Genomic DNA, 139775 nt, shown 5'->3' on the forward strand with positions numbered 1-139775 from the left:
AAATAAAAATAAGAAGAAGAAGGAAAAAGAGCACAATAGTATCCATAAAAATAGCCCAGAAAATTATAAAAAATAAAAGAAATGCATTATGTACATATATTATGAGTAAAAATTACAAGTTACAACATCACTTTACATACATGTATGCTTTTAGCACTTCTGTTCTGATTATAAATTCCCAAAATTCTTGTTTCTTCGAGAAATCGAGCTCTGCATAAAAGGGAAAAAAAAAAGATTAATTATCATTAATCATTTTACTTATAATAGAGAGTTATTTTACATGCATATAATATAACATACCTTTGTTAGTCTAATCATTAACATACGACAATGGATTATATGGAAAATCCCATTGAGTTGCTGCAATTGCAGCCACATCTCTGCTACACTGTGATTTTATATACTGTTTATTGACATGTCGTTTGGATAATACGACATTGGGGAACCATAAGAGTTGTAGCTATAACAAATGTCATGAATATGATTTGTCTAGCCGAAAGTGGAGGAGGGGGTGGACTTAGTGCTACTCTCATTAGCTTCCGAGCTGTAAAAACGACAACGTTTTAGTACTCAAAACGACACATAACATCCCTATATATATTATATAATTTTAAGAAACAAACCTGATTTGTATTGAGAGAACTCGGTAGCCATGGTGGTAAGAAGGAGTGAAAAGAACATTATAGAAAGAAATAACAAAGAGAGCAACTTCATTTTATTAAATTTGAGATTGTTTAGTGAAGAAGTGAAGAAAAATAAAGTGTTTGTTTGTTCTTATATATGTATCTGGGTTTAGTTTTGAGGTGTGAAAATTGAAGTGGGCACTTCTTAGAAGTTGAGTTTGGATTTCATTTTTCTAAGTAAGTTTCGTATTGAATGCATTATAATTTCTCAATTTGGGTTTTGAAGTTTCTCAACTATTTTCTTCCAATTGTGAAAAAACTCAACATACTGAGGTGTTGACTTAATTGACGAAAATAGTTTCAGCAACATCATTAATTAGATAACTTTTATTAATAAAAAACATTACAAATTGACAAAAATAACACCATTTAAATTAAAGTGTCAAACCATATGCTTGTGCAACTTTTAAAAAATAAAAATGTTCTACAAATTTTAAAAAAATACGATATAATTTATAATATAGAAAATAAGAGGAGTATTATCACTAATCTTTTATTATAATTTTTTTAGTAAACTTCCTATAATAAATACCATTATAAAAAAATTATTTTGTCATAAACTTAAAAGTTAATCAAGAGATTATGATTATCATTTTTTATAAAATAATGCTCAAAACATATGTATTAAATTTTTTCTTTTATTTAAAATTTTATGAAATAAGTGAAATAATTACCATATACACTACCAACAAAATTACATTAAAAGTTTTTCTTACCATAAAATTTTCTAAATATATATTTTTCTTTTAAATTCATGGGTAAATACTATTTTGGACTCTTTGTTTTGTAAAAGTTACAGATTGGACTCTGTGTTTTGTTAAATGACAAAATAGACCTTGTATTTTCTAAAATAGTAAAAATAGGACCCTGAGCTTAATTTTTGACAACTTTTTTTTAATACAACCAACTTGAAGACAATGCTTAATACGAACAAATACAAAAAATATAAACAGTTTTGTCATAGCACTTTTAGATCGGATTATAATTAAATTTTATTTTGACAAAAAATCAATTCAGGGTCCTATTTGTACTATTTTAGAAAATACAGGGTCCATTTTGTCATTTAACAAAATACAGGGTCCAATTAGTAATTTTTGCAAAACATAGGATCCAAAATGGTATTTACCCTAAATTTATCTATAATTCTCAGAAATTAAAAAAAAAAAACAGTGAGGGACAAAATGGCGGACTCGCGGCCTTGCCTAAATTGCCTTTGCTCTTTGAACTTGTAACCGGAAACTGGAGACTTACAACGGGGACAACCGGTAATCCTGCTCTAATAACTAAAAAAAAAGCCCTCTCATTCAACTTTTTACAATCTCTCTGATTCTCACATTTTCATGGCGTCGCCACTGCCTCGGTCTCCGGTCTCCGGTAACTGTTCTTTCTCCTTGCACCTCTATTTCCGGTTCCGTTTAGTTGCTCAGAAAATGAAATGAGAACCATAGTTTCAGATTTAATTGGTCTTAGACGATATAATTCTACTTTAGTTTTTCTCCCTGAGAACTGTTATGGTCTGATTAATGTAGCAGAAAAATTGAAGAGTAAGAAGAAGTTTAATCCATATATTTAAGCTTAATGAATCTTTCATGTGATTCGGTATATTGTAGTGCCGTGTAATGTTTTCTCCTTTTTCGTTTTTATTTTGGCCTCCTCGAGTGAGAGGTGGCGTTTGTCAACTTTTAGGGTTTATAGCTTGCATTTTCACTTCGGATATGGGGTTTTAGGTTTCTGCGATATGTTTTGTTTTTTTAATTCTATAATTTGGATTAGTCACTAGTAAAATGAACTTTCGATGTGTGTTTCTCTTTTCTTGGTTTCATATGGCAGATTCTGATGAATTACAAGTATGTTTCCGTGTCGTAAACTTAATTTTGTATATGAACATATATATATTTTGTCATATAATTCATTTATAATTTTTGCTAGGGGCCTCTGTTGAACTTGATGGTAGGAGTACAGTCAGTACTTCCTGTGCTATGGATTTTGCTGCAGAAATTTCTAGTTCACAAGATGTACTCCAAAAGAGAATGAGAGAGATTGAAACTCTTCTACCTACTCTACAGAAGCCTGAGTATTATATGGAGCCATGCTTTGATGAGTTGGTCTCGAGGGAATTGATGGATCCTGGTTATTCTAGCCGAGTTCCAGATTTCACAGTTGGAAGATATGGTTTTGGTTCAGTCAAGTATATTGGAGAAACTGATGTTAGGTGGCTGAATCTAGACGATATTGTAACCTTCCATAGGCACGAGGTAGTTGTATATGAAGATGAAAGTACCAAGCCTTTGGTTGGTCAGGGCCTTAACAAGACTGCTGAGGTGACTTTGGTGCTAAAATTAACATCCTCAACTATTGAGGAGGATCAGAAAGAAAGTGTGGTGGGTAAATTAAGGCAGAGTGCCCAGAGACAGGAGGCTCAGTTTGTATCATTTGACTCCGCTAATGGTGAATGGAAATTCTTGGTTCAGCATTTTAGTAGGTTCGGATTAAGCGAGGATGATGAAGACGATATGGTAATGGATGATGCTCCTGCAGTTCAAGAGCCAACAGCGATGATTGGTGAGGAGATCTCTGACATTGATGAACAACCACAATTTGATAATTCTGGAAACTTGCTTTCTCATTCTCTTCCTACTCATCTTGGGCTTGACCCAATAAAGATGAACGAATTGAGAATGTTGATGTTCCGTGATGAGGAAGAGGACAGTGATGATTTCGATCAATTTCTTAGTCATCAGAAATCATCCTTTAATAAAGAATCTGTCAAACCACCTCTGCAGAATTTGACACCGATGAATCATAGAGCTACTCCACTAGTTGCCCGCAAAACTCCATTGGCATTGCTTGAGTACAAGCATGGAAGTTTTGATTCGAACTCTCCTGGTACCATTTTGATGGCCCAACAAATTAAAACTACACCTCTCAAGAAATTAAAACCAGAAGGTTTTCAGCTGGACCTCAAGCATGAAACACCAGTAACTAGAAGCCATACTCAGTGTGTAGTTGATGCGGGTTTGTTCATGGGTAGGTCATTTGGGGTAGCGTGGGGTCCAAATGGAACACTCATTCATGCTGGTAAACCGGTTTGTGGTAGTGATTCTCAGAAGGGGTTGTCTTCTGTGATCCACTTGGAGAAGATTGCCATTGACAAAGTGGTTAGAGATGAGAAAAAGAAAGTGAGAGAGGAACTAGTGGATTTTGCATTTGATTCTCTTCTAAATCTCCACAAAGAAATAAATCACGATACAAAAGAAAAAGAATTTGGGTCTTTTAAATTGAAGCTTCAAAAACTTGTATCTAATCAATTACAGCTTTCAGAGATTTGTAGAAGCTATGCAGAGATTATTCAGAAACAGCTAGAAGTACCTGGGTTGTCATCTTCTGCCCGCTCTGGTTTGATGCACCAAATAATGGTATGGGAGTTGATAAAAGTCCTTTTTTCTGAAAGAGAGAATAATAGAGAAATGAAACCTTCGAGCACAGACAATGAAGAAGATATGATGCAGGACCAGGATGCGAAGGAAGCTTCTCTTGATGTTGATCTTGAAGCACTCCCTCTAATCAGAAGGGCAGAGTTCAGTTATTGGCTGCAAGAAAGTGTTTGTGGTCATGTACAAGATGACATAAGTTCCCTAAATGAGACTGATTATCTTCAACATATATTTTTACTCCTGACTGGGAGGCAGTTGGATACTGCCGTGGAACTGGCCGTTGGTAAAAGTGATGTAAGACTTGCTTGTTTATTAAGTCAGGCTGGTGGTTCCATGGTGAATCGTTCTGATGTTGCAAGGCAGCTTGACCTTTGGAAAATCAATGGGCTGGATTTTAATTTCATTGAGAAGGATAGGATAAGGCTTTATGAGTTGCTTTCTGGTGACATTCATGGCTCTTTGTACAACATTGACATTGACTGGAAGAGGTTTCTAGGTTTATTAATGTGGTATAAACTACCTCCTCATGCTTCACTGCCTGTTGTCTTTCACACTTATCAACATCTTCTTGAGGATGGAAAAGCTCCATCTCCTGTTCCAGTTTATGTCGATGAAGGATTTGAAGAGGAGGCTGTAAATTGGAAATCGAAGGAGCGTTTTGACATCTCATACTATCTTATGCTTCTTCATGCAAGTGATGAAACACAACCTGAATTTTTGAAGAATATGTTCAGTGCCTTCTCTTCAACACACGACCCACTTGATTATCACATGATATGGCATCAGCGTGCTGTGTTGGAAGCAATTGGTGTCATCAGTTCTGATGATCTTCATGTTCTTGACGTGGCACTTATTTCTCAACTCTTGTGTTTAGGCAAATGCCATTGGGCCATCTATGTGGTTCTCCATATGCCTTATCGTGAAGATTTTCCTTATCTTCAAGCTAATTTAATTCGGGAGATCTTGTTCCAATACTGTGAATCGTGGAGTACTCAAGAAAGTCAACGTCAATTTATAGAAAATCTAGGCGTTCCAGTTGCATGGCTGCACGAAGCACTGGTAAGAGTTTTTCATTTATCACGGTTTCTTGTTTTACATAATGTCATCTTGTTCATGTATTAATAACAATCGTATGAATTTTGTTTAAAGTCGTCTTCTATAGTTGAAGATGGAATTTATAAATATCTTGTCAAAATATGGCTGGAATGTTAATGTTCTTTCCTTGACTATCTAATGGCTCAACTGTCTTATTCTACAAAATGCAGGCAGTTTATTACAATTATATTGGGGATCTCTCTAAAGCCCTGGAACACTTTCTTCAATGTGCTCATTGGCCGAAAGCTCATACCATTTTCATAACCTCGGTTGCACATACACTATTCTTGTCAGGTAAAAATTGTAATGATGTGATCAAATAATGTTAACTGGACTTATCAAAGTTATATCTCAAATCTGTTTCTTTTGAGGAATATCGTGATATTTAAACATGTCAAAAACCAATTGTGCTGAAGATCATATGATCTATTTAAGAGAATTGCTAAAAGACACCACTGGTGCCTAACACTTTCCATGGTGTCATACCGCTATTGGTATAATTAAGTAGCGGTTGTCATATAATTTAAGAAAACAACTTTTAAGGAATATTGCTAACTAATTGTAAGGTCCCAATAATTAAAAGTGCTAGGTATTACCGGTGCCCAATAACAATACTTTTAAACATGATGCTAAAGATTTCTTCTCCCCTATTATATATAGGCTATATTTGACTCCCTCTTTCTGCTAGATGGGAGTGGTACAGCTCCTTTCTTTATTTTTTTATTTTTTAAGAAAAGAAAGAAGATAGGATTAGTAAAGTTCCTGGATCTGAATATTTCGTTTATGGCTGAAGGAATGTAGCGTTTTCAAGTTTTTAGGACTTGGTTTGCCTTTTTCTCTTTTTTTCCATTCACTGTAAAAGCTCACTGATTTTTATTTTGTTTTCTTTCAACATAGGCAAACATTCAGAGATATGGAAGCTTGCAACTTCAATGGAAGATCATAAGTCAGAAATTGACAATTGGGACTTGGGAGCTGGAATATACATTTCATTCTATTTTCTAAGAAATTCACTTCTTGAAGATAATGATACCATGAGTGAACTGGTAAGATACTCTATCACTTTCAGCTTCTTTATTATCATGTATAGCAGAAAGACTTGGATTAATAGTTTCATTTGCTTCTTTATTACCATATTGTTGAACTTAGTGATTAGCCTCTCGAAGAGACAGACAGTGCCCCGAGCTTCTTTGAATTTTGGATTTTTCATTCAGATTATACAAATTCGCTGCATTGTATTCCAAACTTTCATTTAAACTACCACATTAGGTTAGATCATTCTTGTTTTTCTTTCCCAACTGGTATTGATTGAGAAACTAAATTATGTTTGCAGGATTCCCTTGAGAGCAAAAACTCTGCCTGTAGTAAATTCATCGATCAATTAAACAATTCTCTGGCGGTTTTGGGTGATAGATTACCAGTCGATGCCAGGTATGTCACCTCCATAAATTTCTTGGATTTGTAAATTGAAACATGGAATAATGGTTGGTATTGTGATGTTTTGGCAGAGTGGCTTACTCAAAGATGGGTGAGGAGATATGCAGCTTACTATTGTCGGGTGTTGGTGAGGGCAGAACGCGCGATATGCAGCTAAGCTGCTTCGACACAGTGTCTAATGCTCCAATACCCGAGGAAGTCCGATCTAGTCATCTGCAGGACGCAGCCTCTCTTTTCACTTGCTTTCTTTCTGAGCTGGCTGCACCAACCTAACCTACACTTTTTGCAAATCTTTGAATGTTTTTGCTTTCATATTTTGTACACATTGAGAAAGTCCAAGAGGTTTTTTCTATTGTATATTTTGCTCGAGCAACCTATTATTATTCCAAGCATGTAGTTTTCTGACTTTTGAGATAAATTAGTTCTTTGCTCTTAATTGATTCAGTCCCTTAAAAAATATATTACCAAATCAAGTCATTCAATTTTATAATTCGTGTCATTATTGATTATTTTTTTCATAGATATATTAATATTTTTTTTTTCGTGTTTGATATTTGTATTAAAAAATAAAAATCGGAAGTACACGTAAATAAATAAAAACCAGTTAAAAGTAAAAACAAGAAAGAATTAAGGTGGCGTTTGGTTGGAGGTAATGAAATGGAATGGAATGGAAAGGAAATAATTTTCATTCTATTCCTTTGTTTGGTTGCATTTTTAAGTATTGGAATGGCATTCCAATGGAATGCTCTTTCCACCATTTTGGTGGAATGGCTATTCCATTTTAAAAAGGAAGGAATGACCATTCCAATGTAACAAGAAAAAAATTTAATTATTTTTTTATCAATTTTTTTTTATGCATTTTAAATGTTATTCCATTCCATTCCTATTCCCATTCCCATTCTCATTCTCATTCCTATAATTTTCATTCTATTTTTTTGTTTTGTTGCATATAATAGTATTAGAATGTCATTTCAATGGAATGACTTTTATAGTTTATACTATTTTAGTGGAATGACTATTCCATTTTGAAATGGAAAGAAAGACCATTCTAACGCATAATGAGAAAAAATTTAATAATTTTTTTATCAATTTTTTTTATACATTTTAAATTTTATTTCATTCCTATTCTTATTTTCATTTTCATTCTTATTGTTATGTTTTCATTCGTTCCAACCAAACGCTACTTAAAGGGTGAAAAGTTAAACTCGGAGTCCCAAAGAGATATTATTACCTGGCAAAGTCGAAAAGTGAGTGGGGTCCACCATAGGCTCCTTCCTTCTTTCCTTCCTTCCTATAAGAACGAAACAGAGCTCATTTTACCATTCTTTTTGCTACCGTACGCCGTCCTCATCCCAAAAGTAGCCAAAGAGTTTATTAAAAAAACAAGCAAGGAGGGGCGTAGTACGCATCCCACCACCACCACCACCACTGTCGAAATCTACAAACACCACCCCATTACTTCTCTCTCTCTCTAGAAACTTGGTTAAGCTTCGAAGCTCAGTCGCTGCTTTTCTCTCTCTACCTCTCTGGGTCGGTTCGCTGCGCTTGTTCTGGGTCGACGATGAAGCGGTCCGGCTTGAGAAAAACGGGTCAGACCAATTCAACAGCTTCCCTTAATTCTTCGGCGGCGGATCTCTTTCGCTCCGGTTCACTTTCTTCTTTTTTTGAATTTGTTTATTCTTTTTCTCCTTGATCTTGAATCATCCACGTGATGATAATGATGATGAGTTATTGAGGATCAAAAATTAGTTTGGTTGCTTTTATAATACATGCAAAGGTTGATTCTTTTCTTTCTGTGAAAACAAGATCAGGGTTTTATTTGGGGGCTTGATTTTTTTAGAATTCGTAATAAACTAAACATGAATCTAAATTGAGACTAGTTGATCTTGTTTCTTGATTGTACTATATTTGTGCTTGATGTTTCTTTTTTTGGTAATATATCATGTTTTTCAGCCACCAGTAAATCCTCTTCAAAAGAATTGGAACGAATCGACAATTTGTTTTATTCATACGCTAATGGGTCCTCCAATATGATTGAGTAAGTTGCACTCAATTAGTATACAGTTTCTTTTTCTTTCTGATCTTATATTTTGTGTGTTCCAATATAATTTTGTTTTGTTCTCAAATGGAATGTTTGGGTAATATGTCTTGGAGCTTTTTGAGAAATCTCCATCATTCATTTCATTTTGGAAAAACAAAATTACCTTAAAATTACTTTGCATAGAATCTCCTATGCCCAATTCATTGTCCTCTTCAGTTAATATCTTTGAGTGAATAAAATCAATGACCTGTCTTAATCTGCTTAAAATTCTTTTATGTCTATGGAAATATTATCTAACAATGAGCTGAAATCTACTTGATGTAATTTGACGTATGAACTGCCATTTTGTGCAGCCCAGAAGGAATTGAAGCACTTTGTTCTGACTTGGAAGTGGAGCATACTGATGTGAGGATATTGATGCTTGCCTGGTAACAATATTTTGGAGTCATTTGATAAATCTCAATTCTATTTGTTTACTCTTTGGCGTATGTGTTAAATCTTATTTGGCTTGCATTTACCAGGAAAATGAAGGCTGAAAAACAGGGATACTTTATCCTGGTAACATTATCTCTTCATTGTTATATATTTAATTATAAGAGGTTTCCATGCTTTGTATTAATTCATTTCACCTTTTATGACCAAAGAAAAACAAAAATGCAAGTGTACATCAATTGTAGTTGTTTACATTACAGTTTTAAAAAGCTTAACAATCTGTTTTGTTTCCTTGAAAAGTAAGTGGTATAGAAAGATCTCTTCAAAAGATTATATAGTAACTGTGTATATCATTGTACCTGCACACTGGCACTGTATTTGTACTTTGTATCTTTTAGTTTCTTGTATTCGTGGGTTTTTCTTTACTTAATATGCTGAATGAATTGCTCATCTTATACCTATTAGGAAGAGTGGCGTAGAGGCCTCAAATCATTAAGGGCTGACACTGTAAATAAATTGAAAAAGGCACTTCCAGAGCTAGAGAAAGAGGTATATTCTTAGAATTTTTTCCTTTGAGAATACTCTTGTGATTTGGTAACTCATTACACTATGTCATGGAAAGTTCACTAGAATTCTGATTCATCTACTGTCTTATTAAATAAAAAGGTCAAGAGGCCATTGAGCTTTGTGGATTTCTATTCTTATGCATTCCGTTATTGTTTAACAGGTAATGATTTTACTATGGCGAGTACTTCATTCATGCATGCACATATTTGATTATTTTAACCTAGTGTTGTTTTTTATTTTTCAGAGGAGAAACAGAAGAGCATAGATATAGAGAGCATATGTGAATTGTTAAATATTGTTCTAGGATCTGAATACCCTTCCCAGGTTGAATTGTTCATTGAGTATTTGAAGGTGAGTTTGTATCATGTTTACTTGAGTTTACAACTGTGATGGATGTATATAACCTTTTCAATATCACCTCCAGAAAAAATCCTATTTCACCCACTTTACTTTGGAGAAGATGTTTTATTCAATATATTAATTAAAGCTGTTGATTACAGGATAATAAGTGGAGAAATGATTATTAACAATTTTCTTTTCTTCTCCATTTATGCAGATTCAAAATGATTACAAAGTCATAAACCTGGATCAGTGGATGGGCTTTTACCGGTTTTGCAATGAGGTATATCCAGGGGAGAGGGCTTATGCTTCTCAAGTTTATTAGAAAATTTATTCATAAAATTCTTACCCAATAGGTTAGGTGCTATACTGCATTTGAAGATTTTGGATCAAGCTATATTGATCGCCTCTATAATAGTGTTGATAGCAAATCCACCCCTTTAATTCTAGCATGTAGCAAATCCACCCATTTTTTTTAACAGCTTGATTAATCTCACCGTAAATCACCAAGTTCAATTTTTAGTTCCATGTCAGGCCAACCTTCCTTACACTTATAAATGATGCACATTTAGCTTAGTGTAGTTTCGATACTACAAATGACCAAGTTCTAGCGATTGAAGAGCGAGTTTTAAAGCAAGAGATTGACAAATAAACTAATTTTATTTTAGTAGGTTGAAATTTTCTATTTCGTGTATCGTATTTTCCTATACACTCAGCTTTTTGCAGACTCAACTATGCACTTGATGTAATGATCCTCTAACTTTTTATGCCCCTCAATGCCATGTGTCCAACCTAATTCATTACTGTTGATCCACAGATTAGTTTTCCAGGCCTTGATAATTATGATCCTGAACTCGCGTGGCCATTGATCTTGGACAATTTTGTCGAGTGGTTGCGGGAGAAGCGATTCTGAAGTTTAAATTTTTTCGGTCGACTTGGTTTTGTGCTATAAACCACAAATACTGCCATAGTATGTTCTCCGGAATGCATATGTTTCATAAGTGAAAGTGCTGCAATTTTTTCTCGCTATATTTAAGTTCTTATTAATGTCACTAAGATTGATAATTTTCTTGCAGGGCTACCAAAAACTCACACATCAAATTGGATCCAGAACCAGAAACCGTTTTTGTTTCTCCTCATCTTTTTTCAAGCATAATGTCAAATGCTCAAAATTGCCCACATTGGAAATTGCATTTCTGTTAGTAATGTGAAATGAGTGCTTGAGAGAAAAGTCTTGAAACATAATCTCCATTTATCTTGTAATTTGAAATTTGATACAGTGGATACTAATCATACTACTACTACTACTGCTACTACTACCTAATTGATTGTTTGTTGCAAGTTATTTCAAGCTGATTCTATTATTACACTCGGAACGTTGTTGTGTATTACTATATATTCCAACAATCAGACATCATGAATCTCTTAATATGTTCTTTTTCTTAATTTTTTAGAGTACGTTAGTAAATAGCTTTGTAATTTCAATCTCTAGATATCAGAACAAGACCATAGAGAAGAACAATCCTTACATGTGAAGCTGATTAGTTGCAATTAAGTATGTTAAATTTGAGTTTCTATGTTTAATGGTGCACCATAATTAGAAAAACCCCACATAATTTTCCATCTTAAAATGGCATTCTTTTCCTATGTCCCCCCTATTGATTCCATTGTTCTTGATAGAGAACCGTCCATACACCTGGATGAAGAGCAACATCAGCCGCATGTGTGTCCACGCCGTGGTGATGTGAAGTGGCAGCCGCCTTCTCTTGGGACTTTTAAAATGAATATTGATGCCGGGTTTTGTCATCGGCGTGGTCTGTTGGGTTTTGGGGCTGTGATAGGCAATTAAACTCGTCAGTTTATAAACACAATTATGGCACAACATAAATCTTGGCAAAAATCTCTTAGGGCGGAGTTAATTGCTATCTTAGAAGCTCTCAAATGGTGTGTTAAACAAGATAGTTCTATTAAGAGTGATTGTAAAAAAAAATGCTATTAATGCTATCGAGGGAAGGTGTGAATTGTGATAGTCATGTAGACAGTATTATTATTGGTCACATCTAAAATTTTATGATGTTTGTCAAAGTTAGTTATTGTCCCATTATTCATCGAGAGGGGAATAAGATGGTCTATCTGTTGGCAAAGATTAATCTACAAGAGGACTATTCTCTTTTGTCATTGACAATTGTATTCGTCATCTTATTCACGAGAAAATTGGCTATTGATTTATGAGAATTTAATATATGAGGATTGTTATTGTCAACTTTTTATTACAATTTTTAAGTCACTTTTTGTACTTAAAAATACATGCAAGAATATTATTTTTTAATTTTTTTTTTCATGGCAGTGTTTGTTATTCTTACAACATCATCACTTTAAATTTTTAAAAAATTTCGAATAGTTATAATGCCGAAAATACAGTAAACTAGAATATTAAAAACTCTGTTTTCAGCATTATAAATAAAATTTACAGAAGTAATACTATAACTATAACGAAAACGAATACCGCTATAAAGAAATTTGAAAAAAAAATATTCCAACATGTAATGTAATTTTCGAATAGTTTACAATGTCGAAAATGTGTTTGAAGTTTTTTAAACGCGTGTGGTAAATTAAAATATTAAGAACTTTATTTTGGACATTATAAATTATTCAAAAAAATTCAAAAATTTACAAAAATAATATTATAACTATAACAAAAACGAATACCGCTATATAAAAAAAAAATTCCGATATATAATTTTAGACATAAAAATTGATTAAAAAATTGTAATTAACATTCTCTTATATATATCCCTCTCATTTTATTTTCATAGACATTATTATTATGTTCTAAGGTTTTGAAACATAGTAGATGAGCTTCTGAAAATGTGCCTGGTTTCACTCGGCATATGCTTATTATCATTGTTTCATGAAACTAATCATAAGTCAAAAAGAAGTGTAGTTCCATAATTGTTGACCCAATTAGGACTTATATATTGTACAGTGCATTTTGTTGGGCAAATTTAATAAGCATGCACGCCTTTTCTTGCAAATCAGGTCCGTAATTTATGACAAAATTCCCAACTTTATTAGACAAATTTCCTCAAAAAAGCAAACTTCAGAATATGATTTCTTTTCTTTCTTTATTTATTTATGTACTACTTTTTCTGTTGTTGGTTTTTATTTACTTCAACTTGAAGGAAAAAGAAAACAGTTTTCACTCCCTTTAAGATAAGAGTTAAAACCCTTTGTTTTTTACTTTTACATGATTATTCTCTTGCTTTATTTTGTTCTGATAAGTCACTGTAATTTGTGAAAAATCACTGAAAAATTGAACCAAAGAGCATAGATTGATTGATATTGAAGCTGCTTCATTTTTTTTTTCTTAATCCAATAAACTCAAATTTGCCAAAGCTACAAGAGATTGAAAATTGAAATCAAAACAAAAAGAAGAGAGAATTTTGCAGAAACATATCTTCACTTGCCAAAAAAATGAAAGCATACCCATTTACAGATATGTGCTGCATGCTTTTGCTAAGGTGATGTTAGCATTATAAAATCACCAAAACATATAGAATCAAAACAAAAGAAAAGACTTCATTTTGAACCTTTTTTTTGTGTTCTTTTTTCTGTGAGCTTCAAATTTGAATTGAACCATCAAGATGCTGAAGAAGTGACAATCAAGGGAGAAGGCGGAGGTCGAGGGCGTCTGGTTCTGCTTCTTCCTCTTCGCATTGTGGCGCCAGAAGGTGAAGCTGAAGGAGAAGAAGAGGAATTTGAAGAAGAGTTTAACACATTTGACTCAACTATTAGTTTCTTCTTCTTCTCTCCTCCTTCAATAGGTGGTTTATTGTTATCTTCAATTCTATGATGCCTAACTTTTGTTGAGTTTAAAGTCACAGGAAGAACACAGTTGCACATAAACCCTGCATTGTTTAAACAATCACATATTATTGCAGAGACAACTTGAAAAAAGAAAAGTCTTTCCCCATTTTGACAAATTAGTTCAACTACTTGATTGGTATTTAACTAAACAACCTAAAAGTGGGTAGTAATGAGTTGTTATGGGAAAAGAAAAGGTATATATGTATATGCATAACTAACATTTCTTTACAATTATATAAAAACAATCAACATAAATGTTGTCTCTTACCGATTCTGGCAAGTCGATTAACCCAACTTGGGATTGAATTTCTAGTCAATCTAATACAAGCATCATTACAAAAATGGTTGCAGTTTTTGGTGATCAAATTATAGGCATTTCCTTTGTAGACTTCTGCAAGTTCTTCCATGACTGTTCTTACTTCAGAAGGTCCCATATCTGTTTTGCCTATCAATATTGTCTTTCTGAATGTAAATCCCTCACATTTTTTAGGCTCTCCTTCAAAAATCCCAGTACTTGAATATTCATGAGCTCCAAATGCATACTCAACACCATGAACTGCAATACATCCAATCAAAGTATTAGTCTGCATTTTTTTTTCCCAATTTCCAATTTTTTTTAATACCCAGATGAGAAAGATGAAGAAACATCCATAGATTGGTTGAATAACTTGAATTGAACCAAACTCCTTAAGCAAATAATTCAAAGCCCTTTTGAGAATTATCAGAAATTAAGGCATAAAAGAAAGTAGATAACAGAAATGTAACATCATTGGATTGAAATTTTTAGATTTAGGTAATGGAAAAACTCGAATAAAAATAAACCATTTGATCTAAACACCCAAATAACAAAAGACCAATTAATTCTCCTTTTCCTTTTTCGTATTCTCATCGACCAACCAACCGAAAAACTTTATCTGAAGTGGGAACATATTCCTTTCAAACAGCCAAACTCACCAAATCCACCGAACCCAATTTGAAAAATAACAACTTTGAATATAATGAATCAAATTCAAACACAGATCTAGATTGTTTATTAGAGAAAAACCCAGATAAGAAAAAGAGAAATAGAAGAAGAAGAACAAGTACCTTGTACCCCAGAATGATAAACTCCAAGACCAAACCAGTAAGCATATCCATTAATGGGTGTCAGATCATAAACATTTAGGTACACTGGTACAGATCCATTATCCGCATTGTTACAAGATTTTCGGCACAACAATATCATCTTCTTCTTTCCTTTTCTGTACTTTACTTTTTATAATGATGATAATGATGGTGAGTCATTTAGAATTATATGACTTGATTTATCTGCCATGACAACCAATCTCAGCAACCAAAAGACCGTCCTTTTCAGCTACACAGTGATGAAACTTCCATTATAGAAGAAGGGGGAAGCTCACACTTCTCACACACACTCTCACCCAATAATTTAATGGGAAAAATATAAAAATGTCTCCTTTTCTTTTTAAACTAAAAAAAGAGAGAAAAATGAGAAATGGGATTTGTTTAAATCGATATTTTGATTTGAAAAATATAAGAAAGAAGAGAATGAGAATCTTCTTCTAATGGGTTCCACCGGCGGCAGGTATAGTGCCGCACTGTCTATTATTTATACATATATATATTTATATTTTTATATAATAAAAATTTAGAGTATAGTTTGGTGGTGATTTGTTCTTCTTTAATTCTGGGTTTTTTATTTAAAAGAAAAATGATAAATGAAAAAGATAAAATTTTGGGGTTGGAATTACATATAATGATTAAATATGATTCTATCTGAGTTGTGTTTAAATTTTTATTCAATTTAAAAATTTTGGATTTTTTTTTAAATTTAATTTTCTTTTATGGGAGAAAGTAACGTACACTAATTATGGTACATAGTGGGTGTGACACATATTTTGAGATGGCCTCTAATTAGTTGTGTTTCTTTATTTTAATACATTTAATATAGATAATAAATATGAATGTTTTTGGATTCATGTACATAAGAATAAGTTTATGAATTATTAAAACTAAATAATTAATAGACTATAAATTTATTCACATTACGACATATAATCTTCTTGAATCAACATGTATATTTTTATGTAGATTAGGTTGATTGCTTGCTTTTTTTAGTTAAAAAAAATAAATAAAAAGATGATGTTGACAAGAGTGAAATGGACATTGAATTATTGAAAATGGAGTTTGAATGTTGTTTAGAAGTGGTCTTAATCATATCATATCATTTGGAATAGCCTTTGCAACCTTTGCACCCTATACTACACACACTATTATTAAACCTAAACACATGCACATGCATCCAATAATTTTTATGTTATTTTATTACCATTTCTTTTTAACCATTATTTACTACACCCTACACTACATTCAATATTTTTTTTATTATTCCTTTTTACTAAAAATTATATGTAAGAAAATAAATAAATTTTTACATTCAACTTTTTATTTTTAACCATTACTATAATTTAAACCACTGACTACATAATATAAATCTTTTACATGCGAAAATGCTGTATGACCCTAATAAATTAAAGACATCATGATAATAATTAGCTTGCTTTAATATCTTTAAAGGCACCGTGATAGTGAAAAAATAAAATAAAATAAAAAAATCTTTAAAGATAGATATATTCTGAGCCTAATAACTAAGTAGGCCTAAGGCAATAGAGATTTCTATACGATTTTTTGTTGCAATTTAAGTTGCAGTGCTAGTTGCAACAAGAGTTTTTATATTATTTTTCGTTGCAATTTAAGTTGCAGCGCTAGTTGCAATAGAAGTTTCTAAGTAGAATTTCGTAAAATTACAAAAAAAACTATTTTGAAGTGTAAAAATAAAAAAATTTCTTAATATAATTAGGCATCAGTTTTCACATAATTTAGGGTGCATTTGGAAAGGCACAATGTAATTGGATTTGTGTGTAATTGGAGGTAATTACACAATTTGACATGTTTGTCTGACCATGTAATTACACTGTAACTGTGTAATTGGAAGTAATTGAGGAGTTCCAGTTATACTCTCCAATTCTCATGGCCCCCCATGAGAATTGAATGTAATTACACTGTGTAATTACTAAAAACTTTCCATATTAAACATTAGCTATTAAAAAATATTATTTTCTCATGCAATTACTAACTATTTTGCCAAACAAGATATTAAGAATTCATATGTAATTACTAATTACCACCTCATATCGAAACACACGTTGCATTTTAAAATATAGTATAATTACTAAACTGTGTAATTACTATCCTAATAATTACCCTACCTAGTAATTAAACAATTACTTCCAAACACACCCTTAATATAATCGTCAAAATACATGTAATAATATGGGACAATTAGATCATATATCCATTTCGAAATCCAAACAAGAAAGACATTGCAAAAAGAAAAAAAAATGGAAACAAGAAAGGAGCCTCCTTTCCAATTTAATCAATTTGAGCCCTTAAACCCTAAGATTGATGTAAACCCCAAACCCTGCCATTAATCCCATCCCAATTCTCCTCACTCGCTCCTCAATGGCTCGCCTGCTCCGACCTTTGAGGAAAACCCTTCATTCTATATCATCAACTTCTTCTTCTTCCTCTTCCAAAACTATGCCTTTACTGCAATTCCTCTTAAATCCCCAACTTTCTCTTCAATCCCGAAGAGCATACATTTCTGAAATGCGCAAATCTGCCTTCGATTGAAACCTTCAAAGGCTACTCCGTAATGAGATCCAATACGAATTGGAGGCCTCTCCTCCTGACCAGGTAGGTACCTTGTAATTTCCCATTTTTCATTTCTTTTCGAACTTGGGAATAAAAGTGAAATCTTTGTTAGTGGAGTTTGGAATTTATTTTCATCTTCTGAAAGATTATGCTGCTAGTTTGTGATTGTTTAATTGAACAGTGATGATAGTGAAAGAACCTAATTTTTTGATCAAAAGAAACCAGGAAAACTCCTCGAGATAGCTGATCCCATAATGACATTTGGGCTTTGTTGACATACTAAATTATGAAGGTGATTAAGTACCTTTTTATTTTTCTATTCAGTGTTGTAGAATTGTGAAGGTGATCCCATAATCACCTTTGTTTGTTTCTATGCTTCAACTATATAAATCTTCTCTATATGATTGGTTAAAGAGCAGTACAGCATTTAGTCATTCTGTTTCCTCTAATCTGGGAATTAATCTTTCAAATTAAAATTTAATTTTATTTTCATGTTTCACAAATAAGTTAGTAATTACATAGAAAAATAACAATTATCTAAAAACGATAATATTTTGTAAGTAGTAATTACACTCGGTTCTTGTAGGGTTTTATGAGAATTGGATAGTGTAATTGAGATTTGAGACCCATCAACTACCTTAATTACATGATTTACTTTGTAATTGATTAGTTGAAAAACACATCAAACTTTGTAATTGTTGAATGACACTCAATTCCAGTTACATATATTGACTTTCCAAACAAATAAACAAGTGGTTTTTGCATTATGAGTTTAATATCCATGCCTTGTTTCTTCCTGTTACAGCCAGTTACAAAATTTGATTCATTTACAATTGATAACCGACCTGGAGAGCAATGGGTTAGTTTGAAAAGAAAATTTGAGGATGAAGACATTAAAATTGAAGCTACCATGTTTGATGGGGTTGCTACTTCTTCAATAACTGGTGCACCTGCTGCTGCGAAAGATGATGTGGAGTTTTACATTAGCACGATTGTTAACATTACCGAAGAGGGAAGTGGTCATTTGGTTGAGGTCGTGTGCTCGGCTTGGCCAGAAGAAATAGAGATCGATAGTGTTTCGATTCGAAAACAAGAAAATTTGCCTGCTAAGCCTTATCCTGGCCCTGTATTCAAGTAAGAACTTCTGCATTTGTCTTTTCTAATTAGGAATTGAACTTATATTGAAGAATACTTTCTTCTTTTTTTTTTTTTAGCGTAAATACCCTCTTTTTATACAGGGAAGTTCTATTTGCACCTTATAAAATTATTTATTTATTATTTTTTTTGAAAAATAAACTCATCATTTATTAAACGAGTAATTCCGTTACCAAGCTCGGTAATAGCTCAACCGGAACAGTGTCCAAATTGAAAACGCGATCAGGGTGAGATATAGAGGCCCTTGTAAAGGAATGAGCCGCTACATTTGCTGATCTTTTTACAAATAAAAAGAAACATTACGCAAAGTACTAAGTAAATCCTTGCAATCACTGACAACTTTGCCAAACAAGAAAAGCATAACCACAGAGCTACAGATAGCTTGCATAACCGAAAGACAATCCGTTTTTAAAACTACACTGAGCCACGAATGATCTTTGATCCAACTCAACACCTCCCGGATCCCAATTGTTTTGGCCACCACAGGAGAAATCGAACCATAGAACAACTTTGTACCACCCTCTACAAAAAAGCCGTTGGAATCTCTTGCCACAAACCCAACACCATAGGCAGAGTTATCATTAAACATAGTCGCATCGACATTAATTTCATAAAAATTAAAGACATCAAATTAAAAGAGGTATAATTTGAAGAAATTGCATTGTATACCTTTTACTTTATTTATTTTAATTTTTACTTTCATTTTTATATTCTTTAAGATATACTTAATTTTATAGATGATATCCCATTAGAGCCGTTAAAGTTAATATAAATTATATGCTAGAGTTAATAGAGAGTTAATAAAATATAATAAGAATTTATTTTTGATTAATAATAATAAAAAAAATGTATTCCTCAATTTCCTCCAAAAATTATGGGCTGCGTAGATTTTTCTGGGCCAATAACAAAATAGGCCTGGGCCTGGGCCTGAGGATGACTCGTCCTGTTCCTTTTCATCAGAAAGTTCCGATGATTCAAAATTATTACAGAAATATTCTCTGACCATCGCAGATGCCCTTTTCTTTCATCGCAATGACTGTTTTCCTTTGATATTTGATTTTGATCGCAATGTTTCGCGCCAGAATTGGCTGGTTTGGAGCTTTGAACCAATTTAAACTTGCTAAAATGGGGAGGCCATTTTCAAGCAATCCCACTACAACGAGCTCTACCAACAAAGGCGGCGGCGTTGGCGAGAAGACTGAGTCCAATTTGACTAAGTACGACGAGTCGTATCGGCAACTAGACAATCTTGACTTCATGACCGCCGCTAAGATCCTCTTTACTGAACCTCCCAAGAAAAAGAAATTTGGGTATTTTCTGTAGCCTCAAAATCTCTTCTTCAATGGTTAGTTTTACATCTTGTGTGGTCTCGTTTGATTGTTTTGTTCTCACAAGCATTTTGTCGAATACATTTATGTTTGTTTTAGGTTTCATTAAAAAACACTGGGATAGTACTTTAGAATAAGGTAGTTAACTTAGGAATTGTTCAAAATTCTGAAATTAGCAGCATGACAGCAAAAATTGATACCTTAGCATAAATTCATGATGTTTATTGGGGGTGATATGACAACAAAACATAAGTTTTAGTACAAGTTCATGTTTTTCATACTTTGATTTTCTTTGTTCTTTGGTGTATTTGACATGTTTTGTTGCTTATTAATATTTTTGTCAGGTTAGATTTTCACCTAGTACAACTCTTCTTTGTCTTGATGCCTTCATTGGGTATTACTAAATTTTTAATTTTCATGCAGATCATCTATTATTATCTATTAATTTTGCGACTCTTATCTAAATTACATTATTTCATGTATCACAGCTGTATATTTAGTTGCTCAATATGCTCGTTATGAAATAAGAAGAATGGAACAGGTGACTAAATTTTGATTTTTATTACTTATCTGTAAATTTTGTTCAATTTGTGAATTTTCCAACTCCAAAGAACCAATATCTCCTTAATGTTGATCTCTCAGTTTATTTTATAATTACTTTCTCAGGAACTTGAGCAAAAGAAGAAAAAGGAAGATGAAAAGAAAGCAAAAGAACTTGAATTGAAAGCTATTGAAGAAAAAGAAGCAGGTAATCCCGAGTTGAGGGAGGTGAAAACAAGGCTAGATAAACTCGAGGAATCCCTCAAAAAAATTGTGGTCGAGTCAATACAGCCAAGCAGCAGTGAAGGGTTGAAGAACAATGAAAGAGATGATGAGAGAAAAGATACTGCAGAAACTGAGGCAAGTAGTGGCAAGAGTACCTCCGAATCAAGCACATCCATTGATACTGAGAAAGAACCTCGCGGTGGACATAATCTTCAAGAACAGAAATCAGACTCGGGGAAGGGGAAGGTAGGCGAGCCCTCGGAAGTTTCCAATCCCAGGTAGAATTAGACTTAACACTTTCTCAGATGGAGGAATATCTCAAGGTGACCAAAGTTGAAAAGGATGGTTTTTTGGGGTTTAAATTCTTTACTGCTTGTAAGTTGTAACTATCTTCTGGCAACATGGAAGAAATCAATTAGTTGTGGTGTTTTTCCAATCTTTAAGCAACTTTTGTTGCATGACAATTCCAAAGAAGTAGCTAAATCATGGTCTTGATTATTGTAGCATTTTTATAAAATAAAATATATTGATGTATTCTTATCATTGTCCTTTTTATTTGCCTAATTATACTGAAATAACAGTCATAAATGTTCACTTCAAACACAAAAACAGAATTAGTACTAAACTACTAATTATTGAGATAAAAAACTTCTAATTTTTTGATAAAAAGAGAAAATACTCTATCTAATTTTCGCAAAGTATATGAACTTGAAAGAATATAAATTGTGGGATAACAAAAAAATAAATTAATTTAAGTTTGGTATGGAAAATTTTGTTGAATTGATTGGTTTTCTATACAATTTTTTCTTTTTTACATATCAAATATACCAAATGTGAGAATTTATTGTTTATTATTTTTCATTTTTTTCCTATATTTTTGGTACCTTTTTTCTGTTCTTACTAAACTCCAACTTCTTCTTAGCAAAAGTAATATTAAAAATAGATAACTTCTGAGAAAAGATTTGTATTGCTTCCCTAAAACTTACAAAACTTATAGTAGCAAAAAAAGAAATACTTCAATGAGCAGTTTGTAATGTAATTGATCACATGTAGGTAGAGCGATCATAAATTAACAATTTTTAAAGATGATTAATGAGGAAATGTATAAAGATTAAAGTTTATATGAAAATAAATGCTATGGGGAGATTGATGGTGTCACTTGTGTATCTTCAACACCATTTAAAATATTCGATATGGTGTATCAATGCATTACTTCCTGTTTCGACATATAAGAAAAAAAATTAATTCAATTTTTTATACGTTATAATTATTTAAGACATCTTGTAAAATTTTAAAAAAATAAAAATAATTTACACTATAAAATGTAATGTTCAATTAGTTATGTAACACTTTTATAAAATAAAAGAATTACGTGTGTAAAATTTAAGCAAAATTATCGATAAACTATTGATATAATGTCGATATCCTATCAACAAACTCAAGACATTCAAAAAGTTAATTAGCAGCTACTAAACCATCGATATACCATAGATAAAATATTGATTTCCCATCGATAAATATTAAAAAAAAATTAAAATTAATATTTTTAATCGATATTATATCGATAATCTATAGACAATTCACTGAAAAAGCTACCATAACACATAAAAAGCTCCATAAACTCAACTTATCTCCAAAAAATTCACAAAAATTAACCAATTTCAAGAACATACATAAATTTACACATTAATCTATGAAAAAGCTACAATTTTTTTTGAAGAAAAATTTACTTGGGAGGAGCAATGAGCTGGGTGGCGATGGTGGTTGAAAGAGGCCGAGGAGGAGGAAGAGAAAGATTTGGGTAGGTGAGATTTGGGGTTTGTTGGGTTGAGTTTTGGGTAGATGAGGAGGTTCGGTGGTGGTGGTTGGTGGTCTTAGTACTTGGGTTTAGGTCTGGGTTTGGGTGGCTTCGGTGGAGTGAGGAAGAGAGAGAGAGAGAGAGAGAGAGGGGGGGGGGTGGGGGAATGAAAGGGAATGTATTTTGGGTAGAAATTGAAACAATAACATTTAGTTGTACAAACTAATTAGATATCTAAATTTTACTAGGGGATATTTTTTTAAGTATGTAAAATAAAATCTTCTTAGAGAAAAGTTAAAAGACACTTATAGTGCTTAGCAGACACTTTTTTGATATGTAATATTATTATTAGTGTAATTTAATATTAGTTTCCATTTATTTTACTTTAATAAAGATTATAAAAAAATTGCTTATTAATTATAAAAAGTTATCTAATAATAATATTTGCCCCATAACTTAGAAGAATACTCTTTTTAGTATCATACTAAATGTGTTACTATTAATAATTGGGGATCTCATATAAATAATTTATTCTAATAACTTATAGAGAATATTGTCAAATACTCAAGAAAGACATGGCAAAAAGAAAAAAAAAAGAAAAAGAAAAATTGAAACAAGAAAGGAGCCTCCATTTCAATTTAACGTGCTCTTAATTTGAGCCCTTAAACCCTAAGATTGCTGTAAACCCCAAAGCCTGCCATTCCCAATTCTCCTCACTCTCTCATCAATGGCTCGCCTGATCCGACCTTTGAGGAAAACCCTTCATTCTATTTCATCAACTTCTTCTTCTTCCTCTTCCAAAACTATGCCTTTACTGCAACTTCCCCTCTTAAATCCCCAACTCTCTCCTCAATCCCCAAGAACATACATTTCTGAAATGCGCAAATCCGCCTTCGATGGAAACCTTCAAAGGCTACTCCGTAATGAGATCCAATACGAATTGGAGGCCTCTCCTCCTGACCAGGTAGCTTGTAATTTCCTATTTTTCATATGTAATTAGTTAGCTTTTTTTTTTTGGAACTTGGGAATAAAAGTGAAATTTTGTTAGTGAAGTTTGGAATTTATTTTCATCTTCTGAAGATTTTGCTGCTAGTTTGTGATTGTTTAATCGAACAGTGATGATAGTCAAAGAACCTAATTTTTCGATCAAAAGAAACCAGGAAAACTCCTCCAGATAGCTGATCCCATAATGACATTTGGGCTTTGTTGACATACTAAATTATGAAGGTGATTAAGTACCTTTTTATTTTTCTCTTCAGTGTTGTAGAATTGTGAAGGTGATCCCATAATCACCTTTGTTTGTTTCTATGCTTCAACTATATAAATCTTCTCTATATGATTGGTTTATGAGCAGTACAGCATTTAGTCATGTTGTTTCCTCTAATCTGGGAATTAATCTTTCAAACTAAATTTTAAATCTATTTTCATGTTTCACAAATAAGTTAGTAATTACATTAAAAAATAACATTAATTATCTAAAGATGACAATATTTTGTAATTACGCAGTTTAATTACACTCAATTCTCATGGAGGTTTAACGAGAATTCGATAGTGTAATTGAAATTTGAGACCCTGAACTACCTCGAAGTACATGATTTACTTTGTAATTACTTGATTGAATAAACATGTCAAACTTTCTAATTATTCAGAATTACAGTCAATTCCAATATTGGCTTTCTAAACCGCACCATAGAGAACAAACAAGTGGTTATTGCATCATGAGTTTAATATCCATGCCTTGTTTCTTCCTGTTACAGCCAGTTACAAAATTTGATTCATTTACAATTGATAACCGACCTGGAGAGCAATGGGTTAGTTTGAAAAGAAAATTTGAGGATGAAGACATTAAAATTGAAGCTACCATGTTTGATGGGGTTGTTACTTCTTCAAAAACTGGTGCACCTGTTGTTGGAAAAGATGATGTGGAGTTTCACATTAGCACGATTGTTAACATTACCAAAGAGGGAAGTGGTCATATGGTTGAGGTCATGTGCTCGGCTTGGCCAGAAGAAATAGAGATCGATAGTGTTTCGATTCGAAAACAAGAAAATGTGCCTGCTAAGCATTATCCTGGCCCTGTATTCAAGTAAGAACTTCTGCATTTGTCTTTTCTAATTAGGAATTGAACTTATTTGGAATACATGAGCCTGTTTAAACAAAAGATATGTCTTTTTAGATTTCGGTTTTATGTCAGGGCACCTAATGAAGTATTTTTTTCTGTTGTTGTTGTTGTGTATTTTGCTCAGGGACTTGGATGATGAACTTCAGAACTCACTGTATGATTTTTTGGAAGTGAGAGGCATAGATGATCAAATGGCTGTGTTCTTGCACCGGTACATGAAGAACAAAGATAAAACTGAGTTTATTAAATGGATGGAAACTGTGAAATCCTTTGTTGAAAAGCAGTAGAGTTGTTGAATCAGTTTTATTTTGAACTTTGGATAAGGATGTATAAACTTCATTTGCATTGGTTATTGGAAATTTAATTTAACAGAATCTGCACACACATATATATATTCCTTTTTCAATAAATAAGAAGTTTTCTCACCAATTATGTCATTGTAAAGTTTTGTTTGCTTAAAAAAATTTAATTTTTTTTTTCCTGATAATAGTGTTTATGTGACGGTAATTTGGCCCGGGGTTTTTGACAAAAAAATATATAGAGATAATTTACTGTTGTCTGTTCTTTTCCGACCTTTTGATTATTTGTATTTTTTGGTTATTATGTGTTTTTTTTTAATAGAATATTGTAAAAATATATTAAAAAAATTTTAAACATAAAAGTGTATTTTTTTTAAATAATAATAATTTATGTAATTTTTCAAAAAATATATTCATCAATCACAATAAATATAGGAGAATTATTTCATATACTATTTTTTTAACTTTTTTTTTTTTTTTAAATTTACGGTTTGAATTTCTAAAGTGGTTGCAAGCAACTAGCTGCAATAGGAGTTTTTATACGATTTTTTGTTGCATAAATTCAGCGCTAGTTGCAATAGGGGTTTCTATGTAGAATTTTGTAAAAATACAAAGAAAATTGTTTTGAAATTAAAAAATGAAAGAGCTCCATTTTAAGAATTAAATATTTATATATTTAGTATCAATAAATTCAATTTTGGATAATTAAATTTAGTTTAGGCTCTATCGTAATACAAGTTCTTGTCATTTAGTTTGTGAAGAATTTTTTCAAAAAAAAAAAGGAACTTTGGGGTAAATTTTTACAGTCATAGTTTGGTGAAAAAAAATCATTTTTATTCTATTTCCTGTATATGCAGCTATAAATTTAGTTACATTAATTAATAAAATTTTAATTGATGACATTCATTTATTTATTTAGTTTTTTTTTTTTTTTTTTTTTTTTTTTTGGGGATAATTGACATTTATTTAGTTTAATACCATGTTGTATGATAAAACAAGGAATACTATCACGGGCGTGATCTGGCACGATCAATTGGGCCTCATCTAATTTTGCTTGGCATTATTACTTGGGCCTATTTTAAATTCTCATTTCTTTCACCTAAACAGAATTTCTAAATCCATAATTTAATGTTATTTTGGCAAATGTTAAATTGATATTTGAAAAGGAAAAAAAAAAAAACTAACATCTTAAATTGATATCTCAAATGACAATATTTTAATTTTTTGTTTTTGTTTTTTTTTTCTTGCAGAAGACAGTGCTTTAATTTGATTTGCCCTAGTCTCACACAAGTTTTAGCTTATGCATAATTTTCTCAAAACAAAATTGGATAGATGCAAGTGTTATGTCTCTTTTAATTTGGTATAATATATTTGAAGATAACTGAGCGAATAAATCATAAGTTTAATAGTGAAAAAAAACAATAAAATCATAAGGCTATTTGAAATCAATGAACTAAACACCAAATGTAATAATATATATGCACAACCTATTTCTATGAACTAAACACCAAATGCATAATTAATTAATTAAGGATAATTCTTATCAATCAACATAGCAATTAATAGACCATTTGGATTCTATTTCTATCTATTTTTTTTTTTTTTTGTAACTATTTATTTGATGTTCCTAAACATTAGGTTTTTATTTTAAGAAAGAGTCTTTGTTTCAAACTTAGGTTGACGCACATGATACATTTAACCTAATTCGGGTGTAAAAATTAGATAATATCTCACTCATTTTTAATAGTATGAAAATAGACAAAGATTATTATTATTATTATTATTATTATTATTATTATTATTATTACAAAAGTGATATTGTTACTACACTATTATTAGTCAATATGAGCATTTACTATTTAATAACAATGTAAGATCGAGTTAAATTAGGTAATTAATATTTTGTTTCTTACAACACAAGTATATATATGTCTAATTAATTAATTAATTAATTAATTATATTCTATAATAATGTCCATGTGGGTGAAGGCTGATGTTGATTATCTCTCTACTGTTTTAAATATTTTCATTTGGTTGATTGAAACGGACAAATAATATACCTAGCTAGCTTAGCTATATCAAACAAATTAAAGAAGAATAAATACAATATTAAAATTTAGAAGACGACAAAATATATATGAAATTTTATTATTGGTAATGAAGGAAAGAGGAAGACTAAGTCATACTTTATTTAAATTTTATAATATTATTTTCCACCTAATCTCAGCAACATGATAGCTCCAAATCTAAAATGTATCTTCTTTTTATTAATTGTATAATAAATAAATAAATATAATTTTATTCCAATAGGAAAAAGGTGTTCCTTAATTGAGAGGCGAAATCAATTGGTTTTTTAGCCACAATTATTTTTAATATAATATGGTTAAAGAATAAGGCAGTGTAACTTAAAATAAAAGGACAACCTAACTGATCATCATTTAATTTTCTACAGAATTTGCCCATTCAAAGTTAAAAGCTTTCTTTTTTTTTTGGGATTAATTAATAATAATTGATGATAATTAAGTGTCATAATGACACATCTTAATTCAGTTACTTTCAACTTAATTTGAGGAGAATTTTGTTCTTCTATTATATAAGACTAATTTTAGGTTTGTAAACATCAAAAAGATCTGGACCCACATATATTTTTGTAATTAGGGACCCATTTTCTTAATTAAGAGATCTTCTTCTTTGGTTAAAAATCTCAAGTAAAGATAAATATATGATGTGATAGGATAGCAAAAGGGTCATTATGTGGCCTGTTTTCACATGGGTTTGCTACACCAACCTATCCTACTATATTATATATGCCTCTTTTGAATTTGATCACACTCACTCACTCACTCACTCCACATTTTTAGATAGAGAAAGATAGATAGAGAGAGTTAACATGACTTTTAACTGATGTGGTGGGTCAAAGTCAGATGTTGATTTAGGGCTACACAAATCACAACCGTCCAAAATGTATAACATTTATGTGTGTGTGACCACGTCAAAAACTAAATTATGGGAAAGGACAATAACAAGCATCTAATTTTGTGCACGTTTTGTGCCCCATATGTCACTCCACATAATTATAAGACTATTATTTATTTGGTATTTTAGAGTATCCAAACACTAAAATAATATTTTTTATATTATTTATTAAATTAAAATATATAAGATCCAATATATTATACCTTTTAACATAATTATTTTGTATTTAGAAAAGAGTGAACTACACTAGTGTCATCTCCAATAATTACCTCTATATATACTATTTGACTATATATGGTCAATTTATAATCTTATTACTTATGTATATACATATAAAATCTTCTTTAGAGTGATTTGACTTTATTCCATGGCTTTAATTTTGCATCTCAAAATTGGAAAAATAAAAACAAAAATTAAAATTGAACGATTAATCAAAGAAAAATATATGAGAGATATATTAATATATACTAGTTATTCCCAACCAAACTCAATTGACATTACATAGAATTAATTACCAAGTTAATTAAGATCAATATCAAACCATTTACATAATAATGTTGCAACTAAATATACATATCACAAGGTAAGAAAATAAAAATGACAAATTGAAATTGTATGAAAAATGAACAAAAAAAAAGAAAGAAAAAGAAAAAAAGAAAGTGGTTCATTATTAGAGCTTGAGAGACAAGTCAAGTTTCTGCAACTTATCATCTTGCTTAGTCTTATTCCACCAAAACCCTCCAATTTCCTCCAAATCATCACGATCACTTCTACTCACCGGGGAATATCTCTGACGGCCGAACTCAAAACTCGCCGGACCACCACTAGGCGGGGACATCAAAAACCCTCCGGGGCTAGTCTGATCACCGCAAAAAGTCTCGGGTATTTGGAGCCTTCCAACGGCAGGTTGTTGAAATCTCAAGCAACCATTTGGATTATTATAACCATAAAACTGCGAATTACTAGTAGTACTGGGACTCCCAGTACTACTAGGAGTACTACTAGGACTCATGATCATCGCAGTTTTTGGCTGATTCTGCTGGTGATGATAAAAAGAGGAAGAAGAAGATGGTTTGTGAATCATAGAAGAATGAACCTGAATACCAAGTGACCTATTGAAAGATAAGCCATGCAAAGGTAGAGAAGCCAAGCTTGAATATCTGCATGGAATTGAATTACTACTACTCATCATCATACCAAACATATTATTATTCTTGTGCATGAATTGGTGATGATGATAACCACTTGATGATCTCTTTGCTAAAGTTCTCTCTCTCTTGTGAGCGTTTTGATGTCCCCCTAGAGCTTGAGAACTATAGAATTTTCTTTGGCAATAGTTGCAAGAAAACACTCTTGGCTCATGATCATCATGATGATCTTGATCTTGATCTTGATCATCACTTTCATTGTTGTTGTTGTTGTTATTCTCTTCTTCTTGATCTTGATCTTGATGATTATGATCAAGATCACTACTAGTGATGATTCCGGATGAGTAATAATTTGAACTTTCGAAGCCGTCGATGAAATTGTGTTCGGACTTATTAAGACTAAGATCCAATACAAGATCTTGTTCTTGTTCTTGGTTTTTTAGTACAAGTGTCTCCATTGAGATTTTTAGTGTTGAAGAAGAAAAAGAAGAAGAAGAAGAAGAAGAAGAAGAAGATGTTGTTTTAGATGATGGACATGTTGATGGTATTGGCATTAATTTGAGATATGGATTTTTTTTTTTTTTTGGTTAAAAATAATATAATGAAAAGGGAAAATAAAGGAAGAAAAAAAATGAAATGATGGTTAGTAGTAGTAGTACTATAATGAATGATGATCAATGTTTTGTTCTAACTATGTATAGAAAAGATATTAATATATATATATATATTCCACTGTTTATAACAGTTACAAAGTCTTAATATATAAATAACAAGACTTAGAGACTAAGACTTTTTATGAATAAGATATGTGATGAGAGAGAAAGAGCATTTTGATTGAAAGAAACTCATGAGGAACATTATGTACGTACAATATATATTATATATATGCTGTAACCCAATAATATAATATTGAATATATTATGTTTTCCATATATTTGCATGTATGCCATATGATTTATATGTTATTCATTTTTGGCATTATTTTTTGTGTTTACTGTATAACCATATATATATATATATGGGGTTTAATTAATACCTAAATTTCTATAGTTTCAATAAGCAAGTATACATTTTAGTATTAATTCTACATATTGAATTAATGTACTTATTATTTATGAGTTTTTATGTAATATTATAAAGATTATTAATATAATTAATAATAAGTAATTGATGAGGAAGAAAAGATTATCAAAATCTTTCCTTAGAGAAGCACTTTGTGTCTTATTCAATACAATGACTAATGACCTTTGTCTAAAATATTTGTAAGTGCAATTGTGAAATTTGGACACTTGTGAACCACTTGCTTTATTAAATCTATATATATACTTAACTATATATCTAGTACTCTAGCTTCTATATATATATATATACCTACGTAAGTACCTATTAATATTTTGTATATATAAATATATGTAGACCATATGAAATGATACAGATATCAGCAATATTATTCTACATTTAAACCAAACATATAAATATTATTATAATCTTCACTTGAGCAAAAAAAATAATGAATATTTATATATAAAAAAATATTATAGTCTTCAGATGTCTAAATCTAATTCGGGCCACTTTCATAAGATTTAATATGACTCTATCTAATTTATATATATGTAAACTCTAGGAAAAAGAAACTTTATTATTATTTAATTTTTTTATTCTATATATATATAGCTAGTAAATGTGACTTTAACTTGTGCTAAATAATTGGAGTTGTTAATTTAATTAATTAGCTAGAAATGATTGATGATTCTATCTCCTATATCTTACTATATATGTTCTTTGAAGATATATATGTAAAAAAAAAATGGAAACTTTGAAGATAATTAGAAATTAAATAATGAATTATTGCACACTAAAACAATATTTAATTGATAAATTATAAAACTTTTCTTTTCAGTCAAAAAAGATATCGTTCGATCAATTATATATTATATTTTTGAATTTATATTAAAAAAAAAAAAATCAACTGTCATCATTCATAATTGAAGAAGAGTTGATAACTGATTATTGATATAGGAATTTATATATCGAATAATTTTTTACAATATTATATATTTTGTTATTAAATTTGATAAATAGTACATGTTATTCCATTAATGGGATAACTTAAATACTATAAATACGATCCAAAACACAATAATTCAGGCAGAGAGTATTGCACACTTATTATTAATAGATTATTAATAGAGATAGAAAAAATTTAAACACTACCTTTATATGTACGTAAAACAAATTAATTAATCAAAAAATAATTAGTATTTTTATTCCAAATTTTTTTGCACTATTAAGTTGTACTTCTTATAGTATACGACTCGTTAATAAGATCCATTAAAATATAATTTTTACAGTAATGTGATCCTTCCATCATATTTTATTCAATTTTATCGTGAAATAAGTGATCGCAGTGAATAATAGTTAATAAATGGGTATAAATTAAATACATTTTATAATTTTTATTTTAATAATTAGAAAACTAAAACTAAAAATATAAATTGTTATTATACAATTGTTTTTTATTCTATTATATTCATTAAGGTGAAAAGTGTTGAGAATATTATAAATTTTTTATTTTTTTATCAATTACTATTCACCACTTTACTTATTTTATAATTAATTATAAATTTTAATAAAATGTGATACATAGGAGGATTACATTATTGTAAAGTTTAAATTTTGAGTAGTACCCTTATAATTAACAAACTGTGTATATTATAAAATGCACAATTTGGTAGTGTAAAAATTTTAGACAGACAAAAAAACTAATTATTTTTAATTAAATTAACATTAATTAATTTCGATCTAGACTTAAGTAAGGTAGTCATTTTCTGATATGACTCAAGTAAAAGTATATAGTTGAAATTTCATTAGATATGTTAGGTAAAGCCTCAAAAGAAATTAAAAGAAAGGAGGAAAGAATAATATATAAGCCAATGAAAATTTTGTTGTGGAACAGAAAAGCAAACACTGTCGTCTAGGAATCTTTATTACCTAGAATAGTACTATAGTATTAGTACCATAGATACTATACTAAGCAATCACCTTCTTATAATATATTTTTCTTTGATTAATTGCCTTAGGAAATAATTCTTTGACAAAATTGATAGATATGTGAGAACCATATATGTATCACATGAGGAACATAATATTTATATACATTAATCTTCTATTTTATTTTTTGGGCTTCACTCTTCAAAAAAAAATAAAAAATCTATAATGTATGTATATACATTATACCTATTTGCCTATAGCTATATCTTTTGCCATTTGTTGAGAAATTGGCTTTTATTTTGGGTAATTAAGTATTTTTTGCCATCCTTATAAACATAAGGAATAAATTATATTATATCCTAGAGGTACTCTTTTTTATTAGATTAGAAAAATTAAATATAACTCAAATGTTCTTATATTGTTTGTTAGCGGATATTTCTCTTTTAGATTCTAATATTTTTGAACTTTAAATTTTTTATGTCTACAGATCTGTTAATAATATTGTTCATTTATTAGCTAAGGACGTTCTTTTAGTGGACACTGATTGTACTTGGTTGAAGAAAATTCTTTCTCTAATATTGTATTATGATATTTCTATCTTAATATAAAAGCATTTTATTTAAAAAAAAAAAACTCAAATATTCTCATTATATATATCATGATTGTATATATTATTATACTTATAACATGCATTTCACAATTCACATGTCTTCATAAAAAAATTTAGAATCAATTACTATCTTAAAATCAAACATCTATAATTTAACTTTATTTTAAGGGAGCGTTTGGTTGGATGTAATGAAATGGAATGGAATGGAAAGGAAACAATTTTTATTTCATTCCTTTGTTTGGTTGCATTTTAAAGTATTGGAATAGCATTCCAATGGAATGCTTTGTAATGCTCTTTCCACCATTTTGCTGGAATGGCTATTCCATTTAAAAAATAAAGGAATGATCATTCCAATATAACAAGAAAAAAAATTTAATGATTTTTTTATCAATTTTTTTTATGCATTTTAAATTTTATTTCATTCTTATTCCAATTTCCATTCCTATATTTTCATTCCTCCCAACCAAACGCCTCCTGGGTTTTAATCATCTATATAATTATAATGCAAACCATGTAAAAAGAAATTTAGCTATAATTTCTTAAAAAATGCTTACATAAATGCCTTTATACCGATCAATAAAGATAAAAGTGACACCTATTGCTCTCAATATATAAATATATATATTAAATACATAGTTTTTATTTTTTTTAATTTTTTTTTGACAATAAATATATATCTTTATATATTAAAAGTGTCTATCTAACGGCATTTCTTGGTTTAACAGAATATACTTAAAAATAAGAGAATATTCTGTTAAATTTAACGTTTGATCTCCCGTTAACAAATAAACCCAATAATTAAACCCAAAAAATTAAACAATCTTTTAAATATTAATAATCTCTTTTTAAATTAAAAAAATCATCTTAGCCACATATCTCTCTAACAAACCTATCTTAGGAGAATATTAATAATTTTTTTTTTATTTTTTTTAAAAAAAAATCTTTATATATTAAAGTTAACCTCACGTTATCTAATGTTTTCTCTGGATAAGCATACGAAGCAGAAATACTACTTCTATCTTTGTGTGATTGCAGATATACCAATTCTGTCATTGACCCACTTTTTAACTTTATAAATGGAGATGTTCATATAATATTAACACTTTACAGAATATTTATAGATATAAACTTTCATTACAATGCTATGTTAAAAAAAGAACTAAATAAAATAATCTACTACTCCAATAATAAATTTATTTACAATTTTATAATTACACTAATATTATTTTTAATACATTATTAAATAATATTTCAAATATAAATATTTAATTTTTTCAAACAAAAAATTTGTAATCTTTAAAAATAAAATACATTCAAAATCTTAAAAAGACCAAAATCTTAAATGAAAAACTAAGAATACGTAATCAACACGTACATTCACCTAGTATATATATATATATATATATATGCTAATTGATCAAATAAAGTTTGTACGTATAACGTTTTTAAATGTGATAAAAACTTTTAGCTTTATCCCAAACCCTAAACATAAGATAAAAGAGCATTCATGAGATAGTTGAAATTAAACTTAATTAATTATAGAGGCGGCTTTCTTTCTCTATCTAATTGATTCATAATATAATTAGATAACACTAATTTATATTTTAATTAAATCTCTATATCTATATTTTTATGCCATTATTAAACATGCCAAAAAAACCTAATCTCACTCCATCATCACTAATTAATGGCCCCATCACTTAGCACAATTTATAACAATATATAATATATCCTCTCATCTCAAATCATGTGATGGTCATAATCTATAAATTGACTATAATTATATGATTGATCAAACCTCAATTTTAAAATTTCCCATACTAATAATAATAAAGAGGTTTTTTTTTTTTTTTTTAATTTTTATACTTCAAAAAGTATTTTTTATATATATTTTTACAGAAATAAACATAACAACTTAAATTGCAACTAAAATTCACATGGTAACTCACATAAAAATTATTAAAGAACTCAAACCATAAATTTCTTTTTTTTTTTAAAAAAAAAAAATATATTAAAAAATAATATATAGAATAATTAAAAAAAATCCATTTTAATATTAATCTTTGAATTAATATATACAAGCTTATTTGTTTTACTTGGTTTAAAAAAAACTTATTTGTTTTACTCTATTTTTTTCTTTATTATTCTTTCACTATATGTATACGGCCAAGTCATATCGCAGAGGTAAATATTGTTTTAATCAAAATTAAAATAATCAACTTTTTTAATGGAATGAAAAAGAAAAATTGCGCATGCAACACGCTATATTATAAATTTGTATACAAATTTAATTTAATTTATGTAATAAAACTTGATATAAAAAAAAGGACAAATTAAAGTATATGTATATACAGGTTCAGTTTGGAGGCATATATATATATATATTTTTTTTTTTGAGATAAAATGCTATTATATTAAAACAAAGAGTTAGTTTGGAGGCATATATATACATGCATATATAATGGTTTTTTTTTTTAACATTATTAATATTTAATTAATTATATAAGTAGAACAAATCCCTCAAAATCAGCTTTTATAATATATTTTAACTAACAAAGATATATTAGTCAAATATGATAATTTACCGTCATTATAGTTGAGACTTACTTCTCCTGTTAGGTTAATCTATTCAAATTATAACCCACTCACACATAGATATTATTCTACTTAATAACTTTCTTTTTCAATATTTTAATAAGGTTCACTTTATAAAATCACATAGAACAAAAATTTTAGTGGAGCAGTATATTTTTGCTCTTATTTTGGAGAAACCTTTTGTTTTAATTAGCACTAGTAAATATTATAATTCAAATACTATAACTATTAGAAATACTATATATCACAATTCTTTTTTTTTTTTCTTTCCTTTTTCTTGGAAAAAAAGGAACATATAGAGTAAGAGAATAATATTAGGGAAATTTGATTTTTTATGCTTACATTTGGTTAAAAAATTTTTTCTAAACAAATAATAACTAATATTTGTAAAATATGACAATTTTTATGATATTCCTAAAATACCCTCATTTACATCACCCCATTTACACCATCGGGCCACCCATCGGACCATCCATCGGGCCACCCCATCGGGCCACCATCGGACCACCCATCGGGCCACCTATCGGACCCATCGGACCACCCATCGGACCAAATCTGCTACCAATTTTTTTTTTTTTTTTTTTTATGTTTTTGTACATACAAAAGTAGCATCAGGTGACCATCGGACCACCATCAGACTACCATCGGACCCCATCGGACTACCAATTTTTTTTTTTTTTTTTTATGTTTTTGCACTAAAAACATATATTTTCAATGATGATAAAGTGGTCATATATTTTCAATGATGATATATATTAGTTTAGAAATAAAATATTAGGTATATGTAAGTATAGAAAATCAAATTTCCCTAATATTAATTAAACTTAAAATTTTTTCAAAGAAAATGCATGTACAATGGGAAAAAAATAGAAAATTATAAGTACAAAGTGTAAAATGTCAATAATTCAAAAAGATTACTTGCTTTGTACTATATGGACTGGATTTGACACTTAAAGTGAAGAAAAATGTCACATGGGAACAAATAATAAACCTACCTCCATTTTCACAAAATCAATTAACATTAGGAATTATATAATTCATTCATTCATCTTTAAAAAAATATATATATATATAATATATTTATATATTTATTATATAAATGAAACCTGGGGAGGACGACAAGTGGCCGACATGTAAATGTAGAAAAGATCATATGAAGAGAAGAGAAGAAAATGTGTTACTCATAATTAATTATTATTACTATATATAATTTAATTATTAATGGCTTAGATTGGATAGTCATAATCAATAATCTTGATCAATCTCATGTGACATTAATTCTTATATATAAGATAAAAAAGTAGAGTGTCTGAGATGATCATAAGCACAAATAGTTTGGGATAATAAGAAAATACATGAAAAAGAAATATAATAATCTCATATAATAATTATGATAGGGAACTTACTATATGTACATGACAACTAAACAAATGTCATCTCTTTTTCTATCTCTTTTGGTACGTGTACGTCTCTATATTAAATTATTATTTATTTTTTTTTTAAGAAAAATAAAATTTTTATTAATAAGTAAATCAGACATGGTCTATTTATTTATTACCTATAGATATATTGTTCATTGAACAGAATCAATAACCATTTACATTAAATATGAAAAAAAAATTAAGAAAATTATATTATATATATATATTCATTTTGCTTTAGTTGTTTTAATTTTTACTTTTATTTCTATATTTTTTAAGATATAGCTATTTTTATATATGATGTCTTTATTATATCCTTTAAGTTAATGTAAATTATGTGCATGCTAGACTTAAGTGAAGAGTTAGGTATATTGGGCAAACCACTTACAAAAATAGATATATTTGAATGACATATAATATAAAGATAATTTTTGATTAATTAATACAAATTAAAGAGACACTACAAGAAATGTCACTTTTGCCAGCACAAAAAGTGTTGGCAAAAGTTGGTATTGCACTGGTAAAATAGAATTTACTTGTAATGTGTTGGCAAAAAGGGATTGGTAAATCAACGTTGGTATTAGAACTTTTGCCAGCATAAAATAAAAAACGCTGACGAAAAGGACTTTTCCACGTAAATGCGCTGGTAAAAGTTAGATTTTAGCCACTGCAAATGTACACTGGTAAAACTTTGACATCTTTGCCAGTGCAGTTTGTGAAATGCGCTGGTGAAAATTTACTAGCGCAGTACCGAACGGTGCTGGTAAAAGTGACATTTCTTGTAGTGAGATATTCCTCAACGTCAAAAAAATTCTAACAACAACTTCAACTAAATAATCCATAAACCGCCAGCCAGCGATATAAAACATCAAAACAATGTGAGAATACTAGATTTATTAGTTAAGATCTTCCAATAAAAAATGAGCAGGTCTAATATCAGGAATTTTAATTTGAACGGGTTTGTTATGTTATTCTCTATTGTTCTAGTTTGAATAATGAGATGTTTTTACCCAATTTTTTTTCTTTATATTATCCATTTGAGTTAGCTTTTTAATTTTGTTGGGTTTTAATAAAAAGTTGGAGCCAATATATCTTCTGTGAAGATCGCACTTGTCTGCGTAATGTGTGGCAATGATCAGTGTGTTTGAATGAAACTATTACTACTTATTCATCACTCAAAGTGATCTCTCCACACTTTTTTCTTCATAATTATTTTCTTGTATCATGATCGTATATATATATATCGATCAGTCTATTTGTTATATATAAATATTGATTGGTCATGTTTCATCCCACTTAGGCATGAGACATGCATACATCCTTTTCTCTCAAACTAGAGTTGAGTACACTTCTTTTTCTTTGGCTCTCCTCATAATTATCTCATCTATAATAACATCAATACATAGTTATGGACCCAATATATATAATAATAATGCAAGTTTCTTTGTCGGATATATTGAATTGTTTCAATTAACATGTAAATACATACAAATAATGCATATATATATATATAAATAGTGTTATACATTATGACAAAATTGTTGTCATTATTAAGTACTAATAGTTGTCTTTTGGTGGCAATCTAGCTAAGGTTTCCAATCCCTTTTAGTGGTCGTAGTGTGATTAAAATTATTGTCAATGGAGTATTTCCAATATTGTTCTGTGGGATGATATTGTATTATTTACAAAGAAAATTAAGGTTGGTGTTTAGTTAGGAGTGTTAAAATTTTTTTATCACTTATAAAATATGGAATAACAAGATCTAATTTTATAAATAAACATATTACATATTTACAGAAAATCTTTATTGATTCATAGAGAATAATTCAAATAGCGAAAACGTACATTATTTCATAAATAGTGATACCAAGAGAAAATTAAATGTTATGGCTATCAAATTGGTTCATTATTATAAATCAGTATATGAATGAAACTCTTGTTTTAAAGTTTAAAACCACGTACCTCTAACTTGAAATGACTGTCAACATACAATTTAATACTTTAAAACGACAATATTACATTTTGTTTTGCCTTTACATATTATATTTAAACGACATCATATTGTTTTGCCTTTAGATATTACATATTTCTTTTCCAAACCTTTTCAATTAGACTTTTTTGTTAAAAAAAATGACCTTATTTATGTCAAGTAACGACAAACTATCAATCCTTGAAACGACCTGTCGTATTTTTACATTACATTCAGAGTCAGAGACATAAAGTAGCAAAATAGTAATAATAATAATAATAATAATAATAATAATAATAATAATAATAATAATAAGGGTAAATATCATTTTGGACCCTTTGTTTTACAAAAGTTACCAATTGGATCCTGTGTTTTATTAAATGACAAAATGGACCTTCTATTTTCTAAAATAGTACAAATAGGACCCTGAATTGAATTTTTGTCAAAATAAAGTTTAATTATAATCCGATCTAAAAGTGCTATGACAAAACTGTTTATATTTTTTGTATCTGTTCATATTAAGCATTGTCTTCAAGTTGGTTGTATTAAAAAACAAAATTGTCAAAAATTAAGCTCAGGGTCCTATTTTTACTATTTTAGAAAATACAGGGTCTATTTTGTCATTTAACAAAACACAGGGTCCAATCTGTAACTTTTGCAAAAACAGGGTCCAAAATGGTATTTACCCTAATAATAATGATAATTATGAACTAGGTAGATGACTTTTCTTGCATTGTTTGTAGACTCATTAAAATAAAAATAGTAGAACATTTTCTAATTTAAAAGAAAAAGTCCAAAAATATACACACACGAGATGAGTGTACATACAATTGTAGTCTGAAATTGAAGAAACTCATTCATATTTATCACATACCACAGATACAAACGAACATAGAAGACCCAAAACTAAACCAAGTGAGACCAGTCAACCCCTTTTTTTGAGCTCCATTTTTAACAAGAGAAAAAAGAAAAGATAGTAAACATGAGATATCTACTAAAATCTTAATGGTTGATACAAAACTTTGTTGATCATATATATGATATGTTTACTATCAATGAATGAATATCATATTTTCCATATCTGACTTACCCATAGCATTGTTTGTTGGCATCACAAGGCAACGGAATCTGTAAGTAAGACTGTATGTAAAGTGTAAACAAAGATGAATATTAAAGTACATTAGACCCCTATCCACAAGAAGAAAATCTCACCACCATTCACTATCAAAATATATGTTCCCCCACCTATATTAGAGACCCACCATCATCAAATGACCAAGGATGCCACCGTGAACACAGACTGGACCAGACCCAACTGTTTTGTAAAACAGCCTCATCTTCACTTGCTCAGCCAGTAAATAAATATGAGAAAAGTGCACACGGATGCAACAAGCGAGAGTATGATGGTGTCCATGGACTTTTTTCTCTTTATCGAAGAAAGAATATGATTTACCTACAACAATCAAGATATGTGTAACACTCAATTAGGAAGATTTTCTTCTCTTCTTGCTAAACATGCTCAATTCCAATATTTGTAGCCTACTAACATTTTCTTTTAAATTATTTTTTTTAGTTATTGATTCATGACATGCTATACAAACCCAAAAAAGAAAGAAAAAAAAAATCATTTACGAGCTAATGTGTAATGTGTGAAGATAATACTTCTGTTTTATAGAAAATTAAAATTATAATAATTGAAAAACAATGAGCAAAGTTAAGTTTCATACCGTTGGCAAACGGCTGCCAATATTGCTGAGCTTCGAATTGATACCACCAAAAGTTGATCGTTGCATGACAAGAGAACCAAGTGTTGCTTGAGCTTGTGAAATTACAGTATCCATCTGCACCAACAGTATAAAATGAGAGAAGTTAGCAACTTAATCACAAGCCAAAGAGCACTTCGAGATATTTGTTGTCAGAATGAAATGATTAAATATAGTTAGTAATCTATAGTACATATAACCCATATCACCAAAAAGAAAGGGGGAAATGAAAAAGAAGAAAATGATAACAATTGAGTTTCAAATAAAAAAAATCTTTCAGAACAGTAACTGTTGTCTTCTCCTTACAATTAAATTAGAACAACTAACAAGCTGAGATGGCCAAAACTCAGCCACCGCTAGCAAACCCATAACAGATTTTCCTCCATGTCAAAAAAGTATAGATACTCTGTATTGCCTCCATAAAAATCCTCATACTTACAAAAACCCACAACAACGATTATTATCACAGATTTTTTTTTCTTAAATTCCATTTTTAATGAAACAAATTCCACCAAAAGAGCTGATAGTTATCAATCAGGGGAAAAAAATAAGATAATGTAATGAATATCATCTATACTCACCTGCCCTGTACTTCGACTAATAGATGCATGCTCTTTTAGAAGACCTTGCTCAGCAGAAACACCACCCTCTTCCAAGTCTAATCTTGTTCTATCAAACTCTCTAAAACCATCAAGAAGCGAGGCATGTTCTTTCTTAGCCCTGAGGCTAGAGCGGAGACGATAAAACTCCTGCACTTCAATCACAATTAAAAAGAATTTAATGTCTAGAGGTTCATTTCTTAATCATAAGCCAAAAGACAGATTTTGAAAGACACAAAGATCACTAACATATACCGGAGCCAAAATTAGTGTTTCCTTTTAAACACAACATTTTACAACAACAACCAAGGTAATGTTAATGAATTTAATGAAATAGATATTAAAGCTCATTGATTAATTAGACATATATATGCCCGGGATGCATGTAAAGTAACCTCAAGCACCTACAAGTCCTTTCAACAATAAATTACATACGAGAGTATAATGCATTCCATCTATGTTCCAAAAAAAAACAATTTAAAAAATAACCGTACCTGAGTGAGATCTTGAAGAATTTCTTGATGCCTAGTCAAGGTATGAGAAACCATTTCTGAGCCAGCCGAAGAAACCCAAGCTTGCATCTGGGAGTTCACTTGCTGAAGCTGCTTTAGTAGCCGGTCAATCCCAGATTCAAGATCATTATCTTTAGCCTCAATTTTAGTAGAATCCTTTGAAGAAACCAATTTTCGATAGGAATTCATCTGCTCATCTAACTGAGCTTCCAATTTCCTTGCCTGATATGATACACAAATAAAAGGATCAACCACAGCTCAAGTCCCATGATATCAACAACCAACTCAAGTCCATTTACATATCAAATGAGCATATAACTCTCCAAGTCATTATTAGAGATTGATCAGCATAACATCAAGTTAGTAACTCATCAAATTGGAATGCATAACTTTATTTTTAACTCGTTTGAGCAAACCTATCAACCATTTCTTTCGTTCCAACACCATCCAAAATTCCTAACTTCAACTCTCACGTACAAGGTAACTATCAACACATAAACCAGAACCAAAATACAATTCAATGTTGCAGAGATCTACCTGAAAAATCTTAGACCAATAAACCCAATTCAAGTTTCAATTTTTTCGCGATTTACAAGTTTAACCATATATCATGTTCATTACTCCATAGTTTCTGTCCAAAAACTAAGTAACAAAACGTTCCTAAAAAAAAATTCAAAGATCGAATTCCTAAAAAAGAAACGAATCAATGAAATCAATTCAATCCCCCAAATTCTCTTGGTCAACCAACAAACAAACGGACAGTAAAATCTTCAGAATCCAGAATTTCCGTCTCTTTCTCATAAAATCCTCAAAATTTGTATCAATAAAGAAATTGAAGAAGAAGAAGAAGAAGAATTGACCTGTTTACGAAGGGCGTCCCATGATGAGCTTGAGACCTCCATGGACACCGCCGACGACATGGATCTTCCGAATTCTTTGATTCTAGAGAGAGAAAGAGGAGAGAGAGAGAGGGTAAGGGGGTTGTTTGGAGACGGAGATAGGAGAGAGGGTCCCAAGTCCGGTCTCAACGGCAATTTGGCGCAGTTGAGTTGTACGTTGCGTGCGCCTTAATGCAATTTACATTTCTCAGATCTCCACAAAATACCTTTCTTCTATTTACCATTTTACCCTTCACATCTTACTCTTTCATTGTACTTTTTTCCCTAAAATGCCCCTATTTATTTTTGTTATTATTATTACCGACGATTATGTAATTTGAAAGCAATGTAGACAGCTGGCATTTATTTTTATAATTAAATTACTATTTTTTTACTTTGACTATTCTCGATTGGGCACTTTCGGTATTGTCTTACATGGTTAAACGATATGTCGTTTTCGCTGCATGGAGTTGAAAATTAACAGAATTAACCGTCTGTAATGCTTACGGGATACACATCTATGTCAATTTTTTTCTATTTTTTTTGTTAATCGAATTTTCCCAAATCTTATACATTTTGGATTCTAAGATTTTCTTTTTAAATAATAACCAATATCATTGACAAAATGATAATAGTCACATATATTATTTTTTTAATTTTTTTTTTTAAATTTATGATTTGGGTTTTTAAGGTGGTTGCATCTCTAGTTACAATATGCAATAGGAATTTCTGTGTAGAATTTTGTAAAAATACAAAAAAAGAAAAAAAAAAACTATTTTGAAGTGTAAAAATAAAAAAGTTTCATAATAATATTGTACAAGTTTAAAATATTATACATTTTAAATGAAAAAATGAAAAATTATCTAACCAAACAAAATTTATTTAAAAAGTACACACAACTAATTCATAGGCTATCGTAAAACCCAATAAACTGAAATCGACAATCAAACCGACCAGACCGTAACCGAATTTTCGATTCCACGTCATCACCGAATTTGGCAGTCGGTTTCGCTTTTTTTGGCATGACGGTCAGTTTTGGTTTTTGAAATAAAAAAATTGTTAAACCAAAAATCTGTCAAAATCGTCAAAAACCGCAATAAACCGCCCAAAACCAAAAACCATCCAAAACTGCCAAACCGAAAAACCACTAAAAATCGCCAAAAACCGTACGGTTAATTTTATACGGTTATAATTTCTAAACGATCAATTATAAAATTGTAAAAACCGACCATCACCGACCAATTTTCACTCCTAGTCTCCATCAAGATTAAGAAGTTGCTCCCACTTGGCAATAAATTTATTATTTCCGTAGTCTTGCAAAACTTCCTAAATTTAGGAGGACAAAGTTTGTCCCAAGCTTCACATAAAGGCCATTTTTTTCTTTATCCCCACCAAAAAAGTGTCTTACCAAACTATCTATTCGAGTAGCAAGTTTATTAGATAGTATGATAGTTTACATTAAGAGGCCAACAAATTTTATCAAATTAGCTTCCTTGATACTTCTTTGCATATTCAAATCTATGAAAAAATTTCTTGAGAAATGTCGAAACATCTTAATGTTAATATGCCCATAAACATGTCAAGAAGAACAATTTGCATGAAAGTTTCAATCTTTAAATTCTAAATTTCACATTTTTCATGAAAGTTCACAACTTTTAACCTTTTTTTTTTTCTAATTTAAAATACAAAAAATACTGAGGATTAACACAAAGTGGAATTTTTGGATTACCAATCAAAATTCAATGGGGGACGAAGACCCATGGTTAGGTCGAGACAAGTTGTACCATGTCCTCTTCTGCTTTTCTCTAACCCTTTTCTTCTCCACCTTGGCTAACCTAACCCGCTACCCTTTTCTGCGTCGCCACTCCATTTGGATTGGATCAATCGCTTCCCTCTTCGCCGGCGCCGCCAAAGAGGTCGCCGACGAATTGGGGTTTTTTAGATCGGCCGGAGCCTCGTCAAGAGACGCCGTCGCTGATATCCTCGGTGTTCTTATTGGTGGTTTTGTTCTATCGTTAGTTAAGCGTTGCTCTCGACCTAATTATAATCATGTAACGGATCAAAATCGAGGGATTTCGCTGGTTTGAGAAGGGGCATAAGGGAATTTGTGTTGGGTTGTGAAAAGGGGTAGAATTTGTTTGGTTGCTGAGAAATTTTTTGCAAAAGGTACGATTTTGATAATTGGGATTCAATCATTTCGATGCAAATTTATTTGTAAGTGAAGCCAATGTAACCGATCAATTACTTTAGAACATTTTCTTGCTGATTTCCATTTCTCTTTGTAATGCATTACATTAGTTACTAACATGGTCTCATTATCTTGGTATTGCATATTGACTGGATGCTGTTTCGATCATTTTTCTAACTGATTGGGAAAGATTGAATTTTGTTTACAAAAAAGAACACGCAGAACTTGTGATTTAGAATTTGATAAATATATTGAGGAGCCAAGTTAATCTTTTTATTAAGTAATACAACCAAGATAAATTGTCTTTTTGAGACAACCATGATTAATTAAAATTGAAGCTTTGCCCATAGAATGAAATAAGCACACTGATTGGAGTGAGTATCTGTATAATGTTAAGACATGAGATAATACTTTAGATTTCTGTTTTTTGCTTTACTGCATGATCAACCATACTCATGAAAGGGAAAAAGAAACCAAGATCACTAGGATTGTGAAATTAGGCCTCATATTATAAGCTTCTTATTATTCCAATTTTATTATAGAAAGGCTACATTGCTGTAAGAAGGTCAGCTTGGACTAGGAGAGAGTGGAATTTCTGACTTGATTGTCAATGATGCACATTGCTGGTTTTAGTTTATAAATTATATCTATGTACCCAGATGGACTTCTATCTGTACTAGAGCTCATACTAGAGTTGAGTTCCTTTCTGAACCTGAATTATTCTTATATATCTAATGACAGTGAACCTGTCACCTTCTGAAGCTCCTCCTTGTTGAAGGCTTGTCATTATCATCGCGATTTTCCTCTGGCAGCTTGACAGCAGAATAGACTCCTGCACCGCAAAGTGCTCCAAGAATAGGAGCTGTGAGGTACACCCATATGGCTTCGTAGTTGTTTGCAGCTATTGCTGGCCCTAAGGTCCTCACAGGGTTCATTGAAGCTCCTGTTATTTCCCTACAAAATCAAAGGTTCATAACTTTAAGTCATCATATAAAATACATGTATTTATACATCTTATTATCACACATGCGATCTGTGTTGTGTGTATGAGTTTAGAAATATGCTAATGTAGTTAATTATGTGTACTTATGTCTTTACTCAGGAAGCTCGATATATGGTAAGGTCAGAGTTCAAACATACCCTGCAACAAGAATGTTGAGCATAACAGTTGCTCCCACCGCGATTCCTGCCAGCTCTCCCACCTGCGTGACATGTTAGAAGATTCTTTTCATGTCCTTTAATTTAATTTTCCTATTATTGATTGATTAAATCGCATTGAATCTGTGAATTATTAATTATTTGTTTAATACTATACTGCTCAATTTCAATGAAAGATTTTCTTGTCTATTTATGGCAAACTTTGATTTGATGACTAGAACAAGGGATGCCCATCCCTACCATTTGTGCGGGTGCTAATTGTTATGTTTGACTAGGGTCCTAGAGATTTTTTTTGAGTATGGACAAAGATTGAACTATAGTTATTATTAGTATAATACAGTATTGGAAGTAGTACTTTTCACTTTTCAGTGTAACAACTATCTTCACTGACTATTGTCTCTTAGCCAAAACTTTCTCTAGAAAAATATATGGAAAAGATTCTCTGTCTCTTAGCAAATCCTAGGAATGTGTGGTTTAGAAGTACTTTTGTCTGCTTTTACTATATTTGGACAAAGAAACCATAAGCTTAGAACTTGTAATAGAAAGGGCTTCACCCCAAAACAGTTTCGAAAATAATCAACTCAAAAGGATGAAAAAGCAGTGAAGTTTTGGCACTTACAGCTCTGGTATCAGTGGCCACACCAGTAACAATAAACATAAGGAAGAAGCTAATGACAAACTCCAAAGCAAAAGCTTGACCATGATTCCCAGAAGGAACAGTGACACCTCCGCCCATTATCGGGTGGAAAATCCACTTGAGAGCAAATGAAGCACACAAAGATGCCACAATTTGTGCTCCAATATAGACTGGCACCTACAACAATGAAATAATAACATGATATTATTCACATAATTAGCTAAAGAAGATCACCTTTGTGATTAAGTGCTTACATATTTCCATGGAAAGTGCTTTAGAGCAGCAAAAGCTATGGTGATTGCAGGGTTGAGATGAGCTCCTGAGATGTGGCCAGTCGACAAAATGACAATCATAACAGCAAGGCCATTGGAGGCAGCAAGGCCCAGAAGGGTCACCGAGCCAGGTGTCTTTTCGTTCACTATAGCTGTGGCTGTTCCAGTAAAGATCAGTATCAGAGTTCCCATGAACTCAGCTCCCACCTGTGTTAATGTTGTTTAGTTAGTACTCGAGAATCGAAATGTAGCATAATAAATGTAAAGAGAAGAGAAGAGAAGAGATATACCCTTCTGGCAAGAGAGACAGGAGGAGGTGACAAAGAAGAAGAAACCTTGTGCAAAACTGTTCCTTCCTCCATAGCCCAATCATCAAGGCTAAAACATTTGGTGCAGCTGTTAAGAAAAGATTTCCTACCTGCATTCCCACCTTTATCTTGCCTGAACCCGTTGCCCCCGAACAGAGGAGCACCTGGGGTTCCTGGTGTGGCAGGTGTGGAAGGAGCTGAAGACACTTCCTCATTCTCCATCACCATAGTATTGTATTATTACTCCAAAAAACAAAATAATGAACTCAGAAAACTCAGTTTAAAAATAACAAAAACACCTTTAATAGAGTTTATTATAGTATATGTTTACTTGGTTTCTATGAAAAAAATAATATTTATACTGTATGTTAAGATGCATGGTTTGAAATAGAGAATCCCCATGAAAAGAATAACACTCAGAAAAAAGAAAAGTTTATTTTTTTGCTATAGTTTGCAATTGGATCTACTTGGGCAGTGGGACATAATTGAAGACAGATTTCCATTTGCATTGGACCAATCTTACTGTTATTTTTTAATTTGAAAAAAATAAAAATAAAAAATTGGTTTTTAACTACATGAGACAATGAAACATGGTTTTACCTGTAACTTGTCTCTAGACCAACTCTTATTATACTAATTTATTTATCTAACTCTCAATAATTGAGTAATAAAATAAGGTCAGATACACTGAGTTCCTCACTGAATTACATTTGATTATAATGATTTGGTTTTTATTTATATATATAAAAAAACAAGATGTAAAGGTAAAATTGCCAAGAGAGTGAGTACAAATACAAAATAAAACAATCTTTGGATGTGCATGAATTTGTGGTTGGTTTAGTGAATGAAATTCTGCTTCTACTGTTTTCCAACCCCTATATATGGGAAGCCATCTTTTAGTGGGTTTAACCTATTTTTTATTTTATTATTGTTTTATTTATTTACATCAAAAGATTTCATTTTTTTTTATTATTATGAATACACCTTAACTATAAATGGAAAAATAATAAGCAAATAGAATAAAAAATATGTCATCAAAAATAAAAGATAAAAACCCATCTTACCAATAGAATATATTCCTCTCACAAGTTACAAATTTGGACGGTGCAGGAATTTTTTTTGTTTTATAATTGTTATTTTCTATTTTAGATATATATTGGTTTGTGCAAGTTATGACTTTTTTTTTTCTAATATATATGATAAGTGCATTTTATGATTTGTTTTATAATGTTTTTGATGCATAATTTGAGTTAACATATATGTCCCCAAAGGTTATAACATTTTGTTGTTGGTTTTTTGAACAAACATTTTGTTGTTAGGTAATCTAGTTTTTGAAAATTTTTATATATATACACTTTCCATACAAATATATTTCAGACTCTAAAATTTTGATATTAAAAAAATTTGATTATATTTATGTATTTTTCTCTTGAATGTCTACACATTTAATATAATGCTTAATTGATGTCATTGATTTTAAAATTATACATATTTAAATTTAAATTTGTTTGATAAAATTTTATAAATTTTGAATTTAAATTTAATTATTTGATTATATATAACTGAGAATTATTAGTTAAATTGATTAAATTTTATTTCAGGGTGCTAAATATGTACAATTTCAAAATACAAAGTACTAAATAAATATTATTAAAAAATACTGGGTACCAATATATATTTTTCATGAAAATATAAAATACTAAATGACTATATATATTCCTTTTTTTTTTTGGAATTTATATTGCAAACTTAGGAAGTTAGGAAGAATTATATAATAAAACTCCTAATTAATAAACTAATCTTAATTATTACTCTTTTTTCTATCAATGTCTTGAATTAATCTCTCCCACTTGCCAAAATCAAGACATATGCTAAAAATGAGATTATAATACTTGTAAGTACCATTACAATATTAGTGATTAATAAGAGGGTTAATTAATAATAAGATAACTACAACAATATATTGTGATATAATGGACTTTTATTTAATGTGTCACACTCATAATAATTATATAAGCATATAAATACATGAATCAAAAAAAGCATGGTATCAATTTAACATATACAGTAGTACCACAATTGAAACATTATGTGGTGTAGGGTTTTTTCATATATAAATACATATAATTTGTACATATATATTATTTTTGGGTTTGAAGAGCTAGCTAGCCATTTAATTTGGGAATAATTAATGCTTTTGTGTTGACTGTCTTTTCTTAATAAAGTGTAAATGAAACTATCAAATCCATATAGGGAGAACCATTAGAAAAGAACACAAAAATATATATATAGTCAATATTGAGGTAAGAATATTAATATAATTGTATATAGGGAGCACAAGTTCTATATTTTTTTTCCATGTGATATATCCTTAAAAATGACTGAAATGAGAGATTATTCAATATTCATTGAAAATTGAATGAGCTATATTTATCGATTGCCTTAAATTAATATATGCCAAAACATGATATAATTTATCATATCATTTCCATCTAATTTGGTAGGACTAAATATACCCATTTGCTTTTCTTGATTATATATAGGGCTAAATTTAACCCCCATACTAAATGCTTCCTTAAGGTAGTAAAAGGCATAGGAGATCATGTAAAAGGGTGGCTAATTAAAAAGTACTTAATAACAAATTTAAGAAGGGTCAAAACATAATTTTCAAATAAATTGATGATAGATTATAATTTATAAATTTATATAATTTTTAAAAATTATAATTAAAATAGAAGGGTTCAAGAAGTTTATTGTTATGTGCCTCATGAATTCAAAAATAAATATATAACATGAGATCTTATTTACCTTAAAATATAGTACTAAATTTTCAATATTAAACTAATTTTTCCTATAATTGATTAAGACCAATTAATCTTAAATAACAATAGAATAAAAATCTTTTTGTCTCCATAATAATACACATATAAATTTTTGGAATATTATACATGTTGATAGTCATATCAATTTATCTATTAAATAATAAATTATTATTTTTTAATGGTAAATTTCATTTAAGTAGATCAATTCGGCCTCAACATTAAAAAGGATATTAAACTTCGAAAAATACAATTAGTATATAAACAAGACGTTCTAGTCATAAGATAAGCAACTTGATTAGCAGATTATTTGACAAAACGTAAAAAAAAATCCCTAAAAGAAGATAAAAGTTGTTTACAATCCTCAACAACACTATTAAAAGTGGATGATAAAATATTCAAATTTCTAACAGCTTATACCGATACCAGACAATCAAATTCGATAATACTAACACCTAAAAAATCGCGCTTCAACTATGATAACACTTCCTTGAGAGCCACAACTTCAGCAATCTTTGAAAAACTTGCCAATCCAAAGTCCCAAAATCCCAACCACGACCCAACCCTGGTGATCCCGAACAACCCCACCAAAACCATGACTTCTCTCCTCGTCAAACAATGCATTATAAATATTCACCTTAAGTTTTCAATAACCTTATTTAGACCATAGCTCAGCTCCATTCGAAAGATATCAACCATCAAATGAAGGAACTAAACTTATTTCTTGAGATTTTCTCCACTGATCAATAGTGATACGAGCCAAATTGACAACGAGTTTCACCTAACTTTTCTCACCCTTCCACAAGAGTTGATTTTGTGCAAATTAAATTGTCCAAACCAACATCACCGTCTGATCACTTTGTTCCAGTCGCGAGAACAAATGAAGAAACCAATCCCCAAACGACTCTGCAATATGCCCGCATCAACTGGAATCATAGCCAAACTCACTACCCGCCAATTCTGCGCAAAAATGACAGGTAACTAAACAATGCAAAATTGAATCACCTGCCCCATGTTTAGTCTTCAGACACAATAAAGAGACATCCACATGTTTAGTCTTCAACTAAACTTTCTTAGAAATACACCCACTAACTGCCCTTCATGCACAATATTTTGCATTTAGAGGAAGTTTTGCCAAAACTTCTTCCAAACACAACCTCCTCATTCATACTACCCTCTCGGTTTGCCTGTAATAATTTAAACATAGTACTCTTAACTTTATACCCCCCAAAAGAGTCAAAACCCCAATACTAATAATCCTTAAAAATTGAATTAGAAAAGAAAATACTAAGAATAATGATCGCCACTTCCTCATTAAATACATCATTGACAGCATCAACATCCCAAACTTTCTCACCTAGTACAAAAAGACTACCAACCTTTCATTAGCTAATTAAATTAGGATCCAAACTACATTTGACTCCAAATTGACCTATATATTCGGAAGCCACGAAGCATCAAATAAAAGAGTCTTTTCTCTATTACCAATTTTCTTCCGCACCCTCTTACGAGTCAAATTCTTTTACCCCAACAAAAATTGTATTAGGGGTGTTCATATAATCTGCAATCCGTAGTTTAGAATCTCAACCAATCCGGATCAAACCATTTGAGACTAGACCAAATAAATTCAGTGTGAATGATTTGATTAATTAGACCGTTTTAAATTCTTTGGTTCAGTCATAGTTTTAGAAATTTCGGCAGTAATTTAAACTAAACTAATTTGTATAATTATTATATATATACTTAATATATATTTTTTGGATGAAATATTAATATTTGAGAATAATTTTAGGTAGAATATTGATATTAAGGTTATATTGTTACGATAATAATTTTTTATTATTATTTATGTATTATAAACTTATTAAAAGTAAAAAATAATACCAAAAAAATTAAATAATTATTGTAAAAAAAATATTAGAATTACGAAATATAAACTAGGCATGTTAAAAAAATTCATTTAGTTGGAGCGGGTTGGAGCTCCGACCCGAAACATTCAGATACTTATTGGATCTTGGATCAGATCCGCTCTGTCGCGCCTAATATTTTTCTGGATCGGATCTGATCCGACTTGCTTCACTTTATTTTAAAAAAACTTAATTCAAGATTCGGATCCCTTGGGACCTAAACTTGGACCCAGACCCGGGACCCGGACCCGAACCCGGGACCCAAACTCGGACCCTAACCCTGACTCGAACCGGGACCCAAACCCGAACCCAGACTCGGACCTGGACCCCGACGCGGGACCCAGACTCGAAACCCAAGACCCGATTCTGGACCTGAGACCCGAGACCTGGACCTAGACCCAGATCGGGACCCAGACCAAGACCTGGACCTGGACCCGGGACCATGGACCCTAGACCCTGAACTCGGGACCTGGGACCTGGGACCCTGGACCCTGGACCCGGACCCCGACACGGACACGGACACGGACCCGGGACCGGGACGCGGATCGGGACTAGGACCCGAATCCGAAATCTGGATCCGGACCCAGACCCGAATCTTTACACAATCTATTAATACATGTCAATACCAAATATAGTATTGTATTTAATAATAATACAAAATTAAAATTGATATATAATTGTAAGTTAATATTAAAATTCTAAAAAAATATATATTCGGGTCGGATCTTATCCGATCCGAATAAGTCGAGTCGGATCTGATCCGATCCGAGTATCTGATCTAGCGGGACGGGGCGGGACAAATCCTTACATAATCTGGATCAAGTCAAATCATAACCACATCAGATCCGACTCGACTCATTGACACTCCTAATATAAACCATGGTTAATTGGAACATATATTGTACGTATTATATTGACAAAAATGTTTCAATTTAATTTATTTTTAAATTTATTTTCTCAAAGAAAGTTAGGCAAAATAGTCCTTTCAATTTTATTATAAAGTAGAATTGGAATGGAAAATATATAATATTATACATTTCCCATTGTTGCAACGGTGGAATACAAATTAAGAATAATAATGATTCCAATAATTAATAATGGAATTACATTGCCAAAATTAAGAATTCCAAACCAAACAAAATGAATATATATGAATTATCTTTCCATTCCCATTGTTTCCAACAAAATATATCCCTATTAGTAGAAAAGTTTTTGTTTTAATTTGTTTGTTTTCGTAAGGCACTTAGTTGGGTTGGGAACACATGGGATCATCAAGCTATAGCCATATATATAATTAATCAATATTAGAGCTAATTAATTAATTAAGATTGTAATTAACAATGTATAGTGCGTTTCATACATAAAAGAAAAATTAATGGAGAGCAACCACATTGGTAAAAATGTGGCTAGTATTAATCTACAGTACTATACTTCTTATCTCACCATTAATGAAATAGACCTTTCATGACTCTTTTTATTTTCCATTTTGGTAAGATCAAATATTAATATTCAACTCCTTTGGAGCACAAGAATTATTAGTACTACTCAACTCATTGCTTGGCCACCACGAAAATCTCTTCACATATATATAAAACTCTCTTTCTCATTGGCCGACATAATTGAGTGCAATAATATATTCTTTTCTTTTGGCTCTTGTTACTAGCTAAGTTGAGAGAGAGAGTATATATATATATATATAGTCCTGAAGAGATATATATAGGTTATATGTATGTATATATATGGCTTAATTTGTTTGGAATTAAGTCTTTTCGAAGTGTGTTAATTATTCTCTCTTCACTAATCTTCATTATTATCATGAATATTGGAATTTCATCATCTCATCATCTACTCACTGATCCAACTATTTGTAAGTAAGTTTGAACCACTTATTAATTTCTAATTAATTTTGTTTGTGAAAATTATAATTAGTTTCAACTCTTAACTTTAATTTGTTATACACATAATTGATCAAACAAGTATATAGTTTTGCATCAACTATTTTTGATATATATATATTTATAGGCATGATGTCTGGTTATTAATAATTAATTAACTGTTTGTTATCATGTTAATCCAGCTTGGATAATATAATTAGTATATGTTTTTTTGCATAATCTTTATAATTTATATACAATATTATCTTATTTTTATAGTCATCTACATGTATATGTAGTAATTAATATTGTGGAATGATGAGAGTATTAATTAATTATGGTCACTAATTAGATTATCGATTGTGTGGAGTATTTATAATATTAATCAGTAGAGATATGAGTTCAATAAATGTCACGAACTTGAAATTAGTTGTATATAAAAATAGGGTTTATATGGTCGAGATCTATATCTCGCTGATTCTAGGTATGGCACTCATTGTTTTTTCCTCTGTTTTTATAATAATTAAGTAAATATATATTATTTTAGTAGGTGATCAATTTTTTTTATAAAATAATAATAATAATAATAATAATATAATGATGCCCTAAAAAATTTAAACACACCATTATTCTTTTTTTTTTAATGTTTTATACATGTGTATTACAAAAAAAAATTATTTTTAGTTAGAATAAATTTATGTCTCAAAATAAAAAAGTTAAGAATAATAAGAAATTAACATTTTTATGATGTGATTAAAATGTCACTAAAATTATTAGTCACAAAAAATATAATTTATTTTGATTTAAATGTGTTTTTAATTATAATTATACTTATTGCATGTGAATAAAATTAAATTAGTGACAACTCTCATTTAAATACTATATTTTAATTATTATAAAAAATAATTATATTCTGACTGAAAAATGTTAATTTTTTTTAGTAATGATATATGTTAATATTCATATGTATATATATTAGAAGATAATTTGGACTTGTCAAAAGGTAATTTTTTTAGGTTATTTCATCACGATCAGGCTATGAAAACTATAAGACTATATATATAGTGATATTATATCGTTCAATATCAATAATTAATAAATATTATACATAAGAGTATACGTACATTAATTAAAGCCTCATATTACATTAATAAGTACATGCATGCTTAGCTTCTAGGCTAGTGACCTTATTATAAAATATATATATATCGTATACATATTTTATATCTCTACGATCGTCACTAGCTATAGCATTACATGATGGTCCATATCTAATGATTCAGTACGTACGTATAGTAGTATACATACATATATATATAAATATTACATGTATTAAACCACACACGTACGTAATTAATAGTATAATATTATATTAATTCTTCTTCATCATCATCATCATCTTAATTAATTATTTATAGATTTTTTTTTTCTCATGCATGTCATGATCAATTAATGGCGGGAGAAGCTTCTTGCCCTAGAGGGCTTCTCTCCTTGGTCACCGTCATCCTCCTCCGGCAACTTAATGGCGGTGTAAGTGGCGGCCCCGAAAAGAGCTCCGAGAAGTGGAGCAAGGAAATAAATCCACATTGCTTTGAAGTTATGTGCAGCCACAGCTGGCCCTAAAGTTCTCACTGGGTTCATTGAAGCTCCTGATCTTGGCCTATACAAGCATATACATATATACACACACATATATATCACCAATTAAAAGGCTTTTCAATTATCTCTAGTACTAATTAATTAATTGCATCATTAATATTAATATATACATATCATCATCATCATCATCATATGCATATGCATGTATGTATATATGTATATATGTATTGTGCATGCACATATAATATATATAGAACAATAATAAATATATATATTGTGGGAACCAGGGAGAAAGATGAGGAAGAGATTAATGGATCTTAATTATATTGATTATTAAGTGAGTTATGTTTATTTCAACAAACCCAGCAATAAAATTATTGAGCATCACAGTTGCTCCCACTGCAATTCCAGCCAACTCTCCCACCTGCATTCACCAACCAAAAAAAAAAATCATCTGAAACGGTTAGTCATATAATCATATATTTAAATTAATTAATCATGATTAGTTATTTTTTATTATTAATTATATATATAGAGTTGAAAAGTATATCTATATGGGTGTTCTGTTTAATTTGTTACTATTTATTTCATTTAATATTTGGATGTTACACATGCGACTTATAAATTTGTTTGTGGTTTAAAAATGTTTGAATAATACTAATCTTGTCTTAATCATCAATTATCAACACTAGTTTTCTTAGTAAACCTCTTATCTTAGATAAAGACACAACATATTTAGTTCATGTAATATTTATATACATATCAACATAGTTAAGACGTCTATTTTTATAACATGTACTTAAATTTTATACACACAATTTTTTCTTTTTTGGCGTTTTGTATTAATTATGAATAGAGAATAGGAAAATAATGAAAAAAAATATGAGTAGTAGTATGTCTCCAAATAATAAATAATAATAAGCGGTGTCTAGCATCCTTCTTTTCAGATAGATGATTTTTCAAAATATGCGTAACAAATTTATTCACAGTAACGCGATAATAATTTTTAAGAATCGCGAGAGAAAAGAGATAGCTTACAGCTCTAGTATCGGTGGCGACGGCCATGTTAACAAACATGAGAATGAAGGTAACAATGAACTCCAAAGCAAAAGCTTGGCCATTAGGGACAGTAGGAACAGTGACACCACCGGAACCCGTCAAGGGATGAAACACTGCCTTTAATGCAAATGCAGCACAAAGAGACCCCAACACTTGAGCTCCAATATACATTGGCACCTACCCAACATAAATACACACAATAAATATATCTATATATATTTTTCATATTAATAATAAAAAATTTAATATATGTGGACAGTGTGTGATATTATTAGCTAGTGTGATATTTAAGTTTTGAGATGTGAGTTTTTTTGCATGCTTTTGAAATTTTATATTTAAACAAATAAATGAATAAATAATAAATATTTTTAGCTAACTAACTAACCTGTCTCCATGGGAAGTGTTTTAGGGCAGCAAAGGCGATGGTGACAACGGGGTTGAGATGGGCCCCAGAGATATGGCCGGTAGAGAAGATAATTATCATGACGGTGAGACCGGTAGCCACAGCCACCACAGTTAGAGTCTCGGCATCGTTTGTGTTAGGGTTCAAAATAGCTATGGCTGTCGCTGCGAATATCAACATTAGAGTTCCTACGAACTCTGCTCCAATCTGTAATTAATTAAAATACATTATTTTTAATTTTTGGTTAAAAGTAATATTTTTTTTTTCTCTAACATATATTATAAAATCTTATATATATGTGTATATTTACCTTTCTTGCTATTGAAACTACAGGAGGGCCTTTCCTTGAAGTAGAGTTTGGTTTGTTGAGTGATCCTTCTTCCATGGCAGACCATTGATCATTATTATCACCACACAAGTTGCTTAGCATGGATTTTTTGGTACCTCCATGAGTTGGAGTAACAGGTATAGTTGTTGAAGGAATAATAACTCTCTCATTCGAATTCGCCATATTTGATTATATATATGATGATTAATCACTCTATATAATAATATAAAGAAATATGTAAGTATATATCTATACCAAAAAGAATATTATAATATATGTTTGTGTGTGTTTATTAATTAACACTTCATTTTAGTTTCATCACTCAAGTAGTGATCTTTTGATGATGATGAGTTTGTTTTGAGCTCACTATAGTTGGTATTTATAGAATGTTATAGTAGTTGACATAATAGTATAAAGAGAGAGAAAGAGAGGAGAATATGTATATTCCGACAAAGTACTTATTGATTAATTAAAAATAATAAATATTATATAATGTATAATAACATTAAATAAAATATATTATTATTATTATTATATGAAGAAAGAAATTAATAATGGAAAAGATGTTAGTGGTCACAACTATGCTAAAGAGATGGGGAAAATTAATTAAGGTATATGGAGAAAGAGAGGTACTATAGGAAGGTGGTTCGGTTGCATTAAATTTGGTTAGTGGAGAAGAAAATCAGTATATAGTGGGACACTTTTCAAAGAAGACCATATGTTTGCATTTAGAGTACACACAATTTCGAAAGGAGAGTAGAATGGATGGAGAGTTGAAAGGATAAAGAAGGAAAGGGAGTCTGATCGATGGATGGAGAGGATAGTAAATCTCGACTATGTTGTTTGGAATTACGCGCATAGAATTTAAAGGGTAAATACTATTTTAGACTCTGTATTTTGTAAAAGTTACAGATTAGATCATCTGTTTTGTTAAATGATAATGTGAACTCTGAGTTTTTCAAAATATATAGTACAAATTAGACCTAATTGGACTTAATTTTTGTTATTTTTTTTAATATAACTAACCTTATACTTAAACTAATTTTTAGCACAAACAAATGTAAAAAAAAAATGTAATCATTCTTGTCATAATGCCTAGTTGATGTTATTTGATGAAAATTAAGCTTAGGGTTTATTTTGTACTATTATAAAAAATTTATAGTCTAAATTGTTATTTAACAAAATAGAAAGTTCAATCGATAACTTTTGCAAAAAGGATCTGAAATATAATTTATTTAAATTTAAATGTAATTATTATATCACCAAATATAAAATATTTTAATTTTTTTTAAGGATATTTAAGTAAATTCATTAAATTCTTTTTATCTTTTATTTCATTCTCCTATTTTTTAAAGATTCAAAATAAAGGATTAGGAGGGAGAGCTCATCCTCTCCTCTATACCTTTTTCATATTTTTCTTTCTCACAAACATAGTGTAAGACATATACACATGCATGTAATAATATATTGCCCTTTTTCCCTTTTTAATATTTCTTTTTCATTTTCTTTACTAAAAAAGTGAGAGGGCTACATCATCTAAGCTCTCACTAGGGTTGGTTTAAAAATACCAAGTCAATGTTGTTGATAAGGTTTATTCTTTTTTTTCTTCTTAAAAAAAAAAAGAAAAGAAACAATGTAATATTACTATATATAAAAAATACACCACATAAATTAAATCTCCTTTCATGTAAGAGAAGAAAAAAAAATCCATCTTTTAGTTACTCTTCTTTTTGAGCTTTTACTATATAGTTCAGCTCTCCAAACTTAGGCTTTATGAAGATGGAAAAATATGGTTGTTACTATAAAACTATTTAAAATAATTATAATTATATTAATAAATCAATATTAATTTAAAAACCAATTATATATATTCATGTTTTACTTAAAATTCCACACACCACAAACAATATATATATATCCTTCATATAAGAAAAAAAAAATGTTTCAATTACTTTTCTTTTTTAAAATTTTTCAAGTCCAAAGTCAAAACATAATTTTTTTATTATACTAAATATTATATATTACATATATATTATGTGTATAGTCACTTCAATTAATATTCTATGTATAGACATACGTACATGTGCTACCATATTCTATGTCATTCCATGATGTTATATATATAGTAATAGTACCTTTATAAAATTATGTAAATATAATGATGATGATGATGAAGAAATAACTATATAAAACTATTTAAAATAGTTAAGTCAACATTGAGTTAAAAAAATCTCCTTCATTGAAAAATCATCAACTTTTCTTATTATATTGTCCATAATAAATAGAAGTACCTTTAACATTTAGGGATATATATTTAGTGAAGAAGAAGAAGAATTGAAACTTTGAAACTATTAAAAGCAAGAAGACCTTCATAAATATATACATATATATACACTCAATAATTGAGTATAAATTATAATAAGGCTGCCAACCCCACTCTCTCAGTTGCTTCATCATTATACTGTGCTTCTCTCTATGGAAGACCATGTGTGACGTGGCTTGTGACGTAATAATAAACCACAAAATTAATAATATATATATATAAAAAAAAAAGACATATTAATTATAATATTAATCTTATATATATATAGGTTAATTATTAAAACGGTACGAGGTGTTATTATTATTATAATTAATTATGATAATTTTAGAATAGACTCATCACACTGTTCAGGTTGAAAACATAAGAAATTAGTGGAGAGGTCTTTTTTCTGTGGGGAGATTAAAAATAAAAAATAATAATTAGAAATAGGTATATAAATATAAAAATTACTATTAAAATAGGGATGGAAGTATAAAAATTTATTTAAATGGACTAATTAATAATTATAAACACTGTAATTAAAAAATATATCATTATTAATTATCTAACCAATATTCATTATTAATTAAGGTTTAATTATTACTTTAAGTAATAATAGGCTGATAGCCTAATTAATTTTTTTCCACATGTCTAATTTCTCATGGAGCCAAAAAAATTGAATTATTATACAGAATAGTAGTATGGCCAATATTATTGAGAAATAATTAATTTATTGATGTTGTATTTTATTGTGCGCCTAGTTTTTGTTCTTTGAACAAATCATTATAGGTTTTACCCTAATGAGAACCTAGAGAAAGCCAAGACATAAAAATAGAACTCTAAATGAATGGTTGGCAATATTAGACGTTTGATATATAATAATATATGCCAATTTGAAACCTAATTATCAAAACATTGAGCTGACATTTTATTTTGTTTTTTTCTCAATTGTGACATCAATCTAAATATATAGTCAATCTCATCGACAATAATTCCGAAATTCTCTCTCTCCGTAAATTAAAATATAATTAATTATGAATTATAATATTTATTAGTATGACAAAAATAATTATAGAATTATATATTAAAACCAATTAGTAATAATTGAAAATTAACTTGTATTTTAATAATTAGTTATTATTTTAGTTATCTCTTTCTGTAATTAAGTTTATTAATTTTGAAATGAATTCATGCCCTAATAAATATATATATATATTTTTTATTTCTGCTGGATGCATGTATGTAGGAAAATTAAATCTGTCAAACCACGTAAATTTTATGTATTTTTGTAATATTAATTTGTTTTCTAGTGCGTTTAAATAAATTGCAGTAAAAAAAATACACAAATAAATAAAGCTATCTATTCATTATAATAATTCAAAATAATTAGACTAATTAATAACTCGATTATATATTTATATTTATTATATATTTCACTATTACTTATAATTAAGCATTTCAATCTATAATTAACTTATAGTACGTAATATATATATTCATATAAAATCAAGGGTTTCTTGTACGTAAGAAAAAATGAAAAATTAAGAAAGTTAATTAACTAGCAACATTAATTTTAAATAATTATCTAATAATTATTACAAAAGGCCATATATGGAAGAGAAATAAGTATACCTTCAAGATGGTTTTGGAAAAGCTGACTTTATAATAAACTCCAAATAATTGATGATCAAGCTAGCTAGTGTTGAATATATATTAGAAACCAATTAAAAACCATATTTAGATCTCGATCGATCTACATGAGTATATGTATAATATTATATGATATATAGTTGCATGCATGCATGTCTTGAAGTTTAATTTAACTGCTTATATATATATTTAAGTTGGTCGAGGGGTATATTTCTCCACATTCGTTAAATTATTCTCTGTACTTATTATTTTTTTTTCTTTTCCAAATCTTTGGATTCTTACACAAGAATAATACAGTGTGTGTATTATACAGGTATATAGACCATATGTGTCTTTGTATCTTAACAAACACTCTTTCTCTTATAGTATATATCATGTATATATATATACATTATTCCCTTTAGTTATTTTATTACCAATAACTTGCAAAGATTTTTTATCATAATAATATCAAAGAGAGTAAAAAAAAAATCATGATCTTGTCATATTTGTCATCTAGTTAAAACAACCCAGTAGTTAAAGAAGAAGAAAAAGAAAAATGTTATATATAACAAAGACATTAGAATTTGGACCAGGGAACTTATTATAAGCTAATGTATTGGACCAAATGGACCAGGAATTAAGTACTTGAGCTTTTATATATATATAAGGACCAAATATAATATATATTATAAGGAAAAAATATATATTTACATGAGAGACACACCAATGTATTTTTTTTTTTTTTTAATTTTTGTTAACAATAGCTGGTCCAACCATAGAAAGTTGGAGTGGGAAAAAAGCATATATTGATCGATAAAGGTTGCATGTGATGAGGGGTACAATAGTCTATATATATAATTATGTGTTATCATGACAGAGCACTACTTGCTTATATATATATATATATATTTATGTAAATATATATAAATTAATGCATGTATTGAACCTGAAAAATACTTGCAATTTGAATGGACCATACTGTTAATATAAGGAAGATATAGCACTATTGACTATACCCCTTCTATACCAATTCTTTTTGCATCTCTGAAAAACAATATTGAGAAAAGTTCTTTTAATGGTTAATTTTCTGACTTTTTATTTATTTTATTTTTTTAAGAAAACAAAATTAAAGTTAAAGTGATGGATCGAGTGAAATTGTTTAGGTTTTTTCTGAATGATTATCATGATCAATCTTATCACGGAATCTCTAATTTGTTCTCCATTGAAATATATTGCTAAAAGAGATTGACTAATAAAACAAAAGGAGCATTAATTTTCAACTATTTAACTATTATTTTATTATTACATAAATAATATTCCATATTCACACGTATTATTTTGCATGTTTGAATATCAATTCAATACGTACACTTACGAGTCACTTAATTAATCGAATTAATAGGAAGATTGTAAATCCTTACGAAAAAAATAAGACGCTTATAATAAATAATTAATCGAGTCACTGTAGTTTTTGTTTGAATACTCTTGTAACGTCCCCGCTTCAAGTTTTTATTGGGCCCTTACACTCACGGACTAATGGCTCTTATACACGAGTTCGTCACCCTAGCTAGAGGTGTTCGCGGTGCGGGTTGTGCGGTTTTTAACCATTTTTTCAAACCAACCCGCACATGCAGTTTTTTTAATTTTCCAAACCGCACCCGCATCGCGATACTAAAAAACCGCAAAAACCGCACCGCAAAAAATAATGCAGTGCAGTGCGATTTCTGCGGCTTATGCGGTTTGAACTATCACAATTTTTTTTTTGAAATAATCATAAAATAATTAAACTATCATTAATATAATTATTCCAAAACACTTAAGAAAATACAACAAACTTGAGACTAATAAAAGTTATAACAACAACAATAAATCAATAATCTTTTTAAAGTTTCAACAACACACTTAAATCAAAATAACAAACTTGAAACTAATTAAGTTCTAACAACAATATAAATGTACAACTAACATACTTACATCAATAGATTAAAAATAAAACAAACACAAACTTCCAACTCCAAATTTTAATACACATGTATGGACTTGGGTTTGTTGCTAAGAAGAGAGGGTTTGTGAAGAGTTATGGATTTTGCCCTAAGATTTATAGGCTTAGGTTGGGCTCATATGTATGGGCTTAATAAAATAAATATAAAAATTGAAAGTTTAAAAGATGCGGTGCGGTGCGGTTTGAATCGCGGTTTAATAATTCAAAACCGCAAACCGCACCGCACCGCGCGGTTTGGGAAAAATTCAAACCGCAACCGCACCGCGAAGAATTTTAAACCGCATTTTTTTTGCGGTGCGGGCGGTTTGAGCGGTTTGATGTACACCCCTAACCCTAGCTGCTTCATGGACTGATGACTGACCCTACAGACCAACACGAGTGTTTCCAGCGTGCTTTGTCCTCACTCGCACGCTTTCTTGGAAAACTTTCCAGGAGGTCACCCATCCTGAAATTGCTCCAAGTCAAGCACGCTTAACTGTGGAGTTCTTTCGTGATGGGCTACTGAAAAACAAGATGCACCTTGTTGACATAGGTAGTACCAATCAATCCATTTAAGCTCTCTTCAACTGTGTAGTCTCATACCTACACAGTCTCAGAATCATCCCACTTGACCTTCCCCAGGCGATGTGGGATTGCACAACTTACCCGATATTTCCCCTTACGGATCACGGGACTACTGACTGTCACAACTCTTCTTGGTTTTGTTTCATCCTTAGTTTTGAATGATATTTCTTAATAAAGTGCTGCTTTTATTCAAAAATATATATATAGCAATGGCTAATAATAATAAGGGCTAATACTATTTTAGACTTGTGTTTTGTAAAAATTATTAAGTGGACTTTCTGTTTTATTAAATGACAAAATAAACCTTATATTTTTATAAAATTGCATAAATAGGACCTGAACTTAATTTTCGACAATTTTATTTTTAATATAATTACTAATTTGAAGATAATTCCTAACATGAACAGATGCAGTAATTATAATTTTCTCATAACAGGTTATTATAAATTTTATTTAACAGAAAATCAATTCAGGATACTATTTAGTACTATTTAAAAAATACAGAATCTATAATTTATTATTTATCAAAATAGAAAATCTAATTAGTAAATTTTGTAAAATTAAAATCTAATTAAAATAATAAATTCTCAATAATAAAAGATAAAGTATAAGATAATATGACGCGTGGAAAGAAGACATTAATTTATTAAATTGATAATCAATAATTGTATGGTTTAAAAATTATTTATTTCCCAAACCTATGAAGGAAGGACAACGTATCATGCTAACTATAAGGATCTGAACTTTATAAATATATTTATAATTATACATATATCTTTTCAATTAAGTGAAACATCAAAATCAGTAGGGGAATCATCAATTAAAAATTAATAAAAAAAATAGTTCATAATATTGATTGTGGAAAGAATAATAATTCCCATCGATCGAACACTATTATTCCTGCATTTTTCTCACTTTCACATCAGTTAGAGCTCATATTGATTCTCCCCTTTTGTTTATTAATTTGACTAGTTGTAGTTTATTAAATTTTATATTTTTAAAAATATATAGATTAATTTATAATAATATACTAACTCAATAAGTACCTTAATAACGTAGACATCAATGTTAATTTGAAAATTAGTTCTGATGACGTACACATTAATGTTTAACACGTGGGTTAGAAAGATAACATCTCGAAGTAGAGTAGTGTTGAGTCATAGCATGTCAACCTGGGAGGAATCCCTAGCCTTGCGCTGATGACTTCGGGAACTCCAAAATGGGAGTTCAAACTTCAATAACTTGAATCCAACTCACTATATATCTTTCACTATTTTGTACCATGAAGACATGAAGCAACCTAATACAAGATTCGGTAGCTGATATTACACGAACCTGCAACCCAAAAGCCAACTTGGGCATCTAGGGTATCCACCCAGCACCCAGGTTGACATCTTCAACTAGGGTTTTAATATTCGGGACCGTCTTAGTACAAAGTGGGCGAAAATTGCATTGGGACATCGACTTGACATATTATGTACATGTTTGAGGCATGAGAATTAGATTCGAAATAAGTTGATTTTTTAGCACCTAGGGTCCTGGGGCCCCGACCACCCAGCGCCTAGGTTGATAATCTATTAATCTTGGGGCTTCTAAGTGTCTAACCGAATATTCTACTTTCACTTTGAATTTGTCTTCATCAAAAATAGAGAAATAGGTCCTTCCGAAGGAAAAAACAATAATTTCTAGGCATAAAAAATAGGGCCCAATGCCTAGGTTGACACTTGGTGCTAGCCCTACGCCAATGTTGATAATTTTCCAACATGGGCCACAAAAATGGAGTTTTCTCAAAAAAAATTTGAGCACCATCTCCGTCTTCAGAAAATATTGAGAATCAACTATTTTTTAGGACCAAATGGAACTTTCAAAGGGGCAGAAGAGAGAACCAGTTGATATTTTGTCAACCTATCTATTTCCAATTCAATTTAGCAAAAATTACTTCGGGCATCGTCACCGTCATAAAAAAATAATAAAGATTCAAGTAAATTCGAGGAGATACTACAAATCTGAGTCCCTAGAAATAGGATCCAACACTCAGGTTGACTTGGTGCTGGGCCCAATGCCCAATTTGACCTGGTATTAGGCCCAGTGCCCAAGTTGACCTTGTGCAAGGCCCAACACCTAATTTGACATGGTGCAGGGCTCAACACGCAGGTTGACAATCAACCTCGGATGTTGCCTTCAATTGCTGATCAAATCCAAATGCGACCATTGATTCTAGCATGGTCAAAAACAGGGAAAGAAACCCCGTCCTCAAGTTCAGAAGCCTTGAAAGCCTTGGAAGTATCAAAAATAGAATATCAAATGCTTTGTTTAAAGGCCTCAGCAACCAAGTCAACAAATGGTCTAGTTCGCTGGGTTATGCTTATCAGAATTTGATGCGTTTTGACCATCCGTCATGTTTTTCACAAGTGCAATGACCCATGAAGTTAGATCAGTCAAATGCACAACTTCAATTTGGCTCATTTGGAAGCTGGAAGTTTTGAGTCTTCCGTTTCCGCAAAATAGCAACATATCCGAGAATGTACGACCAGCTTCACTAGAACTTATAAAAGGACTAAGGGGTGTCAAACCATCACTTAGGCATCTCAAAGGACTTCCCTTGAACTTTTCTACACTTTATAGCATTCAAGTTGACTTCAGATATCAACTTGGACGCTGGAATGTCAACTTCGGCAATAGATGTTAACATGGGCACTGGGACATGAACTACCTTCAGTAAAACAGTTATAACTCATTCAATTTTTATATGATTGATGTGATTCAATTTGGATTTTGAAGCTATTTAAGCGCTTCATCAAGTCTTGTTGTAATTTTGAAGCTACCGTCATCAAAATTTACTCTTAGAGAGTTATTAAAATAAGCTTCAAGTAACTTGCAATTGGATTTGCCGAGCACCAAAAAATAGCTATCATCACCAGAAGTTATTCTCACTGCTAGATCATCATCAACGATAAAGAAAGACTTATTTGTATTTTTTTTCATATTTTTGTGAGCCTCATTCACCTATAAAAGAAAAGCTGGCTCAGCTCATCTTCACATCAGAAAACTATATATATATATTTGTATTTATATAGGTAAGAAATGAAGAATAATGAAGCGAGAATATAGCGTTGTGTTTTAACTTTTCACGCGATCGTATTATAAATCACTAAAAGTGATACAATGTCATCTCATTCATGGACGCATTAGACTCATGAGTAGCTACACTAATAAAAATGTGACAGCTTTGGCTCCAGATCTAAATTATCTAACAAATCAAATATCTATCTTATATAGCAAACAAAAACAAATTAGTCAGCAACATTATGTAAATATATTTTTATATATATAATTAGTAATTTGATCAGATCGAAGTTGAAAGTAATGTGATTTAGTTGGCCATCAAATCTCATTTGACATATGTATATGCATGTCACTAAACGCCATAGAAAATAGAAGCTAAACTTTCAAATATCAATGTCGATCCACAGATATATATATATATATATATATATAAACATCGTGATTATATCGAATAATATTATACGTGAAAATTATTAACGACAAATAAGCCATTTGACGTGAATTTTATATAAGCTATTGTACTAGCAAATTAGATAAATCCAATATTAGCTAGGCAAGTAAATACATATATATATAGAGTTGGATAATATTTAGAGGCTATTTTTTCTCAGGGTAAAAACTGATCAAAGCTAGGATAAGAAGTTGGTATATGTATATGTATAAATATAATTTGGCGTATTGTATAAGTTTGCATGGAAAGAAGTTGGTATATGTGGTTATCATAATTATAAGGGCAGGAATCTGATACCAGCAAACCAAGCTTTTAAGATTGTGGAGTCCATGGTAGTGATGAATATAACTAAAGAGTCAAATATTAAATAGAATCACCCACTTTTAGAAATAATATATCATACCCCTTCTTACAATTAATGCACCCTTCTCTTCTCTTCTCTTCTCTTCTCTTCTCTTCTCTACAAAAGAATAACCCATATATATGTGTCTTTTTTTTTATGTGAATCATTCAAAATGACCAATATTATGCTTTGAGACACATTATTCCCAGTCAACATGGAAACCCCACACACTACTACAAAATTTACATTTGGCAACACTTATTCAACAACACTTAATAAAAAAGTGTTGTTTATTTGATTATATTTGTAATTTGATACACTTGAAAACAAGTGTTGCTAAATAACTCTCATATTGTTAAACTTATAATTTTAAAATTAAATATAAATAAGCAATAGTAACACTTCTAAATAAGTGTTGCTAATAATTATAGATAAATGAAAAATGGTAACACCTTTCATAAAAATGTTGCTATATACATAATATATATGATCCTAATTTTAGTTTTTTTTTTCGAAATAATAATCTAATTAATATCAAAAACTGTATATTTATTTTTGCTTTAAAAAATATATATTATGTTTAGTGGGTTGTAACTTCTCCAACTTTTATTGATCACTATACTTTAACATAGCTATGACAAGACAACGTGGAGAAGAACAACTGTCCCTCTTTTTAATAAACCACCATATTAGATATCAAGCTATCATTCATATAATATCCAGTAAGGAAAACACTGTATATCCTCCATAATTTTGTTCGAAACTCTCAAAATACCAACACTACATATATATAGAGGTGTTGTGGACCATTTCAAGAGTTTAGCGTCAAGTTATAATTAAGCTCTTTCCATTTCTTTTCTATATAGAATATAGTGATGATGGTGAACTTTTCTAGAATTATATAAATTTTATGCTATATATATATATTTTTTTTTTACTACTACCAATGTGAATACCTAATATTGTAGTGGAAGATCTTATATTGTTTTTAAATTTTTATTATTTTGTTTTATTTTTGCAGTGCTCATAAAAAGGAGAACTATGGTGCTTTGGACTAGCGAATAGAGATGAAAATCTTCAAGCTTTCAAAGAAAAATAAAGTTAAAGAATTAAAAAAAAAAAAATCTAGAAATGCATATTTTGTTTTTGTACGAACAATATATTTAATTGAATGATCTTGAATTATATGTACTAAATTTGGCTTGTAAACATGAATTTTATTGATGGAATATATGTTTATTATTTTTTCTTTTTAATTCACAAAATACAATGAATCTAAATTCAAAATAAGACAAATATAATTAAATAATAAATATGTTTAAAAAGTAATTATTAATTAATATTGATAAATAAAGAATTAATATATTATTATTAATATTGCCATAATAGTTACTTAATTATATTAAATTGGCAACACTTTTAATAAAAATGTTGTCCAATATATTTTTGAATTTACAACATATGGTAACACTTTTATAAGTGTTGGCTTATACTACTACCTTTGGTAACACTCTAGGAGGCAACACTTTTAAAAGTGTTACCTTTTAATTTTCTTTAATTAAAAAAAAGTGTTACTAATTGTATGTTTTCTAGTAGTGACATTATAGTAATTTATTGATTTAAATATGTTATTTTAAAAAAATATTTAGTCTTCCTCCTTGGAAGTATATGTACTCCTATTATAAAACATAAATTAAAGAAATAAGTCAAATCAAGATAGGAATGGGATATATACACATGTCAATTTAATATTTGTATATGTGATATAAGACATGTAATTAAGGAGTAGTAATATATTCAGAAGAGTAAAAAAATAAGAACTTTATGCATATTGACATAGACGCATATTACCCCATGAATAATATACAAATATCATCGATCACCATGCATGTAGGGACAGATATTAATATGTATACATATATGGAAAAGAAACAAAAAAAATTGATTATTATAATCTAATAATTAAGACCCACGTTCTTCACTTCACAAAATGTGTGAAATAGTTCATTTAAATAAAAAAAATCTCCAAAAATTATTTTTAGAAAGTTGTTGATGACTTAAGTAGGTGCTTTTTTATCCTTCTAAGTCTTGGTTGCGCATGGGTTGGGTTGGCCGGGTAGAGACTATTTTAATGGGCCAATCCAATAAAATCGGTTTATTAAATTCTAACCCATTCATTTTAAATTTTATGTATAACCCAACCCTAACCACGCCTATGCCCAAGGCTGGACCTAGATGCGAGTTTGATCAAAAGGACAGTGCACCCTCGTGTTGTTTGTTTAGTCTCATGTACCAAGCGGTTCTTATTTAGTGATGTGTTTATGTCTAGATCATTTTGTTTGATTTTTTTGTTTTTTGCTAAATGATCATTTTCTCTAGTTGTTTGAGGTTTCCTCATTGTTTAAAAGTTGGGTATATATATTTTTTTCGGAGTTCTCCTTTTTAGTTGTAAAAATAGCGATTATATATTTTTTTTTTGAAAACAAGCGTAGGATTATATTATAATAAGAAAGCTAGACCTCATGGTCGTTACATAAAATGTTTGCAGGTACAGAATTGATCGGGATCGATCCATAAACTTGGTGGGTAAAAGCCCACTTAGCGACATTATGAGCCGCAAAATTACTGTTCCTACTAATATTAGAAAAGGTACAACACATGAAAGAAGGAGAAGACTTAGTACAAAAGGAGACATAATTCTCAAGGCCCCAATGGGACGCCTTCCCATTGAGCGCATTGATTACTATGCTCGAGTCACTCTCCACAATAACATAATTAAACTTTAAATCTAGAGCTACTGACACCGCTAAGCAACAGGCCGCCGCTTCTCCGTACAGAGCTTCCGAGAAATCCAACCGGGACGTGTGTATAGAAATCCAACCGGGACGTGTGTATATATAGCACCTTATATTTTGTTATGTTGGCTTTATATGCCTTTTTTTTTTTTGTTAGGTTTCCCTTTATTGTTATCATTGTTAATTTGGTCGTCTAATTATGAGATTTATGTAGCTCATTTATTTTTGCTTGAAATTTTAGAACTTGTTCTTCCTTATTGAATGTATATTTTATATCGCTCTCAAAAAAAAAACAGCCTTAAAAAAATATATTTGAAGTGCTTCAATATATACGAAATTAGTATATATATACATTATGGGGCCAGCCGGCCGGAACAATTAATAGGCGAGTTTATATAATTGGCAGTAGAAATTAATTCATGAATAATAAGAAGGAGAAGAGTTAAATAACAGTACTTGGAGACTTGAATTGTATGGTTATGAATCAATGTATCAGACTTTGTACGTACTCTTCATAAATATCCTTACTTTTAATAATGTGGAAGGTTACTATATATATATATATATATATTGAAGATCAGGATCATGATAACAGTCACTTTGAGTGGATATGAAATTGATATGTATATATATATATAATATTATTAAGAGATGAATTATATATAAGGGAATCCTGCTCTTTGGATGAAATGCTGAGATTCCCACTAACATTTCTTTTTTATATGAAGCTTGGAAAGTCATTGATTTCTTTTTATGTATATACTGATGATTGCATGCGTTGATTCAGAAAACTATTATTATGCATATATAGATAAGATTAATATTGTTGTGATGAAAGTATAATAGTACTACTGTTTTATATTGATCAACGACACATTATTCATCATAAAATTCAATTGTACACTCATGATTGCATAGTTTGAAAGAAACTATATAATCACTATAATACGTGTACATTATAGCTTAGAGCTTATATATATATAGTTGCATTGCATTATTATGTGAGGAGGGTTACATCTAACAATATATAAATTATTAAATATATATATATTCTTTTTCTTTTCTTTTTTTGTAATTATGTATCGGGTGGAAATGACAGAGCCAGCCTAAATTTTTTTTAAAAAAAAATGGAAGAAAAAATTTAAAAATTTAATGGAATCAATATATGTAAAATTAATTAGAAAAAATAATAATTTATTTTTATTTAATTTTTTATAATTTGGGCTATGGCACCCTAACTCCGTCATATTATATCTCCTGGGATATATTTATTAGGCATGTTGATATATATATATGTGCATCTAAAATATGTATAAAAGATTTATATACAAATTATAATGTGACAGATTTTTAAACTAATTATATTTATTTAAATTAAGATTCACTGTTAAAAAAACCACGTCATTAATTGGATGTAATATTTTACTGTATATGTGCTGATATAAGTTTCTGTTAAATACATTGATTTTTTTGTAGTTATAGAAATTGAAAAATGAGTTTTAAAAGAGTGTTGTTAATTTTTAGAATTTGATATTATAATAAATATAATTATATAATATACCATGGGTGAAATAGATCATATACCATATAATGACTCAAAATCTCACTACAACACAAAAGAAATATAAACCAAAGTTATTTGCTTGACTCTCACTTTTATTTTTCAACCAATTAGCTTTATTTTTAAAAAAAAAAAAAATGGAAGAAGAAACAGTTTTAGAGAGAATTTTTTTTAATCTCACTTAAGGGTTAGGGGTTGTTAGGTAGTCTCGTCATCACATTAATAATATGTGAAAAGTTAATATTAATATAAATATTTGAATTTGCTAATTGATTATTTTGAGATAAAATATTCTATAATATATATTTTAGTGGACATGATCATCAAACCCTAATTTCAGAACCACATTAATTCTCACATTCTAACAAAGGCCTATAAGCTTGACAATTAAACACGTTGCCGACACCTTATAGTCCTTGCCTTATAAGTTGCCCACAAATTTTATATATTTTTTTTAAAAAAACATGGGTCATACCTAGGGGCAGACTCACATTGTAGCGAGGAGCAATAACCTCCTAAAAAAAATCGGGAAAAAAATGTATATGTATTGTAATTAGTTACAACATATATTTATATTAAAAGATAATATTTATAAACATAATAGTAAACTTGGTGTAAAGGTTAAGGTAAATGGCAAATAGGTCAGAGGGTAAAGGTTCAAATTTTTCTTTTTAAATTTATTTATGTCCTCCCTCTTTTTACAAAAAAAAAAATTATGCCCCCCTCACTTTAAATTTTGGGTCCGCAACTCATACTATGTGTCTTATTTGAGTTATTTTTATTACACTATTAAATATATATCATAATTAGGTTAAACTTTTACTTGTAATGTATATATGAATCTATCTTAAACATTTTTTTTTTAAGAATATGAGATGTTGTATTAACTATATTATTATGAGAATTATAAAATTACGCAAGTATACGTAATTAAATGATACTTACATATGAAGTTAAAATACACGAAATTAAAATTGAATAATACTAAATTAGACTATATTTTTATTTAGTTAAACAAAATAATCTTAGAAAGAAAATAATAAAAAATAGACAAAAAATTAAAGAAAACGATTACGTTGTTCAAATATGAATGAAAAATTAGGGATATGAATCCAGTTGTTTCACTACAACAATTATGGTTATTAGAGGCGGATCAACCCGCACATGCGGTTTTTCCAATTTTCTAAACCGCACCCGCACCGCGATATTAAAAAACTGCAAAAACCGCACCGTAAAAAATGATGTGTTGCGGTGCAATTTCTGCGGTTTTTGAACTATCACAATTTTTTGTTGAAATCATCATAAAATAATTAAAACTATCGATCATTAATATAATTATTCCAAAACACTTAAGAAAATACAACAAATTTGAGACTAATAAAAGTAATAACAACAACAATAAGTCAATAATCTTTTTAAAGTTTCAACAACACACCTAAATCAAAATAACAAACTTGAAACTAATTAAATTCCAACAAAAATATAAATGTACAACTAACATACTTTCAGCAATAAATTAAAAATAAAATAAATACAAACTTCCAACTCCAAATTTCAATACACATGTCTGGGCTTGGGTTTGTTGTTAAGAAGAGAGGGTTTGTGAAGAGTTATGGTGACATATTTGGTAAAAAAATATATAAATAAAAAAATATATTTATTAAATTAGATAATATATTAATATAAAACTTTTTAAAATTAATTCAAAAATATATAAATAAATAAAATACCATCATTTTTTTTTTTTTGCAATGAACTACCATCATCTTTTTTGAAACAATAAAATACCATCATTTAAGAGGGAGGACTTTATGTTTCCAAGAAAATAAAAGTTTGAGAACTAATTTGTCAAAAAATAAAGTTTAAGAACCAACTTGCAAAAACTTATATAGTTTGGGGACTAATTTGCCAAAAAATAAAATTTAGTAAAACATATATAATTTAGGAACCTACAGATAAACTTATTTATTTTTTAAGAAAAAAAATCAAAATAATAAATATAAAGTTATAAGTATTTTTATTTTATCTCTTTTTTGCTTCCTCTTTCCCTCCTAGGCATGAATTAGTAAAACAAAAATTGTGAAAATTGCATTGTATACTCACTTTAGTTTACTAATTTTAATTTTTACTTTTTATTTCATATTCTTTAATATATATATACCCACTTTTAGATAATATCCCTATTAGATACTTTAACTTAATGTAAATTATATATTAGACTTAAGTAGAGACTAAAAATATTAGGCAACCCACTCAAAAAAAAATAGATATATTTTAATAAAATATAATATGAGAGTATTTTTTATCAATGAATACAAAAAAAAAAAAAAATAATTCTTTTCCAACTTATCCTAATTTTTTAGGCCATTCATAAAAGAGTAGGTATATTTTCAAAAACACACTAAAAATATGAATCATTTTCTTTTTAGGCTTTAAACATGGCCTAGTCCGGCTTAGCCTGCGCTGCCTACTCTTATTTAAGATATGCAATTACAAGTTTTTCTTTTTCGTCATTCTTCTCACCAACCAAATATTGGGTGATAAATTTTTTTGTGGAGCCCAAATTCCTTTTGTCTCCATTTTTTTAGGAAATTTATATGGTATACTAACTTTTGTCATTTTTTTTACAAAAATACTGTCAGGTATTTTTTTATAAGTTTCATATTGTAGTATACTGTGTTAAGCTTTCATTAGTATTCTACTGGTATTTTTTAGTTGTTACGTTTTGTGTTCTACTAGTATTTTATAAAAATACAGTATTTTTGAAAATTTTTAAAGTTAATCCAAATTTCATGACTTTTGTAAATTTCTTTTTTTTTTTTTCTTCCATCCTCTTTTCTTTCTAACCAAACACAAAGATTTTTTTTTTTCAACCACTTGAGGCTAGCTCAAGTGGCCATAGGTGGGTGTGTGTCTTGGAGGTCCTGGGTTCGAGTCCTAAGTAAAACATGATTGTAATATCTAAACGCTTAAATTAAAAAAAAAACACACAAACATTTTTTTCTTCCACCCAACCAATGTTGCTCATGTTTCATGGAAATTGGTTTTAGTAAATCATGGTTGTATATGGTTGATTATAATAATTTATATATATATTTTAAAAAAAAAAAAAAAAGGTTTATAAAACATAAATAGTGTGTTTAATCTCTTCTCTTTATCCCTTTTCAAAAAAAAAAAAAAATCTCTTCTCTTTATGAGAAATTGTCCAAAAATATAATCTCTTTTGAAGAAATTAAATAAAATACGTAAATATTATTGCCAATAAAATATTGACACGTGTCCCACTTATGAAACCACTATACAGATGAAAAAAGTCCGTCTCCGCCTTCTTCCTCAACTCTGAAAGAGACACCCATAGTCATCACTCTCTCTCTCTCTCACTCACTGTAAGTTTTATTTTCTCTGTAATTTAAGAGATACTGCGTTAATCATGAATGTAATTTGTGATCCTTTCAGTTTTTTGAACTTATGCGTACTTATATTTTGTGTATAAATTTCCATTGCTAGCTTGATTTTCTTTTTCGGCGAATTTTTAGTTGTGATCATTTAAACGATGGAATTTTAAAGAATATCATAGCTTAGATTAGGTATTCAGACTTTTATTTAGCCCTAAATCAACTGATAATTTCATGCTTGGAAAAAACTCATTTTAATTTCATAGGGTTTAGTGAAATGGGTCTGGAATTTGTGTTACATTTTTGGGGTTTAGGTATTCGATCATAGTTATACTCTGAAATGCCAAGATATTCAATGAATTTCCTGCGATGATTATTAGGAGATTATATTTATAAAAACACACAGTTATATATGGGTCCTGTGTAATCTAGAGAGTGTATTTGGGATTAGGTGTGGTAGTATTTGATTGAGTACCAGTGGCTGGTGGACATGGCTTGGTACCATCAATGTAGCCAAGAAGGTCACAGCCAATGAAGAGTGACTGAAAATGTAGTTTCCAAGAGAGATAGTTCATAGAGGTGAGTTTGAGAGGGGTTTGAGCAGCAACTTTAATGCTAATGAGTGTTTGGTTTGGTTCATTGGTGTTGATGATGGTGAGAGGTGTTGTTGCTGTTTGCTGGTGTTTACCGTATAATATCTGATACCATAATAGATACATGCAAAAGTGTGTATTCTTTATTGATCTCCAATATTATATATATATACATTCAGAAAGTAAATGCAGAGTTTAAAAATAAAACTGATTCCTGAACTTTGGGGTTTACAATTTGAATGATATGTATTTTGAATTAGTTTGAATTATGACACTTGAACAATTCAATGTGGCCATAGTGGAGAGATTCCTTTATTTGAGATTTTCTGTTTGCTGCCATTTCCTGGAGATGATAATGTATGTATACTGATTAGAATGTATTGTGGATTATTATGTAATTTTCTACTTGGTATTTTAATTCATTTCCTTTGGGTGAAATTGCTGTATTATGTTATTAATTTTGCTTTGGGTATTCGTGTAGAAGTTTGGTGATTTCGTTCGTTGACAAATACGAGTGCATTATTTACTCTGTTGTATCTAAGTCAGATGGACTACAGCTCGGACGAAGAATCTGATATTAGTGACTCTGAAATCAACGATTATTCTGACAAACCATATGCAGAATTGAGGGCAGGAAAGTATAAAATCAAGGGTCCGAATGGTGCTCTTAGGTGTCCCTTTTGCGCTGGGAAGAAGAAGCAAGACTACAAGTTTAAAGACCTTCTGCAGCATGCTTCAGGAGTTGCCAAAGGTTCTGCCAACAGAAGTGCAAAACAAAAGGCAAACCACCTTGCCTTGGCAAACTATTTGCATACTGAACTAGCAAAGGAGCCAGATCATACTCAGCAGCTTATTATCCCAAGACCAGTTCCACAATATAATGAAGAAGTTGAACTGTATGTGTGGCCTTGGACTTGTATTGTGGTTAACATTGTCAGCGAAAGTAAGGGTGAACTAACCTTTCCAGATTCTGATCATTGGCTGGCAAAGTTTGCCAAATATAAACCTTCTAAAGTTCAAACATTTTGGAATGGAAAGGACCCGACTGCAGAAGCCATTGTAGAGTTTGATGGGAACTGGAATGGTTTCATGAGTGCTTCTGAATTTGAAAAAATGTTTGAAAGCGATGGTTTCAGCAGAAAGCATTGGGTAAATGCACCTGAAATGCGCCGTGGCTCGAATATCTATGGCTGGTGTGCTCGTGCATTTGATTATAACTCCGATGGACTAATAGGGGAGTACCTTCGTCAGAATGGCAAGCTGACAACTGTATCTGATATTGTCAATGAAGCAGCTCAGAACAGAATCAATGTTGTGGCAACCCTGGCTAGTAAAATTGATATGACAAATAAGGACCTGGATGACCTGCAATATAAGTACAATAAAAAAACAATGTCTTTAAGCAGGATAATTGAAGAGAAAGACCGTCTTCATGTAGCTTTTATTGAAGGTTTATTTCTTCCCCTTTTGTATACTTGCATGTGTCTACCTGAATGGTGATCACTATGTGATATTGACAATATCTTGTTATTAATGTTATTACAATCATCTAAGTTCTATTAAGAGATAAAAATGTGCATTTTTTTATACATCATGGTTGGATCATTTCTATTAAGAGATATTTGCATAATACCATCTAGCTATTTCACAAATCACCATATAGGCTCTATATTAGCATCCTTTTTCAGCAGCTATTGACATGTCATTCTATATGACCATATGCAATATGTGGTAATTGTTGTTCTAATTGAAGGTTTCATTGAGCTTCAGTTAGAAATAATGAGCTTTTTGTTCTTGATCAGAAACAAAGAAGATGCAGCGGAGGGCACGTGAAAATGTCAAAAAAATTATAGAAGAAAAAGAAAAATTGAGTTATGACTTGGAGATGAAGAAAAAGAAACTTGACTCCTGGAGCAAAGAGATAAACAAACGTGAAGCACTAACTGAACGCGAAAGGGAAAAACTTGATGAGGACAAGAAGAAGGTTTGCATATTGCATATTACATATTTCACTTTTGCTTACCATTCTTAAATCTTTTACTTCAGTAGCCATCTAGCTGTAAGTCTGTCTTTTTTTTTTATCCACCATACATTACCCGATTGAATGTAACATCAAAAGGAACATAATGGTTTTGTTATTTGTGATGATAGATGCGATGCACAGAACTGATTTATTTCAATCTCTCTTGTAGAATGATATGATAAACAGTTCACTTGAGTTAGCTTCAATGGAGCAGAAAAAGGCTGATGAGAATGTCTATAGGCTGGTTGAAGAGCAAAAGGTATGATGCATGTATGTATACTCCCTAAAATTGCATTAGAGTTTTGATATCTATACTGTCACAAACAAGAGCTAAATTTTAACTCTTTCAGAGGGAGAAACAAGAAGCCTTGAATAAAATTCTTCAGTTAGAAAAGCAGCTGGATGCTAAGCAGAAGTTGGCAATGGAAATTGAAGAGTTAAAGGGGAAGTTAGAGGTGTTGAAGCATCTAGGAAATCAAGATGATGAGTCAGTTCAGAAGAAGATGAAAGAAATGAAAGATGAATTACAGGAAAAGCATGAAAATCTGGAGGACTTGGAGTCTTTGAATCAAACTCTTTTGATGAAGGAGCGTGAGACCAATGATGAGTTACAAGAAGCTCGCAAATCATTTCTTGAGGTACAAGGTTTTTAATATAAATTTATTTGGGCATTAGATAGTTGATTCACTAGATCATTATTTATTTACCATTGTTTATAGTATGTGGGTGCATTGTGGTGAAGAAAAAAAAGTGTAGGTATGGCAGATTCTTATAATCAGCCAAACTACATTAGATTCGTTAATGGGTTTTGATGCTACATGAACTTACTTGAGTGAAAATTGAAAACTATGCTTCTTAGGAGATTAGTAGGTAATTTTATGATCAGTTGTTTATTGGCTAACTTTGTTCATGCTTCTAAGTGTAACATTGTTTTTCTATGTGTTTTTCTTAATGACCTCTGTCTGACATGGAGATATATCTCAAAGGCTGAATAAGACTACTTTTTTCTTAGGGGTTGCCTGATTTATTAAGTGGTCGTAGTAACATTGGAATAAAAAGAATGGGAGATCTCGACCAGAAGCCCTTCCTTGATATTTGCAAGAAACGATTTTCTCTGGACGAAGCTCAGCTGCAGGCCTCCACCCTATGCTCCTTGTGGCAAGAAAAACTGAAAAATCCAAGTTGGCATCCATTCAAGGTGGTGACTAGTAATGGGAATCCTGAGGTACTTTCTTTAACTAAATTTATCTTTCAACTATTCATGTTTCGGTGTAGTTTGCGATTCTTTGCATGGTCTTGTTATTTACTTTACTACTTTCGTAAGGTTGAAGGAGGTTGTGATGGTTTCATATTTGTATCTTTTTCTTTGAAAGCCATCTTCAAGAACTTCTTTTGGTTTCTACTGTGTAATTGATTGTAGTACTACTATATATGATGCAGGAAATTATAGATGAGGAAGATGAGAACCTTAGAAATCTCAAGAATGAGTGGGGAGAAGAGATACATGCTACCGTTGTTACAGCCTTGAAAGAAATGAACGAGTATAATCCGAGCGGAAGATACACTGTTCCTGAACTTTGGAATTTTAAAGAAGGAAGAAAAGCCACACTTAAGGAAGTTGTTGCTTTTTCGCTAATGAGTATGAAAAAATTGAAGCGCAAGAGAGCTTGGTGAATGTCAAGGACTGGAGGTCAGTAGAGTATTTAACCATTTATCAATTCTACGAATTTGATTAGTTTTTCTTAGTGAAGTTTTTTTTGAAACCATTAGTGTGTAATGTGTTGTTTATTATTATTCATGAGATGAAATTTCAGTGACAGGGGGTTGGTGAGTCAATAGTGGGAGCTAAAATTGGTGGCAGCAGAAGAAGATGATGGTTAGAAAAGGATCTGCAAATTTAGTATTTGTTTCTCAGAAATATTTTGGAGTTTTACTAATAGACAGGCTTGTTGGATTTGTTGTTCTATTCAGCTGAATTTTAGTCTTAAACTTCTAATATGGGTACTAATGTTAGAGATGTTCTACCAAATTATTGTTCATATAACACTAGTATAATATAGTGGAACTTCTACTTTAGACAATTTTATTCTCTATGACTTTAATGGAACCATTTTCACTCTGCAATACCACTATGAGTCTATGACCACACCACAAGGCCAAATATTATTATTTGTAATGATATCAACTTCTATTTACAAAATGGGGTTTACTTTAAAATCGGGTTTAAGGGTTTTGCAAAACTTGAACAATCCAAGTTGATATTGATAATGTGGGGAGACTTAATATCATTATATATATAAAATGCATAGTAACTCTACTTATCGCTAATTAGTTTTGAGATAAAATCTCATACATTCTTCTTATACACTTCATGCTATTTTACTTTCTCAATCACACTTCCGTACATTCTAACATTTACAAACTAGAATTAGTTACTTCTTGCTTGTGTTCTTTTGAGCTCTTTTGTTTGATCATCACAACTTGAGTGGGGATGTCTTTATTCTATGTTTTTCCTTGACAGCCACACTGAAGAACCTTCTTTTCGGTTCTGAAATCTGAAGAAGGAAGATATATTGTTAGTGGCTTGAAAGAAATTAAGGAGTATAATCTCAACTTTGGAATTTCGAAGACGGAAGAAAAGCGACTGTTAAAGAAGTTATTACTTTTTCTCTTGTGAATATGAAAAAACTAAAATATTTAAGTCTTGTAGTTATAATTAAAAGTTAATAAGGTTATGTATAGTGAGTACTGAGTAAAGTATTTATTGTTAAGAATGAGAGAATCCATTTTTACCAATTAAATGCGACTTTGGTTGGCCATTTTTTGAAAATTCTACAATGTACCTTTTAATCTGTTTTTGTATTTAAAATATTTTTTTTTATAGTTATTTAAGACATTTTGTAAAATTTTAGAAAATTTTACATGCTAAAAATATAGTTTAAATATTTTGTTATAGATAGATTGAAAATTGTTTTAAATTTTATAAGATATATTAAATAATTATAATATACATGTTAAAAAAAAATTAAACTAAAATTCTTATTGAAACAAATAAAAGTTACACATTAAGACTGATCATTTTTTTTCTTTTGGGGAAATGCTGATCATTTTTGACACTGATATAATAACAAAACTTAAATGAAAAATGGGTTTCGATTGGGAACATATTTAATAATGATACCGAGTTTGTAATTTTTTTTTTTTATCATATTACATGTTGGTGTTTTTTTTTATTTTAATCTCTGACGAATTTGGTATAATTATACTATCTAATCACAAAATATTAATATTTTTAAGAGTTTTTATATTATTTTTGTATTCAATTAACGAACACATTAGTCAACATGAAATAAGAATTTATGTATAATTACAATCCAAAGTTCCAAACACACTTTGGAAAACTAATAACAAACATATGTAATAATGTTTTAATATTTTTTTAGTACTTTAAATTAATTTGAATTTCTAAATTCTTTATAAAATATTCTTAATAGTTAATACCTACCAAATATATATTTATTTATTTTTTAAAAAAAAAAATTGTAACTGTTCGGACAAAAACATAATGAAGATCTACGGATGCATTTATTTTGTTGGTTGCTCCATCTTAAAATTTTGTCTTAATTTTTTTTTTTAAAAAAAATAAGTTTACGTTTTTCCAAATAATTTAACTTATCCTTAAATTGCTTTTATATTTAATTTATTAATTCTAACGGTTTTCGCCTGAGGAAATTACACTTTATACTATTTTTATATTGTCCTTTTTTATTTTTACCTTCTTTTTTAAAATCTATTATTTTTACTTTTTTTTTTAAACATTGTATCAATTTTGTCCCTGTCACTTCAAGATACTCTCCATGTGATTTTCTTATGTAAGGGTATTTTGGATACAATACATATAAAAAGAGGTATGTTTCAAATAAATATAAAATTAGAGGTAAATTTGATTAATTGATGAATAAAAGAAGCATTTTTCAACTTACCCCTTTTAGCCTTAACAATAATAATAATAATGAAATTATAATATCAAAATGTAATAAAAATATCTAACTGTTCTGGTGTAGTGATGAATGAGGTGGCCCAGTCCTCCCACACCATTCCAGTCCAATTATCTTCTTCCTTTTTACTTTTTTATCTTTTTTTCCAACCAAACAAAATATATAAATAAATAAATAAATTTAAACCATTTCAAAATAAATAAATAATTGTTTAAAAATAAATAAGAGAGTTAATTATAATTTTTTAATTAATTTTTTAAAATTACACATATTTTTAATTTAAAAAAAAAATACCACCATAAAATAATATTTTGAAATATATATTTTTTTTTAAACATCGAAAGATATTTTTAAGTACGAGTATTAATTAAAAAGTTGTAATAAAAAATTGGTAAATAGTAAATAAATTTAATCAAAACAAATAGAGTCCAAGGTCAAATTAAAAATTAAACATAACGTAAAATCACGAAAAGGAAATTAGAAATCACCACCTCCAATTATTTATTTTTTTTATTTCTAAAAAAAAAAAAAAAATCTGATTCCATTTTCCACCTTCGCCTGAAAACCCTACAAATACATCTTCTTCTTCTTCCTCCCTGTCTACACCCATGTTGCCCTAATTACGATCCTCTCGGTTCTCAATGCTCAGATTTTCCCTCATCTGAGGTCACTTTTCAACTTATCCTTAAATCCCTAATTTTTTTTTAGGTTTTACTGTTAAAAATTTCTCCTTTTCTGTTTTTATCTGTGTTAGTATCATATTGATTCGATTTGTAGCTGAAATTGTTGAAATTTGTTGCTTTTCAGATCTCCTCGAATCGATTGGGTTCGTTTCGTGGATTCTGGGTTTTCATTTCCGTGGGTTCTATCAAGGAATGTCGCTCTTGCCGAAATCCGATTCGATTCATATTCGCGAGGTTTGGGATGGAAATCTAGAGGACGAGTTCGCTTTAATTCGAGAAATCGTGGATGAGTATCCTTACGTTGCTATGGATACGGAGTTTCCCGGAATCGTTCTCCGTCCAGTGGGAAATTTCAAGAACAGTTACGACTTCCATTACCAGACTTTGAAGGACAACGTTGATATGTTGAAGTTAATTCAATTGGGTTTAACATTTTCCGACGAAGATGGTAACTTACCCACTTGCGGAACAGATAAGTATTGCATTTGGCAATTCAATTTCCGCGAATTCAATGTCAATGAAGATGTTTTCGCCAACGATTCGATCGAGCTTTTGCGCCAAAGCGGTATTGATTTCATGAAGAACAACGAAAATGGCATTGATGTTAAGCGATTTGGGGAGCTTCTAATGTCATCTGGGATTGTGTTGAATGACAATGTTCATTGGGTAACTTTTCATAGTGGGTATGATTTTGGGTACTTGCTTAAGCTCTTAACTTGCCAGGATTTACCAGAAACCCAATTAGGGTTCTTCAACTTAATCAACATGTACTTCCCAACAGTTTATGATATCAAACACTTGATGAAGTTCTGTAACAGCCTTCATGGTGGATTGAACAAGCTAGCTGAGTTGTTGGAAGTGGAAAGAGTTGGCATATGTCATCAGGCAGGTTCGGATAGTTTGCTTACTTCTTGTACATTCAGGAAACTTAAAGAGAACTTCTTTAGTGGTTCTATGACGAAATATGCTGGTGTTTTGTATGGATTAGGAGTTGAGAATGGACAGAATATTACTCAGCCTTACTGAATTTGTGTGTGAAAAACCAAAAAACAGAAAAACAAAAAATCTTTATAAGATTAGAAAGCCTGTGAATTCATTTTCATATTTCTTTGCTTCTCCCTCATATATCCATGTTTACTAATGTCTGCTTTATTTATGAGAAAAGAAAGTTATACTTCTACTATTTACTGCTACTATTATAACCTTTGATTTCTTTATCAGTAATTGATGTTTTTGTTGAGCTTATTATTTGCTCATAATCTCATTAAGTTAGCTAAATTTGATACCTACTTGTATAGTTTGTTGGTGGCTTGTCTAATTAACAATTGCATGATTGGCTTTATGATTTTGCTTTGATAATTTGTATGTAGTTTTGTTTTCTGGGAAGGTCTTCTTATTGGTGGAAAAATAGTGGGAAAATCTGTAATTTTAAGTCTTACCCAACAAGAGATTGAAGTTATTACTTTCATTTTTTATGTCTTTTATGGATTCATTTGTATCATTTTGTTTCCTAATATGCTACTTCTATGGCTTGTGTAATTGACAACTGCATAGGTTTATGATTTTGCTTGGATAATTTCTTTGTAATCTTTATATTCTGTCCAAGTTTTATTGATTGGTGGAAAAAGAGGGAAAATTCTGAAGAAAATGAAGCTAATTCTTTCATTTTTCGTTTTTTTTATCATTTTATCTCGTATTTTGCTTCTTCAACAGTTGAATTATCATGTAAAATAGTATAAAAAAACTGTAATTCAAGCTCCTTGATATTTTTGTTTGTGTTCTGTTTTTAGCGAAATGTTACAGATAGTATAATTTTTCTATGACAATAAATTACCCTTTCTTTCTTTCTTTCTCTTATACGACATGTCGTTTGTAACTTAGGATTTTTATTTATACGGTTGCTTTTGGTTTTATCCCATGCAAAAAATATCTTTAATTTTAGAAACACATTTCTTTCAATAGTAAAATAATAAGTTATGAGTTTTTAGAGAAAATTGTGTGCTGTTTTTTGTTACTAAAAACAAATAGTAATATGAAGAAACACTTTTTAAATAGCAAAATACTATTGTTAGTTTTAGAGAAAATGTATATATATAAAAAGAAGTGTCAAAATTAAGTGTGGAATTGGGTTATGAGATAAATTACAATAAAAGCATAGTTAAAGATAGTTTTTAGGATTTCAAAAAAAAAAAAAAAAAGGATGGTTTCTAGAAAATAGTGAAAAAGAAGTGTCAAAATTATATATTGGAGTCTTTACAAATATACACATTTTAAAATTTGATGGTAACCCATTATCCATAAATTAGACATACATAAGAAAACTCCTAAATATACACTTATAAAAACGTTGACCAAAGAAGAAGACCTTCATCTGCATCATAGAAAGAAATCAAAGCTGTTGTGGAAGCAAAAATCCCATTGTTATTGTTAAGCAAAAAAAAAAAAAAAATCCCATTGTTATTGTGTATTGAATTTGTTTGGAATATATGTTGCTAAATAAATAAAAATGTTAAACCAATGGAATGTAAAATTCTCTATAATATTGAGATTTAGATTTGTATGTTTTAATTCAGATTATCTCTTTTGATGGTATTCATGGTATCAACATGTATTTTGTGAAAGTTATTAATTGAACTTTCTGTTTTGTTAAATGATAAGTTGGACCCTATATTTTTTAAAATTAAAGGTGCACATTCGAACAGATTATCAGGTTTGGGTTTCCGTTGTGGGAATTTCAATACCGAACTTGCCCATTTGTAGATAAATTTTGACTGAGTTCGGGCTCGAGTTTGACCGAGTTGGTGAGATCGAGTTTTGGGCAGGTATCGAGTGAGAATCTGATTTACCTAAATACCATTTTTTTTATGAGTGTAGTTTCAAAAAATCCTAACCCCCATTCTATTCCCAACCAACCCAAATCAAAGAAGACTAAAAGAGAAAAATAAAGAAAGAAATTACAGAGAGAGAGAGAGATTTGAGCTTGACCACAGGGCTGGAGCGATACCAAAAGGAGGATGCGCCAGTCTGTTTCTACACATGCTGAAGGAAGGGAAGAACAAATTTTTTTTTTTTAAAAAAAAAAGGAAAAAAGAATACCTGTAGTGGTAAGGTTTCGCCAGACCTAAAAAAATAATTAAATAAAGGGGTACCGGGTTTTGGGTATAATTTGAGTTTTAAAATCATAGAATTTCGCAAACCTAAACCCAGCCTAGTTTGCAACCGGGTTACACCCAAACCCGCCCACTATTTTTTAAAACCCGTTTTTTTTTTCTTTGTTTGATCGAGTTCATAAGGCCTGGGTTTGCCAGGTGGGTAGGCTTTCAGGTACAAATGTTAAGCCCTATCTAAAATAGTTCACTTATATTTTGTCAAAATAAAACTTTAATCTAAAAGTATTACGATTATATTAATTACATTTATTACATCTATTCATGCTAAAAAATTATTTTCAAATTAGTTATATTAAAAAATAATTATCAAAAATTAAGTTTATAATACTATTTTATACCATTTTATAAAAAATCACATGAGTAATTTTTTGTAAAACACACTCCCAACCTCGTATTAACTCTATTATATATTTAATTAAAAAAAATTGGGGCTTTTTTAATAAGTTTCAAGTGAGGCACGCGAACCCTAGGGTTTTTCATATAAATCTCAAACTCATAGCGGCTGCGTTTTATTTCCGCTGAACGCTATCTCCATCCAAGATCTCAATCAAGGTAATCCTCCTTCTCTCTCATTATCTTCTACATACGATCCATCTTCGGTTTTGTGTATCTTATAATGGGTACCTTGTGTTTATGCAGTTCAGTAAGTAGAATCAGTCTCAACCACATCAGCCAGAGAAAATGTCAGGGTATGTACTTGTCATTGAATTTAATCTTTAAAAGATGGTTGATTTATCTATTATTATCTCAATCAGTCTCTGGGTATTTCCCCTAACAAAAAAAAGTTTAGATTTTTAGGGTTAATTATAGTTAAGAACGACAAACACTGTATGTGTATTTCTTAGATGAGTAATAGAGATTATGAATGTGGGAAACTTTTGTGTGTAGATAGATAGATGTTTATTGTTATTGAGTGAATCTGTTCATGTTGGTTTTGAGAAATTTGCTATACTAATAACATTAAAATGATAAATTAGCAAAATAACCACCATGAATTTACACTGTGAGACCAAGCATGGTTATTTTGCTAATAAAAGTTAGTTTGCTCGATGCAGTGATGAAGCTCCAGCAGTGGCAGTTGAGGTGGCAGCCCCAGCCCCAGCTTTGGGAGAGCCCATGGACATAATGACTGCGTTGCAGCTAGTGTTGAGGAAGTCTTTGGCTCACAGCGGGATTGCTCGTGGCCTTCATGAAGGCGCTAAGGTCATTGAAAAGCATGCTGCCCAGCTTGTTGTGTTGGCAGAGGACTGTGACCAACCTGATTATGTTAAACTTGTCAAAGGCCTTTGTGCTGATCATAATGTCAACATGATGACTGTTCCAAGTGCCAAGACTCTTGGAGAGTGGGTTGGTGTAAGTGCTCTTCCAATTGAGTTTATGTTATGTTAGCTTATCAATTTAGTTTTGTTCTAAACCCCAATTGGTTTGATTTTCTTACCAAACTTTATATACTTGCATTGATTTGATTTTCGGGGTCTTCTCTATTACAGTTGTGCAAGATTGATTCCGAGGGAAAAGCTAGGAAGGTAGTTGGATGCTCTTGTGTTGTTGTCAAGGTATGTTTCCACATTCAAGCCATAACAAGTTTTATACAATTTTGCTTCAATTTTTTTCCATTTCTTATATTGTTGTTTCATCATTATTTGCAGGATTATGGTGAAGACCATGAAGCCCTTCATGTGGTTCAGCAACATGTCAAGGCATAATTATCTGGAAAAATTGATGAGGTTAATAGTTTTTTTTTTCAAGTCTTTTATGGACTGACCTTGTTCCAAATTAATGGGTTTTGCACTTAGGGAGTTTCTGATTATTTCTTGGTTTTGAGTACACTTCTGCAAATTTTTGCGTTTAGTAATCTTTTCTTCTTCTTCCACATTGTTTTGTTTAGTTTTCTACATTTCATTTACTTTTATGCCTAATTATTTATAACAAAGCTAATATGTTTTGACTTAAAATGCCCACCAATGCAAAACTCACTCAACTATTTACTAGAAATAATCTCTTGAGAAAAAAAATGCAAAAGAATTGAGTGTTTCATTAATCGATATATTTGATATACATAACAAAGTTTCGAGTTTGTAAGCAATATAAACTTAATTTTAATTAGTTTTTTAGGGGTAAGTACATTTAATGTTAATTTTTTTTTTTTTGGTATAGAAGTATTTAATGTTAGTTAATGTTTAATTTTTGTCTAATTTTGGTAACCCCATACTCTAGTCATTGAGTCAACATATTGCATGAGTTATTTTTAAATTTTCTTTTAATAAATTTAAAAAGGTGTCAGATATTGGTGAAACAGGAATTTTACTTAAAAGTTGATATTTATGCCACCAAAAAAAATAATTGGATTTATAACAAAATTTTGGATATTAATGTTGCAGTAATATTATTTTATTTATTTATTCAGAAAAAATGTCATTATTGAAAACCAACATAAATCATTATGTAAACGACATTATTTACGAGAAACGGCATATTTGAGGAATTGAATTATTTCAAAAATGTAGAAAAATAATAAAAAAATTTATAAAAATATAATTGTACGAAATTTATTAAATTTTACGGTTTTTAAAATTTTATTTACATAAAAATATATTTTGTTGATGTATTTTTATGTTATTTTTGCTATTTTGTTGTTAGTATTCTGTTATTTGTATTTTTATGTTGTTTAGATTTTTTATAATAAATAATTTTATTATTTTTGTGTTATTTTTATGGTGTAAAAAAAATCTTTAAACTAAAATTTTTATTAAAAGTAGTAATTTATGTAAATTTTTCAATATATATTTACCGTGTTGTTCATCTTTTTGCTCGAGAGAGTATACTGCTGTTTGTTTCTACTCGGCTGCTATTGTTTCGAGGGGATTCTTTGATGTTATTTTGAATGATTTGGCTTAATAAAATTTAGAGTTTTTTATTATTATTTTTTTTATTTTTATTTTTACAATTTAGAAGAGTTTTTTTATATATATTTTAACAGAAATTCACGTAGTAATTCACATAGTAATTAATTAACGGAGCAACTTAAATTGTAATCTAAATTCATATAGCAATCCAAACTGTAAAAATAAAAAATTAAAAAATAGTATATATGGTAATTCTAATTCCCAATGGCATGTTTACTTACTAATAAGCAATGAGAATCAATAGTAACGGAGTCATTCTCTTATATTTGTTAATTTACTTTATTAAATTTAGGAAAGGTAAAACTTAATTAAATAAGGGAGGAAAGAAAGAAAGAACTTTTCCCATCAATTTTTTAAGAAATGTCATTAAGCTTAATGGATTTTATTTATTATATTTTATTTTTTAATATTAAATTTATAATGACAATTTTATTATTTAAAAGATGTTTTACAAAATAACTATCATATACTATAGTTTCACTTAAAATGATAATTTAGTCAATTTAAGCATTTCGATTACGTTTCTTGATAAAGTAAACAAAATAAATCACTATCATTCTATTTCCAAGAAATTTTAGTAAACAACATATTACAAATATTGATTCCGATTATTCTTCATTTATTCTGTTATATTTATTTTTATTCCGATTCTGAATACTGTGTAATAAACATGCCATTAAAGGTTAACTATTTTACTCAAAAAATAAATAAATAAATAAATAAAATAATAAAAATAGAAGGAATCTACTCAACTATTTTTTTTCTTTCCCCTTCTATATAAATTTATGAATGCCTTAAATTGTAACATATATAAGGTAAAAAGAAAACTGTAGCCTATCTGTAATTTTCTTTTCAGTTTCATTTCATATAAAGAATAAAAGAAAACTGTAGCCTTTCTGTAAGAAGGAATATAGTCTCTCTCTAATTTCTCTTTCCATAATATATAAACTATAAAGTGCCTTAATTTAAAAAAAAAAAAAAAATACAAATAAGGTAAAATAGAAAACTATGGTGTGTCTGTAATTTTTCTTTCTGTTTTGTTTCATATTAAGTGTCTTAAAATGTAGTTAATATATGGATTTACATAATAGTATAACAGTTTTCTCTTTACCTTATTTGCATTTCACATTTCAAAATATTTATTATGAAACGGAAAAAAATAGAAAAATACAGACAAACAATAGTTTTCTTTTTACCTTATTTGTATAACATAATTATTTTTTCTTATTTGAATTTTATTACAAAATAAGAAAATGCACATTTCAAGGTGAACCAAATGGTTTGATATTTTATAATACATTAAGGAATCAAAAAAATTATTTTTGGATAAGTATGAAAAAAGTGAACACCAAATGATTTTTATTTTTCTTTAAAAAAAAAAAAGAAAAGAAAGAACACCAAATGATTTTATAAAACATTTTTCTCTTTACCTTATTTGCATTATAAGGAATTTCTTTGCCATAGTTAATGTAGTTTAACGGATTAATTTTTTTTTTTCAAAATATGACTCTTGAAAATTTAGATAAAAAAAGTTTTAATATTGGAATAAAATAGACAAAAGCGCGATAAGATATAAATAGCTTTTTAGATTAGTAAAAATACCTACAACATAATTAACATTCAATTCACAACATTTTACAATGGAGATTTACTCTTGCTAATCACACTTTCTTTACGGACATGAATGAATGAAATCCTCTATTTAAGAAAGAACAATATGATTTTAGAAACATGTTGCGGTTGTTTTGTTTATTTCTTATTACAATTATAAAAATAATATAGGGTGATTCTACAATACATCCCCTTAAAAGAGATATACTGAAACACCCCTACTTGTTTCGACATCTAGAAAAAAAATTTAGTTTAATTTTTTTTCATATTCAAGTACGTTATAACTATTTAAGATATCATACAAAATTTTGTCTATTTTACACGGGTATAAAATAAAATAGTCACGCGTGCAACACACTGTTTGAACACAATTTTTGGCATGTTAAATTTTTTTAAATTTCTTAAAATTTTGCAAGATGTCTTAAATAACTATAATTACATGACCATGAGAAAAAAATTGACTAAAAAATTATTTCGGATACTAAAACAGAAAGAGATGTATCGGTATATCACTTTTAAAGGGGTACATTATAGAATTTCCCAATAATATATATGTCGAGACACAAAATATGACCTAGAATTATTTGAAGAGAAGTTTTTGTTTCAAACATGGCCATTCCTTTTCAATTAAAACGAAAAAGAAAAACAATATAATTTTAAATATATATTGTAATTAGTACTGTAAGTTCATGCTTGTTGTGTTGTCTCAGCCCGTATTTATTTGTACTTTTCAAAAAATAGATTGTGTCGTGCTGTGACACAGAAAAATATAGGTCGTACCGTGTCGTGCCAATGTTTTTAAAGGGTAGGCCCGGCACGGCCTGTAGGCCCAGTGTTTTTGTGTCGTGCTCAGATTCGTATCGTGCTTTTCTCATGTCGTCCCGTATTTCTTAAACAAGCCAACCCGTTTTCATATCCGAACTTAACTTCGTACTTTACTTTTTTTTATATTATTTTCTTACAACTATCGATTATATGTATATTTTAAAACTTTAGTTATATTCATATAACTTTTGAATAATATTTACAAATAATTATAAAAAATTATCAACATCATTAAAATTTAAATATTTAAGTATTCAAATTTTTATATCACACCTTATAAATAAATTAATATATAATGTTATTTTTTCATGTTTTAATTATAGAATTATGATATTTAGTATTATATTTAAGTTTTAATATAATTTAATTTATTTATAATTGATAAATTTATATCTTATTATTATTATTAAATTATAAGGTTTTTTAATATGTTGTGTTGTGTTTTTTCATGCTTGTAGTGTGTCGTGCTTTTTCGGGCTTGTCGTGTGTCGTGCTTTTTGGGCTAGTCTATTCGTATTTACGTATCGTGTCTTTCGTGTCGTATCGTGCTTAAGGATATATTTTCGTATCGTATCGTGCTAATTTATAGCATCGTGTCGTGTCGTGTCCATACCTGTATTTTTTGGTGCATAGTCGTGCTTGTGCCGGTTTCATGTCGTGTCTAAAAGCTCAACCCTTATTTACAGCACTAGTTGTAATGGAATTGAATGAAATTCTTCCTAACCCCTACAATTTTACCCAATTTACACCGGAAGCCAATCCTCTATCGGTCCTGTGCCACACCGCAGAATGAGAGCTCATGTGAAACCTTTTATTTCATACTTAAAACAAAAAATAGAAATGTAAGTTGTAAGGATTATTTGTTAATTATTTTTCTTAATATTCATTAGAATTATAAAAAGAATACATGTGTCAAACACACAAGATACGATCCTCAATTACTTTTTTTTTTTTGTTGCAGATTTTTCCACACATTTCTAAAAAATATATCCCTTCAAAATGAAATATAAGATGTAACAATTTTATGTTGATTATTTTCCTTTAATTTTACCAAACAATTACTTGAAAATGCCCATTCCTTTCGAACTATTGTGTTAGAATGAAATTCTTTCTTTTTGGAAACAAGAAAAGAAAAAGCAATATAATTTTAGAAAGGTTGTAACATTTTTGTATTAATTATTTTAATTTTTTTTTTCATGACTATATTTGTTATAGTAACAATATTATTCCTGAAATTTTTTGAAATTTTTTAAATAATTTACATTACCGAAAATAAGTTTGAGTTTTTTGAACATGCACGGTAAAATAAAATAAAAAGAACCCTATTTTTAGTACGGTAAAATAATCATTTTTTTTTAATTCACCGAAATAATATTATAACTATAATAAATATTGCTATAAAAATAAATTTGAAAAAAATATTTCAATATTTAATATTATAATTATATATATTTAGAAATTTATATCGAAATATTTTGTTTTAAATATTTTTCGTCAATTTACTTTTATAACCTTAGAACATGCGTTATGAAACAGATAAATTTGTAATTACACATTATCACAATAATAATTTATAAGCTCGAGAGTATTGAGTACCCTATTGTGTATTTTCTCTTCCGCCGCTTTTCGAAACTACTGTATATTTTTTCTTTCCCCTTTTCTTTTCTCTTGCGAGTAAAATGATATCTTTCATTTCAGAGCTATTTCTTTTTCCTAATTCTATAATTTCTCAGCGATCTAAATTAATTATGAATATCAAATCTCAATCATCCTCATATCTTCATCGAAAAATATTCACATCTCTTCCTTTCATTTCCATTGTCGCAATGAAATTTATAATTTTTTATAATTTCCATGAAGTCATAAAATTTTATATTCCACCACCAAACAAATGACCCCAAAACTTTCAAGGGCTGAATAAATCTTCTTTACATACGGTAAATTCTTCTTTCTCTATTTTTTTTCTTTTCAATTTTTTGATGTATTTAATTTTTGTAGTTCATACCCAAATAATTTCACTTTTTTTTCTTTTGATAATCTTCGTACCCATGTTTACTTGTGTAATTTGTTAGTTTTGTTTTAACATTTTTTTATGTCTTAATTCTCATAATTAATTTTTTGGGCATATCATATATTTGTAATTAGGTCAAAGATGCAATGACAGAGTGTGACCCCAATTGATTCAAAACTATAGGGCATTGCAAAATCTGTGTTTGGGTCAAGAAAAACATAACAATTTCAAGGTAAGTTATCCAATAATCTCATTTGGATTACAGAGAATGGAAATTAAATTTACCTTATTTGTATTTTACAATTTAGAATATGAAATGGAAAATTTACCTACAAACTTTTTTTCAGCTATTTTTATTTTTCAATTTTATAAAAATTATTTTAAATTGTAAAATATATAAGGTAAATTTAATTTTTATTATTCAAAATTAAATATTAACCATTATTTTCCCTTTAAAATATTTGATTTTTTTATTTACTATGGTATATTTATACAACATTTTCATACATATCTAAAAACAATTAATTGCTTCCTTAACTGTGTTAAAAAAATATCGAAATTCAATTTATTTACCATTTGGTTCTCCTTTAAGATGTTCTTTTGTTCTATAGGTAACAAAATTCAAATGAGAAAAAAAAAATCTTTAGTAAAAATAAAGTAAAAGTTAAACTTCAAAAGATAAATTTCTATAGACAATACTTTTTTTTTTTCTTATTTAAATTATGTTTATATGAAATAGAAAGAAAAATTGTAGTCTTAAAAGTTTACTATCAATTTTTTTTTTCCTTTTCATATAAAAAATTAAATAAAAAATAATTTTTAATTTTTAGAATGCCTAATATTATTTGAGGTGACATATTATTTTTGGTAAATTAATATACAATACCAGTAATAAAATGCATCATCAAGTAATAATAAGGTGGTCCTTTAATAATAATTTAATCATATTTGTATTTATAAGGTTCGTTTTTGAGTTAAGGTAAACTAAGTATGTGCTTAAAGCCGACCTACTTTTTTTTTTTGAAAGGTAAAATTCAAACTTTATTAACCTTCGAAATCAGTCACCAAAACAGGTAACAAATCAGTTGGAACATTTTCCATACTGAACATACAATCAGGATATAATAGTGACGCTCTAGCAAACTCATGAGCGACTCTATTAGCTGACCGTTTAACAAAACAAAAATAAACATTACTGAGATTAGCCAACATGGCTTTACACTCCTGAATCACACAACCAAATTGAGAAGATAAAATAGTCGAGTTCCGCAGGGCTTGTACCACCAATAAACAATCCGTCTCGATCCAAATTGGGTTGTAACTTTGATCTTTGAGCCAACTTAATGCTTCCCTAAAGCTCAAAGCTTCAGCGACAGAAGGAGCAATATTGCCGATGTGTAGTTTAGTACGACCCTCAATAAGCAAACCGTTGTGATCACGCACCACCAAGGCACAACCAAACCGATTCTGTCTTTCAAAAATAGCTGCATCCACATTGATCTTGATACTATTTTCCTGAGGTTTTACCCAACGCTCCATTCCATCATAGTCTTGAAGAGTAGACCATAATGACTCAATTTGAGTTTTTTGAGCGTGTTTCCATTGATCAAGATAGCTTTTAGCGGAGACAATTATAGCTGAAATATTGAACGATTTCCCTTGCCAAACAACATCGTTTCTCGCTCCCCAAACTGCCCAACAAATAGCGAGCCCAAACATTGTTTCTACGCCAATTGTGTGAAATTGCTCACACACGGTCAAGAACACGGTTCCTGCAATATCGTCAGGTGCCTATGCCGACTCTTTCCCACACCATTTTAACTTGACACTCGAGAAGAACATGTGCAATTGTCTCGTCCATCTCCTCGCACAACGGGCCGCGAGTGTTGACGGGAACACGCTTAGAGGCAAGCCGAGAAAGGGTAGGAGACAATTAGAACCGCCCTCCACATCGATTTTTTATTTTGGGAGTGCGAGTTTTAAGGACCATAATGCTTTCCAAAAATCCGAGGCTGCAATCTCGTTGCCTCCACCTCTCGCTCGTTGAAGAACATATGCACTCTTGACCGAGTACATCCCATTAGCTTCCGTCCAAAACAAATTTCCTATCCGAATCCCGATGGATGCCTAAAGGAATTTGCAAGATCAAATCATGGTCTCTCTCCTCAAATAAATCCTTCAGTAACTCAATGTCCCATGAACTCATGTCCATGGTCAATAAATTATTCACTTTTGCTTGATGGAGAGCTGGATGAGAGGAACTTACAAAAGGATTATGTTGATCAGGCAGCCATGGTTCGTTTAGTACATCAATAGAAGCTCCGTTTCCCACACTCCAACGAACTCCCGCACGAACTAGAGCTTGAGCTTCCCAAACACTTCGCCACACAAAGCTTGGATTGTTCCCTAAAGAGGCCGAGAGAAATGTTCCATTGGAGAAGTATCTTGCCTTAAAGATTCGCGACACTAAGGACTCGGGTCTTGTTAAAAAGCGCCAACCTTGTTTGCCCAACAAAGCCAAATTAAAATCATGAAGATTCCGAAACCCAAGACCTCCATTATTCTTACTCTTACACATCCGATCCCAAGACATCCAAGGAATGCCTTTGTTTTCCTTCGAAGAACTCTTCCACCAAAATCTCGCCATGGAACTTTCTATATCTCTGCTAATCTCCAACGGAAGTAAGAACACATTCATAGCATAGCTAGGAAGAGCTTGCGCTACCGACTTGATTAACACTTCTTTGCCTAAGACGTGAGAGAACCTTCGCATCCCAACCTTGAAGCTTTTCCTAACTCTGTCTTTCGTAAATCCCGACACAAATGGACTTGTTTCTTCCCATTGTACTGGGGAGGCCCAGATACATACTCCTTTCGTCTGCTTGTGGCATTTGTAACAGAGTATTGATATCCTCCCGAACATGATTTGCTGTATTAGTGCTATAGAAGATTGAAGACTTCCCCAAGTTAACTTTCTGACCTGAAGCACATTCAAATTGACGAAGAAGATCTTTGATGCGATTGGCTTCTTGAAGCGTGGCTTTGCAATACAGATAACTGTCGTCAGCGAAGAGCATATGAGACACTTTAGGAGCCCCATTCGCCACTTTACATCCATGGATAAAACCCAATGCCTCATATCTACTTATCAAAGCGAGTATAGACCTTCCGCACAATGTGATAAAGATATATGGCGATAAAGGATCTCCCTGGCGTATACCACGAGATGGAAGGATCGGCCCCATTGTTCTCCCTCCATGAATCACATTGTACCTTGCCGAACCCACACACTTCATTACCAAAGAAACCCAATGATCCGAGAAGCCCATCTTTCTAAGAACTGACTCCAAGAAACTCCATTCAATGCGATCGTAGGCTTTACTGAGATCCAGTTTAAGAGCCATAAAACCATCCTTGCCTTTTCTTTTCCTTTTCAAGTAGTGGAGTACTTCAAAAGAAACCATGATATTATCAGTTATTAGTCTCCCCGGGATGAATGCACTTTGAGCTTCTGAGACAATTTGATCCATGTAAGGTTTCATCCTATTAGCCATTACTTTAGTAATGATCTTATATAGAACATTACATAAAGCAATAGGTCTAAGATCGACCATACTTTCAGGAACTTTCTTTTTCGGAATCAACACAACATTAGCATCCCCACAAGCTGAATCAAACTCTCCTGTAGTTATGAATTTCTGAACCACCGCCACAATATCAAATTGAACAATTTCCCAACATTTTTGATAAAAAGCAGGAGTCATACCATCAGGGCCAGGGCTCTTATCCGGATGCATACTGAAAACTGCTTTCCTTACCTCCTCGGCATCTATTGGTTGATGAAGGTCTTCATTGATCTGACTTGAGACCTTCCTTTGAATACACTGAATCACCATGTCACTGCCCAGGTTTGAAGCACTAAATAAAGATGAGAAGTAATCCACTACTACATCCTCAAGGCCATTTTCCCAATCCTTCCAATTGCCACTCGAATCCTTGAGTTTCGAAATTTGGTTAAAGCTTCTACGGTTGCTAGCCAGCCGCTCTATGGAAGTATTTACTATTCGTCGCCTTCCTTCAACCAAAATTGCTTTGCCCTCTGCTTCCAAAAAATTTCCTTTTGATCCAACACCAGAAAGAGTTCCTTTTTCTTCTCATTATAACGCTGGACCGAGAGAGCGTCCCTTTTGTTCTTCAAGTTTTTCAACTCAACACGGCATTGCTTGATTCGGATCTTGAAATTTCCAAATTATATTCTTCCCCCAGTGGCCAACTTATCTGCACACTGAGAGATCTTTTCTGCTACCGAGGCAAGATTAGAGCCATTCCAACAATCTTTCACAATCTCCAAACACATTGGTTCCTTCAACCAAGCATTCTCGAACCTGAAGCGCCTATTTGGAATGAAGACAACCGGAGCAACAAATTCAAGAAAGATAGGCGAGTGATCCGAAGGAGAAGTTTCAAGGTTGAGTAGGCGAGCTTGCGTAAAAGTTTGGAGCCAAGAAGTTGAAACAAGGGCCCGATCCAATCTAACTTCTATCCATCGAGACGTTCCCCTTCCTTTTTCCCAAGTATAAGGGTAACCAACCAAGTCCATGTCGTATAAGTCACACTCCTGTATAGTTTGTTCAAAACCAGAAATAAGCCAATTTGGATATGGTTGTCCTCCACTTTTGTCGCTTTGGCTAAGCACATTGTTTAAATCACCAATCACGCACCACGGGTCACTTGAATTGTTCAACAGAGATCTTAAAAGGTTCCATGTGTCCATCCGTTGTTGTCTTTGGGGTTCTCCATAGACTCCAGTAAGTCTCCATTTCGGGTTACCATCCACTTCTACCATAAAATCGATATGGTTTTGAGAAAAGCCAATTATTCTACCATCTTTATCATTTTTCCACAATAAAGCAAGTCCACCACTCCTACCTTGAGCTTCAACCACAAACCTCCCTTCGAAGCCCAATCCACGGCCCACAAAATCAATACGAGCTTTATTACTTTTTGTTTCACATAAAAAAACGAAATTGGGTTTCTTTTGAGACACTATCTCTTTAAGGAACTGAAAAGCCCGTTGGTTCCCAAGCCCACGGCACCTGCCTTAACACATTCATAATTCTTGGCGGAGCTGTGACACGAACCCGCCTAATAACGTTTTTTGTCCCTTCCAAAATACTCATGTTGTCACCATTCTCCTCATTCGGCCCATTAATCTTCATACCCGACCCACACGTTTCCTTTTGATTCAAGGATCAACAAATCTCCATCAATATCCTCAAAAGTATCCTCTCTCATGCCATCAATCAAGGTGCTTCTTATTGCTGACTTTCCCGAAATAGTACTCTGGGGTTGATCAACATTAATTCCCAAATCAAAGCCTCTAATTCCTCCATCCAATCCCATGGATCGTGCAAGAGGTTGATGCTTCCCATGAATTTCGCCCCCAATAGCTCTCCTCGGTGCTTGGTTCTTTCTCGGCGAGACTCCTCCCATTCCTTCACCGAGCTCTCCCCTCGAGCCAATAAGCCTTGTCGAAGCCATTTGGAGGCCGATTGTATGTTGTCTTCTTCTTGGCATGGCCTTGACTCAAGGTTGTATGGTTTCTTAATCAGATGTTGTGGTGTATCAAACAAAGTTGGACAGAACTTTTCTGAATGTCCAAGGATTCCACATATGAAGCAAAATGTTGGAAGATCCTCATATTTGAAATTAGCATAACATAACTCACCTCCTTTTTTCTCTAGTTTCATTCTTCTTTTTAAAGGCAGATCAGTACGAACAGAGACACGTACCCGAAGATAATCACGCCATATTCCCATGAAATTGTTCTTGTCGGCTTCTATGAAGGTGCCGATGTAGTTCCCGATATCCTTGACCACCTTTGCAGACATAAAGCCAGTAGATAGTCCATGGAGTTGAATCCAAAAATCCAGTTTATTAAGCAATACTGATCGCGGATTCTCCCCCATATTCAGTTTTGAAAAGATCAGTGGCACCCTATCAAAAGTCCATGGGCTCCCCTCCACCACTTTGTCTACATCAATTTGATGATAAAACTGAAATAGATAAAGATTATCTTCCAATTCTTTTACAAACATACCTCTACCGGGTCTCCACAGTGATGCCATTTTGTGTTGCATAGCCATGAAGTCGAGGGATCTTTCAGTGAGAAACCGGCCGACTAAACACCATCGATCGTCGAAGTCTGATAATTCTCTATCATTTGTGTCATACAAGAGCCCTCCATCATCATCATCTCCACTCGTTAAGATGACAAAATCCTTATCGTGTTCAATATCCATCTCTCCACTTTCTGCCATGAACAGATCAAGGCAAAACAAAAAAACACTAACAGCCAAACTAACACTTTAACACAAACAGCAGGACAGCAAAACAGAGAAAAACGCAGGTCAATAGACCAGACAAGTCAAAGCCGACCTACTTAAATTGTGGTATAGTTAAATTTTTTATTTGAACATTTATAGCTAGATAGATTTTGTAAATATTTTTTTTCTATCATAAAAAGAAAGTGTAATTTTCTTTCCAAAAAAATTTAAAATAATAAGATTTTTTTTTTCTCATTTGAATTTTGTTACTTATAAAATAAAAGAAATATTTTTGAAGGAAACTAAAATGGTAAATATTTATTGAATGATTTTTTTTTTATACAGTTACGGAAATAACTGATTTTATAGTATTTAATTTTCTCTTTTTTGTCTGAAAATAAGAATGAAAAAAAAAATCCTTAAAAAAAATAAAAAAAAAATGGAAGAGTTGTATAACGTATCTCGTCAAATTGATTAATATTTAATGAATTTAGTCAAGTATTAGTATTGCAGTAGGTTAAAAAGAAAAGATTAAAGAAAAACAATTTTTTTTTACACTCTCACTTAGTGTTGTAAATATGGGCGGGAGATTTTGACTCGACACGAAGTGAGCCCGAGAGGCACGGGCAAGCACGACCCGCTACAAAAATATACGTGCTTAGTCACAATACAAAAAAAAATATGAATTTAGACACGACATGACACAACACGACACATAAGCACTTAGCTCAAAACATAACACATTAAAAAATATAATAATTTGATAAGAGCATTACTATTGGACACCAGTGGTGTCCAACACTTTCTATAGGTGGCGTTCCAATATTGATTAATGATATTACTTAAAAGCTATTTTTTTAAGTTATATGAGACTCGATACTTAATTATACGTATGACACCGAAAATGATACTAGACACCAATAGTGACTTTTAACAATTCTCATTTGATAATAATAATAATGAGAAATATTTACTTATCAATTAAAATGATAGTATTATTTAAATTATAATAATTATAATTATTTTTTATATGATTTTATGTAATTATTGAAAAAAAATATATAAAAATTATTAAAACTATAAAATACATATATATTTTAATATCTAATTCACCGATTTGTAATAAAAATGTAAAAGTATGGAGCACAAATTTGAATTATATAAGAAAATAAATTGGTCTATTTAATAAAAACGTATCGATATAAATAAAATACGACACGAATCTGAGGACGTCACAAAATTACTGGACATGCGACGGGCCTACCCTATAAAATTATTGCACAACATGATATAACTCATAATTTTTTTATGGCCTGACACGACACGACTCATATTTTAAAAACTCAAAAAAATATAGGTCGAATTTGTATCACAATAAATATTATACTTTATATTTACCATCATGTCATTTTTAATTTTATTATTAAATTTTAAGTGGCATTTGGTAACACTTTTTTAATCAATTTTCTGTTTTTAAAAGTAGAAAAGTGAAAATATTTTTTAAAAACATGTTCTATAAAACTGTTTTTACTTTTCAATTTTATAATTAGAAATCAAAATTTTAAAAACAAAAAAAAAAATCACTTTCAATATTTTTTTAAACGGTTTTTTTTTCTTAATCAATCTTTTAGATTACGACCAGACCCGGACCCAAATCCCCTCCCTACGGCCCTGGCGCTAAACCCGGCTTTTGACTTGAACCTGAATCCGAATCCGACCCCGGACCTAGACCCGACTTAAATAAAATTTAAAAATAAAAATAAAAATAAACTTTACAGAACACACTTTTGTTTTCTGTTTTTAAAATTGAAAAATAAAAGTGGTTACAGAACGCATTTTCGTTTTTCAAAAATAAATTTTTTAAAAACAAAAATTTTGCTTTCATTTTGTGATTAAAAAATTAAAAAACAAAAGTGTTACAAAATGACACCTTAGTTAATACCTTATTTTGTATTAAATGATTTGTATTATTATTAGAGGAGTGTTAATTACAACCTCATATTACAACCTCTTAGTCAACTTTCACGCCCAAAATCACATGCCAATTTTTTTCTTAACGGTATTTGTTATTGTTACATTATTATTCTTGTAAATTTTTAAAAATTCTTAATAATTTACTGTACCAAAAATATAATTTCTGATATTATAGTTTGCTATGCGTGTTTAGAAAACTTCAAACCTAATTTTGGCACTGTAAACTATTCAAAATCTTTCAAAAATTTACAAAAATGATGTTGTGAGTATAACGAATATCGCTATAAAAAAATATTTTGATATGTATTTTCGGACACGAAAATTGGCGAGGTTGTAATAAAAGATTGACAGTAACACTCATCTTATTATTATTAAATTTTATATTTACTTTTGCATTATTATTTTTATTTATTTTTTAATAAAATATTAAGTGGTCATGGCATATTAAATTTTACATTAAAATTTATAATTATATATTGTAGTACAATAATAAAAGTTAATGTAAAATCACCACAAAATTAGTTCTTGTGTTAAATAATACTATTACATCTTCCATCGTAGATAATCTAAATAGTGTTAAACTAAACCACTAGTAAAAATTAAAAGGTGTAAAACCATACAACAACAAATACAAAAATAATATATGCACTAAAATATTATACTTAATAATATAACAATATTATTTTAAAATTTTGAGTTACATTTTGATAATATATAATTATTTCAAAAATACTATCAAGTTACTAGGTATAGTATATTAGTGCATATTTTGTGTGCACCAATCATTAAACTAACAAAGGAAAAAAAAAGAAAAGTGCAAATCTATTCATTGTTATTGTTTAATTATATAATATAGGTTTTATTGGTTTCTGACAAAATTGACTTTAGATTTCTAAGAATGTTGGGTACCTTTTAGATTTGGTCCATTGTTTATGATTATTTTTTATTCTATAGTAGTATAATATTATAATGTCTCTGATGCTTTTATCACTGAAAGACAAGATATTGGTTATATTTTATGAACTGAATTGTTTTATTTCAAGTATTTTTACTAATTTAGTAGTTTCTATTCTTTGAAAAGTCCAAAGTCCAAACCACACTTTTGATTATTTACAATTAATTTGGGTATTATTTGACAATCAAATCAATTAGTTGATGTGCTTTTGTGTTATTAGTACAAACAAACTCAAAATTAATTTACACTCTCTGTCTATCTAGTATTTTCTATTACATTAAGATGTAATCAACACCAAATATAATATTATATGTTATATAAATTATATATTTTAGAGTAATGATAAACACATTTATTATGTACAATAATGTGTATTAAATATTTATTATTTATTAATTATCTGATTTAGATTAATTATACATCAATTAGTGTGTATTGTTTAAGTGTATCTTAATACGATTTAATATTTTAATACAATGTAATACAACGTACTAAATAGACACAAAAATTTTAAGTTTATTTATACAGTTATATTATTAGTTTCATTAAGATAAGAATTAGTATAGTGGTAACTAAGTTGCTTCACTAGATGGGCCTTCGCCCACCAGATGTATGGGTCTCTACCGGTCTCTTCTATTCCGGATACTCTATTTTGTAACGACCGTGAGGTCTAACTGAATTTTATTCTATAATATAAACGCTTTTCATCAAAAAAAAAAAAAGAAAAAAAAAAAACTAAGTTGCTTCATTAGTTCATTCTAATCACTATATTAATCTTTATCTTAATGAAATTAATAAGGTAAATTACAAATAAGAATGTCAAAATTATATTTTCTTAGTTTTATATATGTAAAAGTTTGATGCACATAAAGTAGTCCATGTTCTTATATATAGAATAATACTTTTACATTTAATCTATGTGAGATATTATAGATATCAAAATCAATTGGTGATAAGTAGAGTAGTCCATGTTCTTATATAGTGTTTAATACTTTTACATTTAATCCATAAAAGACAATGTTCTTCAATATACATAATTTTTTTTCTGATAAATTTTATTACACCAAAGTTAATATTTATCTAATTATTAACATTTTATTATAGAGTTAAAAGGTTGATAGTTATTAAGTGTAATATAAAATGTAGTAAGAAATATTATATGATTCATTTTAGCTTAGTACACTTAATTATAAAATCCTTAAATAAAATATGATTGTTTATACATAGTAGTGTAAAACTGTAAATTATGTGTGTTTGAGGCAAAGTGTTAGAACAAGAAAAAAGACAGAGTTGGAATTGAGAGGGCAGTTTTATTTTTGGATTTCTTTCCTCATTTATGAATTTTGATAGAATACTATTTATTATTGGTTCTAAAACCAGGTGGGTTTTTTGTCAGTTTATTTTGTGTTGTAATGATGTATATATATATGTAGTATATTAAATGATTGTTTATGGAAAGGGTAAACGAGATAAACATGAAAAAGGTTGGCAGAGGAGTTTTTCCTTTCTTGGTCAGCACTGAAAAAAAATCAAACACCTGGGAGAGTGAGTGAGTAAACAACCGGGAAAACGAAAAAAGGCAAAACCCTTTTTGAACTAGTATATAAAGGGGTGGTCTGTTCATTGGAAAAGCCACTCAAATTTCAATCCATTTTGTAGCTATGTCTTCTTTGTCTCAAGAAGTTCTCAAGCACAATCTAACCGATGTTGGCAGGAGACTCCTTACAATTTCTGGCTCCATAACTGACCTTCTCAACCTTATTGAAGTAATGTCATTCCTTTTCATTTTGTTTTTCTTCTTTTTTGTTGTTTCTTTTGCTTAAAGATTATATCTTTTTTAATGGGTTTTGTTTGTTTTCATGTTTTCATTAGCAGAGAGACTTGAAATTGGTGCTCTCACCTCATCACTTTTCTCACACCTTTTTTTTTGTTCTTACTGTTACATGGGTTTTGTTCCCCCCCATTTGTTGTTGTTTTTTTTTTCAAATGCTCTTATATTCTTTGATTTCCTTTGGATTGTCCTTAAATTGATCATCAGGATGTATTGTTGATATTGTTTTTGTTTGATCTAAAATCTAGAAGAAATACTCATTGTTCTGTTTATTTTGTTTTGTGTTTGATATAGATTTTGAAGAATGCTTTTGCTTGTATGTGAATCCATTAGACCTCTGTTTTCATGGTGGTCAATATTTTACAATCAATTTACTTTGGGTGATTTCAGATTTGTTTTTGAATTATTCAAATGATTTGTTCACGAGTAGGGAGTTTTACTCTCACTCATAAGGGTATTTTAGATTGACTTATGTTTGGTTTACAAAGAGGAATAAGGTATGACTTGTGTATTTGATTTGAGCAAAAGTATGTTTATATGTTTTTGATTTATACAATTGAGATTGCCAACCATGTTAGAATATGGGTTGATTCTTAATGATTTGAAAAACTAATTACAAATTTAAATGTGGTAGACACATATGAAGTTTGGAATTGAGATGTGATGTGATTAATTTTTGAGCTTGTATTTTGGTGTCTAGTATTGTCTTCCTTTTAGAGTCATATGAACACAAAGTCTTCCTAACACATAACATTTCATTTTTGTATTGTAGAGAGCCGAGAATTTGTTGTCGAACGTGGAACAAACAGAGTTGGTATCTCTAGAAGTTGTGATTTCACCAGCATTGACAGCTTTGATTTCTGATGAGCTTTTCAAGCACTCTGATACGGATGTCAAACTCTCAGTTCTAACTTGCATCACTGAGATTATAAGGATAACTGCACCGGATCCTCCTTATAAGGATGAACAAATGAAGGTAGTCCTTCCAAATCAAAATTGAAAGAGTATTATTAAAGTTTCAATCTTTATGAGATCTGTTTTGTTTTGTTTGTTTTGTTTATATGGTTTTACAACAGAAGCTTATCTATTTTATTTGTTATACAGGAGATTTTCAAATCAACTGTTGTAGCTTTTGAATATTTGTCCCTAGAATCAGGCCGTCGCTTTACCAAGGCTATGCACATCTTGGATGTTGTTTGTAAGATCAGGTCATGCTTGTTGATGATGGATCTTGGATGTGATGCATTAGTTTATGACATGTTTCAAATTTTCTTTGAACAAATTAGGTAAAAGCTTTACTCTTTGATGCTTAACGATTTGAGTGTAGAGTTGAACACTAATCTATATGTAGGTTGTCCTGGAATTGAAATTGAGATAGATGGTTTGTTTTTATCTTTTCATCTAGGGAATGGTAATGATTGAAAATGTTAGTAAGTTGTTGATGAGTACTTATCGAGTATGAATCTTCTAAGTGTGGAGAATGTTGGTTTTCTTGATTTTAACATATTTTTTTTTTGTAAATATTCAATTAATTGATGACATGTTTCTGCTAAATGTTAAGGTCCAACCATCCACCATCTATATTTTCATCTATGGAACAAATAATGACATTGGTTTTAGAAGAAAGTGAAGACATTCCATCTGATATTTTCACTCTTCTTCTATCTAGTGTTAACAAGAAAAAACAGGTAATAAAACATGTTTAAGTTTTATGTTTTGCTTCATGTTGTGTTCTTTTATAATTTGAGAAACCTGACCTGTTCCTTGTTTCAGAACATATCATCTGCTTGTTTGAAACTGGGAGAGACGGTTTTCACTATGTGTGCTTCTAAGCTCAAACCGTACATCAAAACAGCAGTGACGTCGATGAAGATTGATGTGAATGATTATGCTCCAATAGTGGCTACATTATGCCCCAAAACTAACAACCATAAGGCTGCTAAGGAAACAGAAAATACTTCGGTGTGTACATTTGTTTTTCGCCTCAAGATTTATTATAGAATTGCCAATTTCCTTGTCATCACTGTTTTGTTTTTCCCACTGAAATCTTGTGTTACAAATTTTATGTTTGTTTGCAGCAGGGGGCCAATGGTGGGAATGCTGACCAAAAAGGTGATTCTTTAAGAGCACTAATGCCTCCTCCAAGATGGCCAACTTCTGATAACAATGGAAAGAACAATTCTTGCAAAGAATTACATACTGAAAGAGCTGCTGATTCAAGAGATGTTGCTGAACCAAGCTCAATTCTGAACAAGAGTGCTGAGGAGCCATCAAATTCTTTGATGAGTGCTGTGGAAGGCAATTCCAAAGGAGCTGATTCAAGTGGTACCGCTGAACATGAAAGTGAGCCGGTGCAAACTTCTCGGAAGAATCCAAAAGACATTGCTAAAGGAAAAGAGCCAGTCTCAGTTGAGGAAGACACAGACACTGCTCCCAAAAAGAGAGGCCAGAAGTCAAATACTTCGATGGATGCAGAAGAAGCCCCGGGAGAAAGAGAAGATTCAAGAAATACTTCAAGGGAAGAGAAGAAGGAAACTGATTCTGTAATGAAGTCAACTAAGGCAGCAAAATCTGAAAATGAGCCAACTTCTGCTACCAAAAAGCGAGGACAGTCATCGAATTCTTCTTCGATGAAACCAGAGGAAGGAGATGATCATGCTGGGAGGTCATCTCGTCTAAGAAACACTGATAATGGGAAGGGTAATGTGACAGAGCTAGCACCTCAACTCGATAAGAGTAAAAGGAAAAATGTAGCTCAATATCAAAGGAGCCGCGGAAAGGGAAAAATGAGTACATTGAATCAGGAAGCTGATACCAAGTCCCAAACAGATATCAAAGAGAAGGCTAAAGTAATTGTCAATCTCAATTTGAATGAGAAACCCGAGGATACTGGCAGCGTAGAAGAGAATGATCAGGAGAACTCAACTAAGCTTGAGCTTGCTGCTGCTTCTGAAGGCCCTGGCCAGCCTCCCGAGGAAAAACAACAAGAGCAGTCTACTGTGAAGTCTGAGGATGTCAATGTCAATGATAACCTATCAGCTCTAAGGACTACTAGGAAAAGGAGAAGGGCTGTGCATTATTCCAATAATGACACTAATGAAGGATCTCTTCATAAGGTACCACCATATTTCCTTTTACCATATTGATAGTTACTAGTTTACAAATGAAGTTTTATTTACAAAATACTATTTTGTAGGGCTGGGGCTCTAGGACTGGAACTAAGTTTTCTAGTTCTTCTAAAACAACTTTCAAGAAGGAACATGTCATTGGAAAGGAGGAGGTATGATATGAATTAACTTGTGTCTAGCTAGAAAATCTGTGATGTCTCAGTCATTCTTTGTATTTTATCTTGTTTATTTTGGCTCCTTCTGAGAACTTGTTTCAAAATTTATATATTATTGTTTCATTTGTTTTCTTATTCAGGCTTCCGAAATGCCTAATCTAGGCGAACTGCTTATCGGAACAAAGATTAAGGTTTGGTGGCCCCTAGATAAAGAGTGAGTATTTCTGACTTGTTCTGATTCTGTAATATATTGAAAAAATTGCAGGAGAATTTAGTAATTATGTGGGATTTGTTTTGTAATCTTTTTCTCCAGGTTTTATGAAGGCATTGTTAAATCTTATGACCCTGTTAAAAAGAAGCATCAGGTGAATTCATATTAATCTCTAGTTTACTAAAAATGTTCTTGCTTCCGGGCTTTTCTGCGGTTTTGCAACTCTGACTATGCAAATTATCCATTATTGTGAATTTTTCAAAGCTATGTGAATCATTTGAGCAAAACTAGCATACATAAACTCTTTCATATTACCATGGACATTTGAGCAAAACTACCTATGTTTTTTATGTTGTTTGTGAGCTTTTGTGTAGGTGTTGTATGTTGATGGGGATCAAGAGACACTTAACCTCCAACACCAACGATGGGAGCCGATTGTAGATGATGCTTTAGCTGAGGAAGTGTGTATTTTGCCTCGAGTCGTGTTCTTATATCTGTTCTTAATATTTTCATTTGCTTAATTATTCTGTAATGTTATTGGGGTGTTATGTATTAACAGGGTAAAAAGACTGATCTTCCTGGACCAGACTCTTCATCTCAAATGTAAGTTTTTAACTTGTATGCTTTACCAATCAATTGTAAACATCTTTATGTATGGTCAAATCATAGAAAAGAAAAAGAATGAGAGTGTGGACTATCTTTTCTTTGATACTAAATAGTAAATAGTTTGTATTTCCTTATGCTGTTCTTTGATATTTATATTTCATCTGTTCTACATATTCAGCAATTCACTAGAGGCAGTAACACCTGTTCAAGTAAAACCAGATCAGGCTGATGATTTCTCTGATGAAGGGTTGGATTGCTTTACTCGTCTTTTCAATTCTTTGATATTGTTTTCATGGTTTTAACTTTCATACTTGAGCTGTTGAGCACCTTAGATGGTAGCTACAGAGTTTTGAATTTTGATGGTCTGTAGATTGTGACACTTTTGAACTTTTTCTTGCTGTTCAGAATTCCAAAGGGAAGACTGAGAAGAACAAAGTCGGTTAATAGAAAACAAGCGAAAAGCTCAGACCGAGCAAAGGCTGTTTCTTCATCAGGAAGGTTGGTTACATGTATTTGTTTTTTCTCAAACCAATTGGTTCTGTGGACACTCAATCGCCATGGTTGTGTGAGCAATTTTTTAACTTGCGGGTTCTATGCATTCAGAAATTCTGGACGGAAAAAATCTAAGCGGGAGAAACAAGCTGAAACATCAGATCAAGCAAAGGCTAATTCTTCCCTGAAAAGGTTGGTTTTTGTGTATTTTTTTTACTTTCTAGCAATTCTTAGTACTTTGGCATTGATCCAGTAGAACACTCAAGCACCATGGACATGAACAATTTTTAACATACGGGTTCTATTCTATCCATTCAGAAGTTCTGGACAGAAAGTAGAGAACACAAAAGGCCCGAGTCGGGAGAAAGAAGCTAAAACATCAGATCAAGCAAAGGCTGATCCTTCCCCCAAAAGGTTGGTTTGTGTGTACTTTTTCTCTTAAAAATCCTTAGTACTTTGAAATTGGTTAAGTAGAACACTCAATCACAATGGACATGGACAATTTTCACTCACTGGTTCTATGCATTTAGACATTCTGGACAGAAAGTACAGGCAAAGTCAAATCAGGAAAAGGAAGCAAAAATATCTGATCCACCAAAGGCTGATCCAACCCCAGAAAGGTTGGTTTCTTTACACTTTTTTTCTACCATTTCTTAATACTTTGTCATTGGTTCAATTTTTTACTTGGTGGTTCTATGCATCCAGAAATTCTGGACTGAAAGTACAGAGCAAAAAATCAAAGTCCAATCTGGAGAAGCAAGCTAAGAAGTCAGATCAATCAAAGGCTGATCCTCCATCAGGAAGGTTTGTTTCTTTTTTGCTACATTTTACGCTATGTGATTTGAGTTTTTCTCTTATAAAACCGACTCTACATGTTAAGTAGGCGAGGAACTAGAGCACAGAAGAGAGCTTCAGAAGAGCCTAATGAAGTGAAAAAATCTGATCAAGGAAAAACTGATTCTTTCTTGGAGACACTGGCGTATGTTTCTTCCCCTTACAAACTCTTTCGATACCTTTTTCTTGATATTTAAGTGTTCTGTTTCTGCATGTGTAGTTGTCTCCGAAAGAGGGTGAAGAAAAGTGCTAATTCGGATAAGGGGAAACAACCGAAAGGATCACATTCTAAGGCTGATTCTTCAACCAAAAGGTTGAGAATAATATTATAATAAAACACATCAGTTCCATTTTATGCTCTTACTAATGAAATGAATGACTATGTATTGGTTTTGTAGGACTGAAATGCCAACATCTGCTGCAGATGCTCCTCTGCTTGACAACCCTGTTGAAGCAGTTGTGGATGAAAAGCTGAAAGATAATGACAGCAATTCGGGTGCGGTGGTGGATACAAAAATCACTGAGGAGATGGCAGAATCGATTGAGAAAAAGAACCCGAAAGTTGATAATGAAAATGGAGCTAGCAAAGTGTGAATGAAGTCATCAGAGAAGAAGACATGAAGGCCTGAACTGAGTATGGCATATATAGTTCATGGCTCTTTGTTTTAGTTTTAAGTTTTAGTTATACACAGAAACATTAGAAGCCATTGTTGGGTTTCTCTGTTTTCCTTTTATTGGTTCTTTGTTTCCATAGATTTTGAATAAACTACAGGCTACAGCCCTCCCATAACTACCCGGAGTTAGAGCTCTATGGGTTTTGGTTTTAATAGTTGTTGTTAAATGGATTTTTGGCTTAAGAGTTTCAGCTCTATAGGCTTTTATAATCATTATTAATCTCTTTTGTGTTGCATGAAATTTCTGTTCTTCATGGTCTGGTGCAATGCCAGAGTATTTCTATTAGGTACGTCGAACACCGCACCGGGGTGGTACTCTATAATTAGTTGGCGATTTTTCATATTTATGAAATTAAAATATGCAGAAGGAAATGTAGCAATGCTTGGCATTGGCCTTTGTAGGCAATGCATGCATATTTACGGGAAATTTACATGTATACTAACTTTGGTCATTTTTTACAAAAATACTGCTAAGCGGTATTTTTTACTCTTTTACTGTATTTTTTTATAAGTTTCATACTGTAGTATACTGTGTTAAGTTTCACTGGTATTCTATTGGTGTTTTTTAGTTGTTCTACTGTTGTTTTGAGTTGTTCTGCTTTGTGTTTTACTAGTGTTTTATAAAAACACAGTATTTTTGAAAAGATTTCCGTGTGACAGTATTTTTGTAAAAGTTAACTCAAATTTCAGTATTTTTGTAAATTTCCCTATATTTACGTTGTGGAAGAGGTTTGAACTTGGGCTTTGATGTTTACAAAAGGGTTCAACAGTTTTGGGCTTAGGAATCAAGCCCAGCTTCAGAGTTACAGGAGAAACTTTATTTTTATTTCTTCAACATTCCCCTGATTAACATTAATATTGTCTGAGTCAACCCTTCCTGGGTCCCCCTATCCTCCTTCTTCATTCTGCCCATCAGCAATAATACCCTCTTCTTTAACTGTTTCATTACTATGATCAATAACTATTAACTCCTCCTGAACTACCCCATCATTAACTTCTTCAACAGCCACTGCTTTAATAGCATCACCCACGTTATTCTCAGTTATCTTTCCAAGGTCCCCATCTTCCATCTCTCCCTCGTGACTCTCCATGTCCAATACTCAAAAGAAAGAAAAGGAAGAAAAAAACTACTATCTACTGACAATGTCGTCGAACACCAAGTTCATGTTTGATATTATTTTCTATTTTTTGTTTTAAAAAATTATTTTTAGAAATGAGAATAAAAAATAGTTTTTGAAGTTTTTAAAACACAAGTCACGTTTGGTTAATGATTTTTAAAAACAGTATTGACCAAAAATGAATTCGTTTTTAAAACAAAAAATAACATTTTGTTATTTTCAAAATTCTTGTTTTTTATAATTTTGTTTTCTGAAAACTGTTTTCAAAAAATAAGGCCAAACAAGCAAAATTGTTTTTAAAAACAATTTTTTATTTTTAAAAATAAAAAACAGTTTTTTAGTTATGATGCCAAACATCCACTAAAGTTACAAAAAATAAAAATTTTAAAAACAACAAAATGTTGTTTTTTGATTTAAAAACTAATTCATTTTTGGTAAATATTGTTTTTAAAAAATACTAACCAAACGTGACTTGTGTTTTAAAAACTATTTTTTGTTATCAATTTTAAAAACAATTTTTTGAAAACAAAAAACAAAAAACAATAACAAACATGTTCCAGCACTCTCAAAAAGAGAGAACAGTTCTTCTTTATATTATTATTTTAAAGCATCGTCCATAGTCTGTTTCCTAAATTTAGTGATATAAATTTCTATTATTGAATTTTTGGTAACTCAACCTCATTCCCAATAAAATATGGTGGCTAATGCTAAAATCTTATAGAAAACCAAGCTTAAGAAGTTAGTTTTAGTTTTTCAATTTGAAAACTTAACTGTTGGTTTCATCCTCTATATATGTTAATTAATCCATCTAATAATTATTTAAAAATTTGAAGAATTTAATATGTAAAAAGACAATTAAAATTTGTACTAAGTTATTTATTTATTTTTTAAAATAAAATATAAACCTCAAAGAAAGGAACAAGCTATATATCTTGCATGTTCTTGTTTAAGCTTATGTATATAATATAACTATAATTAATAAAGCTTAACTATTAATTAAATTTGTCTTGTGCTGTAGGGCTAAGATTCCAAGCTAGTCCAACCATTATTAGAAATTAAATTTAATATAGTGAGTTATTGTGTGGAAAAAACTATCCTCACTCACTTATATACGTACCAACCATTTTTTGGTTGGAGTTGCAAACATGATCATGATCATATATAACTATTATAGTTAATAATAGTAACTATTATGTTGACTCACTATTGCAAACATCATGATCATCTCTGTCATATAATTATTATTATATATTGCAAACATATTCATGGATCATATTCATATGATTATTAAAATTTATTGACCACATTAAAAATTCATTAAAATTTATAATTATGCATTGCAAGCATGATAGTAATAACTTTAATTACCAATAAATTTTGATGAAATTACAAATTTTATGAAATTTTTATACTATCTACGAAAAAATATATATTTATTTTAAAAAATTATTTTATAGAAAAAATTCAATAAAAGTTGAAAAATATGAAAAAATTAAATAAAGATAAAGTACCCTTAGAGTAATTAACTAGATGGTAACCAATTACCTTATATTATTTTTCCCATATTTTAATTTTTTTTTTTAATTTTTGAATTTTCTCATAAAATAATTTTTTTTGATAATAAACTATATTTTTATAAACTTATACCTTAAAAGTCACAAAAATTAAAATTCCCCATAAATTTTAATGAAATTTTCGTAATAACATTAGTAATTATTATTACTCACTATTGCAAACATGATAATTAATTAAGTATAATTTTATTAGCAATCGTGAGGTTTTTTTTATGCTTAAACGAAATAAACATTAAATTTTTAAGGCTAATTAGTAATTTTTCCTCCTAAACTTTGACATGTACTAAATCATGCTCCCTGAACTTTTTTAGCCATTAAAAATTTCCCCTGAACTATTGAGATTGTTAAATTTAAGGACTTTTGTCTAATTTTAGTAAAAAATTCTAACATGGATGAAAGTTCAAGGGGCATGATTTAGTACATATCAAAATTTGAGGGGCATGATTTGGTAGATATTAAAGTTTGGGGAGCATGGTTTAGTACATAAACAATCACTGAAACAGTAAAATTGAATAAAATTACACAAAAATCCTTAAATTTAACAATCTCAATAATTTAAGGGGAATTTTTAACGGCAAAAAAAGTTCAGGGGACACAATTTACTACATGTCAAAGTTCAGGGGTAAAAATTACTAATTAACCAATTTTTAAATATTTGTGTTGCAACTAATTAGATTTTCAGTTAACTTTTTTGCTTTTAAAATTAAAATTGTAAAGTATTTATGTACAAAAATTATACATTAAGGATTTATACAGCAAAGTATATATCCTTAACTAAAAATTAACGTGGTAATATTTTTTTAAAATGCGTTTTATAAGTACTTTTTTAATTTATACAGTGAGTCGCTTTATGCTTCTAATATATATACTATTTATTAGAAAGATAAAAACCAAAGAAATTAAATTATTACATGACTAATAATCTAGTTGTTAGGTGCAGCTACAAATTCAAATGAATGTACATATTACTATATCTAAGTCAATGTTGGAATCTAGACCCAAAATATCAGAATCTTCACAAAAATTTTAAAATTTTCAATTACAGGTCTTTGAAAGTGCTCTCTCTCCAAGAATTTGGAGTAACTAGACAATGACCTTTCTTAATAATATATAAGCATAAATATTTATTTGTATAATATATTTTCTAAGTCATTAATTAGCCCATAATATTGTTGGTACTATTTATAAATAGTTAATTAATTATAAATACATTATAATTATGTGCATGATTGTTAAGGGTCCTATAAATCAATTAAAGTTTGGCCAACCTCTTCATCAGAAGAATAAACGAGTACTTATCTTGCCAATAAAAAACAAAGATATATAATTTTATATATAGTTTTATTTTTATTTTTTTTAAGGTATGTTTTATAGTTTTGTGACAAGACTCTTTAACTTTCCACGAGAATAGGAGAATCCACATACACTTGTTTCTTGGCCTATGATTCAAATTTATAAAATAAAATGCTTTTTTTTTTTTTTTTTTTTTTTTATGATTCAAGTTTATAAGAAAAAAAATTATGACTCAGAAAATCGATGAACCCTATTCACAATGGGAAATTTGATTTTCTATGCTTAGAAAATCAAAAAATTTGATTTTTAAACCAATAATTAAAACCCTAAAAAAACTATACCTTTTTTTTCAAAACCCCAAAAATACCCCCAAACTAAAACTATCTCTCTTTCTCTCTCTATCTAGCCGGTCCCAATAATCCCACACCCCAGTGTCCGATGAAATCGGACATGGGGTCCGATGGGGTCCGACCAATCGGACCCATCGGACCCCAAGGTCCGACCATCGGACCTCTCTCTTCCCTCTCTCTCAAATCGCAAAAAAAAAAAAAAAAAAAAAAAAAAAATTAAAGCCGGTCGGACCTTTTGTCCGATGGGTCCGACCATCGGACCCATCGGACCCGAAGGTCCGACCATCTGACCCTTTCTTCCTCTCTCTCCTAATCGCAAAAAAAAAAAAAAAAAAATTTCAAAGGTCCGATGGTCGGACCTTGGGGGTCCGATGGGTCCGACCATCGGACCCCCAAGGTCCGACCATCGGACCTTTGTCTTCTTCCCTCTCTCAAATCGCAGGAAAAAAAAAAAAAAAGTTTCAGAGAAAATCGCAGGAAGTGGGTGGGGGCGGTCAAGAGTGGGTGGGTGCGATCTAGGGTGGGTGGGTGCGGTCTACCGTGGGTGCGGTGGTTCACCGTGGGTGGTGGTCGATCGGCGTTTTGGGTGGAACGCCGGAGGTGGATCGGTTGGATTTGGTGCTTTCTTAGTTGGGTTTCGGGTGGGATTGCTTTGAGAGAGAAAGGAGGAAGAGAGAGAGATGGTTGAGAATAATGAGGGGGGTATTTTTGGGGTTTTGAAAAAAAAGGAATAGTTTTTTTAGGTTTTAAATTTTTGGTTTAAAAATCAAATTTTTTGATTTTCTAAGCATAGAAAATCAAATTTCCCTTCACAATTTCACAAGGAAAAAAAATAAAGAATTATGTATCTTCCAAGCTTATATTTATGACTCAAAATTTAAAGAAAAAATATAAAATAAGAAGAAGACACCCGACCAATCCATCAATTTAATTTTATTTTCTGGGCAACCTATACCATTAGTTGTTTTAAAAAAATCTTAGCTCTATTTTTTAATAAAAAAGATTCCGTTTAAATTCAAAATTTGAAATAATAATAATAATAATAATAAAACAAATTATTTTATATATTATTTTTTTTAAAAAAATTATAGTTTAAATTGCTTTAATAGTAATAATTATTTCGATAATTTTTATATAAATTGTTATGTGGTTTTTAATTACTATATAATGAATGTATAAAAGTAAAAAAAAACCCAAATAATAAATAATGAATTGGATTATAAGTAATAAATTAACTAAAAAAAGTCATATATATATATTACATGTGGTTGTAGATCTAAGTTTGACATGGTCTCACGATCAGTTTGTCATTTAATAAGATTGATTTTTTTCCACAAAAGAAGGAAGAAGAAAACTTGATCAATGGTAATATGATAATGTACGTGATTCATGATTATCCTTATAAACTTCATTGTTTTAATTTATTTTTTGAAGAGATTTTGAGTCAAATTTAAGACATCATCATAATTTACATTTTCTTTTTTGTTCAAACAATAATTTACATGAAAAGACATATCTATTATTATTGAATGTCATGCATGTGGTTGTTGCCGGTCATTTGAAGCCAATTAACGAAGAAAAAAGAAAAACGTACAAACATTATTACCTATTAAAAAAAAATGTATATTTGTCATATATAAATCTAAAAATTTTAGAATAGATCTAAACCGATATATTTTTATCTATTTTAGTATTTAAAATAATTTTTTAGTCAAATTTTTTTCTTATGATCATGTACGTTATTTAAGATCTCTTGAAAAATTTTAAAAAGTTCGGAAAAATTTAACACGCTAAAAATAAAGTTCAAATTGCGTGTTTCACTCGTGAATATTTTATAACGTACATTAATATGAAAAAAAATTAGATTAATTTTTTTTTGAATGCCAAAACAGATAAAAAATGTATCAATTAATACATTATTTTTTATTTTAAACATTAAATTAGACAAGTAGTGACTAATATTATTAAGAATAAATATAATTCTTACCCTCAAATTATTTAGGGAACTTTTCACTAATATACATTATTTATAAATTATTTACAATAATAACGTTACCTAAAATAATTAAAACAATTAACGGTGACACCTCAGCATAAATAACCAAAACCATAAATTAAACATGCCTCATGTCTAAACCATTTTTATCAACTAAATAAGAAAAGAAATTAAACCTGACAACTCACATTCTCCCATATCAATCCTTATTGGTATCATTAGTAATTATGTTATTTTTTCTTTACATATTTCAAAACTATTTAAGAAACTAATAAATTACAAGTAAAAAAATTCACATAACATTTTAATTAAATTTATAGACATTTAAGTTATCAATTAATTATTTTAAAGTTACAGTATGATACCATAATGTTACTTAAAATATATTTTTAACAACTATAATTTTGTTCTTTTCAAAAAAAAAAAAAATTAATAAAATAAAATAAATAACTATAATTTTGTTATAAACATTAAACACATCATTACTCAGTTTCGCTTAAAAATATATATTATTGTAATCTACTCTTCAATATGAACATTTCAAAATGTGAAAAATATATGTTTTTTTGCTATTTCTAGAATCAAAAAAACCATTAGATTACTCATGATATCAATCATAGATTTATTAATTTGTTATTTTATAGACACACATTGTGTTTGAAATAAAAAATAAATTATTGTTACAATATATGAAAAATAGACTAATAAATTTATTGGCGTATGTTTGATTATAGTTTACTATGTATTGAAAAAAATAAAATGTAGTTCTAACAAATCGAATCTACTAAGTTTATTGACATATATAATGGTAAACTATATGAAATGAACTGAATTATTATTCCAATAATATACGAAAAGAAAAATAAAATTTATTTCAATATGCTAAAATAAACTAATAGATTTATTAGCATATACGATAATAGACTATACGAAAAGGTTACTGTGTAAACAAAGAATGAAAATATATTTTAATATGTCAAAATAAACTAAAAAGTTTATTTAGCATATATGAGTATAAGCATATATGCCAAATAAAAAAACTTAAGGAATGCAAGGAATTTCATCATATTTAAATCTTTGACAAGTGCATATATTCTTATCTAAGTTTACTATATAAGACATGTTACAGTCATAGTCATGTACTTTGTATACAATTAAATTTGATGTCTCAACTTGAAAAAAAAATAGACTAATTAGGTTGTTATTTTATAGGCACACATTGTGCTTGAAACAAAAAATGAATTGTTGTTCCAATATACACGAAAAATAAACTAATGGGTTTCTTGGCGAATATCATTATGTTTGATTATAGTTTATTCTGTATTGGAAAAAAAAAATATTGTTCCCCCAACAAACGATAACTAGTAGGTTTATTAACATATATAATTGTAGGCTATATGAAATGAAATAAATTGTTGTTCCAATATACAAAAGAAAAATAAAATTTGTTTTAATATGCAAAAATAAACTAATAGATTTATTAGCATAACTATAATAGTATGTTTTCTGTATGAATTACTTTGTATGATCTATGTTTCTTTTATATATCAGTTTTGTAAACCAATATCATGAATATATTCAATATTTAGTTTGAAAATAAAAAGAAAATTATAAACACCATTAATAATTAAGCATATCAGCTTTTAAAAATGTTGATTGTGAACATCTAACTTGATATATAGGCAACAAAAAATAATAAAATTTTAAGGCATGCTATTATCAACTAATCAATTACTTTAACGTATGCTTAGTATCTTGAAAAGTAAAATCGGGTAACAATAGAAAATTATGTTTGCAAATTATTAAAGTTATATTAACAAAATTATATTATTTTAAAAAGTTTATTAATTATTATTTTTGTTTCGTAAACTAATCAGTTTGTATATTAATGTATTTTAAAATACATCTAGTTTACAATATTATATTAATATCATATATATATATATCAGATATATGAAAGGTAACTAATTAGTAATTTATTTATGAAATGTCACTTTTTTTTTCATTTAATGTGTATAAAATTGTTTTATATGTATATTTGCATTATGTGTAAACTAATTATTTTGTATAATGGTGTAACTCTTAATCTCAAATACCAGTATAGCCAAAATTATTTCTTTTAAAACTACAGAAGAAAAAGAAAAAAAAATAATGGATACACTTTACACAAAAAGAACTCAAGACCAACAAAAAGCCTTTAAGCTGAGATCAATTAAGAGAGAGAAGGAATATACTCTCGTGTGTGTGTTATAACTTGAAACTCAATACTTTAATCTAATACGTAATATATAGTTATATATTTTTGAAATTACGTTATATTTTTTTGACTAATGATATTTCTGTAAATTAGATCATAATTTAGTGTGTAGATGTAATTTTCCCAATTATTTATTACCTAATCATGTTTATTCTAAAATTTTTACATTATTTTAATTTTTTTTAAATTATTATTATTGTCAAGTGTATTCTTTTATCCAAAGGATCGAGCTACCATGACATGCTAAAAAATTAACATTTACTTATTTTGTAATTTTAAATTTTTACACGTCACTCGAAACTTTTCAGGAGATCACAAAATTATCCTAAACACACTTATTTGTAGAATTTTTTTGTGATGGGCTACCATAAAATAAGATACACATTGTTGATATATAGTACTAATCAATCTATTAAACTCTCTTTAACTATGTAATCTCATACCTACACAATCTCAAAATCATCACACTTAACCTAATTCCTCAAATGATATGAGATTGCATACAAACTTACTTAATATTTTTTTTTACAGATCACAAGACTATTGACGGTCACATATTTCATCTCTCTTGCAAAGTATATATATCCTAGTTGCATATTTGTGCCCTCGAATATTATTGTGGACTAGTAAGGGGCTATTCTCACTTACCACTAATCTAGAAATTGGTTATATTAGGCGCAACCACAAATTTAAGTGAATATTTCGTGTAGATATTATATTCCCACCCTTTTGAGTCCTATTTTAATGTACCTCCAAAAAGTTTTGTTTGCTCAGTTTTTTATTTATATAATATTTTTCATATTTTTTATGATTTTTTAATAAATATATAAAATTATAAATGGTATATTAATAATACTTTTTTAATAACAAATTATACATTAATTAAAAATTATATATATATTTTTAGATTTAATCATAATAAAATAATACTTATTCAATTGCTAAAATTCTATCATTGAAATTTATAAAATAACTTAGTTGTTGTTGTTAATATAATATAGGTAGACTTAAACTTTTAATATGTATTTCTATATATTAATATAATATATGTAGACTTAAACCTTCATTTTCATTTAATATGTATTTCTATATATTTTTTTATTAATTAATTTAATCATGTTAATTATGAATATATATAGAAATATAAAAGTGAAAGTCATGAATTACTATATATATAAATTATAAAGCTTACTCTATATATACATATTACAATATATCACCCATAAGGTAGATTATATATATATATGGGTGACTATTCAATGGTTATATTTTTATTGTAATTATATGGTTACATTTTTCTTTAACCTGTAATAGCAGGTTACTAATAGGTAGATTTCCTTTTTTAGATTTAATTAATTATAATTAACAATTTTCTTAAAATAATTAATTAAATAGACATTCTTTTTTTAGAATTATTTAATTATAATTAACTATTTCTTAAAATAATTAATTAAATATTTAACTAACAAGACCTCTTTTAGCAGTTAATATTTATATTTAAATCCTTACTTGAATTATTTTAATAATTAAGCCATTTATTTATAATATTTACAATAAAATTTATTTTTTTTTACAAAAATTAAACTTCTTTTGACACAAATTAAAATTCTCTTCTTATAATAAATTTTCAAATAATTAATTATTTTTAAATGATATTTAATTATTTTGTTACAATTATATGAACTAAGTATGAGGCCTCAAGCTAATCAATCGTTAACAAGTGCAGCCATTTTTTTTCTAAAAAATCCTTCAACTTATTTCATTTTTTACTTTTAAATATTTAAATAAAAAAATTAAATAATTAAGTGTAATAATTTAAAATTAAGATTACAAGTATAATAAAATTTAAATTATGAAATTATATGTGTATATGTTAGAAATAATTGGGGTCACAATTGTATATATAAAATGTGTGTTGGGTCATCAAATAAATAAGTCAAATTTATGTGGTCTATTTTGGAATAAAGTTTATGACTTAAGGGCATGATTGTCATGATTTTAATATGTGGATACCAATTAGACAATTTCTATATTGATGAGGGGCCAAATAGAAATAGTCAAAAATATTGCCAACAGGTTTGTCTGTTGGTAATATAACGGGTAATGGTCCCCATTTGCATCGTATCTTTATACTCTTGTATCCCCATCACCAAGAGAAAAACTTTCAGTGAAAGGTTTTGATGCAAATTGGAAGATCATACTAATAAAGATCATTTAAAGGTCGATTCTATGGACTCCGGTACGCTTCTGCTATTCTTTAATCTTATTCTTTGATTCTCTTGAATTAATTAGGGCTATATTCAGAATTTACAGTATTCTAACATGTGGTATCAAGAGCATCCCTAAATTAATTCTTGAGGATTTATAGTGATATTGATCTTCCATTATTATTTTTTTTTTTTGTATTTGATGAGTACATGTTTTATTAGTTATAATTGTTGTATATATGCGCGATTGATCGATATGTGATTCTGCATCTTTTCAATCGTTTATGCTATCGCATATATATTTATAGCAGTCGCATATGTATATTTAAATATACTACTTTTGTTTTCAATCGTTTAAGGATATTTAATGGCATGGGCTGTAACGCCCTAATCTATAGGGACGCCACGTGTGTGATTTTATAAACTAGTTTAATACTAATAGAATAATTAATTATTAAAAACCGTGATAATATTAAAAACTTGACTAAAATAAAACACTAAAAATGGACATTATAACGGCATAAAAAGTGTGTTCCGGGAATCCCTATTGTAAAAAGTTTTGCTAAAGAAATATATACGACAACCATTTAAACATAAAATCAAAATACACAGCAGATACAGCCAGTCTAAAACAACTCCTGGCAACTCGGCACGCAGGCCGGCGAGATCAATATGTACATTGCTGGAGAAGACTGCCACCTCATGGTTGATCTAGCTTTTCTTTGCCTTTACCTGCACCACATAGCACCCGTGAGTCACAATGACTCAGCAAGAAAAGTAATAATAACAATCATATAGCTTATTATTCGAATATTGTCATTTATACACAATAAGAATCAAACCATCACACTTTGTTCATAATCCAAATCACTACTGGCATCTGCCACGAATAAACATTAGTATACAAATATTTGGTAATACAAAACCATTATACCAATAATGGAATTCATATTCATTTAATCATATAAATAATATATATGTTACCTCATAAAGCAACCATCTTCATGACATCATGTTGCCTAATTAGGCAAGTCGATGCTTTAATCTGATGATCTTGTATTGTATCGCCTAATCAGGCAAGCCCATGCCATAGCCTGGCACCCATATGTCGCATAACTGCATCACCTAATCAGGTGAGCCTATGCCCAAAAACCTGCACCCATATATCATACAATTGCATCACCTAATCAGGTGAGCCCGTGCCACAATCTGGCACCAATATATCGCATCGTCTAATTAGACGAGCTCGTACCTACTCCCGGTACTTATCATGTCACTGACGCCTGTACTTACGCCCAGTACGTCGCCAGGAAAATCGCATCACCTAATCAGGTGAGCCCGTACCTACACTCGGTACTCATCATATATCACTAACACCCGTACTTACGCCCAGTACGTTACCAGGAAAATTGCATCACCTAATCAGGTGAGCCAACATATCACATGCATAATATTATCACATTATCAATACTCAACTAATCAATCTTTTCAATATATAACTATATTAACTATATCTCAATATTAATCAATTCATAACAATACTAATTGTATTACATACAACGTACTATGCAGTACAATATACTTTTCAATATATAACAATATTAACTATATCTCAATATTGATCAATTCATAACAATACTAACTGTATTACATACAACGTACTATGCAGTACAATATACTTTTCTATATATAACAATATTAACTATATCTCAATATTGATCAATTCATAACAATACTAACGGTATTACATACAACGTACTATGCAGTACAATATACTTTTCTATATATAACAATATTAACTATATCTCAATATGGATCAATTCATAACAATACTAATTGTATTACATACAGTGTACTATGCAGTACAATATACTTTTCTTACCTTTAATCCAGATTCATATATTTCAGCCAACCCAAGTGGAGAACTATCCCCGATGATCTCAGCCCTTAAGCTTTCCCTCTTCAAAGATTTGCTATCCTGCTACTACCAGAGCTTAGATCGCTAAGTTTTGGATTGAAAATTGAAGAAAATAGATATAAGGGGAGAAGGTTTTATCGAAGGAGGGAGAACGAGGGTTTCGTTCGTCGAACTGTTCTGTTTCACTGATAACTTAATATATATATATATATAAAAGTTAACTTACGTTAACTTATATATATATAAATAATATTATAATAATATAATAATAATAATAATATAATATATTAATAATAATAATATAATAATATTAATAAAAATTTTATTATTAATAGTTATTTTATAATTTCTTAGCCATTAAGAAATTTCTATTTCTAAGGTATTTAGCCAACTTCGAGTACTCTAAAATACCCCGATATTTCTAAAATCAACTTATCCCAATAATCTCATCAATATTTCTAACTAAAACTGTTGTGACATTTTTGGCCTCCAATCGGGTCTCCAGGGTCGCCAAACTTGAAAATATTTTTATTTCACAAATAACTCATAATATATCCACGTATTCCAAATAAATCCCCGTAATTAACAAATTACGCTTATGTATCCACTTATTAAGTCTCCAGGGTCGCCCAACCTGAAAATATTTTTATTCCACATATAGCTCATATTACATTCACACATGCTATATAAATCTCCGTAATTAACAAATTACGATTATTTACTTACTTATAGCAAAATTTAAATTTTATACTGAAATAAATTAGTAAGATCATAATCCCACTAATTACCTGATTAACTCATAGTACAATATAAACTCTAATTATTTACCATTAGGCTTATCGGGATATTACAACCATCCCCTCCTTATAAAAATTTCGTCCTCGAAATTTATTTAAACAATTCGGGATATTACCCCCATATTTATGATTCTAATTCTCAAATTGCTGCTTCTATCTTACTGTTTTTTTATAGCACTTCCTTAACTAGTAGAATTGTCTCATTTCATCTTTCTAGTCCAAAACCTGGACAAGATATTTTTCTCATATAATAAATTTTTCTGAAGTTTAACATCGTCACAACTCAGAACATGGGTCGAGTCTGATTCATATTTTCTCAACATGGAGACATGAAACACATTATATACTCCGGACAACGCAGGAGTTAAGGCTAGCTAATAGGCTACCTAGCCTATTTAATCCAGTGAACATATATATAATATTTCTCTTGTACCACACTTATTAAGGTACCTAACCAGTGGTACATTTAATTATCACTTTTTAAATAAACACCTCATAAGGGAAGATATTATTCTAAGATATTCTAACCTTTATCAAATATGCTCACAGTATATTTCTAATATTCTATTGATCTTCGCAGGTTACCCACCTTTCAAGAATAAAGCATTATACTATTTTCGCTTTAACTTCCATGGTTCTCAATAATCTTCTTTAATTCTTAACATCATAGCCAAAAATATCAACCTTGGAATTTTACAAGATTAGACTATTCCTTTGTATGAATTTTGTATTCTCATTTATAGTATAAATTGTCTACACTGATAGACAACATATTAACTCTGTATGTCCAATCGTTACTACTCGGTCAAAATCATAATTATGTCTTTCTACTTCTTCTATGAGATCTCCTAAGTTGATCTATGGACTTAACTTAGTAACAAGTTAAGTATTCATTTCTGATAGATATTCAATTAGAGCATTTCTTATTTCCACCCACTTACTTATCTCAATACCTTGTAAATTTCTGCTTATTAACACATCACTTCCTCTTGATAATCTCTGGAACGACTATCGATTCTGCATCCTAATATGAATCATTCTAGCGTACTTTGTCCTCACTCATACGCTTTCCGGGATGACTCCCCGAAAGATTTCCCATCTTGAGATTACCCAAGTTAAGTATGCTTAACTCCAAGGTAAGCTCATGGTGGATTATCAGAAAGTAGAGGCCCCCCCTTTTTTTTTTGTTCTTAATTGTATTTCTTGCTTTCATTCTTTCATTAATAAAATTAAATTGCCATCACTCCCTTCATAAACCTCTTGCAATTCATCATTGGTTTTTGTTCACTTAAACTTGAGAAATTCCCATCTTATTGTCAACTTAAATCTTATTCATCTCCACTTATTTTAACTTGTATCAATTTCCCTTGAATTGACACAACTTTTAATTAATTAATTTTTTTTTCCAATCATTTACGATTAACCACCATTATAAAGTAATTTGATTAAACCTATACAGTAGAGGCAACACTGCTCATACCAGGTACCCACAACTAAACTGGAAATACCCATTTCCCGAATTCTCAACTAATAACAATTAATTAAAGATCATTCCTTGATCCTGAAGTTTCTTTTCATCATCACCACTAAGGTTTCACTCCCTGATTCATATGATACCATTGCTTCTCTGCAATCATCACTATCTTCATACTTCGTTAACCACTTTAAAACTTATTCTACACTCAATTATATAACTCGTTGTTTAATAAACAACCTACTTTGTGATCCAACATCCACCAATCACTCAATTACATGTCTATTAAATTGCATCTCAATTCATAAGCTTTTCTCCATTCTAGGTGAGTATGCCTTTCCATAATTGCACAATAAAGTAATCTTTTCCAAGAATGTCAATGGTCTCCTTATATACCATATTGACTATCTAGTCAATTATAAAGTACTCTCCATCATTACCGTATCACCTTAAGTAATTTAGGTAATCTTCTTTACCTTAGTGATACCACTACTCTTCCTGATGTTCTTTTATACGTTACAGTAACGTCACTGCTTCAAGCCTCCATTGGGCCCTCATTCCCACGAATTAATGGCTTTTATACATGACTGCATCACTCTAGTCAAGTTTCTGGATCGACGGCTGGTCCCCACGACTCAATCCAAGTGTTTCTAACGTGCTTTGCTCTTACTCGCACGCTTCATGGGAAATTTTCTTAAATGAAACCACCCCAAGTCAAGGACACTCAACCATGGAGTTCCGTCATGGTGAGCTACCAAAAAAAGATGCTTCTTGCTAACATAGGTAGTCCCACTCCTACATAATCTCAAAATTACTACACAATCGTCACCTTTAATTCATCTAGGATTCCAGACAATACTCATAAATTATCCCACCTTTGGTAACGCTAGATCACTTCTAAACAAAAGATTTTGTTATTTGAATCAATTAGATCGATGGCTCCATTGACTACTCATTTTCTATATTCCACTAGGGAATATTAACAATTTAACTCATATTGTCATCCTTCTAATCTGTCTACCCTGTTAAATGGGTTACAACTCAATAACATACATGCACAGTTCATTCAGATTTCTTGATGTCTCTAACTAAATGTATAATGTTTAATATCAATAGCAATTATAATATTGCCCATAAATTCTAACTTGAGTCGGCCGAAGGACCGATATCCCTGTCCCCTTGAGTCATAACCATCACTTGGGCAAGACTCGTACACTTTTCTCCTTTAACATAAGTCCTTCTTAACTGCGTGTAGGTTCTTTTCAGATGACCCACTACCCCATAAAAAAAACAAGAAATGGCTCTACATTGGCTCAAATGGCGCCTTTTTGCATCTTGAACACTCAGGATAAGGTCGCCATTTCTTATACTCACTTTGACCGCTATCATGGTCACCCTAGAACCTTTCGTTCTATCCCATAATTTGTGGTTCATTTAGTTTTTACTTCTTGATCTACTAGTAAGTTGGCTTCATATATTCCACCACATCCAGTGGTACAACAGGAAGTGTCAGTAGTATAAGAACAGACATAAGATGAGCCTGCCATCTTTTTAAATCTTAGATTATTTTTTTTTTCCTTGTCGTCTAATCATGTCCTGTATAACAGAATTTACATGTTCCCAACATTATGGCAATAAATAATTCTCTTCCATATTGTTTGCCCTGAGCCCAAATAGCTCGCTAATCAGACTATTTGATTGCCCTTACTGTATAACTTATCACATATTTAGTCCACATCTTCTAACTATTTAAAACTCAAACGGATATTAATATCAATATGCATATACCATACACATATTCTTATAAAAATTATCATTATGCTACTTTCCAACATACTTTATAATAGCCTAGGCAGGTAATCCAATAGCAATTAATATAAACACTTACTATACCATGAGTTGACCTGTCCTCGCAGCAAATGTACGTATTCGACCAGTCTTCAGGACCTTTAAAACCATGGCTGCTCTGATACCAAGTTGTAACGCCCTAATCTATAGGGACGCCACGTGTGTGATTTTATAAACTAGTTTAATACTAATAGAATAATTAATTATTAAAAACCGTGATAATATTAAAAACTTGGCTAAAATAAAACACTAAAAATGGACATTATAACGGCATAAAAAGTGTGTTCCGGGAATCCCTATTGTAAAAAGTTTTGCTAAAGAAATATATACGACAACCATTTAAACATAAAATCAAAATACACAAAGCGAATACGGCCCGATCCCAAAACAACTCACGGCAACCTCGGCACGCTGTGCCGGCGAGATCAATATGTACATTGCTGGAGAAGACTGCCACCTCATGGTTGATCTAGCTTTTCTTTGCCTTTACCTGCACCACATAGCACCCGTGAGTCACAATGACTCAGCAAGAAAAGTAATAATAACAATCATATAGCTTATTATTCGAATATTGTCATTTATACACAATAAGAATCAAACCATCACACTTTGTTCATAATCCAAATCACTACTGGCATCTGCCACGAATAAACATTAGTATACAAATATTTGGTAATACAAAACCATTATACCAATAATGGAATTCATATTCATTTAATCATATAAATAATATATATGTTACCTCATAAAGCAACCATCTTCATGACATCATGTTGCCTAATTAGGCAAGTCGATGCTTTAATCTGATGATCTTGTATTGTATCGCCTAATCAGGCAAGCCCATGCCATAGCCTGGCACCCATATGTCGCATAACTGCATCACCTAATCAGGTGAGCCTATGCCCAAAAACCTGCACCCATATATCATACAATTGCATCACCTAATCAGGTGAGCCCGTGCCACAATCTGGCACCAATATATCGCATCGTCTAATTAGACGAGCTCGTACCTACTCCCGGTACTTATCATGTCACTGACGCCTGTACTTACGCCCAGTACGTCGCCAGGAAAATCGCATCACCTAATCAGGTGAGCCCGTACCTACACTCGGTACTCATCATATATCACTAACACCCGTACTTACGCCCAAAGACGTTACTGGGAAAATTGCATCACCTAATCAGGTGAGCCAACATATCACATGCATAATATTATCACATTATCAATACTCAACTAATCAATCTTTTCAATATATAACTATATTAACTATATCTCAATATTAATCAATTCATAACAATACTAATTGTATTACATACAACGTACTATGCAGTACAATATACTTTTCAATATATAACAATATTAACTATATCTCAATATTGATCAATTCATAACAATACTAACTGTATTACATACAACGTACTATGCAGTACAATATACTTTTCTATATATAACAATATTAACTATATCTCAATATTGATCAATTCATAACAATACTAACGGTATTACATACAACGTACTATGCGATACAATATACTTTTCTATATATAACAATATTAACTATATCTCAATATGGATCAATTCATAACAATACTAATTGTATTACATACGATGTACTATGCGGTACAATATACTTTCCTTACCTTTAATCCGCATTCATATATTTCAGCCAACCCAAGTGGAGAACTATCCCCGATGATCTCGCCCTTAAGCTTTCCCCTCTTCAAAGATTTGCTATTCTCGCTACTACCGAGCTTAGATCGCTAAGTTTTGGATTGAAAATTGAAGAAAATAGATATAAGGGGAGAAGGTTTTATCGAAGGAGGGAGAACGAGGGTTTCGTTCGTCGAACTGTTCTGTTTCACTGATAACTTAATATATATATATATATATAAGTTAACTTACGTTAACTTATATATATATAAATAATATTATAATAATATAATAATAATAATAATATAATATATTAATAATAATAATATAATAATATTAATAAAAATTTTATTATTAATAGTTATTTTATAATTTCTTAGCCATTAAGAAATTTCTATTTCTAAGGTATTTAGCCAACTTCGAGTACTCTAAAATACCCCGATATTTCTAAAATCAACTTATCCCAATAATCTCATCAATATTTCTAACTAAAACTGTTGTGACATTTTTGGCCTCCAATCGGGTCTCCAGGGTCGCCAAACTTGAAAATATTTTTATTTCACAAATAACTCATAATATATCCACGTATTCCAAATAAATCCCCGTAATTAACAAATTACGCTTATGTATCCACTTATTAAGTCTCCAGGGTCGCCCAACCTGAAAATATTTTTATTCCACATATAGCTCATATTACATTCACACATGCTATATAAATCTCCGTAATTAACAAATTACGATTATTTACTTACTTATAGCAAAATTTAAATTTTATACTGAAATAAATTAGTAAGATCATAATCCCACTAATTACCTGATTAACTCATAGTACAATATAAACTCTAATTATTTACCATTAGGCTTATCGGGATATTACAACCATCCCCTCCTTATAAAAATTTCGTCCTCGAAATTTATTTAAACAATTCGGGATATTACCCCCATATTTATGATTCTAATTCTCAAATTGCTGCTTCTATCTTACTGTTTTTTTATAGCACTTCCTTAACTAGTAGAATTGTCTCATTTCATCTTTCTAGTCCAAAACCTCGGACAAGATATTTTTCTCATATAATAAATTTTTCCGAAGTTTAACATCGTCACAACTCGTAACATGGGTCGAGTCCGATTCATATTTTCTCAACATGGAGACATGAAACACATTATATACTCCGATAACGCAGAGTTAAGGCTAGCTAATAGGCTACCTAGCCTATTTAATCCAGTGAACATATATATAATATTTCTCTTGTACCACACTTATTAAGGTACCTAACCAGTGGTACATTTAATTATCACTTTTTAAATAAACACCTCATAAGGGAAGATATTATTCTAAGATATTCTAACCTTTATCAAATATGCTCACAGTATATTTCTAATATTCTATTGATCTTCGCAGGTTACCCACCTTTCAAGAATAAAGCATTATACTATTTTCGCTTTAACTTCCATGGTTCTCAATAATCTTCTTTAATTCTTAACATCATAGCCAAAAATATCAACCTTGGAATTTTACAAGATTAGACTATTCCTTTGTATGAATTTTGTATTCTCATTTATAGTATAAATTGTCTACACTGATAGACAACATATTAACTCTGTATGTCCAATCGTTACTACTCGGTCAAAATCATAATTATGTCTTTCTACTTCTTCTATGAGATCTCCTAAGTTGATCTATGGACTTAACTTAGTAACAAGTTAAGTATTCATTTCTGATAGATATTCAATTAGAGCATTTCTTATTTCCACCCACTTACTTATCTCAATACCTTGTAAATTTCTGCTTATTAACACATCACTTCCTCTTGATAATCTCTGGAACGACTATCGATTCTGCATCCTAATATGAATCATTCTAGCGTACTTTGTCCTCACTCATACGCTTTCCGGGATGACTCCCCGAAAGATTTCCCATCTTGAGATTACCCAAGTTAAGTATGCTTAACTCCAAGGTAAGCTCATGGTGGATTATCAGAAAGTAGAGGCCCCCCCTTTTTTTTTTTTGTTCTTAATTGTATTTCTTGCTTTCATTCTTTCATTAATAAAATTAAATTGACATCACTCCCTTCATAAACCTCTTGCAATTCATCATTGGTTTTTGTTCACTTAAACTTGAGAAATTCCCATCTTATTGTCAACTTAAATCTTATTCATCTCCACTTATTTTAACTTGTATCAATTTCCCTTGAATTGACACAACTTTTAATTAATTAATTTTTTTTCCAATCATTTACGATTAACCACCATTATAAAGTAATTTGATTAAACCTATACAGTAGAGGCAACACTGCTCATACCAGGTACCCACAACTAAACTGGAAATACCCATTTCCCGAATTCTTAACTAATAACAATTAATTAAAGATCATTCCTTGATCCTGAAGTTTCTTTTCATCATCACCACTAAGGTTTCACTCCCTGATTCATATGATACCATTGCTTCTCTGCAATCATCACTATCTTCATACTTCGTTAACCACTTTAAAACTTATTCTACACTCAATTATATAACTCGTTGTTTAATAAACAACCTACTTTGTGATCCAACATCCACCAATCACTCAATTACATGTCTATTAAATTGCATCTCAATTCATAAGCTTTTCTCCATTCTAGGTGAGTATGCCTTTCCATAATTGCACAATAAAGTAATCTTTTCCAAGAATGTCAATGGTCTCCTTATATACCATATTGACTATCTAGTCAATTATAAAGTACTCTCCATCATTACCGTATCACCTTAAGTAATTTAGGTAATCTTCTTTACCTTAGTGATACCACTACTCTTCCTGATGTTCTTTTATACGTTACCTCAGTAACGTCACTGCTTCAAGCCTCCATTGGGCCCTCATTCCCACGAATTAATGGCTTTTATACATGACTGCATCACTCTAGCTGTTTCCTGGACTGACGGCTGGTCCCACGGACCAATCCAAGTGTTTCTAACGTGCTTTGCTCTTACTCGCACGCTTCATGGGAAATTTTCTTAAATGAAACCACCCCAAGTCAAGGACACTCAACCATGGAGTTCCGTCATGGTGAGCTACCAAAAAAAGATGCTTCTTGCTAACATAGGTAGTCCCACTCCTACATAATCTCAAAATTACTACACAATCGTCACCTTTAATTCATCTAGGATTCCAGACAATACTCATAAATTATCCCACCTTTGGTAACGCTAGATCACTCCATGTACTTATAGTAAAGAATATTAGAATTTTTATTTGAGTTTATTTAATTTTTAATAATTTTATTAAAATTTAGATTGATTGGATAGTTTTAATTGTATTAGTCCATATTATTAATGATTAATGTAATAGTTAATGGATTTAATATTTATATTTGTAAAGTCTAATTAAAATATAAGTGTGGATTTTTCTAGTTAACAGAAGTCGAGTAATCCCTTCAACTAAGATTATGTAGCTAAGTTCTCTATATATAAATACATATTATCTCATCACAATTATATACTTTTGATAATTATAAAATAAAAATTACTTTTAATTTAGAAATGTAGTGAGAAAAACTTAATTGATAGTATTACACTATTAAAATTATTGTAATCAATTAATAAGTAAGCATATACTTAATTATTATTTAATTATTATTGTGATTTAAATTATATGAAAATTAATATCTTGATTATTTAATTTTACTAACAAACAATTTGATTTCAATTGACTATAGCTAGGGACATATATACAACAAAACATATAGCACAAAAATTAAAGCACTTATATAATTAGCCAACCGAAAAAAATAAAATAATTAACAATCACATGTGATCTTCATGTCTCATATATAAATTATAATCATGTGTCATCATCATCAACTACATTTATATAAATATTACTACAATTAACAATTTTTATATGTTATGTATCATTTAAAAATAAGTGAAATTAATATATGTTGGAGACAGAAACTTTTAAAAACGAGTAATAATTTTTAACTTAAAAATTAATATCTCACATAATATACACTAATGAAGGAGAGACCATGTAATTATTTATTAAATTAAATTAATATTATAAGTTTCCACACACACCCACAAAACCCAAAAGCTAATTAATTTTGCTCCACATCTTTAATGAAAGGAGCACCCGTCATAGGTGTCTTATTTTACTTTAATAATTATTAATTAATTATATATATAAATGACATCTTTGAGTAGTGCTATACATCATAATGCCTAATAAAACGCAATATTGTTGTTAATTGTACTAGTCTCTCTCATGATTAAGTATGTGGTTTTGCTAGTATTAATTAGCTAGCCATGATTATTAGGTTGTGTTAATTATATGATGAAATATTGGGTTTTCACACACGAAATAATGATTAATTAAGGGACATTACCAATTTAGATTTAATATTTTACAATAGTTATCTATTAAATCTTCTATTTTATTAAAGTAAATGATAAATTAGACATGTAATTTTTTAAATAATATAAAATAGTACCTTCATGAGCTGATTTTAATCAAAATAAAATTTAATAATAACTTGATATAAAGGTGTTATGACAAAATTTATTATTTTTTTTGTTTTTGCATTTATTCATGCTATTAATTATTTTTAAGTTAGTTATACTAAAAAAAATTCGAAATTTAAGCTAAGGATAATATTTTGTAGCATTTTGTTATTTAACAAATAAAGAGCCTGGTTAATAATTTTTACAAAATACAAAATTTAAAATAGAAGAGAGGTGAGTTGACAAGTTTATTGTCATTATTGGTTTTTATTAATTTTAGTTTTTTTCTTTTCCTTTGAAATTTATGACTGATAACATTGAGATTGTCTATGGTAATTGTGTGGTTGTGAGATTTGTATTATTTACTCTCTATCATGACCTTTATTATTTATGACATATTTTATGTATTTGAAGTTTGTCTGATCAGTCTCAGTGTAAAGCCATAGCCATTATTAATTATTTTATATATTTAATTACCAATTAATATCTTCAAAGTTTAGTGCAACTAATTCTAATGAATCTGTACTTAATTATCTAACATAGGGCGTTTACGAAATCCTCCCATCTATTTAAACTTTTCTTCTATGGGATAAACCTACCCCTTTCAAAATAAATAAAAATAGTGAAAATTAAATTAATTTGGAAAATCTGAAATGAAAGAATAAAATCTTATATTATTATTATTATTATTATTATTATTATTATTATTATTATTATTATTATTAACTTTTCCTTAATTATTAGTAAATTTCAATAATATTTTAGTCTAAAATTGTGACAGTCAGTAGTCTCGTGATCCGTAAGGAGAAATACCGGATAAGCTGTGCAATCCCACATCGCTTGGAGAAGGTCAAGTGAGATGATTCTGAGACTGTGTAGGTATAGGACTGCACAGTTGTAGAGAGCTTAAATGGATTGATTGGTACTACCTATATCAACAAGGTGCATCTTGTTTTTCGGTAGCCCATCACGAAAGAACTCCACAGTTAAGCGTGCTTGACTTAGGGCAATTTCAGGATGGGTGACCTCCTGGGAAGTTTTCCCGGGAAGCGTGCGAGTGAGGACAAAGCACGCTGAAAACACTCGTGTTGGTCTGTAGGGTCAGTCATCAGTCCAGGAAGCAGCCAGAGTGGCGTACTCGTGTATAAGAGCCATGATTTTGTGAGTGTAAAAGCCCAATAAAAGTTTACAGCGGGGACGTTACAAAAATTATTGGATGTATTTAGTATTTTATAATGAAATATATATATATTTATTTAACTAACCCAGTAAGAAGATTAATTTTGATATACAAATAATTAAAATTGTTGATATTATAGATAGTAGCATATATAGTTTTGGGGTAGTGTGGTAAAAGTCTTAATCTTTGGTGGTGTTAGTCCTCCAAAGATTTCACACTCCTAATTCCCTCCCAATAAGATTAAGTTAATTGTGTTGGGTTAATTAATTATTGGAAAATATAATTAAATATTATAGAGATTTACAGAATATATATCTCAATTAGAAAGTCATGCCCCAAGAAAAACTTCAAAATTAATTAATGAAACAAAGCCATTTATAGGCACAACAATTATTTTCCAATAATTCACAAATTAGTGGAATTATATTATGTAATTATATATATATGGATTAATTACGTGTCAAACTAAGTAAACCATACTTATTAATCTCAGTGGTAGTACTTGACATATGTGTAAGTTAATTAATTACTTGTATAAAGATTTTATATTTTTATTTCTTATAAAGAATAAGGGCAACATGCCAACACGTACGAGAACTTAATAGTTTTACGTAAGTGTTCATAGATCTTTGAATGATTATATTAATTGGGATATAATTTTGTCCCGTGATGTACTTTCACGGAATGCATTCTGTGGTACATTAGATGGGTCTCAGGGTACATTAAATGAGTGTCAGGGTACGTTTCTACTTTTTAACCCTAATTACCCCTAGATCAATCTCAGCTGTCAGATCAAATAATTCCCTCATCTGACGGCTGCTGTACATCACGGATTACAATCCGTGAAAATACAATAACGAGACAAAATCATATCCCTATATTAATTTTAATTTATTTTTATCATGTACATAATAATAAAGCAAATGTATTTATACTAATAATTAATAATTTTAAAATATTGTACAAAATTTTGGCATTAAAAAAAATTAGGGAGAACTTACAAAACATAGTGTAAAATAGGAGAAAGTTTACAAAAATATTAAGACACGATCAGATTTTTATATTTTTAGAGTACTAAGTTTACAAAAATTAAAATAAAAAAATAACTCAAAATCAACTAAGCAGCTAAAAAAACCACCCTAGAATGTACAATTTAGCAAACAACATGATAACAACTAAAAAAAATATAATTACAAAATAACATAAATATAACAAATTAAAACATTGACCTAATCGAAATATGCAAAACAATATCTCAATATTTTTTGTATTACGATTTTTTTACTTAGTTTTGACAACTTAATTTATCTTTTTGTATTACATTATTTTTTTCACGAAATTTATTGTTACAACTTTATTCTTTTAGCTTTTTTTTTTCTTCTCTTTTTTTATTTTGAGTTAGTGATAGTTAAAATAAAATTTTATTTTTTATATTAATAATAGAAATAATAAAATGTTATGATTTTAAAATGGAGTATATAATATAATGGGTAATATACAAGTAATATGTCAATATCTACTACTGCACATTGTGTCAATTAAAAAAATAAAAAATCTTACCATTGTATTTAAAAAATGTATATCAAAAAAATAAACTAAATATATGTATCTACATTTACAAAGAAACATACATATACAACAATAAAAAAAATTATTGGGAATAAACTAAGAATATACACCATAAAAAATACACATGAATAAAAAAACAATTAAAAAAATAACTGTTCAAAAAAAAAAAAAAATTATGGGAACCACTTAATAAAAATAACAAAATAAATGCACATATATACAATAAAATCATTGTCTAGAATAAACTAAAAATATATACGATTAAAAATACACATAAACTAAACAATAACTATACCAAAAATAACAGAAAAATAACTATAAAATGTATTAAACAACAACATAAAAATAATTATAAAATAATAAAATGACAGCTATGAATTCTAGTACTCACTATGACTTTTTTTTTTTACATGTGATAAAATAAAGTATAATTTTAATTTTTTTTATCAAATGTATATAAATTTATATTTTTAAAAATAAATAACTAAATAAAGATATAAAATATTTGTATAATCTTTATAACTCACACCACTATAAAATTTATAATTTACGAAATACTCAATAAAATTTTTATTAAGAATTTATCTATATTTACTTTTTCTTACAGTACAACTATATTTATTTTTCTTCAGCATAATTATACTAATTAAACATGCCCATAGTATATCTTTGCAAAAATTATTATTATTTTCTTGTTGAGTTTTTGTAAAAGATAGTTAGAAATATGATCATAATGCCAAGTTTTCAGAAACTTCTCTAATTTTTATTTTTAGTCAAGGTCAACTTCCATACTTAATTAAGTGCTTCTATATCTAAGTTTGACATGGTCAGTTCAATCTTTTAATCATTATAGAGATTTATTTTTCCTCACATATGGAAGAAGAAGAAATTTCAATTAGTGCTTAATTAATTACCCTTTCTTTTTCACTATTATATTCAAGAGAATATTTCTTGACAAGTTTATAAAATGCAGCCATATATGAATGAAAATAATTAAACTAAATCCTCTGACACAAATCAATAACAATAATGTACATCTAATTAAAATGGTAAATTAAAAAATAAATAACCCACGTTTCTAACAAAATAAATAAATAAATTCAAAGTACAACACTTTTAATCAAAAAATAAATAAAAAATCTGGTACTTTATTTACATTTTCTTTCACGTATATATAAACAATAAATATTGTACATCTATATAGTCGAATTAAAAAATAAAAGTTCCACGTTTCTAGTAAGAAATAATTAATTAATAAACTCAAAAATCGAACACTTCATCTTCATTATTATGACACTTATATATATATAATTATTGTCCACCTAAACATTTAGATCAAGTTTAGTTTGAGGTAATGAAATTGATCAAATGAAATAATTTTCATTTTATTTATTTATTTGATTATATTTTAAAATATTAAAATATTATTCTAATAAAATATTTTTTTTTACAAAAAAAAATCATTCTAATGTAATATAAAAAAAATTAATGATTTTTTGTATTAATTTTTTTATACTTTTTAAATTTTATTCCTATTCTTACTTTTTTTTTATCATTTCTTCTAACTAAAAGCCACCTTAAATTTAAAAATAAATAAACTCAAGGAATATAATAAATAAATGAATAAACTCAAGTTTAAAAAACTTTATTAATTTATATTTTATTACATGTGAAGGCTTGAATAAATAAATAAATAAATAAAAGGAATATTACTTGTTTCTAACAATAAATAATTATATTTTAGGAAAAAAAACAATAAATAAATATAAATTTCCATTAGAAAAAACAATAAATAAATAAAATATGATTAAGCAAAAAAATAAATAAATAAAATAAGGTTTATTTATGTACATAATCATTTGCTTTCGTCATGTGTATGTAACATGACATCATTCTCTCACTATCAAAACCATTACACCAAACAGTATTTATTTGGTACCATTAGATCAAAAAATACTGTAGTGATTGGTGAATTTTGACATAGTAATAAAATCTTGAATTGGTAAAATAAGGAAATTGTTAAGAATTTGATAAAAAAAAAAAAATAACAACTTAAATTAAAGTTATCACTATTGGTAAGGGTGGTCTATTTTTTATATCTCCTCAAATTACTATTTTATATCAAAAATCTCATTTATTATCTTTTTCTTCTATACAATAAATTTTAAGTACATATCAGATCATATTGTATTTTTTATCAATTATCGTACTACTATCAGTGTGACAGTTAGTAGTCTCGTGATCCGTAAGGGAAAATACCTGGTAAGGTGTACAATCTCACACTGCCTGGGGAAGATCATTTGGGATGATTCTAAGACTGTGTAGGTATGGGACTACACAGTTGAATAGAGCTTAAATGGATTGATTGGTACTACCTATATCAACAAGGTGCATCTTGTTTTTCGGTAGCCCATCTCGAAAGAACTCTACAGTTAAGCGTGCTTGACCTGGAGCAATGTTAGGATGGGTGACCTCCTGGGAAGTTTTCCCAAGAAGCGTGCGAGTGAGGACAAAGCATGCTGGAAACACTCGTGTTGGTCTGTAGGGTCAGTCATCAGTCCAGGAAGCAGCCAAAGTGACGTACCCGTGTATAAGAGCCATTAGTCCGTGGGTGTAAGGGCCCAATGGAAGCTTGAAGCGGGGACGTTACAATCAGATTATTATCAGATCTTCAACTCAAATCTTCAAATTACACTACTATCGTATCCACCATCATACCATATTAATCACCTATCAGACCATATATATACAAAAAAATTACAAAAAATATAAATTTCACACAACTCAACTTTTTACCAAATAAACCACAGATCGTTCTTCAGTCCCTTCGATGGTGGTGGTCATGGGTTGCGGGTCGTCGGCCAGGTACCAGAGAGAGGAAGGATCATGATTGGTGGTGCTGTGATGCGATTTGTGATTTTTGAGGTGGTTTGTGGTGGTCGGTTGGGTGAGAAGGGAAAAGACAGTGAGAAAAGGAAAGAGAGAATAACAATAAACAATTTTTAATATTATATTATAATAAAATTATTTTTAAGTAAATATAACATTTATACATGTATTATAATTTAGAACAAAATTATTAATTTTATGTAAATAAATTTATATATATTTTATTAAGATATAATTATTTTTATATATGGGTATAATTTCTTAATAACTTATATAGAGGTTTTACTTTATTATTGGTTATTTAAGTTTGCATCCGATCCGATCTAATTATAATTTTATTTTGTCCTGTAAATTTCAGTATTTGTTTCTAGTCTAATGAACTGATATATATTTCTTAAAAAAAAAATTAAACAAATTGAAATGTATGTGGAATTGTTGAAATTCCATTTAATTGGGGGTAATAAGGAATCTAAGATCCAATATTGTCGTTTAAGAAGTACAGCTAATTATATACCTTAAATGTATAATTATAATTAAATCAACCGTTTAATAAGGAAAATTGTTTCTTTCTTTTGTAGTAATATATACACATAAAAATTAAATTATTGGCCGGTTGAAGAAATATTTGTTTAACTAAAAACAATAATAACAATTAATGGGCTACAAAATTTTGAAAAATTCATTGATAAGAAAAAAAAATAATTTAAATTACAGAAATGGGTAATGATAATGACTAGACTATTACCTTAGAATTATAGTAGTGGAAGTTTCGGGTCGAGTCTTTATATTGAAGCAAGTAATTAATTAATTAATAATCATAGGTTTTGAATTTTGATTTTGTTCAAAGCAAATTTTACAATGCAGAAAACCAAACTTATTTAGTGGATCAGTTTCTTTCCAAATCACAAAAGTGAAAAATCAACTAGTGTCACAAATTTGTATATATTAAGGAAGTTTTTACTGTATATCT

The 139775-nt window shown here is 29.8% G+C and overlaps 15 protein-coding genes across 30 annotated transcripts; 9 read left to right on the forward strand and 6 right to left on the reverse strand.

The window, feature by feature from the left end:
* The first annotated feature begins 1816 nt into the window (after positions 1-1816).
* Positions 1817-7085, forward strand: LOC115707903 (nuclear pore complex protein NUP96). Its single transcript, XM_030635997.2, has 6 exons — positions 1817-2057; positions 2613-5176; positions 5383-5506; positions 6110-6258; positions 6546-6643; positions 6721-7085. Exons 1-6 carry the CDS (start codon positions 2024-2026, stop codon positions 6920-6922), a joined length of 3171 nt encoding a protein of 1056 aa, XP_030491857.2. The 5' UTR covers positions 1817-2023; the 3' UTR covers positions 6923-7085.
* An 870-nt stretch (positions 7086-7955) lies between these two features.
* LOC115707904 (uncharacterized) lies at positions 7956-11459 on the forward strand. Of its 2 annotated transcripts, none has more exons than XM_030635999.2 (10): positions 7956-8238; positions 8603-8687; positions 9044-9118; positions 9212-9248; positions 9588-9671; positions 9789-9849; positions 9934-10040; positions 10246-10311; positions 10846-10998; positions 11105-11459. In XM_030635999.2, exons 1-9 carry the CDS (start codon positions 8211-8213, stop codon positions 10939-10941), a joined length of 639 nt encoding a protein of 212 aa, XP_030491859.2. In that variant the 5' UTR covers positions 7956-8210; the 3' UTR covers positions 10942-10998; positions 11105-11459. The 2 variants fall into 2 exon arrangements, with proteins under 2 accessions (XP_030491859.2, XP_030491858.2); XM_030635998.2 differs by having other exon boundaries at positions 7960-8295.
* Positions 11460-13341: 1882 nt separating this feature from the next.
* On the reverse strand, positions 13342-15582 carry LOC115708226 (deSI-like protein At4g17486). The gene is made up of 3 exons (XM_030636445.2): positions 14982-15582; positions 14164-14451; positions 13342-13936 (listed from the first exon to the last, which is right to left on the reverse strand). The coding sequence occupies exons 1-3, from the start codon at positions 15118-15120 to the stop codon at positions 13668-13670; spliced, it is 696 nt and encodes a 231-aa protein (XP_030492305.1). The 5' UTR covers positions 15121-15582; the 3' UTR covers positions 13342-13667.
* Positions 15583-17255: 1673 nt separating this feature from the next.
* LOC115707907 (uncharacterized) lies at positions 17256-21466 on the forward strand. Of its 4 annotated transcripts, none has more exons than XM_061118245.1 (7): positions 17256-17651; positions 17755-17901; positions 18415-18743; positions 19847-20074; positions 20437-20486; positions 20581-20633; positions 20759-21466. In XM_061118245.1, exons 2-7 carry the CDS (start codon positions 17896-17898, stop codon positions 21137-21139), a joined length of 1047 nt encoding a protein of 348 aa, XP_060974228.1. In that variant the 5' UTR covers positions 17256-17651; positions 17755-17895; the 3' UTR covers positions 21140-21466. The 4 variants fall into 4 exon arrangements, with proteins under 4 accessions (XP_060974228.1, XP_030491862.2, XP_030491863.2 ...); XM_030636002.2 differs by having other exon boundaries at positions 17791-17901; XM_030636003.2 differs by having other exon boundaries at positions 17828-17901.
* A 1737-nt stretch (positions 21467-23203) lies between these two features.
* LOC115704236 (uncharacterized protein At2g39795, mitochondrial) lies at positions 23204-25212 on the forward strand. The gene is made up of 3 exons (XM_061118256.1): positions 23204-23619; positions 24413-24741; positions 24902-25212. Exons 1-3 carry the CDS (start codon positions 23383-23385, stop codon positions 25062-25064), a joined length of 729 nt encoding a protein of 242 aa, XP_060974239.1. The 5' UTR covers positions 23204-23382; the 3' UTR covers positions 25065-25212.
* A 3295-nt stretch (positions 25213-28507) lies between these two features.
* Positions 28508-29926, reverse strand: LOC115706633 (uncharacterized). Its single transcript, XM_030634344.2, has one exon. It carries the CDS (start codon positions 29752-29754, stop codon positions 28723-28725), a length of 1032 nt encoding a protein of 343 aa, XP_030490204.2. The 5' UTR covers positions 29755-29926; the 3' UTR covers positions 28508-28722.
* Positions 29927-39564: 9638 nt separating this feature from the next.
* Positions 39565-42753, reverse strand: LOC115707910 (Golgi SNAP receptor complex member 1-1). Its single transcript, XM_030636009.2, has 5 exons — positions 42521-42753; positions 41643-41882; positions 41131-41298; positions 40514-40627; positions 39565-40239 (listed from the first exon to the last, which is right to left on the reverse strand). The coding sequence occupies exons 1-5, from the start codon at positions 42578-42580 to the stop codon at positions 40126-40128; spliced, it is 696 nt and encodes a 231-aa protein (XP_030491869.1). The 5' UTR covers positions 42581-42753; the 3' UTR covers positions 39565-40125.
* A 1253-nt stretch (positions 42754-44006) lies between these two features.
* Positions 44007-46084, forward strand: LOC115707912 (uncharacterized). The gene is made up of 3 exons (XM_030636011.2): positions 44007-44704; positions 45468-45694; positions 45829-46084. Exon 1 carries the CDS (start codon positions 44281-44283, stop codon positions 44623-44625), a length of 345 nt encoding a protein of 114 aa, XP_030491871.1. The 5' UTR covers positions 44007-44280; the 3' UTR covers positions 44626-44704; positions 45468-45694; positions 45829-46084.
* On the reverse strand, positions 45215-47907 carry LOC115707911 (aquaporin NIP6-1). Its single transcript, XM_030636010.2, has 6 exons — positions 47702-47907; positions 47084-47344; positions 46776-47000; positions 46504-46698; positions 45867-45928; positions 45215-45680 (listed from the first exon to the last, which is right to left on the reverse strand). Exons 2-6 carry the CDS (start codon positions 47327-47329, stop codon positions 45476-45478), a joined length of 933 nt encoding a protein of 310 aa, XP_030491870.1. The 5' UTR covers positions 47330-47344; positions 47702-47907; the 3' UTR covers positions 45215-45475.
* A 6879-nt stretch (positions 47908-54786) lies between these two features.
* Positions 54787-61212, reverse strand: LOC115707913 (aquaporin NIP6-1). Its single transcript, XM_030636013.2, has 6 exons — positions 61025-61212; positions 57073-57303; positions 56745-56969; positions 56339-56536; positions 55663-55724; positions 54787-55361 (listed from the first exon to the last, which is right to left on the reverse strand). The coding sequence occupies exons 2-6, from the start codon at positions 57271-57273 to the stop codon at positions 55151-55153; spliced, it is 897 nt and encodes a 298-aa protein (XP_030491873.2). The 5' UTR covers positions 57274-57303; positions 61025-61212; the 3' UTR covers positions 54787-55150.
* A 13841-nt stretch (positions 61213-75053) lies between these two features.
* On the forward strand, positions 75054-79941 carry LOC115707914 (factor of DNA methylation 1). Of its 6 annotated transcripts, none has more exons than XM_030636014.2 (8): positions 75054-75192; positions 76276-77244; positions 77597-77778; positions 77987-78076; positions 78168-78455; positions 78830-79042; positions 79258-79507; positions 79632-79941. In XM_030636014.2, exons 2-7 carry the CDS (start codon positions 76341-76343, stop codon positions 79489-79491), a joined length of 1911 nt encoding a protein of 636 aa, XP_030491874.2. In that variant the 5' UTR covers positions 75054-75192; positions 76276-76340; the 3' UTR covers positions 79492-79507; positions 79632-79941. The 6 variants fall into 6 exon arrangements, with proteins under 6 accessions (XP_030491874.2, XP_030491877.2, XP_060974291.1 ...); XM_030636017.2 differs by having other exon boundaries at positions 79638-79941; XM_061118308.1 differs by lacking the exon at positions 75054-75192 and adding an exon at positions 75193-75242.
* A 2315-nt stretch (positions 79942-82256) lies between these two features.
* LOC115707916 (probable CCR4-associated factor 1 homolog 7) lies at positions 82257-83681 on the forward strand. Its single transcript, XM_030636018.2, has 2 exons — positions 82257-82481; positions 82623-83681. The coding sequence occupies exon 2, from the start codon at positions 82691-82693 to the stop codon at positions 83522-83524; it is 834 nt and encodes a 277-aa protein (XP_030491878.1). The 5' UTR covers positions 82257-82481; positions 82623-82690; the 3' UTR covers positions 83525-83681.
* A 2396-nt stretch (positions 83682-86077) lies between these two features.
* On the forward strand, positions 86078-87541 carry LOC115707918 (small ribosomal subunit protein eS12). Of its 2 annotated transcripts, XM_030636021.2 has the most exons (5): positions 86078-86220; positions 86308-86357; positions 86724-87021; positions 87159-87224; positions 87318-87541. In XM_030636021.2, the coding sequence occupies exons 2-5, from the start codon at positions 86350-86352 to the stop codon at positions 87372-87374; spliced, it is 429 nt and encodes a 142-aa protein (XP_030491881.1). In that variant the 5' UTR covers positions 86078-86220; positions 86308-86349; the 3' UTR covers positions 87375-87541. The 2 variants fall into 2 exon arrangements, with proteins under 2 accessions (XP_030491881.1, XP_060974309.1); XM_061118326.1 differs by having other exon boundaries at positions 86082-86220; positions 87159-87541.
* A 4975-nt stretch (positions 87542-92516) lies between these two features.
* Positions 92517-110448, forward strand: LOC115705003 (sister chromatid cohesion protein PDS5 homolog C). Of its 6 annotated transcripts, XM_061118345.1 has the most exons (22): positions 92517-92947; positions 93156-93253; positions 103991-104042; positions 104880-105083; positions 105212-105393; positions 105669-105795; positions 105881-106069; positions 106186-107223; positions 107304-107387; positions 107531-107604; positions 107704-107755; positions 107976-108062; positions 108161-108204; positions 108386-108454; positions 108613-108705; positions 108811-108891; positions 109018-109113; positions 109230-109319; positions 109405-109503; positions 109580-109678; positions 109754-109846; positions 109932-110448. In XM_061118345.1, the coding sequence occupies exons 4-22, from the start codon at positions 105078-105080 to the stop codon at positions 110125-110127; spliced, it is 2799 nt and encodes a 932-aa protein (XP_060974328.1). In that variant the 5' UTR covers positions 92517-92947; positions 93156-93253; positions 103991-104042; positions 104880-105077; the 3' UTR covers positions 110128-110448. The 6 variants fall into 6 exon arrangements, with proteins under 6 accessions (XP_060974328.1, XP_060974331.1, XP_030488095.2 ...); XM_061118348.1 differs by having other exon boundaries at positions 92517-93253; XM_030632235.2 differs by lacking the exons at positions 92517-92947; positions 93156-93253 and having other exon boundaries at positions 103232-104042; positions 106189-107223.
* On the reverse strand, positions 95102-95794 carry LOC133034835 (uncharacterized mitochondrial protein AtMg00310-like). Its single transcript, XM_061110267.1, has one exon. It carries the CDS (start codon positions 95792-95794, stop codon positions 95102-95104), a length of 693 nt encoding a protein of 230 aa, XP_060966250.1.
* Positions 110449-139775: the final 29327 nt, after the last annotated feature.

Source organism: Cannabis sativa, chromosome 1 (assembly GCF_029168945.1).
Source record: "Cannabis sativa cultivar Pink pepper isolate KNU-18-1 chromosome 1, ASM2916894v1, whole genome shotgun sequence".
In the NCBI taxonomy this organism is placed as follows: domain Eukaryota; kingdom Viridiplantae; phylum Streptophyta; class Magnoliopsida; order Rosales; family Cannabaceae; genus Cannabis; species Cannabis sativa.

Excerpts from the sequence above, each read along its gene's own strand:
- LOC115707903 (XM_030635997.2), top strand. The coding sequence starts at position 2,024 with ATGGCGTCGCCACTGCCTCGGTCTCCGGTCTCCG. Across the intron at positions 5,177-5,382 it reads CATGGCTGCACGAAGCACTG|GCAGTTTATTACAATTATAT; the intron begins GTAAGAGTTTTT and ends TACAAAATGCAG. Across the intron at positions 5,507-6,109 it reads ACATACACTATTCTTGTCAG|GCAAACATTCAGAGATATGG; the intron begins GTAAAAATTGTA and ends CTTTCAACATAG.
- LOC115707904 (XM_030635998.2), top strand. The coding sequence starts at position 8,211 with ATGAAGCGGTCCGGCTTGAGAAAAACGGGTCAGACCAATTCAACAGCT. Across the intron at positions 9,672-9,788 it reads TTCCAGAGCTAGAGAAAGAG|GTCAAGAGGCCATTGAGCTT; the intron begins GTATATTCTTAG and ends TTAAATAAAAAG. Across the intron at positions 9,850-9,933 it reads ATTCCGTTATTGTTTAACAG|AGGAGAAACAGAAGAGCATA; the intron begins GTAATGATTTTA and ends TTTATTTTTCAG.
- LOC115708226 (XM_030636445.2), bottom strand. The coding sequence starts at position 15,120 with ATGATATTGTTGTGCCGAAAATCTTGTAACAATGCGGATAATGGATCT. Across the intron at positions 14,452-14,981 it reads TTATCATTCTGGGGTACAAG|TTCATGGTGTTGAGTATGCA; the intron begins GTACTTGTTCTT and ends GATGTATTGCAG. Across the intron at positions 13,937-14,163 it reads TAATCGACTTGCCAGAATCG|GGTTTATGTGCAACTGTGTT; the intron begins GTAAGAGACAAC and ends TAAACAATGCAG.
- LOC115707907 (XM_061118245.1), top strand. Across the intron at positions 18,744-19,846 it reads TATCCTGGCCCTGTATTCAA|AATTGGCTGGTTTGGAGCTT; the intron begins GTAAGAACTTCT and ends GTTTCGCGCCAG. Across the intron at positions 20,075-20,436 it reads CCCAAGAAAAAGAAATTTGG|GTTAGATTTTCACCTAGTAC; the intron begins GTATTTTCTGTA and ends TATTTTTGTCAG.
- LOC115704236 (XM_061118256.1), top strand. The coding sequence starts at position 23,383 with ATGGCTCGCCTGATCCGACCTTTGAGGAAAACCCTTCATTCTATTTCA. Across the intron at positions 23,620-24,412 it reads AGGCCTCTCCTCCTGACCAG|CCAGTTACAAAATTTGATTC; the intron begins GTAGCTTGTAAT and ends TTCCTGTTACAG. Across the intron at positions 24,742-24,901 it reads TATCCTGGCCCTGTATTCAA|GGACTTGGATGATGAACTTC; the intron begins GTAAGAACTTCT and ends TATTTTGCTCAG.
- LOC115706633 (XM_030634344.2), bottom strand. The coding sequence starts at position 29,754 with ATGCCAATACCATCAACATGTCCATCATCTAAAACAACATCTTCTTCT.
- LOC115707910 (XM_030636009.2), bottom strand. The coding sequence starts at position 42,580 with ATGTCGTCGGCGGTGTCCATGGAGGTCTCAAGCTCATCATGGGACGCC. Across the intron at positions 41,883-42,520 it reads GGGACGCCCTTCGTAAACAG|GCAAGGAAATTGGAAGCTCA; the intron begins GTCAATTCTTCT and ends GTATCATATCAG. Across the intron at positions 40,240-40,513 it reads TTGGCAGCCGTTTGCCAACG|GTAAATCATATTCTTTCTTC; the intron begins GTATGAAACTTA and ends TGATTGTTGTAG.
- LOC115707912 (XM_030636011.2), top strand. The coding sequence starts at position 44,281 with ATGGGGGACGAAGACCCATGGTTAGGTCGAGACAAGTTGTACCATGTC.
- LOC115707911 (XM_030636010.2), bottom strand. The coding sequence starts at position 47,329 with ATGGTGATGGAGAATGAGGAAGTGTCTTCAGCTCCTTCCACACCTGCC. Across the intron at positions 47,001-47,083 it reads CTGTCTCTCTTGCCAGAAGG|GTGGGAGCTGAGTTCATGGG; the intron begins GTATATCTCTTC and ends ACATTAACACAG. Across the intron at positions 45,681-45,866 it reads CTCAACATTCTTGTTGCAGG|GGAAATAACAGGAGCTTCAA; the intron begins GTATGTTTGAAC and ends TTGATTTTGTAG.
- LOC115707913 (XM_030636013.2), bottom strand. The coding sequence starts at position 57,273 with ATGGCGAATTCGAATGAGAGAGTTATTATTCCTTCAACAACTATACCT. Across the intron at positions 56,970-57,072 it reads TAGTTTCAATAGCAAGAAAG|ATTGGAGCAGAGTTCGTAGG; the intron begins GTAAATATACAC and ends AATTAATTACAG. Across the intron at positions 55,725-56,338 it reads TCGCCACCGATACTAGAGCT|GTGGGAGAGTTGGCTGGAAT; the intron begins GTAAGCTATCTC and ends TGGTGAATGCAG.
- LOC115707914 (XM_030636014.2), top strand. The coding sequence starts at position 76,341 with ATGGACTACAGCTCGGACGAAGAATCTGATATTAGTGACTCTGAAATC. Across the intron at positions 77,779-77,986 it reads TTGATGAGGACAAGAAGAAG|AATGATATGATAAACAGTTC; the intron begins GTTTGCATATTG and ends TCTCTCTTGTAG. Across the intron at positions 78,077-78,167 it reads GGCTGGTTGAAGAGCAAAAG|AGGGAGAAACAAGAAGCCTT; the intron begins GTATGATGCATG and ends TAACTCTTTCAG.
- LOC115707916 (XM_030636018.2), top strand. The coding sequence starts at position 82,691 with ATGTCGCTCTTGCCGAAATCCGATTCGATTCATATTCGCGAGGTTTGG.
- LOC115707918 (XM_061118326.1), top strand. Across the intron at positions 87,022-87,158 it reads CTCTTGGAGAGTGGGTTGGT|TTGTGCAAGATTGATTCCGA; the intron begins GTAAGTGCTCTT and ends TCTCTATTACAG.
- LOC133034835 (XM_061110267.1), bottom strand. The coding sequence starts at position 95,794 with ATGCGAAGGTTCTCTCACGTCTTAGGCAAAGAAGTGTTAATCAAGTCG.
- LOC115705003 (XM_030632233.2), top strand. The coding sequence starts at position 103,938 with ATGTCTTCTTTGTCTCAAGAAGTTCTCAAGCACAATCTAACCGATGTT. Across the intron at positions 107,388-107,530 it reads ATGTCATTGGAAAGGAGGAG|GCTTCCGAAATGCCTAATCT; the intron begins GTATGATATGAA and ends TTTCTTATTCAG. Across the intron at positions 109,114-109,229 it reads GCTGATCCTTCCCCCAAAAG|ACATTCTGGACAGAAAGTAC; the intron begins GTTGGTTTGTGT and ends CTATGCATTTAG.